The 113,907-nt window shown below is 41.2% G+C and overlaps 2 protein-coding genes and 3 long non-coding RNA genes across 5 annotated transcripts; 3 read left to right on the forward strand and 2 right to left on the reverse strand.

Annotated features, from left to right (window-relative positions):
* Positions 1-10,287: 10,287 nt before the first annotated feature.
* Positions 10,288-11,078, reverse strand: LOC140706823 (uncharacterized). The gene is made up of 2 exons (XR_012086698.2): positions 10,976-11,078; positions 10,288-10,453 (listed from the first exon to the last, which is right to left on the reverse strand). It is a non-coding gene; the product is annotated as an uncharacterized LOC140706823 (long non-coding RNA).
* ABITRAM (actin binding transcription modulator) lies at positions 10,715-19,478 on the forward strand. Its single transcript, XM_020797165.3, has 6 exons — positions 10,715-10,916; positions 12,016-12,067; positions 17,562-17,691; positions 18,819-18,895; positions 18,974-19,043; positions 19,143-19,478. Exons 1-6 carry the CDS (start codon positions 10,829-10,831, stop codon positions 19,269-19,271), a joined length of 546 nt encoding a protein of 181 aa, XP_020652824.1. The 5' UTR covers positions 10,715-10,828; the 3' UTR covers positions 19,272-19,478.
* Positions 19,240-79,412, reverse strand: CTNNAL1 (catenin alpha like 1). Its single transcript, XM_072998470.2, has 19 exons — positions 79,119-79,412; positions 51,824-52,013; positions 49,748-49,935; positions 48,609-48,728; positions 45,756-45,845; positions 45,284-45,454; positions 43,074-43,274; positions 41,554-41,640; positions 40,572-40,730; positions 39,626-39,718; positions 37,318-37,468; positions 28,873-28,910; positions 27,356-27,406; positions 27,111-27,265; positions 26,534-26,582; positions 25,695-25,751; positions 24,222-24,341; positions 21,507-21,590; positions 19,240-21,417 (listed from the first exon to the last, which is right to left on the reverse strand). The coding sequence occupies exons 1-19, from the start codon at positions 79,305-79,307 to the stop codon at positions 21,247-21,249; spliced, it is 2,364 nt and encodes a 787-aa protein (XP_072854571.2). The 5' UTR covers positions 79,308-79,412; the 3' UTR covers positions 19,240-21,246.
* Positions 34,237-40,023, forward strand: LOC140706822 (uncharacterized). Its single transcript, XR_012086697.2, has 3 exons — positions 34,237-34,336; positions 36,863-36,932; positions 39,957-40,023. It is a non-coding gene; the product is annotated as an uncharacterized LOC140706822 (long non-coding RNA).
* LOC144588601 (uncharacterized) lies at positions 56,047-62,713 on the forward strand. The gene is made up of 2 exons (XR_013544221.1): positions 56,047-56,175; positions 62,411-62,713. It is a non-coding gene; the product is annotated as an uncharacterized LOC144588601 (long non-coding RNA).
* Positions 79,413-113,907: the final 34,495 nt, after the last annotated feature.

A 113,907-nucleotide genomic window follows, 5' to 3' on the forward strand; every position in this document is an offset into this window, starting at 1 on the left:
GAGTGGGAGGAGAAGGGACAGGGGGGCTGCGTGACTCCATTGCGCTGTCCCTGTCAACAGGTGGCTCCCCTCCCGGCCCCATAAAGTTGCCGGAGTCGAAGCTGGCAGCCTCTGCTGTCTGAGATCGCAGCTGCCAGTAAGCGCGCTTAGAGCGGGGCTGCAGAGGATGGCTAGGGCTGCCACCCCATACGGCCCAAACCAAATGTATGTGTGGCCCAAACCAAATTTTCATGTTCTAATGTGGCCCAGGGAACGTGAAAGGTTGGACACCCCTGCAATAAATGAAGCTGACTTGCTGAAAAATATTCTTAACAGTTTATCAGTGAGAAATGAATGATCTGATATTATGCCCAGTAGTCCTGGTTGGGTTCTGCATGCAAACTAGTGCTTCACCTATATTTTGGAAAACAATTCCGATAATTTGTTCTGTTGGCTGGGTCTTATAGGAGTTGTAGTCCACAACATTTAGAAGACACCAGGTTGTCTGTCACTTCTCTGGGCTTTTTTTTACTTGTCTTATTCTATGACAGAAAGAGGGAAGAAAGTACTGTATTACAAAATTTTTGTTTCTATTTATTTAAATACAGGCATATTTAGGCTTAAATGAATAACACAGAAGGGAGATTCCTTTATATACCCATTCTATGTTTCCCTGTGTTTTGTGTTAGATTAAGAGTGGGAAAAATGTAGATTCATATAGTCAACTCAGGATTTAAATAGAAGCATCAGCCCTGACCTCAGGCATCATAAAGAAAATGCAAGGCCAGAAGGAGTAAAAATTACTGCATCTTGTGACCTATTCCCTTGCACGGGTACATATACAAAACTTTTTCCTGCTGGTGATAAATCCTTATATATAAGGTACAGTGGTGCCTCGCACAGCGAGGTTAATCCGTTCCGGATTAGCCCTCGCTGTGTGAAAGCATCGTTGAACGGGGCAGGAAAAGCCATTGGAACGCATTAAACATGGTTTAATGCGTTCCAATTGGGCTGAATACTCACTGTTCAGCGATGCTTCCCTATGGCCGGCAGCCATTTTCGCGCCCTCCCCTCGCTTAACGAGGGCGCGAAAACGCTGCACATGGCCATTTTGGGGCTTCCGGCGGCCATTTTGTAGCCGCGGAACAGCTGAAGGTTGGTAAGCGAACCGCTTACCGACCTTCGCTCTGTGATTTTCGCCCATTGGGGCCGTCGCTCTGCGATCACATTAGCAATCGAAAAAACGTCCCCGTAGAGCGAATTCATCACTCTACGGGGCGCTCGTGCGAGGCACCACTGTACACATAAGGTAAAAAGCAAAGTTCTATATAATCTTCTCAGAAATTAGTTGCAATGTTTCAGTGAGGATTATTACCAAATAATAATATTCTTAATTAAATTTTTCAATAACTCTCCCATTTACAGTATGAATGTGGGATATTGTGGTTCCTGTAACTATGAGTCAAAAGGATGCATCACCAGCAGGAAAAAGTTTTACACAGGAAAGAGCAACCTGAATGTTTACAACACCAATGGCAGCAGTCAAGATGGTATACACAGGATACCCTCTTGTTCTCACTACCATTCACAAAGTGATACAAAGCAAGGTAAATTCTAGAAGCTGACTCTTTTTCCCAGCAGTTGACTACTTCTCATCCAAATACAAACAATTGTGAGGGCTGCTTTTCAACAACTATAGATATTCATGCAGTCCAAGATGTCTTCTATGAAAATTCCTAATGAATATCAATGGTAGAAACAATAGTTTGCAGAATCTTTTGCTACACAGATGGTAACTGTCTCTCTGAACATGGTGATTGTTTCTGCTGCATTTGAAGAAATTGGGACTATTGATGTCATCATTAAATGTCTACATAGCAGCTATTGTGTCTGAACAACTTATATAACATTTTTCCTCAAAATTCTTTGTTCACTCTACTATTAAAAATGTCTGACGGGTCTGTTTTTTCCTGACTTTGTCCAGTGCTATCCAAGCTCATGGGCCCTCTATTGGAACATAAGGCTTTTGTAAATTTAAGACTTCTTACAATGAAAACTGTATTTCTTGTTGTGATTACATTGGTGCCCCTTTCTTGACCGTCAAGACTCAGAGCACATGAAGGCAAACAATCCCCTCTTTTACACTGCTGCCACCAGGTGATCTCTAAATCACCATTACTTCAGGAAGACGAAGATTCAGGTTCACACTTCAAAGTCTTTTAAATAGGACTTTTGTTTATTGATTACAGGAATTGATATTGATTCATGAATATCTTCTTTAGGTAAATTTATTATTAACAACAACTTCTGTTTGATAAGACACTCCTTATTCTAATCACACCTCAGAATTCCCCAAACTCCACACTCTTATCTCCTTCTCCCTTCTTTCACTCTGACTCTTACTGACTGATTCTGACTCAGACTCCGCCTCTTATAAGATCTCCCTCAGCTCCGCCTCTCAGCAACACGAATATGCATGAACAACTACATAACAAAACATGAAGCATCGACCTAATAAAGGGGAATGCTACAGACCTCCCTCCTTAAATATGTTTGGGAGGGGAAACACGTTTTTCCTCCTAAACGAACAGGCACAATTGCATAACTTACGTAACATTTCACAGTTCTATAGGTAACATCACGTTCAATATAACAATTACCATTCCTATTACTCTAAACATTCTAAACAATTACCATTCTTTATACTCTAAACATTTGACTAATATTCAATAATATACTTTACCTTATCATTTACACTTTATTATTTTTTTCATTAACATTACCAACCTTACAGAAATCGCAATCAGGAAACTTTTACATAAATAATTAAACTGTGAATCATAGTCCATTTCAGTTTATAATAAAAGTCCTGGTATCATTCTTCACATCTCTGTCCATGGATATTCAATTTTTCATTGCATTTACAAATGTCTATCCCCCCCCCCCCCCAAATCAGTCATTTGGCTCCCCAGGCACAATCTGAGTCTCTTTTGCAAAGTCCAAGTTTGACATACTCCTGCGGTCATCTGCTTGGCACTGCACCTTTCTAAGTCCTTAGCTCAAAGCATCTGTAAAGAGGGTAGACTCACGGTTGTAATCAGGTGCACTGATGACTGGTCTGGTTGTTACCGCCTCCTTCAGCTGGACACACGACTGCTGGCACTCAGGAGTCCCTCTGTTGACCACTGGCTCCTTCCTCCGCAACCCCTTCTGTCGACTGGCAGTCATCGGCCACTCGGTTATCCACAGGATGTCGTCTGCTGGTCGTTTTATAGTGACATCAGCTTTAAGCCTGGCTCGGGGCTTCACTTTCTCAGCTAGGAGAAGGATAGGCAGTTCCCTCTCCTCACTCACGCATTCACCCACAAGTACTTTTATCACCAAGTTTTCCCTATGTGGGGGACCACTATCAAGGGTCTCTATAAGTTTCTCAAGTGAGGGTCTTTTAAGTGCAATCTTAAATGATTGGTTGGTTTTAGATGCACTGCACGTGTTATGTGATTCTATTCCTTCATTCAGTGATATACTAGATAAGGGTTTGCTTTGCAAGGTTTTAATGTCTACTTGTTCCACCCCTGCCAAAAGCAATTTTCTCCCCTCTATAGTTCTCAGTTCTACTACTAGGTCCTCAGGACAGACTGCTCTTTCCTGGGCCTCATACAAGCTCTTCTCTTTACCAGGAGCACTTCCCAAGCTTGGCTCTGCCATCTCTAAGGACTTTTCTTTTATATAAAGAAATATAAAGCTCCTTATCCAGGCAAAACCTTTCAGGGTATTCAGGAGACAACATAGTGGGCGTACTGTTGTCTGCTGCAAAGCAATCTACCCAAATAGTGTCCTCCTCCTGCTCCTGAGCCAAACTATTTTTGTTTGAGGTTTTCAAAAGCATGAGATCAGCTTCAGCACCACTCTTAAGCTGGGTGTCCAAGGAAACCTATCCCTCCAGGCTCCCCTCTGCTACAGTATACAATTCTACTGCAGTAGGAGATTCCTGGCCCCCTGGTGAGAGTGTAAGTGCAAAAGCACTCTTAACATGCTCTTATCAACTGCAACCCATCTCCATATATCAGGTCTTTGTCAGTCATAGACCTCTCAGGCTGTTCAGGGGTTAGTGTAGGACAATCTTTCAAAGTACTATCTTCCCTCTGTTCCTTAATACAGGAAGGATCATTAAGGTTTTCCAAAATACCCTCATCAGCCATTTTGGTTACCTCATGGTCCTTTTCTAAACTGGGGCATCCCTGAATAGAATCAGAGGTTAGGGAATCAATTTTTCCCTCAGGGATTGTTAACTGCTCCCTCGTGGAACATGTTACTTCAAAAGCACTCTGCACATGCTCTATTAAGTCCCAATGAAGTAGAAAAGCTGCTGGTATTTCATCTGAAATGGCTACCTGCCACTATCCAGACCAATTCCTATAGCCTATTTAAATCTCAGCCATTTTTAACACCACAGTTTCTTTCCCAAACCCTTTTAGGGCCATTGTTCTGTCTGGAACTATGTCATCCTGGGCTATCAGATCAGAATGTACTATGGAAATCTGAGATCCTGTATCCCTTCTGGCAGTGTATTTCTTTTTACCCACTAATATCTCTTCACCAGCATTTTTGAGAAGAGTACGGTCATTTTTGAGATAAAAACACTGGACTATAGGGGCTACAGGAATGTCTTCTTGTTCAGTTGCTGTGGTTGCCATGGAGACAGAACTTCGGCCCTCAGAGGCCTCCACAGTTCTCAAGCAGTATACTTTCTTGATCTGGCCATTATTCTCCACATTTTTAGGTTTATTTTCTGTACAATTGAATTGTAAATGACTAGGCTCGCCGCATTTGCAACACCTATTTCTTCTCTCATTCTGAGGAGTTCCGGTAAACTTTTCCTCAGAGTTCACTTGGTCCTGAGGACTAGGCTGGGCCAATCTAGGCGAAGCACTACCCTGGCCCTCCCTTCCTGTTGTTTTGCTGAGGCAATCTTCACCAAAGGCTGCTTATTGTTGTCCCAACTCTGCCTGCCAAAATCTACCTCAGACTGTACATCCATTTGAAAGAAGATCCATTTAACTTCCAAATTTATGTCTTCTTTCCTGCTCAAGTGCCCTTTGAATAGCCTCTTGCTCAGCTTTTCCTCTCCTTTCTAATCTACTGATTCTCTCTTTGTTCACTAATTCATTTAAATTCCATTTGTAATCTCCATTTTTGAAAATCTAGGAGGCTTATAACACCTTTCCTCCCTGAGGCATCATCCCCCTGAGCTTCATATTGCTCAACTATTTCAAAAGGGCTCCTCTTTTCGTGAGGTAAACTTTGTGCCCCTTCAGGATCAGTTTCCTCCTGTTCCATTTGAATTAAGGTGTCCCAATTTCCCTCCAATTCGTGAGGTAAAACCTCAGCCTCAGGACTCCCTCTTTTGGTACATTTGGGTGGCATTTTTATTTCTGGGATTATTAGTACTGTACAGAGTGTTTACTGATTTTAAAAGGACCTGTCTTTCTTCTATTACTTCCAGTCACTAAAATAATCCTACTTCAAGCAAAGGCTTTCTCCTTTCTTCCCTCAGATCTGCTCTGACCCTTGGTTTCTGCTTTTCTCACAAGCACTCTCTAAACTCTTAATGCCTTGAGCCTTAAGCTAGCCCACTGGATCTTCAAATCATGAGGTAAAAATACAAGAATTTTCTTTCAGAGTCGTTCCCTAACTTAGACGCCCCCAAGATCTGGGTTCAGAAGCCCCCACCACTAAGCTTTTCCCAAAAGCTCTAGTGAGGAACCAAACTTCTTTGCCACAGACCTCTATCGAAAAGGTACCCTTGACTCAAGAAAATGCTTTTTAAAATCAGGCTTGACTGGAGTTCTTCGAGTTCAAACTCAGGCTTCACTGGATTCCTTCGTATCCTGCCACTGGACACCAATTGTGGCGTTCACCCTCGTACCCCTTTCTTGACCATCAAGACTCAGAACACACGAAGACAAACAATCCCCTCTTTTACACTGCTGCCACCAGGTGATCTCTAAATCACCATTACTTCAGGAAGATGAAGATTCAGGTCCACACTTCAAAGTCTTTTAAATAGGACTTTTTAAAATTGATTACAGAAATTGATATTGATTCATGAATATCTTCTTTAGGTAAATTTATTATTAACAACTACCTCCTATTTAATAATACACTCCTTATTCTAATCATACCTCAGAATTCCCCAAACTCCACACTCTATTTCCTTCTCCCTTCTCTCACTCTGACTCTTACTGACTGATTTTGACTCAGGCTCCGCCTCTTATAACATCTCACTCGGCTCCGCCTCTCAGCAACATGAATATGCATGAACAATTACATAACAAAACATGAACCATTGACCTAATAAAGGGGAACACTACAATTGGCTAGGAGAGCAAATGAGTTTATTTACAGTATTTTATTTAAAGTATTTTTTAGCTGCACCATTACCAGTGGCTTCTGGGCAGCGTACAACAATATTAAAACTTAAAAACATCTAAGGTCTGATGTACTTTACGTTCCATTTAGTACAGACAAAGTGACATTATTTTTCTTCAGAAGTGGTGATACATTTCCATACATCACAAGCTATGGTGTTACCTGCATTTTATCAAAATCCACTGTCGTAACTGGAAAGGTCTTTGCATAACTCAGATATCAGGAGGGCACTAGCCTTTTATATCTCAAAGACAAAGGAATTTAGGAAAACTTGACATTTAATTTGTTATCGGAGACCTTGTAAGGGTCTTTCTGTCTCATTTCAAATGAGATGGGCTAATTTGATCCAGTTGGTGCATGAAATTGCTATGGTTCCCTTATCTGGCAAGCTAAAAATCATTCAAGAAGGGCAGAAGCAGGATATTTTGCTTTCCTGAAAGGAGTATCACTGCATATTTGTAAAGCTGCTTCTTTATCTCAGTCTATAACATTTATTAATCAATACAAGCTAGACCTTCATGCTTAGACCTCCAGTAGATGTACTTGCTAATCACCCAGTTATGTGAATCACAGAAGACCACAAAGACAAGTTGCTCACCTATTGTGTTTCTTCTAGTGGCCATTCTGTGCCTTCACACAACCCTCCCATCTCTTTAGTTGGTCAAATTTTCTCCATAGTGGCTTTGTGGTAGAGAGGTTGGGACTGAAGTGGTGGAGAGGGGTATGTGCACTAGGCATGGGAAGAGGATAAAACTTTGGGCTTGCAGGCTCTAGAACAGTGGTCTTCAACCTTGGGCCTCCAGATGTTCTTGGACTTCAGCTCCCAGAAATCCTAGTCAGCAGAGATGGTGCTTGGTGCAGTTGTGCTAACACAGGTGTGTGAATGCACAAAATGATCACTCAAAGAAACACAGCTACAGGTGACTAACCTGTCCTTTCCTGATCTGTGTGCAAACTGTGCCTCATTAAGCTTTAGTCTTCCCCAGCTGAAACCGGACTTTGATTAAAAAAAGGGGTGGGGGAAGAAGCAGCAACTTGTTTCAGTAAAAACTGCAATGGCAAAAAGGTTTATCTCCCCTGAATTCAATCATGTGGAGCTCAATAAGTAGTATATAACTCAGCTCCTCCTTACTCTGCCTTTTCTGCTGGGTGAAAACAAATAACGTGTGCTTATATGTCATATTAGTGGTTGATATTAATATCCCAGGATTGCAGATAACTTGGTACTGTATTAAAATAACCTTATTTTGCTGAAAGTTAGCATTTGTGGACTTAGGTTTTTAATAATATGACAGGAAACAAACTTTTGCTGACTTGCCATTTACTCAATCTGTACTGGTTAAATGGGGGTATGAAAAACAGAATATAACTTCCCCAAAAGGCTGTAAAAATTGAAAACTGCTTAGTCACAGAAAGGAAATTGTATTAACTGTAGCATAAGAACATCAAGGTTTAAAGTGCTCATGGGGGAGGGGAGCAACATATCAGTCATTATTTTATAGATGAAATAGGTTCTCTGCTCATAAGCAGCAGCGCGGGACTAATTTTAAAAGAATTACCCATGTTAAGGAATGGCTATATTGGTTATTTACCCTTAAGTTTTTGTCAGATTGAGCATTGATGAAGGGACGTGGTGGCGCTGTGTGTTAAACTGCAGAAGCCTCTGTGCTGCAAGGTCAGAAGACCAGCAGCCATAAGATCAAATCCATGCAACAGAATGAGCTCCCGTCCCTTATCCCAGCTCCTGCCAACCTAGCAGTTCAAAAGCATGTAAAAATGAAAGTATATAAATAGCTACCACCTCGGTGGGAAGGTAACGGCGTTCTGTATCTAGTCACGCTGGCCACGTGACTACAAAAACTCTTCGGACCAATGTTGGCTCTATGGCTTGGAAACAAGAATGAGCACCGTGCCCTAGAGTTAGACATGACTGGACTAAATGTCAAGGGGAACCTATTTTGGCTATTTACCCTTAAGTTTTTGTCGGATTGAGCACTGATGAATTTGAATTAAAGCCCAGTAACTACATGATGTAAAGCTCCATCTGACAAAGCTTGCTGTGGAATCATCTTTTTTTTAAATCAGGGAATTGTGTTTTTTTGTTCAACCACCAGGGGTAATTGAAATCTGTTGTTATCAGTTTGACATTGCTTTTGTCCACCTTCTGTCAATGTGACCTGAAGCAAAGGGGTGCTCACAGTGTGCCAGTCCTCACCAACTGAATGCCCCTTGCCTCCAAACTGTCTCCTTCTTTAAATAAAATTTGACCTCAGTGTTGGAATGGGCTTTTGTTAGAGCACTTAGGAGACCAATTAAAAGAGCTCACCCTAACCCTAACCCTTATTAAGACAACTTCTACTGTTGGAACTCAGCAGAAACCAAGCTGAACCTCTTGCTGACTCCTGCAAATATGGACATCTGTGGAGAAGTCATCTAGGAATTCAATTTCCATGGGAGTGAATCACAGCAGATCAATCAGTATTTTTTCTGCTCTGTAGTCCTGCCTTTCATGTTTCAGTATATATAACAAAAACCCAAGCTGAACTGTTGTGACACTTTTTAAACAGGTTTCCTTAAGTGCGAGTTTATCCGGATTAGAATCCACGTCCTCAGACACTCTGTGCCATGCCATAGTGTTAATGTTCTAATTAACAGGAGTAGAAATGTAGGCAAACAGTTGGAGGGCGCAGGAAGGGGATGAGTGATTTATCAGCATTCCAGGAAGCTGGATGGAAATGCTAGAGTTACAAAATACTGTACGGGATACAAAAGCAAGGGCAAGTGATCCCATTATTACACCACTAATAAAAAAACAACAACACTAATTTTCAACCTGCAGTGGACCCTCGACTTACAGACGGCTCGACTTACAGACTTTTCGAGTTACAGACTTCTCTGGCTGCAAAATTTAGATTCGACTTGCAGCCAGAGAATCGACTTACAGACCAGAAAAAAAACAAAATGGAATAAAAATAGAATAAAAACCACTGGTTATGGGATTAATCGGTTTTCAGTGCATTGTAGGTCAATGGAGATTCGACTTACAGACTTTTCGACTTGCAGCCACCATTCCAATACGGATTAATTCCTTAAGTAGAGGGTCCACTGTATACTAGGCTTCATCAGCTATTACCTGTCCTTGCTTTTGTGTTGTGTAAAGACTACACAGCTTTGTTTATTTATAAAATCTGGAATGTATATAGTATGGGAATGGGAGAGAGGAGAAATGACTGGAGTAGTAGCTATCAAGTCCCAGGAGTAGGCCAGCTGGCTATAGAGACTATGTAAGGAAGGTAAGCAAGCAGCTTTGCTCTGGATAGATAACCTGTCAAAATGCCAAAATTAAAATCGTTCTGCCATGAGCTAATAAGACAGCTGGATAATATAATATCGGCTTGAAAGCGAATGGCGGACTTGAAAACGAATAGCGGTAAAACTGATCAACCAAGATTCAGCCGACCTGACTGATGGTTGAGGATGTCCGAGGAAGTGGGCTGTGACTCACGAAATCTCACGCTAAAACAAATCCGGCAATCCTTAAGCACTTGTTTTTGCTATACGTGCAAATCAGACGGAGAAGGAAACGGCATCTCAGTTCCTGTGTACCCCTAAATGGGAAACCCCATAACCGGCCACAAAACATTGAGAGTGGGAAATTGCATCTACGATCTTCGTGGAGAGAGAAAAATGAATCCACCGTGTGAGATCATTTGAATTTCCGGGTTCCGCAGGCAATCGAAAAATTGCAGAGTCGGGGTGCAAGTGTTCTCTCTTCGCAGCAGCAACGAACAGTAGCAGCATTACCAGAGACTAGCTTTTTCAACATTTTTGTAATTCAGCCATTTAAAAATGCAAAGGTTTGCACTGCCAGTCATTTTTCTTTCTTGTATGCAATTGAACTGGGAGGGGGACCGCTGTGCTTTTCTGCCCCCGCTCCAAGTCCTGGCAGCAAAAACCCCATTGCTCTCTGCAGCCAGGATCCTATTTTTCATCTTGAGAGCGCTGTTAGGGTCGCCATAACTCGGAAACGATTTAAGAGACCCTAAAAATAACAAGCAAAAATTGGCATTGTTTGTTGCCGCCTTCTGTTCCGTAGTTACGACTAGGCATTTGTTCGTGGATTTCGGTTTACAAGGGAACCTCTTGAGGACATTTAAGTCGTAAAAAAAAAGCCTAGGGGGATTTAAACATGGCTCCCCACGTGAGCCCGGAAGTTCTTGCCCAGGCGAGGAGTTGCTTTTCCTGGTCCAGGCGGGGACAAGCCTGAGGTCGGGAGGCTGTTCCGGGTCTCCGTCCGGTGAGAGGTTTAGGGGGCTCCCCGCCTTCCCGCCTTGCTGTGTGTGGCTTGTGGACTCCCTGAGCGAAAGCGGCCGCGGCCTTTCCGGGGGTGGGGGCTCGGCTGACGCACGCGTCTCGCATGGCGGCGGAAGGCCCTGCGGGCTCAGCTGCCATGGCAACGGTGCCTGCCGTGACAGAGCGGTATTTTACCCGCTGGTACAAGCCAGGTAACGTTAGAATAATTACTTCAAGTGGAGCTTCCTCGGCTGCCCACCCACCCACCTACCTCTCTCCTTCGGGGAGAGGGGCAGCCAGCCAGCGACGCAAATGGAACCCGTCGCTTCTAAAAGTGTTCTGAGAACAGGAAACAACCCCCACGTGGTAACAGTAATGTTACTTTAAACCAACCCCGAAATCCAACGAAACTTTTATTAGGATTTTTTTTTTTTTTGCACAGTTGTGTGCAGGCTTGGGGATCACCATCCTCTTATATTTGGAGAGGAAGATGCACAGAAGCAAATATAAGTCAGGTCTGAAAAAGTCTCTCCTCAGCCATCTGGCAGCGAACAGGAGGCTTGCAAACAACAGGGATGCTGTTGATTGTTCAGCAGATAGGGATTGGAAGGCAGCATCCTAAAAGACACACACACACACACACACACCCCGGCAGCTTTCCTGACATTTGTGCCCTACTGTCCTTGCCTCTCCTTTTTCTCTGCTGCTCTAGAAACCTATGGCTTTAAGTTCCCTGGGGCTTTGAGGAGCCTGTCTCTTTAGCTCATGTTACTGCTTCATTGATTGACAACCATAGTAAAAAGGGTAATACTGATCCGATTTGATGGGTCTCACTGTGAAGTTTGTATGTCAGATTGCAGTTTCGTTGTCCACAGTTCAGGTGTCCTTTCACTTTATCAGCACTAAGATGTTTATTGATAGTACTTTGTGAGCCATCAATGGAAGTTATTTTGCATATACCAGAGGCTTGATGTAATGATTAGTCTGAATTTCTGCAATATCATCCTCCTCAGGTCTTGATAAGTTTTTTTTTCTTTTTCTCCCTCTGTGTGTGTGTGTGTGTGTGTGTGTGTGTGTGTGTGCGCCTGCACATGTATATGTATCTGTGCTAACCCAAGATGACATCCCACATGCCCAGTGAGGTGGACTCTGATGCATGAAAGTTTATGCCATAACTGATTAGTTAGAATGTAAGGTTCCACAATCCTCTTTGTAGTTTACAGAAGGGGCCACCCTTAGTTTCACTCAGCTTGCACTCTGCACATTTTTGATCCAGAAGTTGTCAAGTAATGGTTAACATTTTCCTTCTAGATGTAAAAGGTAATCAGTGTGAAGACCATTGCATATTACAACATTCCAACAGGTAAGCTCTCACAACACCAGGTATGTGCATGTTTGCTCCATATGTTAATAGGTTCTGTTTTAGATGTGGGCATAGGATTACAGTCATTGGATAGGAGGAAGCTCACAAGTATGAGTCCTTGGAAAGGGGCCAAGCTTTCTTTAGATCCTTTGCAAGCCAAATTAAGCTCACAGTCAGAATTTTTTCTATACTAACAAAAGGTTTCCACATCTGGAGATCCTTGTGTTCTATAGGCAGATAGGCAGGGTAGAAATTAAATATATCTATGTTTATATCTAATCTATGGTTTTTTCAGAGTTCTGATTAACGCAATCTACCTGGAGCAGGAACTGGCAAGCCACTCCAGTATCTTTGCCAAGAAAACTGCATGGACAGAAACAAAAGGCTAAAAGATATGACACTGGAAGATGAGCCCCTAAAGGTCGGAAGGCCTCCAACATGCTACTGAGTAAGAGTGGAGGACAAGTACAAGTAGCTCCAGAGCTAATGAAGTGGTTGGGCCAAAGCCCAAAGGACGTTCAGCTGTGGATGCGCCTGGAACTGAAAGGCAAGTCCGATGCTGCAAAGAAAAATACTGCATAGGAACCTGGAATGTAAGATCTATGAACCTTGATAAGCTGGATGTGGTCAAACAGGAGATGGCATGAATAAACATTGACATCCTGGGCATCAGTGAACTAAAATGGACGGGAACGGGCAAATTCAATTCAGATGATTATCATATCTACTATTGTGAGCAAGAATCCCATAGAAGAAATGGAGTAGCCCTCATAGAGTGGATAAAGAGTGGGAAAAGCTGTACTGGGATACAGTCTCAAAAATGATAGCATGATTTCAATATGAATCCAAGGCAGACCTTTCAAAATCACAGTAATCCAAGTTTATGGACCAACCACCCATGCTGAAGAGGCTGAAATTGACCAGTTCTATGAAGACTTACAACACCTTCTAGAACTGACACCAAAGAAAGATGTTCTTCTCATTCTAGGGGACTGCAAAGTTAAAGTAGGGAGGCAAGAGATAAAAGGAACAACAGGTAAGTTTGGCCTTGGAGTTCAAAACGAAGCAGGGCAAAGGCTAATAGAGTTTTGTCAAGAGAACAAGCTGGTCATCACAAACACTTTTTTTCCAACAACACAAGAGGTGACTTTATACATGGACATCACCAGATGGGCAATACGGAAATCAGATTGATTATGTTCTCTGCAACCAAAGATGGAGAAGCTCTATACAGTCAGCAAAAACAAGACCTGGAACTGATTGTGGTTCTGATCATCAGCTTCTCATAGCAAAACCCAAGCTTAAACTGAAGAAAGGAGGAAAAACCACTGGACTAGTCAGGTATAATCTGAACCAAATCCCCTTATGAATACACAGTGGAAGTGAAGAACAGATTTAAGGAACTAGATTTGGTGGACAGAGTGCCTGAAGAACTATGGATGGAAGCTTGTAACGTTGTACAGGAGGCAGCAACAAAAACCATCCCAAAGAAAAGGAAATGCAAGAAAGCAAAGTGGCTGACCAATGAGGCCTCACAAATAGCAAAGAAGGGAAACAAAATGCAAGGGAGATAGGGAGAGTTACAGAAAATTGAATGCAGACTTCCAAAGAATAGCAAGGAGAGACAAGAGGGTCTTCTTAAATGAACAATGCAAAGAAATAGAGGAAAATAATAGAAAAGGAAAAACCAGAGATCTGTTCAGGAAAATTGGAGATATTAAAGGAACATTTTGTGCAAAGATGAACATGATAAAGGGCAAAAATGGTAGGGACCTAACAGAAGCAGAATACATCAAGAAGAGGTGGCAAGAATACACAGAGGAATTATATCAGAAAGATTTGGATATCTGGGACAACCCAGATAATGTGGTTGGTGATCTTGAGCCAGACATCCTGGAGAGTGAAGTCAAGTGTGCCTTAGAAACCTTGGTTAACAACAAAGCCAGTGAAGGTGATGGCATTCCAGTTGAACTATTTAAAATCTTAAAAGATGACGCTGTTAAGGTGCTACATTCAATATGCCAGCAAGTTTGGAAAACCCAACAGTGGCCAGAGGACTGGAAAAGATCAGTCTACATCCCAATCCCAAAGAAGGGCAGTGCCAAAGAATACTCCAACTACCATACAATTGCACTCATTTCACACGCTAGCAAGGTTATGCTGAAAATCCTCCAAGGTGGGCTTCAGCAGTATGTGGACCGAGAACTCCCAGAAGTACAAGCTGAATTTCCAAGGGGCAGAGGAACTAGAGACCAAATTGCTAACATGCGCTGGATTATAGAGAAAGCCAGAGAGTTCCAGAAAAACATCTACTTCTGCTTCATTGATTATGCAAAAGCCTTTGACTGTGTGGACCACAGCAAACTTGGGCAAGTTCTTAAAGAAATGGGAGTGCCTCACCACCTTATGTATCTCCTGAGAAATCTATACGTGGGACAGGAGGCAACAGTTAGAACTGGAACAACTGATTGGTTCAAAACTGGGAAAGGAGTACGACAAAGCTGTATATTGTCTCCCTGCTTATTTAACATATGCAGAATACATCATGAGAAAGTCTGGACTGGAGGAATCCCAAGCTGGAATTAAGATTGCCGGAGAAAATATCAACCACCTCAGATATTCAGATGTTAGCACTCTGATGGCAGAAAGTGAGGAGGAATTAAAGAACCTTGTAATGAGGGTGAAAGACGAGAGTGCAAAAAATGGTCTGAGATTCATCATCAGAAAAACTAAGATCATGGCCATAGGTACCATCACCTCCTGGCAAATAGAAGGGGAAGATATGGAGGCAGTGAGAGATTTTACTTTCTTGGGCTCCATGATCACTCCAGATGGTGACAGTAGCCATGAAATAGAAAGACGCCTGCTTCTTGGGAGGAAAGCGATGACAAACCTTGACAGCATGTTAAAAAGCAGAGACATCAGCTTGCCGACAATTATCCGCATAGTCAATGCTATGGTTTTTCCAGTAGCGATGTATGGAAGTGAGAGCTGGACCATAAAGAAGGCTGACCACCGAAGAATTGATGCTTTTGAATTGTGGTGCTGGAGGAGACTCTTGAGAGTCACCTGGATTGCAAGGAGAACAAACTTATCCATTTTGCAGGAAATCAACCTTGAGTGCTCAGTGGAAGGACAGATTCTGAAGCTGAGGCTCCAATACTTTAGCCATCTCATGAGAAGAGAAGACTTCCTGGAAAAGAGCCTGATGTTGGGAAAGTGTGAAGGCAAGAGGAGAAGGGGACGGCAGAGGAAGAGATGGTTGGACAGCGTAATCAAAGCTACCAACATGATTTTCACCAAACTCTTGGAGGCAGTGTAAGACAGGAGGACCTGGCGTCCTCTGGTCCATGGGGTCACAAAGAGTCTCACACGACTTAACAACTAAACAAAAAAAATAATACCAGGTTGGGGGGTTGGGGGTAGTTGTGCTAATACAACTGTTTCTTTATCAGTAATGTATGTGAAGCTAAGGAGGCTATGACTTCTCTGTAGCACAGATACTATTTAGATAGACAGCATTTGGATTCCTCGTAACAATTCCATATCCTTTTAACCACAGAATCTAGCTGCTGCTAAATGAGACTTGTTAGTCACGATTAACTCTTGTTGCTTTGATTTCCATGGTCTGCTCTAGGCAGAATTAGCATTAGATTTGATCTTGCATGTCATATTAAGACTAGCAGACATTTGCCCCTTGATGAATTTCTGTTTTTTCTGGTTATTTCCATGTCTATCAACTGAAATGTACTGAAAGGCACCTACAATATTAATTCCACAAAACTGAAACATAAGCAAATCCAATGGTTGTAGATTTTTCAGGCAGTTTGGCCATGTTCTGAAGGTTGTTCTTCCTAACATTTCACCAGTCTCTGTAGCCGGCATCTTCACAGGACAGGAGTCAGAACTCTGTCTGTGCTCTGGTTTTGCAGTTTTGTGGGTTAGTTGAGTATTTATAGCGGTGGGGTCAGCTTTTGTCCTTTTCAGGAGATTGGGTTATGGTGATCAGCGTGTTTCTTGTTGTTGGTGTATTGTTGTGATAAGGGGGAGAGATGATCTGTCACTGTGATTGATGGGTGTCATTAGCTGGTCTTTTGTGTGCAGTGCTCACCAGTCCTTGTGGCTGGATAGAGTTCGTTGACCTTTTGCAGGCTGTATTTTTCAGTGCTGGGAGCCAGGCTTTGTTGAGTTTTTAGACTTTTTTCTTTTTTTGTTGAAGCTCTGCTGGTTTTTGTGGATTTCAGTGACTTCCCTGTGCAGTCCTCTGAAGGTGCCGGCCACAGAGACTGGTGAAACGTTAGGAAGAACAACCTTCAGAACACCACCAAAGAGCCTGAAAAACCCACAACAACCATTGGATCCTGGCTGTGAAAGCCTTCGAGAATACATAAGCAAATCTATTTGAATTAGTGCACTTGCTTTGGAATATGGAACTGTGAAACAGAAATGTGGTGATTTACCCCTCAACGTCTGGAAAAAGGGGTGAAATTAAATCTGTATTGACCTCCTTTTACTAATTTTAATCTCTATTTTTGAATCATTGTTTGTGCTGTTGTACTGTAGAACGAATAATTTTTCATATATAGTTGCAATGGGATACAGTAGTTTTTTATTTTTTGCTTTGCTACAGTAGAAGCATGTCTACAGTCATTTGCCGGAATCTTGTTGCTCAGCTTCATGTTGTGCAACTTGGATGCCGTCATGAACCATGGCTGTTTGGGGGTGGGAGTAAAAGTTCCCTATTCTACCCATAGCCCCCGCCCTCCCATATGTACTTGCCTCACTGTTAATACAGCTAGTGAAAGCTGCCAACCTAAGGGAAAAGCAACACAGCCAGATTGGATATTTATTCAGATAGTGTAGTTGTATCTAAGCTGTGTTATTTTGAACAGATTATTAAATTGTGTATAAACTTATTTGTACACCACTCAAGATGGAGGCCATTGTTGGAGCAAAAAAAAATTCCTTTTCAGAACAAACATGCTAAACTTGTAACACCGGGTAGAATCCTATTCTTCAGATATGCAGACATAAGCAGAATGTCATAAATCACAGGGGTGAATTGCCACCAGTTAAGGGGCCACTGCTTATATTCCTTGTTATCTATCAAGTCACATGTGTGTGATGAGAAATAGAAACCATTGCTTAATTAGCAGCAGTTTAGTGCTGTGATTTGTCATGTTGCTTTACACTGACATATCTAACCTGTTGGATTCTAGCCTTATAAATGAATGCTTCAGTTAAAATCAGGCAAGGTTTTGTTTGCAAAGTCTTGTAACTTTTAAGCACATTGGTTGCTACATACTTTTTGTATTGTCTTTTATAACTTTTAGACAAAAACTCTTGTGAAGGCTTCTAGCTTTCTAAATCATCCATAAAGGATGTTTTTCCAAACTAAAGTTATTCAGTGTTCTCATCAGTTTCTCAATTAATGCCAGATTGTAGGTTTATGGGAGACTAGAGATACTAATGGTTCTAATGCCTTCTCTTGTAGAATCTGTGTCGTCACTCTTGCAGATGCCCACCCTCTTCTTCAAAAGGGGAAACGAATTGAACGTATCAATTACCAGATCAGTGCCAACTGCAGCAGGTTGCAGAATAAAGTTTCTGGAAAATCTAAACGGGTATACCTCACTTTTGTTTTTAATGTGATGAAAATTCCCTCCCTCGTGTAAGGAAATATTTAGCAAGATTTTTTTTACACACTCACACACACAAAGAAACTCTGTAGAACCTATCTGTTCTCAAGAAAACTTCATTTTTCATTATGGAGCTATCAGAAATAGGGAGGGGAGAGAACCGGTTCGGAAGTGTGCGTTGGTACACATACTCCTTCCATCATAGCATAAAGAATTGCATACTGTCAAGTTGATCCCGACATGTGGCAACCCTTCTCGGGGTTTTCTAGGTACGAAACACTGAGAAGTTGTTTACTATTCTCTTCTTCTCTGGCTGCACTGGGACATTGCTTTCCCAAGACCACACAGATTGGCTTCTCTCCCAGGAGTCACAGTGGGAACTGAACTCCTGACCCCTGGTGCTACAAATCAGGTGTGCCAATTCACTAAGCTATTCAGCTAGCAAAACATAGTGTTCCAGGTCTTTCTGTCCCTTTGCTCAGAGATCACTGGAAAATGGGGCAGATGGCTGCTATGTAGAAAAACATTATTTTGTTTGGAGACCTTGCTCATCTTCTGGGAATGGTGAGCAGCAGCACAGGCTCATACGAACTTGCATATGCATGCTTCTGCCGTCAGCTTCTCTGAGCTGTGCTGGTAGCTTAGAAGGAAAGATGGGTAATACTTTTAAGAACAATAATGACCTGTCCTGTTGCTGTCTAGTTTAGGTTTAGTGAACTTAGCAGGATTGTCTCACGAGTCTACTAACAAATCTTGTGAAGTAGGTTGTGCTGAGACAGGTAAGTTGGGTAACATCAATTGAATGTGTTTCCTACTGAATAAGCTTGTTAGTTTTGTCCATATCTAAAGAGGAACCTGATAACATATAATGCACAACATGATTTGTTCTAAGACTTTTTTTATTTGTGTCAGTGAAAGAATGCTGCTTCACTTTAAGGCTGCAGTTCTGTATTGGGAATCCATCCTCACTGAATTCAGTGGAAATTCCCTCTGTGTCGATGTGCAGAACTACATGGCTAGTAAGCATATCCACTAGTAAAAAAAAAAAGCATACTGCTCCCACATGTCATTTTCCACACCCCTAATTAACTGCATGCTGTGTTTTTACGCAGGGAGCTCAGTTTCTAACAGAACTTGCCCCCCTGTGTCGAATATCCTGTTCAGATGGAGAAGAATATACCATATATAGGTAAGTTTGTGTAGGGCTGTTTATTGATATTGCTTTGCTTTTATTGATCTACAATTTACTAAATGAAAATTTCTGCAGCTGTATAAGAGGAAAATTAATAGAAGTGAATGAAAATATTCTGGATAATACATCTCTCCTCCAAGAAAAGGTGAGCATTTCAAACTAGACATTAGTTCCTTCTCTTTTCCTTACCGCCCCCTCCCCCGCTTTTTATCTCACTCTTTATTCTTTTTTACCTTCTCCCTAGCCTTTCACGGAGGGATACATTGCAGTTGTACTCCCAAAGTTTGAAGAAAGCAAGAAAATAACTGAAGGGCTTTTGACGCGGAAAGAATATGAAGCAGTTTTGTCAAAACGGTTTAATTCCATTCCATGATACAATACCAAGAATGAGATCTACATATATTTCGTAACAAAAATATGAATTCTGTAAGACACTTTCCAGTATATCCCATTATAGTAACTTTCATATTTTAAAAGTGGTGAAAATGAGATAAAAATTCTGTGATTTTGCAACAGCAACATTATTGATAAAGTTGTTCATTTTCAGCCAAATGAGGCACAATAAAGACAATTTCAGGCACTTGTTATAGTATGAAATGTGCTTAAATCTGTCTCAGTGTCAATGAAACTTCAAATGACTTCATGGCTGGACTTCAACCCTAGTGTTTTATTTAGAGGAGCAAGGCCAAAATATTGTCCAGGTTTGCGTCAATGAAAGTTTTTGTTTGCTAACAGTACACGTTTGTCTTCTATTAAGTGAAAACTGAATTGGGACAACATACAATCAGATTTTTACTACTACTAAAAATTCTGTTGTCAAAGGTTTTAGCATTGAAGCTTCTATCTGAATGAAGCAAAACAAAGTCAATACCACAACGGAATACTTACCATCACACACAGCAGTCCCTATCCTATATTGGCTTCAGACATCCAATTTTGGGGGCAGACCTTCCAGGACCTTTCCCCATGCTTGCTAGCTTTCTACCCATACAGCTGGTGGGAATGATGATGTGGTTGAAATTGCAAAAGCAAAGTGACAAGTGGTTGATGACTCAGTTGTCTTTTTTATCTTTTTTTTGTCCTACATAGCCCTTCCTTTGTGGGCTTAAGTCAAATAGGATTCGAAAACCTCTCACTGTCATTCACTCACAGATTTCTATTCTAAAATAAGGTAAAAGTCAGGCAATGCAATCTACAGTAATTGTATTAATGATTTTTTAAAACCATCTCTGTTTACAGTATTCCAGATTGGGGTCTGTAAATAAGTGCTGATATTAAAATCTAAACAGTGAAACACAGGACCAATGCACATAATGATATCTTAGTTAACACAGCAAGAAAACATACATTTAAAAAAGCTTGAAAAAAATTATTTCATCTGTACTTAAAAAAAGTAATGCCCTCTTTGTAGTGACTGGCTTTAATACCTACAATCTGTTTTTGACGTTAACTTTGTTCTAGCTAAAAAAATAATAATGCTCTAATGTTACATGTAAGGCAACACTCCTCAACACACAAAGAAGTTATTCCTACCAAACAGCTGATTTATTTCAGGTAGATGCTTAGATCACATTGTAGAAATTATATAAAGGTGTGTGTGATACAGAAAGGAGCAAGGCAAAAGCAAGTTCTTAATTACAGCTGGTTTGATTAACACTACTTATCTTTCATATTTAGCCTTAATAAGCTGGTAGACTTATTTTATAAAACTGAGGTTTTGTGATGGCCTTCATCATTAAAGCTTTCTTGTAACTAAGACTTCTATAAGAAAGGACAACAATGTGAGTTTCTATGGACCAAATCTAGCCCTTTAAAGAGATGCTGCCTTTCTCTTCTCCCACTACACCCTTCCTATTGCCAAATCATGTGGTTAAAGTGGGGTCTGTGGCAATAGAACCTGATGTCAGAAAGTGGGAATTGACATGCCAGTCCAACTTTTGTTATTCCTTTTCCCAAAGCAGCCCCTTGCAGAGTAACTACTCGTAACAGACCAGAGTCCTAGGTTAAACAAGTTAAACAAAAAACAGTAGATTTCTATGTAGCTTATCCAGGACTACCCAGTTTGTGTGCATAAGCATCCATAGCAGCATCTTTGGAGTTTAAAGAATAAGACATTCATAAGTGTACACGATTTTTAAAAATAGCAGTATTAAGTGTGAACAAAAAATATGCAGCCATTAAAGTTGACTGTTGCTTTTGTTAACTGCCAAGTACCATGACATCTATTAGATGTGAAAAGGTTACAGATGCCCTTTCTAACCTGGTTTCACCTTCCTCAAAAGAAAGCAATTAGAACAGGCTTTATGTATAGCTCCTGTTAGGAAACCTTTTCATTCCCTTCAAGTGCCTTAGAAGTGTTTATTCTCCAAAACGGTGAGGTTTGCTACATGTTGTTCCAAGGATTTGATCCCAAATGAGTCAGTTATCCCAGCCAAGCCACTACTTTCTCTTGGAGCTGCATGTAGACCATTTTCTTTCCAAGGAGGATGTGCTCTGAAATAACCATTTCCTGCTTTATGCTGCAAAGAATATAGTTGATAAAAAGAGAAATTGGTGTTCTTTCCACAAATGCGCTTATTTTGCCCTATTTACAGAAATGCAAACTCACCTTCCTCAGTAACTTGCAGCTGAGGGGAAGAACTTGCACTAGTATATCCAGAATATTCTTCCCTTTGTGAATACAGGTATCCACCTAAATACATAGGAGATTGAGGGAAGAAATTAGCATTTATTTTTATTTGTTTGTTTGTTTGTTTGTTTTATTTATTTGATTTATACCCCGCCCATCTGGCCTATAAGACCACTCTAGGTGGAATGTAAAAAATACCATTCCCTCAAAGCACATCTATTAGTGGTTCAGACTCCATTACAGTTTATTTTTTTGCTCTCTGTGGCATTTCTCGCTTTCTGAAAGAGGTAAAGGGCACAATCTACCCAGATTTCTCTTGCCAACTGAAATGTACAAAAACAGTAAATAGCAATGATAGTGCAGTTGCACAGTTCCAATTACAGTGGTGCCTCGCATAACGTTTGCTTCGTTTAACGTTTTTTCGCTTAACGTTTATTTTTTCAGAGTCAGATTGTGCTTCGTATAACGTTTTTCCCTATGGGCGATTTTCGCATAGCATTTTTGGGACCATGCTTCGCTTAACGTTTTTTGTTTTAGGTCCCCTGCTTCACTTAACGATGTTTTTTTTTCAATTAAAAAAGTGTCTTAGAAGGGTCAAAAACGGTTCTAAATGCTTGGATTCGTTAGAGGACCCCTTAAGACATGTGCAAACCTGATTTGGCTTTGATCTGACTTTTCGTTAATTTTTTGTGAATTTTTGTTTTTTGGCCCATAGGAACCAATGGACCTGTCAAAATCTGACAGCTCCATGCTTTCCTATGGGGGAGAAAACAATTTACAAAAAATTAACGAAAGTTCAGATCAAAGCCAAATCAGGTTTGCACACAACTTAGGGGGTCCTCTAACGAACCCAAGAATTTAGAACAGTTGCTGAGTCTTCATTAATTTTTTGTGAATTTTTTCTTCCCCCATAGGAAATAATGGAGCTGTCAGATTTTGACAGCTGTCAAAAGTTGGGGGAAAAAAATTCACCATTAATTAACGAAAAGTCAGATCAAAGCCAAATTAACTTTTGCATCCGTTTTAGAGGGTGCAGAAGCTAATCCAAGCATTTAAAACCATTTTTGACCCTTTTATGACACACTTAATTTTGCAAAAATTGACTTCGCAAAGCCATTGAAACATATTGAGTCAGCTACAATACATTCCAATGGAGGATACATTGTATCGTTTAACGATGTTTCCTATGGGTTTTTTCGCTTAAGGACGGCAATCCGTGCCTATTGGAACGGATTAACCGGTTTCCAATGCATCTCTATGGGAAATGGTGTTTCGCATAAAGTTTTTTTCGCATAAGGGGTTTTTTTTTTGAACCAATTAAAAACGTTATGCGAGGCACCACTGTACTTAAACAGACATTTTGTTAGAATATCCTGCTAAATTGTGTCCCAGAACTGGAATTGTGAACTGATTGAAGGTATTTAATAAAATATATCAACTGGCCCAAATCTTGTGCAGCTACAGTTACACAGCTCAATATGCAACAGATAATGTCTACAGTGATTCCTTAATGTAAGGCAATTAACTTCCAAAGTTCATTTGTGCTACACCAGTGTAACTATGTGAAAGGATTTGGGCCATTATCTGGTTTTAACTAGCTGATTGATTACATTTTTAAAATCACTGCTGACATAGCCTATGTTGACTCCTGCAGAAGGTTGATTAGTTGCTATTTCAAAGTGTGTTTCAATCCTAATAGAAAATGACTTTATTTTAGTAATTTCACACTCTATTCAAAATTCAGCATATGGAACCAACACTGTTGTTCTTATATCAACCTACTTATATCAACCATCAACCTACTTCCAACTTAACAGTAGTAAGCAATGGGGATAGAGGAGAGAACGGAGCAAGAAAGAATGGAAATTTGTCTCCTCCAAAAGTGTAATTAACAACCCTGCTCAGGTCTTGCAAACTAAAGGCCATGGCTTCCTTTGTCAGTCCATCTAATTGTTTTTCTCTTCCTGCTGCTTTCAACTTTTATTACCAATACTATCTTTTCCATGAGTTCTCTCTTATGATATGTACAAAGTATGAAAAAAACCTCATTTAATCATTTTTGCTTTTAGAGTTTAGGCTTGATTTGATCTAGCACCCATTTGTTTGTCTTTCTGGCAATCCATGGTACCATATTCATAAATCTCCAATCCCAAATATTGGACGAATTAATTTTTCTTCTTGTCAGCTTTTTCCACTGTCAAGCTTTCACAGCTGTATACAGCAATCAGGAATTTGATAATCTGGATGATCTTGGCTTTAGTCTTCAGAGACGCATTCTTATTCTTGAGGATCTTTTCTAGTTGCTTCAGAGCTGCCCTTCCAAGTCTCAGACTTCCTCAGACTTCCTGTATGCAGTCTTCATTTGGATTGATGATTGAAACAATGTGCTGAACATCATTTAACTATTTTGATTGTTTCACTGTCAACCTAAAATGTAATTCTCCTGTAGTCATGTTTTTTTTCCTTCTTAATGTTCAGTTATTGCTTTAGCATTTTCTTCTCCTTGCTCAGAAATCATTTCAAATCCTTGCTTTCTTTCAGTAATACAGTACCATGTGCATATCTTGAATTACTAATATTTCTTTCACTCCTCCTTTATCTTAATCTAACCTAATCTTTCACAGGTTTTGTTAAAGAACATAAAGAAAGAAACAAAGTATCAAGAGTTTGTTTGAAACTTGCTAAACAGTTTACCTTTGTAAAAGTTGCCGTTTTACCCTGGACAAGAGTTCTAGCTGTTACTTGAAGCTGCTGACATGCAGGGACCATCCTGTCAATCTCTCGCAGAAGCAAGGGCTTGTCATCATCTTCTAGCTGAAACAGTAATTAATTTGAAATATTAATTGAACTAAAATTGTCTGCAGAGCCATTGAATTATCAAATGGCAGAAAACAGGCTTCTTAAGAATAAGAGGCTATTCAACTGAAGAGCAGCTCTCAGTTACAGTCCAAATATTTATAGCTTTTTTTCAGGTGGGGTTTAGAACAAGCGTACGTGAACCATTTGTTCTACTGGAACAAATAAGTCACTCAACTAGTCTTCCAATGGCCTGATGAAAATACTTGTTTCTAACTCCATTTATGTCAATGTGAGGCAAATGAACAGTGAGGATGGAGGAGAGAACGGAGCAAGAAAGAAATGAAAATTCAGTTGCCATGCTGTCCAGCTGGCTGGGTTTTTCCTTGAATTCTAGTCCCATGCCACTTTGTATTTCTTATTACCTGCCCTGGATTCCCAGCTTTCACTGAAAAAAGAGTAAAAGTATATAAAGTCTCCGGCAGATAAAAGAATATATTAAAATAATCAAAGAAAAAATAGCTAGTTTCCTATCTGTAAAGCAGCTGTGAAAAGAATACTTCTGAATAGGAAATTAAGAATGTGTCTGCTCACTCATTAATCCTTTTATGGCCCACCACATGATTCGTATGATAAGCAAATAATTTGTGTAATGTTGCTGCCTGAATATGGGATATTAAAATATGCTAACCCTGAAAAAAACTGGTGCTTGTTGAAGATTAGGAAGACAGGAGGAGAGTTGAGGGGTATAACTGAAAAGGCACTGGGTGCTGGATTCAGGGGTTATTAACCCATACAAGGGGACGTGGTGGCGCTGCGAGTTAAACTGCAGAAGCCTCCGTGTTGCAGGGTCAGAAGACCAGCAGTTGTAAGATCGGATCCACACGACAGAGTGAGCTCCCATCACTTCTCCCAGCTCGTTGCCAACCTAGCAATTTGAAAGCATGTAAATGCGAGTAGATAAATAGGTACCACCTCAGTGGGAAAGTCAGTTCCGTGTCTAGTCATGCTGGCCATGTGACCACGGAAACTGTCTTCAGACAAAAACGCTCACTCTGTGGCTTGGAAACGGAGATGAGCGCTGCGCCCTAGAGTCGGACATGACTGGACTAAATGTCAAGGGCAACCTTTACCTTTTACCTAACCCATACAAAGCTAGAACAGGCCAGAAAAGTCTGTAATTGAGAATGAAGAAGCCAGTAGGAAAGAGGATAAGGAGGAAGTAGAGAAAAAGCACTGCAGTGGGGGAGGGGTGCTAGTAAGGTTTGATTCCAAGCAAACCTGAGTGTCTTGAATTACTTCTAGTATGAAAGAACAGTGATCAGAAATGTGGAGAAAAAGCTGTTTTATCATTTGGAAGTTATACAGTACCTGGTTAGAAAATGAAAGAAGAGCTGAGGCAAGCTTTAGTCCTTCTGTAGCAAAGGCCTAATACAGAGAAGAATGAAAAGTTAAATGCAGCCCCCAATCAATCAATCAATCAATCAATCAATCAATCAATCAATCAATCAATCAATCAATCAGTCAATCAATCAGTCAATCAATCAGTCAATCAATCAATCAATGCTCTGTGCTCCCTAAAGTGCACATGCCAGGCCTGCTTGCCTTGTGACCCAGCTAAGGTCTTATCAGCAGGAATGAATGTGTTTGCAAGTACTCCTGTTGATTTTCCAGTTTCAGGCAGGCACACATGGTGAGTTGCTACAGATGAATGATGATGAGCTACGTGAGCTTAAGAGGCCACAAAACTGGCAGCTCACTTACAAATGCATGTATGTAACAGCTCTTTAATTTACAATGATGTTCTATGTATACCCATGCACTTCTGGCCAACACCACGTTTCTCTGTAGTTTGTCCCAAAGTGAAGAGATTTTTCCTCTCCTATAATCCTTCACCAGAGGCCATGCTAGGTGGGGTTTCTGGAAGCTGAATTATACAAAACCTCTTTAGGTGATTGCCTTTGCTTGGAATAATTTGCAGATGATGCTCAACTGGTAATACAGCAATATCCTCCCTCAGAATGCAGTTGAGGGATGGTGTGGATAGAACAAACCCACTTCCCCTCATTGCTCCTCAGCTCCACAACTTTAATTGCTATTTTTTTTCTGCAACAGGGCTGTATATTATTTAGGCATTAGACTTAGTAATAAGCTTTTGCAGATGCAAATATGCAGATTAGAAATCAATCCCCTTTTGGTTGCTTCATTACCTCTGCTTGCTGAAATAAATCCTGGGTAGTTTTCAGCAGCCCCTCCCCTCTAAATGGAAACAAACAAACAAACAAAGCAAAATCAGCACCGACTAAAGATTATTTCATCTACAAACCCTGCAGCTCTGAAGAGTTGGTTGCTGAAGGTGTTTCATTGACTGAAAAAAAGCTCCCTCTACAGAGGAAGTTGGTATCTTGACTGCTTCAGCAGACACAAACTTGCAAGCAAACCTTTGTATTTAGTGGTAGTTGTCCCTGAGGATGCATGCTGAGGACTGGGCTGGTGGTGCCCCCAACCACATGGCAAAAAGAACAGTCACTGGGAATGGGGAAACACCGAAGGGTAACAATGAGATTGGTTTTATTTCTATCTTGCTCAGGTTCAAAATAAGTAGTAGCAACCTGAGAGGTGTGCTAAATAGTGTTCAGATTTATTACGCCCCCTGAAAGAGAGGTCTCTATCCCCTGGCAAATAAAATCTAGATTTGTAGGAGGGCCAGTCAATTGTGGAAATTCTCTTCTACATACTGTATAATTTTCACATTAATATCCCTCTCTCCTTCCATTTGTTTACTACCTTGTAAACAGGTACATGGAATAGGCCATGCTGGATAGACTTTGTCCATGTCGTACAATCTCATTTTCTGGATCTTCCCATTTTTCCATCTCAGAGTCAACACGTGTCGTCAGTTTATGCAGTTCTAAGCCTAATATCCCAAGTTTTGTTTGTTCCTGAGAATAATACAAAAGTCATTCCCTTCTGCTCACAGAGGCTAATGACCAAAAGCAGATATGTACCAGTCGATATAACATGCATCTTACCTCATTATCAAGCCTGGCTGGCTTTAAGGTTTTCAAATTTGCATTATGCTTCTGTTAAAAATAAGAAGGCATTCTTAAAGGAAGATTTACTAACATAGAATTTATTTATTTATTTATTTATTGGATTTATATACCGCCCCATAGCGCTACAAGCACTCTCCGGGCGGTTTACAATTTTAATTATAAAGGCTACACATTGCCCCCCCAGCAAGCTGGGTACTCATTTTACCGACCTCGGAAGGATGGAAGGCTGAGTCAACCTTGAGCCGGCTACCTGGGATTTGAACCCCAGGTCGTGAGCACAGTTTTAGAAGATTTACTAACATAGTTTAATTTAATTTTGTCTATTTTATCATGTCTATTTTTATGTAAAATTGTTTTATATATATTCACTGTTCTATTTTATGCTGTTAGCTGCCTAGAGTGGTCTTAACTGACCAGATAGGCGGCATATAAATAAAATAAATAAAATAATAAATAAATAAATAAATCTAATTAGAGCCCCTGCACAGGTGGAGATAACGAGGGTCCAGCCCCATGGGGTTGGATGGTCTGCTCACCGATGCGCTAATGCCGTGGGGTTCACGCTCCTGTCCTATCACAATCGCCAAGCCACTCCTAGCAGGACGACAAGCCTCTCTGCCATGTCGAAGGGTAGCTCCGTGATCGCGATCTCTGGAGCGATAGGACGGGAGCGCGGACCCCGCAGCATTAGCACATCGGTGAGTGGACTGTCCAGCCCCATTGGGCCCGACCCTTGTTATCTCCACCTGTGCAAGGGTATTTGTATCCCTATACGAATACCCCCATCTCTAATTCTAATTTTACTGTTAATTAATGTTAAACTGTGGCTGTGGCATGTTGTCATTCAGTTACAGTTACAAGATCAACTATGACTACATGACCTTTGAGGTTTCTTCTGGGTCTCTCAGAGATGTGTCCTTAACAGTCTTCAATAATTTTCAGGGTAGGGATAGGAGCAGCTGCAGATGGCATCAGAAAGGCAAACTCCATTTGTCTTTAAATAATGTGTGGGCATCCCCAGACCCTAACACCAAATCTGGCCTTCTGAAACCCCAGTCTAACCTTCTGGGTTAAGGCCACCCAAATAGTCCCATGATAATATGGTTTGGTAGTCTAGCATTTGTATAGGTTTTCTCATTGTAAACAACGGGCATGCCTCTCCTATGGTTCAATGAATGGTAATAAGAGTTTTAACCTAAAAGATATTGGCAATTTTGGTCAACACCTGTGTCACTGGCACTTGCCCCCCCATCTCCCCATACAGCCCCTGAGTACCACCTCTGAAATGGAATATACTGCCTTTGCTATAAAGGCGGGTCCAGCTTGCATACCCTTCTTTAATCACTAAATAAACAAATGCCAAATGTTTTTTTCTCTGTCTAGCATTCATGACTGTGATCTTCCAATTTTTATAACGAAACAAAAAAGGATAAATAAGGAGGTACTAAAGTAGGGGGGAAAAGCCACAATTGCCCCCACAGAAGAGAACTTACCCCTGGCCTAGGCAGTGACAGGTACACACGCTTCTCTCCTAAGAACAACACACCAAAGTGCAGTCATGTAGATTTCATGCTTGCATTTCACTTCATGTTTCATTTCTTTAGGCTGCTCAAAAAAACTTCTTTAAAATTACCTACCTGTAATGATTCCTCTTCATAGATCATACAGGACTTGTATTCTGCCACTGTACTTTCAGTATGTAAAAGGAAAATTCTACTACTTCTTATATCTGTGATCTTGGAAGCCCTGGTAGGTTGAATAGCAGCCCCTCCTCAATGACAGACTTTCTAAAATCTTCTATCTTTTGGAAATACTCAAGGGAAGGTCATTTCTACAGAGGGAAAAAGCTCACATCACGAGAGCTAGCATAGCAGTTAAGACAGTGAGTTGTGAGCCAACAAATCCAAGGTTCTAGATTCATGTGCAATTGCAAACGAATAAAGGCAGCCTCTAGCAAGCCAGGATGCTGCAAGTTCCCATCCATAATACTAGTCTATTGTAAATATGCCCTAAGGATAACTAAAACAGAGTCCATGAAACATTTAAGCATTTTAAATAGCAGTACCAACTGAGGGTCCTGAAACACTTTAGAAGACAGAACCCAAAACTGATCCAAACTCAGCAATTTGATTTCAGTAAAATAAGTAAAAAACAAATAAACAAGAGCTCATTAGTACCTACTAAAACCATAAAATAACATTGAAAAGGCAAGTTAATGAGTCCTTCAGAACTGTTCATCAGACTGGGCAAAAGTTGAGATTGGAGGAAGAAGAAGGGTAGTTCAACAGTTTTGCTGTCTAGAGGTTGACCCACTAAGTCACTTGTTTCTACCTTGGGGCAGACGTATATCTACAGTTCCCACAACTATAACATCTCCTGGAATGGAATATTTAAAAAAAAAAACTGTTCCACTTCCTCTTCCCTTCCCAAGTTTTGTTAACATTCAGCCTGGTGAAGAATTCTGATGATATCTTGGTTGGGCAATAAAAGTCTTAACAACTCTGCCTTTTGACTTTACACATAGACCATCTCCTCAAATTCATTTCAAAACTTGGGAGGGGGGGCTATAACATATGTTCTTTGTGATAGAAAGCAGAGTGTGGTGCTGCAGCTCTCTTTCCTCTAGGAAGTTTTTTCCCCCAAACCAAGCCACAGCTCAGTAGCAGTCTTCGTCCCAGAAACTGAGTAAGAATAGGTTCTGACTGCTTGATCAAATATAAGAAAGGAGATTCTACGTCGTACATTTCCGAGGAAGAAAAAGATAAAAATCAGATGTAGTGATGCTAAATGGTAGCTAAAACACAAGATTCAAATGCAATACTGCAGTAGTGCATGACTGCTAGCAGGACAGACTCCCCAGCCCATCAACCTCCAGAGCAGATCTTGAGGTGGCATGACAGCAGGAGTCCCGGGGGGGGCGGGTAGGTAGAGAGGTATTCCTGTTACTGGAATGACTAGATTTTCCCAAGACCATTCCAGTCCAATGTCCCTCCTCAGATAAATGCCAGAACCTAGAAACTATTAAAAAGCAACTCCATTTATGGAACATTCCATATTTTCTTAAGTTCCTGACTTCAAAGATTTAAAGACCCTGGACCTGCCGGTGAAAAAAGGAGCACTAGGGTTGGAGGGAAAAAATGTTGGGTTTGACTGACCTAATGACAGACTCAAATAGTTTTTTGCAACTCCTGGGATTCACGGTGAACCCTTGCTTTGAAAATCAGCGTATTTGTGAGACCCTGAGACTTAGCAGTGTGCCAGTATAAAAACCAAAGGCTAAAAAGCATAAAATTGAAAAATATAAGTATGCATGCTTTAGCTCATGGTTAAACAGATTACATAAAGTACAGAAATGTTCAGAGTAGGTGAAATATGCAAAAAATGCATATGAATTTCAATGTGGAAAGAAAAAAAAACAGTTTCACAAAACCACAGGAAACAAGGATGGTAACAAAATCAAAGTGGATTTCAGAGAAGCAGAGAAATTGGAACAGATATGTTCACATCCCTAGACAGAACATAGTTGTAAGGATAGCTGAAGAGCAACTGAACGTGGAAGAGACAGAGGAGGCAGCTGAGGACATGGGGTTGGTAGGGTGGCAGGATAAGGTACGTTGAGCCAGTGCTAAACTAGTATTAGTTGCAGCTCTTCCCATGAAGCAAGGAAAACACAAGTTTGAGTCAAAGAGTTCATTGTAAAAATACACTTGGTTTATTAGAAAGTGCCCAGCACATTTTGGTTGTTCTTCAGTCTTTTAACCATTGTCGAAAGCAGAGACTTTCCCCTCACAAACTTTAACAGCATCCTTTCCCATCATACCCCAATACCAAAACCAAAAATTTGTGAAGTGACAGATTAAAAAATTACAACAGTGTAAAAATATAATGTCTGTAAATTAAGGGGCGAGGTGTAGGGGACTAGCCCACAAAACTTCCAGCCCACTTCTAGAGAAGAGGCTCAACCATCTTCCCAACAAGAAGAGAAATGCTAACAACCTTAACTGTACCAAAGAAATCAAAAAATACACTCCTCACTGTCAAGAATGTGCTTCCATAATTTTTCCTAGCAAGGGAGAGGTAAATTCAACTGTGAGATACTAGAACTTAGTAAACACCCAGAAGGATGGTGCACTGTATAACCTTGGGGTGAAATGTTTTGTTCTCCAAAAACCTCCTCACACTACAACAACACAACTGATTAAGCAAACTGGGAAACTGTTGGTGAGACCTGGGATACCATCAGGTTGTCTGCCCTGCTGTCCGCTGGAGCTGGATTTTAGAGCCCATGAGAGCTACAGGACAGAGGAGGATCATCTTTCTCTGCACTGTGCTCAGAGAAGCCGTTTGTGCAAGCCCAGCAACAGGGCTGGAAGCCACCAAATATATTGTATTTATTTCAATAGGAGAATTAAAACATATGCCTAAAATTACCCCTGAGAAGTAAATGTGCTTCATTTTGGTGACGCTTTGTCCTAAGCTGCACCCAAGTGCATCTCCTCTGCAGAGCACTCTTGCTGGCGCTTTGAATACTGCCAGATAATATTATTCATACTTTAAAATTAGAATGAAAGCCACGCTACAGCTTCCCAGCCCCAATTCTGCTGGGTGTACAAATATATTAATAATGCATCATTCGGACTACATGGGAGGAGAATTGCTTTATCCCTGTCTTTCTTTTCCAGACAAATGGGCTAGGGGATACTTCTTCATTCCTAGATGTTCTCGGACTGCAATCCCCAGAAATACCGGTCAGCACAGCTAGTGGTGAAGGCTTCTGGGAGTTTTAGTCTAAAAACATCTGAGTTATCCAAGGTTGGGAACCACTGATCTAAACCATCTTTAAGATTACTGTAAGTGAGGTCTTAGAAGGCCTTGTGCTCATGTCCCCTCCTCCCTCTTCCATCAGGAGCCAGAAATGAAAGAGAGCATCTACTAGAACAGCAGCTGGAACTGTGTGGCCTTGGGGACACTCTTATAGACCCCATACCTTTCCTATACCATTAAAAAAAATAGGGAGAGAGAGTAGAAAGGGGAACTGTAGCTTCTGGAAATTTCCAAGAATGGTGATTCAAAATGCATTTTTTAATCATTTTTTAAAAATCATCAAACTAGAAGTGGTCGTTTGACCACTCCTGGTTGGTTGGTTTTCTCAGAGCATTTTGTTTTGTTTTGTTCTGGTAGCGCCCAGTGTCATTTCCAGTGGGTCCCAAGAGCAGACATTTGGCCTCAAAAGCTTGTGGCCAAATGTGTCAGAGCTAAGCACAGTCCCTCATTTGTTGTTAAGAGCCATCAGGTTGCTTCTGGCTTGTAGCAACTCTAGGGATTACCTCCAGAAGACTGTATCATTTAACATCCCTGCTCAAACCTTGAATTCCCCATTACTTCTAAGCCAATGGTTCCCAACCTTGGGTCCCCAGATGTTCTTGAACTAAAACTCTCAGAAGCCTTCACCACTAGCTGTGCTGGCCAAGATTTCTGGGAGTTGTAGTCCAAAAATATCTGGAGGCCCAAGGTTGGGAAGCACTGTTCTAAGCAATGCAGAGTGGAAAAAAGTCAGGTTATGGCGGCAGTTCTTTTCACTTCACTTTGTGTGAATTAACTAAAGATAGAATAGGGCAGAGTTGGCTAATTGCATATTCCTCCCATGATTCTAGTTTTGTACTGAACTTCTTTTCACCTGCCAAACAATATATTCTCATATTATCAAACATAAAATAGGAAATTATTTTAGAAAGCTGCCTCCCACCCTCCAGTCTCCTTTAGGCCATTTTAAAAGTGTCCAGAAACTCATTTCAGATGCATAGTATACAACATTTTGAACATTTACATAAAATACATAGCAAACATTTCACTGATAATGATGTCATACAATGCATTTTAAAGTGCAACACAATTTTGCCAAAAATAAAAACATTAAGGTCATCTAGCATAACACCTGCACTTTGGATATAGATTCCAGTTTAAAACATGTTTAGAAAAATATCAAATACTCATTTGTTCCTCTTCCTTTGGGACATATGTCATCTGCGATAAAGGAGATATTTAGCCTCATCTCCTATTTTATATAAAAACTGTGTGTGCCGTAACAGCGTTGGCATGCCAAATTCATGGGTCATGTAATAGTGGGGGACCTGATAGGCCACAGTTCTTCTCTGTGTATGTAGGAAAACACATCTGCTCTTCATATCTTCAAAGAATCCTAATATTTCCCTAAAATTAATGGAACGTCATTCTTCTTGACCAACCTTCCCCACTGAATTCAGCTGGGGTGCACAAAACTGACCTCCCCTGGATAGCAACTCCTGTGTGGGAAGCACAATTTCTATATAGAGCATAAAAACCTTTCCCAATCAACAGGGACAACTAAAAATAAAGAACCAACACTATAGGCTATGGCTGAAATCCTGTTGCTTAATTTAGTAAGTTGCACTTGAGTAGGCCCACCGAATCAGCGGGGACTTTGTGAGTCAACTCCTCTATAAGTTCCATTGATTCAAATGTGCTTACTCTAGTTGCGACTTACTACTTTTATGCAACTTATCATGCAAAACAAAAGGGTTTCATCCTATAAATTAGAAATAATTTCTTCCATCTAATGACACTAATCATGACCAACCTCTTTGACATTTTGTTTTATGTAGCCTTTTATGTTAATGGAATTTTAATTATTTCAGATTACATTGTGAATAAAGCAGTGCCAAGAATCAAAAGGAGAAATTCTTCCCCAGTACTCTTGCTGCGCTTTTCCAAATGCAACTGAGGGAATAAAATGATGGGGGAAATATGTAAATCAGATAAACACATTTTCCTTCTTCCTGCTCACTATGATACTTCCAACAAGCGCTTATTTATATTGCTCAAACTGTGTTAATATTTCCATTTAATTTTTTTAAAAATTATAAATATTCATTAGATCAAGAACCAATCACAGGACAAACAAGCAAGATACCAGTTTAGGTAAGACAGAGAGAACTTCTATTTCTTGATGGTCAAAGACTGTGCAATGACAAATTGCTGTTTTTCTCTGAAAGTATGGCGACAAAGCTAGGCAGCATCCAGTTCTCTTTTAAAACTAAAGGAAGGATGCAGAACTCTGGATTAATCAAAATACTATAGACTTCTTCTGGGGAATAAGGCTCCCTGTGTAAAATAAAAATAGACACTACTTGCCCTATAACTGAAGCGCCACTGAGGAATAACATTAGCTGAAATTCTTCTTTGAAAGAACTCTCAAGAATAGATGGGCCAGAGCCACTGGTTCAGAGGTTTGGCATGGCTAATTTCACAGCCAAACCGCTGATCCATGTCTCAGTGTCCTGTCCCGCCTCCTCTGGGTGCTGCTGCTAAATGGGCGCCTGCTGGAGGAGGCGGGGTGCCAAACCACCGATCAGCTGTTGAGTAAGAAAACGAAGCGTGCTGAACCGCTGAAACAATGGTTCATGCCCATCTCTACTCAAGAATATAAAAACTCTGCCACATGGCAAGAAATTACTTATATGCATTTCTTTTTACACTGTGAAGACCTGAGCAGTCTTGAAACAGAACTTGCGACAAGGTACTTCAGCTTGCTTCTGTGGGGCTTCAGTTTATATGGCAAGGCATGTATACTAAGAAATTGAATTCTAGCATAGCTCATTCTTGCCTTATGTTCACACTTCGCTAAGCATTACCTGCATGTCTATCCTTCCTTTATATCACTCACCCACAGAGAGTAAAAATGGCTGCAGACTTGATTTAAGGATGATGGTTTAAATCCAGCTGGCAGTCCCAAATGTAGACCCACTGAATTAATTGCTGACTAGTAATTGAACACTCACATAACTCCCCCTGATTCAGTGCGCCTGTTATAGTTGGTAGGACTAGTGGTTGGAATTAGGCATATTATGTCAGGGAACAAGATCACAGACAATAATTAGTTAGCGATCACTCTGGAACAAACAGCACAACAAAGTCTTACATAAGAAAGAAAATAGTATTTTCTCTTCTGAAAGTAGTTTAACCACTGGTGAAAACATTACCCCAGTCTTCATTCTGTGTGAACAGTACCCACAGAAGAGAAACACGGGCTGTCAGCTGACAGTTCAACCTTGGGCCCACATTATTTATCTTAGCGCCTTGAGGTCTGAAAGGCATTGAAGTTGGAAACAGTCAGCACACACAGGGGCCCGATGCATCCAGGCCCTTTTAAAGGCAGTGCAGTAGGAACTGGGGAGCACAACACCATAAATACAGTGCTCCCCTTTGGCACACTTGAAGTGGCTTTATCGATTGAATGCTACTATGACATGTCTGATTTTGTCAAAACCTATTTTTTCCTTTTGCCCTGAGTAATTGTTTTTCATAAAACATACAAGTGCATCAATATATCAAACATTAACATTTCCATAAGATGGAGAATAGCACAACTGTATGAGAAACATTTCCTGCATTAAAAAAAACACAAAGAGAAACTCTTCTGAGGAAAACTGAATTATGCTTAGAAATGAAAAGTCTCTTGATAAATAACAGAACAGTGCTTCAGGCAAGGACATTAGGAGACAGACCTGCTCTTTTACAGTTTCTTTTCTACATGTTATACAAATACCAGGTGACTTACCAACCACAGAAAATAGGCCAAAAGTTGTGTAGAGTCATCAGAGAGATCCCATCCAAGCAGAAAGGATAGCAGTTTAAAAATCAAATAGCTACATTCACTACATTATGAAGTGAGCAGAATGAGAGCAGATATTACAGAAAGAAAAGGTGTTTTTGTTTTGTAAGAGTACTGGGCAGTTCTGGTTAGACTAAAAGAAATCTCTTTACAACTCCATGACACCCACCCATAAATCCTTTCAATTGCTTTATATTAGTAAATATTCCCTGAAGTTTCTACTGTACCTCCAATTCAAAAAACCTTACACAAATGCTTTCATTGTCCTACAAAATTCTGTCCTTCTAAAGCAGTGGCTTTCAGGAGACAATGCCTTGTGTCTCCTAGGGGTTGGATAAGCTGACAAAAAGCCCATATCTCTGCAGTTTGCAACCTGAGGAGACCACCTGGTGCACTGCAGAACCCACAATTTGTGTGGACCAACGGCTAGGCCCAAAATATGAACCCACAAATATGCCCCCTCCCCAAGCTATAGAAATGTGAAGGAATTCCATGGCTACAAGCAAAGGCTCCTCAGTTGTCCAATCAAAGTAGAAAGACTCCTTGAGAAACGAAGCTTGAAAAACCACTTGTCTAAAAAGCATTCACTCCTGGCATAATTAGGCAAAGATATTTTTTTTTCCCAAACGTGCCGTGCCAACTCTCAGGGAGCCCCAATGAAATTAAAATTATAAAAGGCACTCTCCCTGCATGATACTCATTATCTTCTTGATAAACAGGAGACTAGCTGAATTCTGAGCCATTATCGAAACACTTAGCTACTAACCACTTTACACAGCATCAGAAGGTACTCCAGTGTTTGTAATGGTGACTTGCTTTTCTCTCTAAATCAGGACTGGGCAAACTTTGCTGGCACTGGGTGAGACAGAAGCCAGTGAGTGATGGTATCAGAAACAAAAGGAGGTGAGCCCATCCCCACTCTGACTCTCCCACTTCTTGGGACAAGGACAGATTGCTCTTGGAGGCAGCTTCTGAAATTATGCAGCTTGCCCATACCTGTTCTCAATACACAGTGGATATGCTTCAAGAAGAAGCAGCCAGCTAGGACTCCCTGTGATGGAACTACTATTTTTCAGCTGGGATGTCTGCCCTTGAAGCTTCATACTTTTTGTGGGGGGGCCTGCTGAGCTGCATAAAGTTGTCAATACAGATTTTATGAAGGCTCCAGTTCAGATGCTCAAACCCCTCTTATGTGAGAGCCAGAATACTCAGAATATGCGTTTACTGTAAACTGGTAGCTTGTATTTAAGGACAGTAGGTTGTCTATATCTTAGAACAGCCCTCTCACCTCGTCTTCCTTCAAATACATCACTGATTTCTCTTAAGAGCAGAGACATATCGCTCAGCTGGGACTCCCAAGCCTCACAGAACACATCTAAATTTTCTTTTGCAATCTTACTGGAAGGATGCAATGTCAGGGTTTCTGCTGCCGAGATTATCTGAAAGAAACAAAGCAGATCTTGTCATATTACATGAAACTGCTAATCAGCATCCGCCCTCAGAGGCACAGAATAAACATTCTTTCATTTGTATTTCAAAGAAAAAAAGGCCTAGCACAGCATTTGCTTAGCAAAGCCTTACAAGTGCTCAGGGACTTGACTGGGAATATTATGTGAAAATTCATTGTGAGAACACACATTTCAGCTGCATTATTAAAGCATAATGAACATAATTCCAGTTAGATTTCAAAATATATTAACTTTGGTAGCACTTCTAAAGGTCCATGGAGCAGAACTGTTTTAAGAAGCACATTGTAAAATGTGAAGGATAATGACCCAAACCCTGTTGCTCAACATAATAAATTAATTACACTAGGGTAGGCTAATTGAATCAAGGGGGATTTAGTGAGTCACCTCTTCTGTGGGTTCCGTTGATTTAAATGGGCCTTCTCTGGTTGTGACTTACTATGCTGAAGTAAGTCACATGTAGAAAAGAAACTGATTGAACTTATGGAGGAATTGACTCACCAAATCCCAGCTGATTCAATGGGCCTACTAATTTACCATACTAAGCAACCGGATTTGAATTTTAGCCTAGCTGTAGTTCTATATGAATTATATTGCAGCTGTGGCATTCTGGGTACTAAAAAACAATCCCTTTGCTTTCTGTCCTAAAGCAGTTTTGCTACTGAAGTTCTTGATGAAGTCAATGTGTATCTCTAATGTGGGTTTCAAAAGACCCTGTTATTCCAAAGCCATTAGGAAGCCATAACAATGTGAGAGACCAGACACTGCACATGAATGAAGATGATAATTTCAAAAGCCTAGCATCTCAAGGATTTGTAGCTGGGGAAAGTTTTCTGTCTGAGACTCTGGGGTACTATTAGCAGCACACAATATCAGGACACCTGGTCAAAGACCTAATATGATATAAAGTAGTTTTATATTTGTTTTCAAACGAGAGATTAAGAAAGTTACTTTTTTGGGAATACATCTAGAATCATCAAGCTCCTGGGAGCCGTAGTCCAAAAAGTAACTTTTCCAAGCTTTGGTTCAGACAAAGTATGAACTCTGGACTTCCACCAACATAAACTGAGGAAAGAACTTTGTTACCTGCCCCTTGCTATCCAGGTCAAAGTGTATTTCACCATCAGTTAACTAATACTTGAACAGAAGGGCTGACATCAATCTCCCTCTGAAACTTGAAGAAGCCCTAAAATTTTATTTTTCAGCTACCAGATGTAACTGATTAATTAATTGTTTTGATATTCATGTTTTTATTATGCATTTTTTATTGTGAAGTTAATTTGAATTTGTCTTTTGTGTAGAGAGGAATCTGTTTTTGTTGTGAACCGAATTGTGTTTACAGTACTGTGAAACGCTTTGAACAAAATTGGTTGGATTCAGATGTAGGCAACTGCAAGTAGTTTGGCTAGAGCAGATTTCCTTGGCCCATTCTCTTCTTGGCAGCCTTTCAGTGCCATGAAAATGTTTTGCACAGGACCAAGAGACCTGCAGGAAAGGAAGAGATGTAATGTGAGCATGAGGTGGGATGGGTGTGAAATGCACCTTCTCTGAGTAGAGCCACTTGGCTTTCAGAATGCACATTCCAGAATGAAGATCCTAGTTCCAACACTGTGTAAGTAAGCAAGCAGTTTACAAATGAAGACACACAGACTATCGTCTGGTACAAATTTAATTTTGGCTCAAAGCAAACAATAGTTTGTAAGTTGGGAAGCATCCTTGATTTATGTTTTCTCACTCTTAACCCTTGCCAGTGCTGACTCCTGTTTAGAAGCAGAGGTGGAGATGTGTGGCCCTCCAGAAGTTGTTGGATTACAACACCCTCTTGGCCACTAGCCATGTTGGTTGTTACTGATGGGAACTGAAGTCCAGCAATATTTGGAAGCTACAGATTTGTCAACCTTGGTCCAGAATTACATAAGCACTGGCCCTCATAATGAGCAATGGTCTCTCCTTTATTTGATAGAAGAGAATCTGCAACCGCTGACAGTGGTTGCCACAATAATAAATACTGTATATGGCATGACATTGTAATGGCTCCTACCTGGAATATATCCAAGCAACCATTCGTAAGCACAAATTTACATCTGAAATAATCTCTTTTCAACACTGCAAGATAAAAATTAGACGTACCTGAGGCCCAGTCACAAGAAAAGTATCTTCTGCATGAAGACAAGTAATTTCAAGGGGCTCTGTTCCAGAGACATGCCTCAGTAAATGACATATCTAGAAACAAAAGCAGAAAAATTCAGCTACTAATTATGGAACTGATAAGGTATACAACACAACATTAAGCATGGGTGCCAAATGATAGCATTCAGAATTTCAAAAATCTGAGCTCAAACTTAACCTCTGATGGCAAACGCTGTATCTGCTGAACATCTAAAATGTTGTGTGTACTTAACTCTTCCCCTTCCCTTAAATTTTCCTCTGAGCTCCTATCTTTCTTGCCTTTTTCTTTTAGATACCAAAAATGAGCCTAAGGGAAAGTGGCTGGAAGAAGACAGCAGAGATTGCCTGGCAAAAGGCCCAACATCCACTTGTCTCCCAAATCTTTCATTCCTCCTATTGCTTTATGGACATCTTGCACAGAGAATTGGGATCCACTTCTGGCCTGGCCTATGAGCATGCATCTTGAAATCAATGGTACTAAAAGTCGGTTTAGATTTTAAAACCCATGGACTTGATGCATTCATAGACAACTTTGCAGAAAGTGGAAGGGCAGAGGTATAGCACCTCAACTTTCTAAAATGTAACTCACTAACAAACCTATCTGCCGCAGATGTGGTTTCATCTCTTTGCTCTAAAGCTGCCAAATGGGAAGTACTATGGAGCTGTATGTGGCCAAGGTGCTCACAGTTATTAACCCATACCCAAAGGCAGGAGTGGATGAGCAAAATATATTCCTGGGACCAACAAAGCCACTAGTAAAGCTGACAAATGGGGGAGGGTGGGTGGTGCTCTATGAATGCCCCAGGTGAACCCAAATCATTTTGATTGTTTTGAACTCTAAAACTTAGATATTTTTTGAAACAATTTTCTTGCAATAAATAGAGGAACGAACATGGCACCAACTTACTTCAACCAACTGTTCCTTCTGTTCAGAGAGCTTGCAGCTATGTTCTGCTACAGCTTCTATGTTACCCTCTGCTCCGGAGATTTTCAGTGCTTTCAAAATTAGATGATCTGAATGATATTTTATCAGGTCTGCTGCAACAGATGTTGCTGTACTGTGAAGCTTTGGTATTGTGGGTGGAGAAACACAAAACAGGTCAGTACACTGGATGGCACATGATGAACATCTATTGTTTTCAGGTGGTTAAAGTGTGAGCATAAAACCTCTTTTTCTCTCTCCTTCTGTCTAAGAGTGATCAGTGAGTATGTATGGGTGGACAAATTAGTAACAAATAATTGTAATTGATTTCATAAATCAATTTGCAAGGTTGGGATCACATAAGGAATGTTAGAACAATGTATAACAAGCAACAAATAACGTAAGAGTACTGAACAGCAGAGGGAGGAGGGAAAGATCAGAGTTCGAAAAAGTTACTTTTTTGTATTGCACTTTTCAGAATTCCACAGCTAGCATGGCTAGCATGTTTCATTTTCAATTTTTTACAATGTTTCAGCATCAGGTTTAGCCAGAAAACTTACTGGCTCATGAAGGTGGTAACAATGACAACAACAGTGTGTCTACATCTAAGTATATACTGATAAAATCAATCATATACAAACATGCAACACAACATTTAATCGCAAACTTATGTATATACATATATGAACCTGTACATCAACATAAAACTCCTCAAAAACTATAAACCCATTTAAAAATCAATTAAAATAAGCAGGTTGCTGACCTCTCCCTATACCCAAACACCTATAGCTCCAAGTTGAACAGATAAGTTTTCAAACCTTGTCTTAATTTGGCGAACTCAAATTTGGGGAAAGAATTCAACAGCTTTGGAGCCAAGTGGGAAATGCCCAAAGCCTGGAATTTGTCACCAAGAGAATGACAAAAAAAGTTCCAAAACATACTACACATGATATTAAGCCAAACTTACTTCTCGATGAAGCTCATTCATACACTGACACATTTTCAATATGGCTACTTCCAGTTCATCTGTGACATCCTTTCTTTTCTGGTTTTGCTAGAAACATACAATCGAAATCCAACAAAACTTATTACTTTCTTGCCATTTGTTTCTTCAATAACATTTTAAAGTAATGATTCAAGCACAATTTTATACATAAACTTGCAACCCTATGGCTGAAATCCAGTATAAAGTTATAACTAGAGTAGGCCCATTGAACTTACACAGGTGCTGACTTATTAAATTCCCACTGATTCAATGGGTCTACTCTGGTTGTGACTAACTACTGGATTTTCGCCATTGCGTGATTACTTGGAGGCAGTCTCAGTGAACAATGTGAGGTTTGCTTTGAAGTAAATATGCATAGAACTGAATTATACAAACTCTGTTTTGCCTGGACACATCTCTATCATAGAACTATAATGGCTCATTTTATTTCTGTTAGCCAAGAACATGTTCCTAGAACCTGGTCAAATGAAGAGAAGTTGAAACCTACTATCCATTGTGTTTGCCCGTGCAGCCAAAGTATTAGAGACTTGGCTTGAAGTCATTTATTGACTGGGTCACCTTGGGCCCTTCTCTCTGTCAGCCTAATCTGTCTTACAGCTATGAAGACAAAATGGACAGGAGGGCAGGACCTCTATCATCCTGCTTTTATATGGCAATCACTTGTGCTATTCCATCAGGGGATGGACTGAAGGCACATTTCCTAGCATCAACAACTGATGTGCTAACATCAGGCACTCTTAAACCATTCACTGAGTGTACCAAACCATTATTAACAAATACCATGGAAGACTTAAAACTCTGCAGAGTAACAAAGCATTATGTTCAGTGCAACAGAAGTGTTTTCTCCTAAAGTGCTATGAAGAATTATTTATAAAACTAATACTTGCACCTGCTCTTTTGTTTGGCTTTATAAATGTCTGCAACATTAAATTAAGGATAATCTGTTTTTAAGTGACAAGAATGATGATTACACTCACAGTGTTTGTCATATGATGGGATGTTATTAATGCTATGATATTGAGGCATGATTGGGACATCTTGATAAGCAAGCGAAACTCTGTCTTACTACAATTAGTATGTTGGTGCACGTTGTCCTATTACTTCTGCTTGCTGCAGGAACATTAGACAAACCAGGGACCTTTCACTCATGGTTTGCTTAGCATGATCTCCATACTTGGCAGGAGATAAGACTCTAGCTTGTCTTTCTCCCAACAGGTGTTTTAACTTCACTTTTCTTGTTTATCATGGAAGAAACAATCCAGAGCACTAGGCCATATTGTGTTTGTATTCCATGCTAGACAAACTACTTGCATTTAGCTGCAGTGGCCATGGTTCACCAATACATTTAATCATCTACAGTATTTCAGAATTCTAGCTTGTGATATCCAAACATGCCCAATGTGCTTCATGCACCTTCACCTGAAAGTATATTGCTTTCCAAGGAGGGGACTCAGCACTGCTAAGAGAAAGATATATCTTACAGCATACATCCATGCTGACACCAGCTGCTCCAGTTCCATTTTTGCTTGCTTGGACAGCTCCAGTATGTGTTCTCTATTCTCATGGCTAGTATATGCAGAATCTGTAAAATCCTCTGTGTGCTCAAGGATAACACGGAGCATTGCTCGAAGGTTCTCCTTCGACAGAATAAAAAGGTTGTCCCGCAAACCTTCCACTTTATTCTGAGAAACGGAAGGAAAGATAAACATGACAACATCTCCCCAAAGCAGAAGAACCACATGTATCATATCTACTGTCGTCGTTGTCATTTAGTTGTGTCCAACTCTTCGTGAGCCCATGGACCAGAGCACGCCAGGTCCTCCTATCTTCCACTGCCTCCCGGAGTTGGGTCAAATTCACAATGGTCAAGGGACTGAATTATGAATCTGAAAATTCAAATCCTAGATCTGCTCTGTGATCTTAGAAAATATGCTTTATGAACATCCCAGCTGTAACATGATAAAAAATAATAATACTGAACCACCTTAAAAAGGGTATTATATTAACATAGGTATTATTACATTTTGAAGTACTTATCTTGATTATGTATTACATTCTGTCTGATTTGACTTCAGTTTGGAATCTTTTGTTAATAAAAGTGGCATCTAAAATCTAAATTTTGATTATCAATCGCCCACAATGTAATGTCAATACATATCCAGGGCTATACATGTCTAATTTATCTCCACTGTGATATGGAAACTAATGAAGAAATATGGAAATGTACATATATTAAGAAAATGCAAACAAAATGGAAACATGTTCTCAAAACAAAAAAAAAAACTGGCACAGGAGACACAGCAAACTTCTATTTCAGCAAGGTACTATTAATTAGAAATTATCTTCTGCTCCAAGCACATTCTTCAATTTTTTTCCTCTCACATTGTCTACCTACAGTTGTCCTTTCGAATGTACTACTTCTTTGTACTGATGTAGAAAATGTCTGAATCTTAGTTGAATGTCTAAACTAGACTAGGCTTGTTATATTTTGGTCACAGACTTGTCAAGACAACAATCCTAGGAAGAGAAAGTAACACTAGGAAAAGTGGAAGGCCCCAGAAAGAGGAAGATGTATTTCCACATTTAGATTGACTCCAGAGAAGAAGCGACAAACTTTAGTTTGCTGGACCTGAGCAAGCCTGTGAATGGGTGGAGTGAGAATATTGATTTGTAGGGTGGTCTAATCAGAAAGGACTTGATAGCACATAACCACCAAAGGAAACAGTTGACAAAATTACTCACCACAAGAATGAAACAGTCCGTGTATGAAAATACTGTAACATTCACATGAAAAGCAAGAGGTGAATTCCACTCCTATGTTGGAGAGGAGGAACCTATGACCTACAGGTCTCATCTGGCCCACACAGGCTGTCACTCTAGCTTCTGAAGGCTCTAAAGCTCCATCCACCCACTCAAGAATTCCCAGTATTATGCACAATGGCTGTAGGGCTTCCATTCATGCAGTGCCTCAATTAGAACAGAGTAACTGCAAGGCACAAAACTTCGCAAGCAGGCACACTTGGCCAGCTCCTGCAAATTCTGTTGAACTGCAAATTCTTCTTTCTCATCCCCAAGTGGCTAAGAGAGAAGGGAAACAAAAACATCCCTGGCTGAAACATTAGGCAGTATTTGAGAGACCATTAATTGTGACACGGGATGCAGCTACTCTTTCTGAAATCAACTGGCTCACAGAAAGTTTGGAAACCAACTGGTTCCCACCACCCCAGCCATCCCCTGTATTTATCGGTCAGGTATCCTTCATGTGAATTTCAGAGTCGTATCTCATTTTTAAAAAATCCTTAACACACAACGAAGTTTTAGAAACACACAAACGCACACATAATGTGGTGCCTGTCCATAGGGTTGTGTGTGTTCTTTTTTGCTATAAGCTGTTTTTCAGCATCATTTCCCCTTTCTATATAAAGACTTTGGAGGGCCCCAGATTTTGGCACTGGTTTGCCCAAAGACATTTACTGATGGTGACCTTCAAAATTTCCATGCAGAACTGCACAATGTTTTTCATCTACATCTCTAAGCAGGTTGGGATGTGCATAAAATGTATGGTACAAACAAGACCACACCAAAATATTCAACAGTTTCATTTCTTTTAATCCAAATGACCAGAAATACTCAGGTTCATGAATTTTGGGATTAAGATATACTCTCAAGATAAAAGTTAATTTCTCCTCACCTTGAATTCCTTAATGCCAGTATAGATGCTCACTGGGCCTGGCTCATTCTCTCCACTGGGCCGACAGTCTGTTACAATCTCTATTACTTGCTCCAAAGCTAATCTCATTCGGTGGAACACGGCTGCTTTGTTTACACGTGCAGATTCACAGTCAGGATGCCTTAAACAAGTCTTGAAAATACATTTTAAAGAATGTTATCCAGAAAGCTCTGTATAGCCTGCTGAGATGAAGCCTCATATGATACACACTACTGCAAGCAAAACAGATGAGGTTGATTAACAGTCCTATCAATTAATCAACCACTGTGTTTGTCAACATCTCTACCACTGCGACTTAGACAGCCCTCCAGCTTCCCTCTGTGTTGCTTAAGTCATTTTTTTCTCCATGTATTTCTGGCAAGTATAAAGACTCCTTAGGGCAGCTCTCAAGGCTTGGCTTTGCCAACGAAAAACAGGGGAAAGGATTAGTTACCTTGGAAGCTGTGAGAAGCATCATGGTACATTTCTCAAGGACAGCCCTAGCAGCAGCCATCTTAGCCTTTTTCTTTTCATCCTTTAGATCCTAAATAAATAAATAAAAGGAATATGTTATTAATGGGAAGTGACTAAAAAAGGTTTTAGCTGCTTATTAACAGATCATGTGATCTGGTAAAGGAGGGCAAAACCAACAAACCAGTTTCTGCCTTCAGTTATCTGGATTCTCTGGGTTGCTCCTTCTTCCATGCACTGAAGGAAACAGGATCCAGAAAGGGCTTTCCACTGAAGGTAGGAGGCAAGACTAGCAGCAATCTAATGTTTTTCAGTTCAGTCGCCCTTAAGCCAGGCAAACTCACCCTGCGTGAAAGGGTGAATTATTTTTACCAATTCCAACTGCCACTTGCAGCCCACAGAGCTAACTCCCTTGCTGCAGCCCAGAGTCCTCCAACCATCATCTGCAATGGGCAGGGAGTGGTCATTAGAAGAAAGAGATATCTGAAATCCCGCCCTCTTCCTTCAGCACTCTGCCTAATGCAATCTGGATCCAGCCTCTGAAGATGCTTCTACCATTTTGGGCAGATGAGGCTTTGACGTTCCTTTCTAACAAATTTCTATTAGTTATCATGAAGATGGGCAAGCTCCACTGAATCCTGTTCTGCTACCAGACCTTGTTGCAATTCAAACACAGCCTTCAAGGAGGCAGCATCAAGAAGCTTCCACATGACCTAATCGCTACACTCAATTAGAGAGATAAAGTCTCAAGATGTGGGGTGGGGGGAAAATTGGTTTTATTCTAAAACTTGCCAATACATTTTGGCCTATGAGAAAACTATACAAAGTTATTTGGGAGTACTTTCACACTACCTCCTTTTCCCCCTCTTTTTTTAAAATTTAAAAGTCCAAAAACATTAATACATTGTAAACCAGGGCAGGCAGCCTTTCTTCCTCAAATCTACCTTTAAATTATTTTTTTTTCCAAATTCCAACAGATGCTACAGCCATCTGCTATCCCATGGTGTTCAAGATATGTTTTATACCCATGTCTCAATTTTTCTTATTGGTAGTGACAAAACTGGAAGACATTCCCAATTAAATTAGCCAGCAACAAGAAAAAGTTATACTCTGCCTCCTTAATACAAGTTTAACCTTAGAATTCTGTAACCAAGAAAACATTATAAATAACTTAGTCAATCAATAACAACTAAGTAACTTTGTTGTTCACTCTCTACAGAGTCTTGAAGAAACAACTAAACTGATTTTGAAGATTGCTAGCTCACATATCCAGCATTATTCCTCGAGGCACAAGTAGCCTCCAAGATCCAAAGTACCTTTTACCAACATGGGCCTATGTGCCAAGTATGACCCTATCTTCTGGACAGAGGTCAGCTAACTATCCACATTTTAGTACAGTGGTGCCTCAATGATGAATTCGCATAACAATGGACTTTGCTGGAAATTTTGCCGCCTCACCTAACGATGTTTCCTATGGGGGATTTTTGCATAACGATGTTTGGGACCTTGCTTCACTTAACAATGACAGTTTTAGGTCCCCTGTTTCGCTTAGCATTTTTTTTTTTTGACAGCCCTGTTTTCGCTATTTTAAAAATATTCTAAAATGTTTTAAAAATGTTTAAAATGCTTGGAATCGTTAGTGCACCTAATAAAACCTTCGTTAAAGTAATTTGGTTTCGTTCTGAGTCTTTTTGAATTTTTGGTGATTTTTTTTCACCATTGAAATGTACTGAATAGGCTCCTATTGGAACGGATTAAGTGGTTTTCAATGCATTCCTATGGGAAATGGTGTTTCGCTTAACGATGTTTTCACATAACGATGTTTTTAATGGAACCAATTAACATTGTTATGCGAGGCACCACTGTATTTAATATTTATTTTATTCTATTGATTTAAACTTCTAAATATTTCTGTATTGCTTTTGTCCACACTTTTGCACTCCACAGCTTTAAGTCTGTTTTTATGAATGGCCCAGAAAGCCTGAGCTAAAGGGTGGTATAGAAAAGAAATTAATAAAACAAATAAATAAATGCAAAACCGGCAGCAGCCTGATGTTTTGCAGTTTAAATTCCTGTAAGCTATGCAAGTTCAACTCCCCGCGTGGGAAATATTTTGTTCCGTCTTGCCTAACCAGTGGAAGGCAGAGTTCTTCTATACAAACTGCTATCCACCAGAATGGAGATGCTACAGAGCTAACCTGCAAGCCAATAAGCTTTCCTTAACAGACTTTTGCCTGTCTGGAGAACTGCCTTGCTTCCATCAGCCCATTACATCAATGAGCTTTCTACATTAAAGCATAATTGAAAGCCTCTCACTGGGAGGCTTCCTCCATAGACATCCGCAGCAAATGCTATGCCAACCACACCCTTGGAAGAAAGTGATGCGAAAAATAAATGAAGGGTCAAAAAGGTCCAGAACCTCATTAGAAAGGTGCTACAAGCTGAGAGAAGAAGACCCTCTGGATGTCAGGAGAATTTTCCTCTTGATCAATGCTTGATGGGTAACTTAGGGGGATATGCACAGTCCATCTGGAAGAGGCCTGCATTTGCAATCAGAATATTCAGAAGTACTTTGCCTTTTCCGAGCTTGATGGTTCTGTGTAACTATTAAGTACAATTGCTAGAGAAAAACAGTTGCATTACTTCAAAATATTTGCTAAGTTGCTTGTCTGTGTAACTTACAGAAGGTTGTGAAATTGCAAAAGAAAACAAAATGCAGAGGGATGTTCTTCCCAAATGAAGGCTGATTTGAGAAGAACACAAATGTTTGCATTAACCGACTGCACATGAAATATTTCTAAACCATAAAACAAACAGAAAGTTTCTTGACACTTACATTTTGCCGGTCTCCAGTTAGATGAGCAAATTCCACCATTTCATTTCCAAACTGACTGAATATTTGCACAAACTCTTGAAAACTACTCACTTTTTCCAGCTGTTCCATTGTTACAAGGACCTGCCAAATATATTGAATAAACCTAGATATATATGAACGTTGACAAAAAAAAGGCTTAAGAATGCCACAAAAACATTAATATATGTTATGCATTTTAGAGCCAATTATATTGTCTTCTACATCATTTGGCTATTCAACTCAAAATGTAATAGCAGGGTATAATCCAATCCTACACTTCTCTGGACAGTGGTAATACGTGAAAGGATTACTTAATATTGCTCCAGTAATGGTTCTATTATATATGATCAAGCCAAATTAAGTACTTCTCCATTCTGAGAAGGGATGGCATAGCTAATTTCATTTTATTTTATTTTGCAATTGCTTGGGGCAAACTATCTTTTGCTTTGGCAATTATGCTGAGTCTCTTCTTTTTTTAAGAACTATCCTCTAATTTGTCCTTTGATGTGTGCAGCAAAGATCTAACTACCTTGGAGTGCCCACAGGATTCAGACTGGCAGGTATAAAAGGTGTGTTTGTGTAAATTTTTTTACAAATACACCATCAGAAGACTAGCCACCCTCCGAGTGGCGCTTGCAGAGGCTTATCCAGCACCATTTTTGAAGATTGCTCTCTTTCCCCCCCCCCCCCGGCCTTCAGTAAGGCTCCGAATGGAAAAAGGCTTTCTTTTTTTCCTTTTTCCATTCGGAGGCTTGCTGACGGCAGGGGGACAGGGCACAATCTTCAAAAATGGTGCTGGAAAAGCCTCTGCAAGCGCCGCTCGGCGCTCGGAGGGACCCCCACCAGTCTTCCGATGGTGCAAGGGAAGCCCCGGGGGACCTCTTAAGGTGGCGATCTGGGTGAGGGACCCCTCGCCAGTCCTCTAATGGTGCTTCCCCAGCTCCCTAATTGGTAAGTGACTTTTTAAAAAAAATTCCTATAGGAATGCATTAATTAAATTTCAGTGCATTCCTATGGGAAACCACAGCTCGCAAGATGAAAATATTGCAAGACGACATTAACCCCGGAACGGATTAATTTTGTCTTGCGAGGCACCACTGTAATCACAAAATCATGAATACCTTGTTTCTAGATGTTATAATCTGCTTAATAACTATTCTGTCAGCCAACACCAACACTTTAGTCACTGAAGAAAGCAAGAGCCTTGCAGCCTTTACCACTCCTGTTTTGTCTGTAAAAATGGTTATCTGGCCGTCAGCTTCTGGAGGATCCAAGGCTGCTACATCTGTAAGCTGGGCAATCGTCTCACCTGCAAATGAAGGGAAACATGACTATTAAAGCTATTTCAGTCCTGTGCCAAACACTGTGAAATGGTCACTGATTTAATTCCACTGGGGAAAAATGCAAGACTTTCCTCGGAGTTCCAAACAGCTCCCAAGAACAGGGATGTTATTCACAAAGTTTCAGATGCTAGTCTTAACGGTCCTACAGGGTGATAAAATCTATTCATTAACAACAAAAATAATAAATGTAACAATTTCAGACATCTCTACAATTTGAAACAAAACCCTGTTTTTTTCCCTAGCTTCAGGTTGTGATAAGCCAGACCTAAAGAACCTGAAGGTCCTTCTGCTCTGAGAAATTGCAAGCTTCCCCGACATGTCAGATTCCAATCTGCCGTTGAATCCCCATCCCGTCCCATTCCCTTATACAAAGTACAGGATACCCTTTTTTCTGTCTCCAAGCCTGAACCTGGACTTTCTGGAGATTGCAGTGCTGTCACTGCTGCCTTATTGTTGCATCCTTAACTGTTGTTTCAGCAGAAGAGAAACTCATTAATGCAACAGCATCATGTAATGCAATTCAGTTAAGCAGAGAGTGGTAACGACGCAGGGCTCATCATGCCTGCAAAATATTGATCCCAGACAGTCATTCTTCTCCTTACACGATGAGAAGGAAGGTAGGGGCGTACTTGAGGCCCCCTCCTATTACTTCACTGCCCTACTCACTGGGGCCCTTCGCTCACTGGAGCAGAAGGTCTGTGATGGGCAGCCAGTGGTATTTACCTGAACTCTCTGCATGATTCACACATTATCAGGACTCTGAATCACGTGGGCGAGGGGAGCCTACACAACCGCATCTGGCTCCCTGCTGCACACACTTGACTGCACACACTGCTAACTGAACAAAGGAGAGACTTGCAGGACTGTCCTTCTGTGGCCGGATTCTGGGTCTGGAATTGTATATTTTGTATGTATGCATGCATGTTTGTAGGCAAATATTCATATTCTTTCTTTCCCCCCAAGAGCGCTCAAGGTGGATTTCTATATTAAAATAAACAATACTCAAAAGATTTAAAAAAGCAAAACAAAACCCTGTTTTTAGGAACTTCTTCCTAGTGAGAAAAAGCCCATCTGAAGAGACAGGGCTTTGTCTGCTTGAAGAGGGACAACAAAGAGGGGGCCAGCCTGGCCTTCCATGGGTGGGAGGTTCTATAGTTGTACTCCACATCCATACAAAATGTTGAGAAAGCAGAAGTCAAGATCATGCACCAAGGAGCTAATGATATCATAACCACAACCTTTTCTTGAAACAAACTCACCAGACACTCTTGAGGGCAGGGTCATTCCACAAGTTTTTTGGGCCAAAGCTTCCATTGACCCAGCACTGTCTGCCAGTGATCAGCAGCAAGCATTGCAGTGGACCCTTGACTTACAGACGGCTTGACTTACAGACTTTTTGAGTTACAGACTTCTCTGGCCGCAAAATTTAGGTTTGATTTGCAGCCTGAGAATTGACTTACAGACCAGAAAAAAACCAAAATGGAACAAAAACGGCCTGTTACGGGATTAATCAGTTTTCAATGCACTGTAGGTCAATGGAGACTTGACCTACAGACTTTTTGACCTGCAGCCACCGTTCCAATACGGATTAATTCCTTAAGTCAAGGGTCCACTATATACCATTTCAGTAAAATAGGAAACTTCCCAGCTATAGAAATTTCCAAGATTCAGACACTGCCTTAAATACTAAAAAAAATTGTATTGCAAGTCTCCACTGTAGACAAAATAATCATTAAATGGCTTTAGTCACGGACACTGAAACACCCTTTCAGAGTGAAGACCAAGCTGTATTTTCTGGACATCTTTAAACAAACACAATGGCAAGCTACTCACATTCTCTAAACAACTACCTACCGGCTTGCTTTGCTTCTATGCAGGCAATTTTCATTTCCTCTTTCAACTCTTGATTTTCATTGGCTATGGCTTCGCCCACCAGCACAAATCTCGCAACAGCCAGGTTGACAGCCTGGCCCACTTGCTGGATTGCTCTCAAAGTCTTGTCTGACCGTCTCAGTTTATCTTTGTGGTTAATGAGAGTGGTTATCTGAAAACAAAAGCACATGCCAGTTAAAAGTATATAATGAGCCATGACACAGACCAAAGAAGTTCTACTCAAAACAATACCTGAAAGGGAAAAAGTAACACTAAAACTATACTCCTCTGAAGAATTAATGTCTCAAGACAATACAGTACATATTTGGTTGCCATGGTGCAACAAATGCACCGTTTTTTCTCAACAGGCCAGAGGTCTGCAACATTTGCTAGGGCAGGTTAAGGCAAAAGGCAACACCAGCAAAGACTTATCATGATAGAGAAGTCTATGCACACCCCTCTTTGGCCCCACACAACTAACATAATCTAGGAGGCATGCTGGTATGAGCTAGAGGCCGCGTTTAATCCCATTTTAAAAGTTCTCTACAACCCTTTCCTGGTAGCTCACTGGATGGTGAGGAGGAGAAAGAAAAAAGGATGTCAGGGAGAGAAGGGTGGCCCCACACATTTATTGCTATGGCTTCTTCCATCCTTAGTTTTAGTTCTATCCATCACCAGTTCTTAACTTTTGATCCAATGATCTTTTGGCAAGAAAAAAAAAAAAGAGGAAACAGTTCTAAAATCCTGAGACAGACAAACCAGGCAGAGGCTAACCTTGTGTTATGCTCCTTTTTATATCAAACTCTCACTCATGAAGCTTTATGCATGGATTACTCACTTTATGGTTTACGTAATGTGTATGGTGGAAGGTGGGGTGCATATTTTTTCCTACCCGATTAAGAGAAATGCTGATCCAGTGAATATATACATTGGACTGATACCACTGTCCTTTAAGAATTATATGAGTTTAACAATGTGAAGTACAGAAGTTAAAGCAAGTTAGTGGTTTTATACTACTGAAAACCATATTTCAGACACTACGTTTTCCCTCACAGAAAGTTACTCTAGAAAAATACATGAACAGTTTATGAATATGTGCAACTGTACCAAAAATGCTTATATGAGCAACCCTCCTGGGTTTAAAGCAGCAAGTTTGTTTACTCTTTTCTTACAATTATATAGTCTAACACAACAAAATTAATATTTGTTCCCATTTATAATTGCACCTACATGGTTAAGCTTGTATTTGAAAAATAAACTTAGTCCATCTGTTAGGAAAAACAATTCCCACAAGGATAAAGCAAACTTTTATGGGTGTAATATACAGGAAATAAAACTCCCACTATTCGAGTTGAATATTTTTTCCTTAATAGTTCTGAATTAATTAGTGTTCGATTTCTTTGCATGAGCAGGAATAATAACTGGAAGTGGAGATGATGCTTTTTCTGTGTAGTTTTACATGCACTAATTTGTTTAAGGAACACTTTATATGAATAACTCCATACAGCTAAGAAATTTTGATGCCTGCCACTGAGAGCTCACTTGGACAGCATTAGAAGAAACCAGTGCATGACCTAATTAAAAGAAATATTTACAGCTACTATATATAATTAAAACATATGCTATTTATGACTGTGTTTTCTTTCTTTCCAGAACCTTACCTGGCTGGTGTGCTACAGTTACTAGAAAAAACTTCTTTTCTAAACCATTCTCCAATTACCATGGCATAATATAACATAGTTGCAGTATACCATATTACATCAACATGACCAAGGATCCCACTAAGCTGGGCATGCGCGCACACACACTCTGCTTTCCTTCACATAGCTCTCTTCCTTCTCCACACAGCAATCACGTTAGGTTCCGGTCGCAACAGAACCCAGCGCATCGGGGGGGGGGGCAGAGTCGCATGCGCACACAAGGGTGAAGCCGCACACATGAGAGACAGAGCCCTGCTCAGGGGGGATGAAAATTAGAGGGTACGTTGAACATGACCAGTTATTTTGGGATAGCCACAAGCCTCCTAAACTGATGTTGTCTCTGAATTGTTAATACATTTCAAGGTATGAGGTAGCTAAGGTAGATTCCAAACTGTTTCCACTGGAAAACTATGTGCTCATTAGAAATTTTTACCACTTAGTGACTGAACATGGTATTATGTGGTCCCAAAAGATAGAAACGTGCTTTAATTAAATAAAATTAATCACTGTATGTTAAAACTATAATAACCTTAGGTGCATACTACCGGGGATCTTTTGGTACCCATGCCATGTTTCGGGTGTCTAGTTCTCACAATCTGGGACACTTTCTCTTTTATAATAGATAGAGAACCATTCAAAGTAGTCTGAAATGGTAAAATCCAGACAATACTTTCCCACCATGGTAGAAGTTGCCTACAAGGCCACTCCCAGACTGTGGAATATCCCATGAGATCTTTTGACTTTCATCACTGGGGTTTTTTTTGGGGGGGGGGTAGTTTGTGGGGTGGTGAACGGGTTGCAAGAATTCCTCAGATAGATGTTGTGTTATAAATCCTCATTTTCAAAGTGCTTTTCTCTGACAAGCCCATTCATGGTTTTATTCTGTTGTTTTATTTCTTTTAGGGAACTATAAAACAACAATGCAGCACAGAAACATAACCCCCCCAGCCCAACCCCACCCTGCAAAACCCACTCAGAACAGGCAGTTTTTTAAAAGCAGAAAGCAGCACCTTATCTTACCAGTAGCCCGAAGCCTCCCTGCAAACACACACACTCTCGCTCAGATGCAGAAGCCAGGCAGTCCCAAGCCTCCTCCAATAGCACACTCTCTAACTGCTGGGGCGAAAGAGCTACAAAGAAGCAGCCTCTTCGCCACATACAGTTAGAAATTTGAATTTCCCTCCTTTTCCCTCTGCCTTTTTGTGTTCATAACTGGAAGCTCCGGCTGCAAGTCGAAGCAAAATTTTGCGGCTGGAGCTAGTCGTAACTCGAAATGGTCGTAAGTCGGGACGTTCGTAAGTTAAGGCACCGCTGGTACCACCTCTGAATTTAAACAGATTCGCTTACAGATTCAAAAGAACAACAATGGTAAACTTGCTCAGACAATTACTTCAGAGTACATGTTTTCTTCCTCATCAACTAAAGTATAAGTGACAAAGGAAGTAAGTGTGTTTGCTTTGCAATGAACTTTAAGCGAACAGGCTGGCCATTTGTTCAGCACAGGACCACTGAATTCCATTCAAGAATGATGGTCATCTACTTCTGTGCCTTCAAACCACATGTTGTGCCCTCTGTTCTCTCCAGCTAATAAACTCCAACAGGCCTCAGGATATTAAAGATCTTCTAACAATGCATTTCAGCAACACCAAACTTACACATTTTTCTTCTACTGAAGAAAAAAATCTGAACAATGAAAAAAACACCAAATCCATGCTTCTGACATTTTCATTCAGTGTATTCCCCCTCCCCTTGTATTTCTTTGTCATGTAGAGCACTGCAGCTGAATCAACACAATTGCAGGAAATGGAGATAAGAATATAAGAACACTGTGTCCTAAATCAAATCAAGATTTCGTCTAGTCCAGTGGTTCTTAACGTGGGCGATAATGCCCCCCAGGGGGCGATTTCATTTTTCAGGGGGGCGAAAGAACGAAAAGGGGCGGTGTGGGGGCGCTGGAGCAGAAGGGGGCGGTAGGGGGGCCCTGGAGCAAGCCAAACCTGTTAAGATGGCTGCAGCCTTTTTACAGTGTGCATGAATATATATTTTCCTCCAATCTTATTTAGTTTCAGAGTTTTCATCTTGAAATTTTTAGTTCCTGCATTGTGGTTTGTTTTTATGCCCTTTTTATATTTCTTTTTGCATCTTAAAATGCGATTGCAACTAAATCATTAAATGTTTTTGGGGGCATTTCATTTTCTTGGAATTGAATTTTGTTTTCAGGGGTCATTGGATTTAAGTGTAATAAATAAATAAATAAATAAATAAATAAATAAATAAATAAATAAATAAATAAATAAATAAATAAATAAATAAATAAGAAAGATATCATCACCGTGGGGAGGGGGGCAGTGATAACTTCCTCAATGGCTCAAAGGGGCGTTTCTTTCAAAAAGGTTAAGAACCACTGGTCTAGTCCACCACTCCTATTTCCAACAAGGGCCAAGGAGATGCCCTCGGAGAGCTCACAAATAAAAGCAAGACACAGTCATCTCTCTACTATTTCTCTCTACCTCCAAAAACTGGAAATTAGAGCTTCATCTTTCTTGGTATGGCGTCTGTCCTTTCATAAGGCCAACATTATTTATTGTGGCTATGAATTCCGGATGTCACACATGGATAGTATCAAGACCTCAGGTAATTACATCTGAATTGTATTTTATTTATTTATTTATTTATTTAATTTATACCCCGCCTATCTGGCCCACCGGACCACTCTAGGCGGCTTCCAAATATAAAATCAAATAATAAAACATAGACAAATACATAATAATCAAACAAGAACAGCAGTAAAGATAAAAAGGAAAAGTAAGAAAAAAATCAAGAGTTGGCTGGAGGGAAGGCCTGAATAAACAGCCATGTTTTTAATTGGGTTTTAAGGGTGCCCAGCGTGGGGGCCGCGCGAATTGCCGGAGGGAGATTGTTCCAGAGGCGAGGAGCCACCGCTGAGAAGGCCCGGTTTCGTGTCTTCTCCTTCCTTACTATTTGTAGCCTAGTATCTCTTTATGGTGAAATGCAACTGAATTTGGGCATACTTTTTTCTTTTCTTATATACAGAGAGTAGATAAAAGCAACACTCGAAGATTAAGACTACCTCTCTCCACCCCCATACCACCCCTCTCATTCTCTTCCTTTCACACACATTTTGTCACTTAGAAGTAATATGGCTGATTGCATGGTGGGCACAAAGATCATCACAAGACACTCCCTACAGTTCTTCTGAACATATAAACTATATATGTGGAGCTTGAAAATACCTCGGTCCCTGCTCTCTCATTCCTCATACCTCCATCAAACATATACTGTATATAGTTTTGCAGAACAATATCCGTCAGATTTCTCTGAAATGCAGTCATGCATCGCTGATCCACCATCTCTGGTGCGCAAGTTCAGAATGGTTAGGGAGGTGGACCTAGCCCCCAGATAATTTTCTCACTGGCTGGCTAGGCTACCAATATCAAAAATGGAACTTATATTACTGAACACAAGAGCAGTCTACCTGCTGAGATGCTCACATTCACCATTCCCAGATTATCATTAAAATGTGAGACTTTGCTTTCAGAAATCATCTTTTTAGAGTAATGAAGATTTTAATAATGACTTTTCTAGACTGACTGTCCTTGAAAGGAATACTGCATGGTCTGAAATGCAAGATTTGATTAAGTAGGAAGCAGTGCTTTTTTAATTTGGAAGGAGGTGTAAGTAATCTGCAGTTCAAAGTTTGATTTACAGTTTTACAGTGGGATTTTTTAATCCTGTAAATGTACTTCAGGATGCACTGTTAATATGCTCAGCGCTGGCTAGTGTTCACATTGAACACCAAGAAATATATGTCCTTTTATAACACTTCACAGCGAGAATGGACAGAGGGACATAGCAGTCCCTGTCCTTTAGTCATCACAGGAAGCATAATACCAAAAGGAAGATTCAGAGCTTGACAAAATCCAGGAAGGTGTCAGATACAACAGCAGCTGTCCTGAGACATCTTGTTTATGATAGACTGAATAAACTATTCAAAACCACACAAGAATAACCAGGACATCTCTCCACTGCTGACAAGCCTTTACAGGTCCAAGCTAACTCATCTTCAAGTTATTCAACATTCAGTGCCCTGGCCACAGATCACAAGGACAAGCAGGAAGTTCTCTTTGAAAGCAAGCCAAAGAAAAAGGGGCTTTAGAAAGTACATATAGTCCTTGTGCCAGTCACGCAATACACATCATGTACATGTGTACACACCCCCAGCAAATGGGTAGACTGTTGAAATTTGTGGCTAGACAATTGAGGACTATTTATTTATTTATTAATTACAAGCAATCTTTACAAAATCTTCCTAGGTTGCAACAAAAATTCTATGCAGATACTGTATAGGCAACATAGACTTCATGGAGTTTAACAGCTTAATAAACACAGTACTATTAATAATCTTAGAACGGCAGAGCTGGAAGGGACCTTATGGACAATTAAGTCCAGCCCCTGTCAAGGAAGCACAGTAGAACTCTCGCTCTTTGACTCTGCAGCCAGATATCTAAACCACTGAGCTATCCAGCAATTCGTGGGCAGCATTTTCAATGTATTTCAGTTTCTAATCCACATGTTATGTGGCTGACAGAAACTGGGAAAGTAGTGAAGAGTTACTACCATTAGTATGTACGTCTAACTCACCAAACTTCCAGGACAAGAGACCATACATGTGTCCTCTGTATGCAATTTGGAAATGTGAATAACTTACTGTTGTATAATAACTCAGTGAATTACGTATTTGGCTTCAGAACCTGAAGTTGGGAGTTCAGTTCCTCATTTCTGCCCTCCCACCTTTTGTGAAAACACAATTCCTCATTGTGTCTCATGGGAAAAAAAGGCAGCCTGTGTGACTCTGGGCAAGCTGTGCAGTCCCAGGCCGCCCCCAGAAGAAGGGAATCGCAAACCAGTATTCCGAGTATTCTCTACCTGGAAAATCCTTGGAAGAGTTGCCATTAGTCAGTATCAATTTGAAACTATGCAACTCATTATTATTAAAACAACCAAGGGGAAGTCTTGTGACATTGTAAACAATAACCAATTTTATCACAGCAATAGTTGACAAAACGAGCCACAGTCAACGAAAGATTATGCCATAATTACCTTTTTTTAAAAAAAGCTTTTTAAGGTGCTTGTGATTCTGTGCAGCTCCTATATCTCCCTCTGCTACGTTTTGATGCAAGGACGAGTCATGAATGCCAAAGTCTTCTGATAAAACATCTTTATTCTTTGACAACTTATCAAACTCTCTGTCAACAGGGGCTCTCGTCTCTTTTTTCAGGGGTAGGTCATACTTTTTCTCATCTTCAAACTCTAACAAGTCCCCTTTAAAAGGTAGGGTTGAAGAACTCAAAACTTTACAATACCACTTTGGTGATAAGCCCAAGACTTTGGGTGCAACTATACTAGGTGTCTGGTTGGACAGTGTCTGCGAAGCCACCAACATGGATTTGACACAACTCCGGGAGGCAGTGGAAGATAGGAGGGCCTGGTGTGCTCTTATCCATGGGGTCACGAAGAGTCGGAGACGACTAAACGACTAAGCAACAACAACAACATACTAGGTGTCATTGAGGAGGGTGAAAAACCCAACCCACTTCAGTTCCCATACTTTCTTGCCTGAGTCTGAAAGAGCTTGGCCCCACGGGGTTTCCCAGGAATCTCCATACATTGCCAGTGCTCTCTTCTCTGGGTCTCCTGCTGCGGCCAGGCTTTAAAATACTTTCTCCTGTCTCTCTCTCTCCAGTTTCTCCCCAATAGGGTGGCTTCCTGTTGACTTCCCTTTTCCACTCTTTTTCGGCATACTCTCTTGGGACTTCGAATTCAGTCCACTCCCCAGTCCAGGGGTCCATTGCACAATCCCGACCCAGTCTTCCTTTCTGTCTTCGCTCTCTGCCTCTTGCACCCAACAAGCCTCCTCCTCCTCTACTTCCACCTGCCCCGTTTTCTCTCTCTCTCTCTTCCCCTTGTATCTCCTCTCCCTTTCCTGCTGAAATAGTGCCCTCCGGTGTCTCCTTCTCTAAATGTAAATCCTTTACTAGGGCAGACAAACGTCCCTGGGGGTTTTGCTGGAGGAGACGGGCAGTACACTCTGTGGAATGCCTCTGGAGGTACTCCCAGCCTCACAGTGCTACAAGACTCTTCCTCGTCATAATTAAGATATTCATGATAGTGGTAACAGAACTTACTACTTGCAGTTAAAAACTAACAAACTGTTGTGGTCCTCCTACACCGGGTGGATTTCTGACAGCAACCTTGGGGTTCTCCAAGTTGTTCCATTATAACCTTATACATTTAACCTCCAAGTTTTAATTCTCCAACCCTACTTGGATCGAAGAAGCTTTAAATCACTGCATTTAGTTATCACGGCCATTAGCAATGGTTCTGTTCTACTGAATGCCACCGCGCCAGCCAGATGAGAACAGACACCCAGAGTGACTCTTCAGTTGTTCCACTATTGCTCACACAATTAAGAACTGCCAACAGAGCAAAATTAGCACGACTCCAGGAGGCCCATAGGAAACATTTTAACTGACAAGTGTGTTAAACAGTCTGTTGCTAGCTGGAGCATTTAAGCTGCAGAGCTAATGGGAAAAGACAGAACAAAATTAAACTCAGAAGGCAAGAGGATAATTAGAAGCAGAAACTTTTCCCCATGCTCTGACCCACCCTCACAGCACACACATCAAGGAAGGATGGCGACCTTCCAAAATTATAAAGGCTCTAAGGATTCTGGGAATATCAGACGCATCAACACAATGGGAACACAAAAGCTAGTACCCAGCGTGCAGTCACTCTCTTATGGGAACAGCTGGCACGAGTACAAGTTACTACAGCCACCGCATGCCCTAAAAACCTGATCAGGAGGAGCAAGCAAATTCTCCCCAGCATTGCAGAACTGCATCTCACCACTATTTCAAAATCCAGCACTAATGTTAAGTCCCAACACAACCACAAACGCCACACTGGATGTAGTCTTGATATGGAAAGGCAAGCTTTTATAAAAACAACAAAAACAACCTTACTGCTAAAAGACAGGGAAATTGAACGACAGAATGATGAACCCAGAAAAGACCAGAGAGAAAGAGACATAATCCCCATACAGGGTAGAATGCTCTTAAACCACCTGTTCCCCATTCTTGTCATCATGTCCACTGTTCGGATAGTTTACTAAGAATTCTCTGCCTGTAGCTTTGTGAGTGTCCTCTTCCCACAGGCGAATAAGAAAACTCAAGCTCTAAAGGAGATTTTATGCAGTCCTTTGGACATCCATTCGACAGTAAGCCCTTACTGAACACAGCGAGACATATTTCTGAGTAATCTTGGGTGCCTGGGCATTAAACGTCGCACCCACTCACAATTTATCACCCTCTGCTCTAGGCACTCAGCCAAAAATACAACAGAACGGAGCGCTTCCTACTTCTGGAATGGCAGACAATGGCTTATCATATTCACCCAGAAGGAAATACAAAAACTAGAATGTATGTTTTCCAACAACTGAAAGATAATCTAGAATGAAACATTTACCAGCTGAGAAAATATCACCTGTATCTCTAAATCATGTAATGTTTCTTACAGATGCTAGTCCTAACCAGACCCGATTTTCCCATGATGTCTAGCCAGAGATTTATTTCAAATCTTTACAAGCTATTATTCTTGGGGTGGGAAGGAATATTTTCAAGGCAGTGTGAAAAATATATTACACTAACTTGTCAAAAAAAAAAAAATCAAAGGAAGTACTTTAAAATATTGCTTAGCCTGTAGACACTATTTTTCAGGAGCATATCCAGTAAATAAGCCAAATTAAAAAGAATTTTTTTTGAAAGCCAAGACTGAAGAGGACATCATTACATCCTTGGGAGGAACATCCTTAGAGAAAGGGGGCATCACTGAAAAGGCCCTGTCTAGAGTGCCCATCTGTTTAATTCACAGGAATCCTTCAGTGCATTACACACCTGATCCTTCAGGGGAGTGCAACCACATACAGTGGTGCTTCGCATTATGATGTTAATTCATTCCAGCGAAATCGCTGTAGAATGAAAACGTCGTAATGCGAAAATAAAAAGCCCATTGAAACGCATTGAAACACCTTCAATGTGTTCCAATGGGCTGGAAACTCATCATCCAGCAAAGATCCTCCATAGGGCGGCCATTTTTGATGCCTGTGCACCGAGGAATCCATCCCAGAAAATAGCGGGGAGCCATTTTATTTACCCGGCGGCCATTTTGAAATCGCCAATCAGCTGTAGGAAAGTCGTCGTTTTGCGAAGAATTGGTTCCCGAAGCAGGGAACCGATCATCTCAAACCGAAAAATCCCTATTCAGACCATCATTTTGTGATCGCAAAAACGTCATCGTAATGCAGTTTCGTTGTAATGCGGGGCAATCGTAAAGCAGGGCATGACTGTATATGGAAATCAGCCAACTTTCTTACCCACTCCCCTAGTTTGCTTTCAAAGCAAATACAGAAAGCAGCTTTATCTAGATCATGCGTCAGCTTGTCCTCAGCTGCTTCCAAACTACCTCCAGATAAATGTTCAAAGATTTTACTGTATATCTGTCTGGGTTGCTGGAGTTAAATAAAAGACATCAGCATTCTGAAAGCATATTAGCTCAAACTTTTTACACGATTTTCCCCAGTGGTTTCTTGCAGCTATCAGTCCTAGAATACCAGACTCAGCATGCAAAATGAGGAGCATGTCTTTTAACATAAAAATAAAGCTTTCAGATCAAGTTTTATTTTGATTTTAATAAATTTGTTATTTCGTTTTGCATATTAGTATGCCCAATGCTGCAAAATGTCATTTAAAAAAAATTAAGACCCTTTTTTGTATGTATCCATTTCCTGCAGACGGCAAACAGCATGGGAGATTAAGATGGACTCTTACAGCACCTTGTACACCAAAGGCCACAAAAAGAGACAGAAGAACTTGCACCATTTTCTGAGATAATCTCTTCAGAAGGAAAAGAATCCATTCACATGTTGTGCCTGGAAAGTTCAAACCAATCTGGAGACCTCATGAGATCAAAAGATGGGGAAGGAGGATCACACTCCATCTATTTCCAAGCATAAATCATCCACCAGGCCTTATGCTACATCAGCTCTTACAATTAACTAACTCAGTTAGTGCTTCATGCTGTACCCAGACTAGCAACCCTCACTCAGCTGTTCCCTATTTATTTATTTATTTACAATATGGTAAATTGATAGCCATTTGGAAGTCAGAACTTTCATAAAATGTGATCAGGCTGCACAAAACCTTGAAGAGTGAATTTGTAATATGAGAAACTTTCAGCTATAGGAAACGTTCGACATGTGCTCCTGTTTCACTTCTCAACCAAACATATCTCAGGTGTATCTAGATAATCATGATGATGTGAAGTTTCAGAAACACATGGCCCTTTTATTCCAGTGGTTTTCACACCTCTGGTCCTCAGAGCACCCCTTCAATATTACTCTCTCTGCTGTAGAAACACAGTACCTTCGCCGTTTTAATTACTAGACACGCTCCAAAATGCAGTCTCAGGTTGTGCTGCTCAGTAGATACTAAGAACTGCACTGCACTTTGCCATACCTTCACTCAGAACTGGGCCATGCCCAGCACTATCCTGGGGCTGCACATGAATAAGGGTAGAGAAACTGTCATTCAAAAAGCATCAGGCTTGCCAGCTTGCCCTGGAACAGTCCCAAACCATGGCTCTCTTGAAACAAGTAAGCAGCTGTAAACTGTTCTGAATCACAGCACTTCCCTTCTAATACAAACCAGGATATTTTTAATCCAATATCCTTTCACTTTGGTATTTTTGAAAATGCAAGTGCAATTTAGAATTCTACAACAGGGAAAGAGCATGCCAAGACAGAATATTCCATGCTCCATCACTACAGACAGGAATTCTCGATTTTACATACAGTGATAAACAATTTAGAAGCCACACACACAAACACACAAAGCAAGCTTCTGTGCTCCCTAGAATTCTTCATCAGGGTAGGTGGCAAAAAATGGAGGAGGAATGAATGGGAAGGAAGACATGGAAGTTCTAATATCTGGCAACTGCAGCTGACCTAATAAAGATATTGGCAACTGTGGAATTTCCATTTTTTTAAATACTTATCAATCAACACAGCTTCATTTTTTCTTTGGAAATGCTTTGGAAAATACCATATCTGGCCACTGGAATCAGGATGTAGCAGCAGACAAGTCTTCCACCACTTAGGAGAGACTGCGCTGAAGATTCGAAGACTAGGTTGGAAATCCATCTGTCCGGCAACCTGCATTGGTTCTTTTGCCTAGAACAATTTAGCCTCCAATTTCTTACACAAGGACTGTTGCTTCTTTGCACATTTGCTAATGCTGCCAAAAACACTGTGTTCCAGCCATCTCTAGGTACAGATGTATGTATTGTTCATGTTTTTGTGTTTACAAAGAACCTCCGCATTGCTACCTTCACAGTGTACTTGGACAGAGACCATACCTCTGACTCATCAAGCCCAAACTTTCAATGAGGGGAAAAAATTATATGACTTGCAACACCCAGCTGAATGTTTGGACTTCCATGTCTTTTTCCAATTTCCTAAATTTTTACTATCCTGCCTGAGAAGTCAAAAGCATGCACATCCTTTGCATTCACAGCTGAAACTAATAAAGGTATCAACTAGATATGGGAGTACGTATCTGTATTCGTATATGAATACCCCTGCCCAGGGGGACATAATGAGGGTCCTGGACTGTCCACTCACCCTCCCACTGCTGCGATGAGCTCCATGCTCCCTTCCAATTGCTCTGGAGCACCCGGTCAGCTAGCCACTCTTCAACCTGGCACGGAAGCTCATTGTCCCATCTCCTGCCAGGAGCGGCTAGTTGACCATGTGGAGCCCGCTGTAGCAGCATAAGGGTGAGTGGACAGTATGGCTCCAGGGGGCCAGACCCTCACTATGTCCACCTGTGCGGGGGTATTCATATTCGAATACAAATACCCCTATTTCTAGTATTAACCATCAGTAGATTTTGGAGGGTTTTAAAATTATTATTATTGTGGCTCTATTCTTTTTTGGAACTAATTTAGAATAGAAACCGTCTGGCACAATGAGAGCAGCTGAGAAACAAACGAAAGTGTTAGACAAATTCTCCAAATCAAACCGACAGCATCTTAATTTAGCCTTTTTTTCAAAAAGATAGTGTTAGTTTGTTTCAGCACATACAACAAAAAATACAGTAGCACTTTTAAGACTAACGTCAATGTAAGCTTTCATGGATTACAACTCTCTTCCTCAGATACATAAGAACACAACGTTTTGAAATTTATGTTGGAGATGCAATACTTATGTAGTACTTATTTTCATATGTGGTGGGAATGTAAAAATGTAATGAAATTTTGGCAGAGGTTTTTGGAGAAATTAATGACATACTGGAGTTAAATGTAGCGTTTACTCCAAGAATAGTACTGCTATCGATATTTGATAAGGAATAATGGAATTGGGCAGTAGAACTGACAAAAAACAGTGTCAGCAGCAAGATTAATTATAGCTAAAAATTGAAAATGAAAGCATGAATTTCAATTAAATGATTGGTATTAAGAAGTACGGAATATAACTCTTAATGATAAACTAACTATTAAGTTTAAAAATAATTTGATAAACAAAAATATTTTTAGAGATATCTGGAGAGTTTTTATTGACTGTGTATTATTTAAAGGATGAGATGGATGGACAGTGTCATCGAAGCGACCAACATGAATTTCACCAAACTCCAGGAGGCAGTGGAGGACAGGAGGGCCTGGCGTGCACTGGTCCATGGGGTCACGAAGAGTCGGACATGACTTAATGATTAAACAACAATTAATTAAAGGGAAGGATCATGTGCCATTAAAAGAATCAATGCAGTTTTGGAAGGGGAATGGGGCATCATAAATGAAATAAATGTAGCATGTCTTTAAATTGAAACTGTAGTTGTAATTTTTATGATTTTATATATTTTTATACTGTTTTGTTTTATTTTGTAAGCTGCCCCGAGTAGACATGGTCTAGAGGGGCGGGGTAAAAATCAAATAAATAAATAAATAAAATAAATAAAGGGTCCTGGTGGAGGGGGCACTCTGTGAATGCATGCATGCATAAAGTTTTTTATTTGTTACTTTTGTATTTTTTGTGTATTTTATATAGGATAATGTATTGATTTTATTTATTTCATTCATGTATATGACACCCCATTAGTGTAATGCACTATTCTGGATGGTTAACAGCAAAATAGTAAACAACTGGTAAATCAAGATGATAAAGGATATAATTTAACCCACGTCTTTCTGTAAAGGGGAAGGTCCTTGCCTTCTTGCAAGAAAAATTTAAAAACATTTTACCACATCAAGGTATACTGAGTCTTAAGATTCAAGGGGCCTCTCACTGCCTCAACATCTAGAGTTTTTCAGATTCTATCAGTTACCAAGAGTTAAATCTGTCACTTAGTGGCATACCTGGTAGATGAAGTGTATGTTAAAAATTGTGGTATCTATGTCTCAAGAAATCTATAGTCCGCATAGTCTATGAAAGTCTATGCAGTGCTCAAGATACAGATCTATTTGCTGCTTTCCATACTAATGTAACGGGAGTTTCTGTGCCAAAAGCCTCAAACATATGTGCTAAAAATATATGAGAAAACTGCAGTTCTGACCAAAGGCTGCTTAAATTCCATTAGAGGCAGTTGTTTTTAAATAGCTCAATATAAAGCTATTACTGGCATATCAGAAACATATTATATTTGAAATGGCACAATTTATTTGCATTGTTCAGTTCTGAGAGAAATGATGACTGTACCTTAGTCGTCATGGTGGGGAGCTGAGGTTATTTTATTTAGAATATTTTATATTCCACTTTTTAAAAATCAACTCAGGGTGTGATCAAACGGTGATCAAAGGGTTGCCTTGCTGGGAGATCTCTCTTAGAGCAACTCTTCCATCCGTGCAACAACTGCTCCAGCCTTTGGCTACTGGCTGGGAACAGAACACACTTTCTTTTGCTTCGGTAGTCTCAGGGCAACTGGCAATGCTTTTTTTAGTACTGGATGAAAGCAACCTCTCTCTTTCTCTCTCTGCCTTTGCTTCTTCTCTGGCCAATGGATAGAGTCAGGCTGGTCTTTCCCTAATTCTTAGGTTCTTCATAGAAAGCAAGGGTTGAAACTTTCCAGTAGCTTTTGGTCCCTTTGGCTGGTGGCTGTGGGCAAAGTGTGCTTCCTTCCGGCTTTCTGCTGCCAGAACTAATTCTCCTTCCATACACAACCATTACTCACAAGTTTTTATTCTATTTCTGTTCAGTATCAAAGAGAGAAAGAGAGAGACTAGAGAAAAGAGGGACGGCACTTGTAAATATCTGGGGGCGTTGAGTGTGTTAACAGTCAGAGAGGAAGACCTTGCCAAATTAAATGGTCACTCACTGCATCCACTGTTTTTCTTAACACACCATTTAAGGGTTGAGGTAGCACTGCCAGGAAGCCAAGCCTTGCTTAAGCAGCCACAGGGCTCATTCAGTTGTTGCGGCCACTGCTACCTGCATTCCTGCTTCCCTGCTGCAATCCCTCCCATTCTTTGAGTGCTTTCAGAAAGCATGGGTTGCAAGGAAGAACACTGCAAAAACACACACAGTTCATCTGTTTTCTTTCATTAGTTATAAAATCTATCTCCTATTTATCACGCTGCCCTTTCATCTGTCCTCAGGAAGATTAGGACCACAAACACCTGAAAGACCACGGTTAAGGACCGTTAACAACCGATGACAAAGGGTGGAGAAGGACTGCAGAAGTGGGATTATCCCTCACCCCCAGTCCTTTGTCCTTGCAAGGAGCCTATTCAGACCAGGGGGAAGTGAAACCAACCAACTCTCCTCAGACTGAAGAAGCTATTTGGATAAGTAGCGAAAAGTTGCTATGACTCAACTTCCAGATTGAAAAACTATGGTGTTTGGGAGGACTGCCATGCAAGCTGATATATAATTGGCATTCTACATATGCCAATGGGGTTGCATTTAACAAAAGCCTAGGACCACATACACATGATTTCCATTGACTCAGGACATAATACTGTAGCTTCTCTTGCACTTCAATGCCGAGGCTTGAGACAATATCCTTTTAGGACAGCCTGCAAGCCTTTGTCCCATGCCAGTGTTATCAAAAGTACTTTTTCTCAGACATCCTTTGTAAGTAATTATGCTGCAACAGTATATATCTATACTAGTATCTGTACTTTTTCTGTGGTTTTTCTTGTACAAAAATGCATCTTTGGCTATACCTCTTTTGACATACTACCAAGACAATATAAAAAGTTTACTGTCTGAAAAATCTCCCAATCAGTGGCCAACTTCCTTTACACATATTTAAAAATACCAACAGGACATCTGATAAAGGTGTATGCAGCATTTATGAAACTGGCTCACGAGTTTGGTGCTTATCACTGTGCTGTCAAGTGCAAGGACATCGTACCTGAAGATGGGCCTGGAATCCACCTGATCCTTCTTCTTGTCTGCAAGCTACACTGTACAGACACACCATTATAAAGAACAGATATAAAGAACGTTTGCAGTAGCGGCAGTGATAAACTCCAAGGTCTTGTGCTTGGTTAACACCCTCCTGCTGAATGAGAAACAAAACATTTCTCCCTGCTGGGCAAGGCCATATTTCCTCCCTCTAACCCTGCCTGCCATCACCCTTTATATCACCACCACCTCCCTCCGCCAGCTAGGAGGAGCAGCTTCCTACCAAGGTAAGAAAATAACCTAGATGGATGATGGAAAAAGCACTTAAAATTACAAAGGACAGGCGAGAAGCAAAAGTAAAGGGTAGCAGAAGTAGGGTCAGAACCCTGAATGCAGCGACTGGCTGGCATATAGAGACAAAAGGAACAACAACAACTAATGCAAAGAAACAGAGGAGAACAACAAAAGAGGAAAAACAAGAGATCTCTTCCAGAAAATCCAAGAAATCAATGGGGAATGCAAGCCTAAATGATCAACAGGGAAGCACACTAGCTGATCAAGAAACAGGATGGATTGAAATCAATTATTTTTTAATCATATTTTTTCAATTTAAGACAGATTTTTAAAAAATGAAATACTTTTGGAGGAAAAATCTATCTATAGTTTTCTATTTAAGATACATTATAGTTCAAAGGTTATTCAGCATGAAACAGAGCTTAGATATGTAGCACGAGACTGTATAGACATGCAATATTTACATTTTTGATAAACTAATTCAATTAATCCAAGTTATCCAAGCTGAGATAACATGAACTTTTCCATAGTAAAAAATGGTATTAAAATAAACAATGTTCAGGAAAAGTCCTTAATCCCACTTATGTTCCCCAAATCTATGCAGAAATAATGAACCCGTTACAGTCGGACTGCAGTATACGCAAGAGATGGATTCCAAGCCTCCCTGCAGATGCTGAAAAAGATGGATGTAGCAAACACTATATATTGCATGGTCTCTGGATCCCTCTAGCGGATAAATCATCAACCCCTGGTCCGCAGCCTGGTGCCAGTCCATGGCCTGAGCCAAACCGGGTGGCAGAAACAGACCTTCTGCCCCACCGCACACATTCCCCTCCCCACAGCTGCTTTGCGCACACACATGTGTGCCAGCACTGGTGTGAGTGCTCCCCCACCCTTTCACACATGCGCCCAAGTGCCCGTGCAAAGGGGCATGCGGGCGGGCGGGCAGGCGTTCCTGCACATGTGTGAAGGGGTGGGGGAGCACTCACACCGGAGCTGGCAGGCGTGCTCCCCCACCACTTCACGCATGCGCCCGAGAGAGCAAGCGTGCCTCAGGATGCCCACGGGGCTTGCCCCACCTTCCTCAGAGGCTCAGCGGGTCCATGGTCCCAAAAATGTTGGGGACTGCTGCTTTAGTGGCCAGCTCTGGTAAAGACACTCTGGAAATACATATAAATAGGTATTTCGGGGAGGATATTTAGTATTTTCAGGCAGCGGATAAGTTCGGATTCTATGGAAAGGGGACTCTTACTGTACCTTAAATGCTAGTTTTGAAGATTGTTTGGAATATAGTTTGCTTTTTTAAAAAAAAATGTTTAACTACTTCAGTTACTAAACACTGATGTTTAAGCAAATACAAGAATATATATGCTATATAATTTTATTGTTTTAGTTAAATAAAACAATTTAAGTACTTCTCCAAATATGAGAGACTAAACTATTAAACTAAAATCAGTTCTGATATAGCTGTTTTTCTAATCTGACAGGTTATTATTCTAAATACGAAATCTTCATCTGGTTGTAAATATTAAAGATTTTAACTACCAGCAAGAATGAATCTTTCATCATTTAAATCAAGTCTTACTGACTAGTGATTTAAATCATGATTGAAATGGACATGATTTAAATAAAATCCACCTTGCCAAGAGAAAATAAAGAAAAGGTGGAAACAGTGTCCTGCAGACCTGTATAGAAAGATCATCAAACGTAAGGATGTGTCACTGGAGATCAAGACCAAGATCATCAACATTCTTGTATTTCTGATCATCATATATGGGTGTAAAAGCTAGACAATTAAGAAAACTGACAGAGAAAAATTGATCCATTTGAAATGTGGTGCTTGAGGAGAGTCTTGTGGATACCGTGTTTTCCCCCAAATAAGACAGGGTCTTATATTAATTTTTGCCCCAAAAACGAATTAGGGCTTATTTTCAGTGGATGCTTTATTTTTTTTTCATGTACAACAATCTACATTTATTCAAATACAGTCATGCCATCTTCCTCTGGTTGCTGTACAAAGATGGAGGGCAGGCTTTCACTTAACTGGGACTTATTTTGGGGGTAGGGCTTATATTACGAGCATCCTGAAAAAATCATACTAGGGCTTATTTTCAGATTAGGTCTTATTTTCAGGGCAACAGGGTACCCTAGACTGCCAGAAAGATGAACAAGTGGGTCCTTGATCAAATCAAACCTGAATTGTCTAGGGAGGCAAAAACATTGAAACTGAGGCTGTTCTTCTTTGGACATATCACAAAAAGGCTGAATTCTCTGAATAAAAAACAATAATGCTGGAAAAGGTACAGTAGACCCTCAACTTACAGACGGCTCAACTTACAGACTTTTCGAGTTACAGACTTCTCTGGCTGCAAAATTTAGATTCGACTTGCAGCCAGAGAATCGACTTACAGACCAGAAAAAAACCAAAATGGAATAAAAATAGAATAAAAACCACTGGTTATGGGATTAATCGGTTTTCAATGCATTGTAGGTCAATGGAGATTCGACTTACAGACTTTTCAACTTGCAGCCACCATTCCAATACGGATTAATTCCTTAAGTAGAGGGTCCACTGTAGAAGGCAGCAGGGAAAGAGGAGGGCCAAGTATGAGATGGATAAACTCGTAAAGGAAAACACAGGCGTGAGTCTACAACAGCTGATTAGGGCGTTGAAGACGGTAAATTTTGGAGATTGCTCATTCACAAGGGCCGCCACAAATTGGAGGTGACTTGATAGAATACAACAACAACAAACTATGGCTGAATCTCCACCAGGAGAACAATACCCAAACCCACACCCAAAGTGTAGGCAAGTAGCATGCTGCAAATGTCAGCAATTAACCTCATGATCTCTTAGGTTTCCCTTAGTAGTTTTTTTCCCACTGAATTCAAGATTGAAGCTATTTATAATTCAGATTTTTCTAACATTGGGTTTAGCTACGGTTATTTAACCATAAACCATTAGTCAAGGTTCATTTATCAAAGTCCTTCTGGGTCACACATGGAAAGATCTGAGAAGGCACAGCACCTTTGTGCCCCCACCCTCAAAAGCTCTTCCTGTTTCCTTTACCTTCCTCCTGTCACTTTGCAGACAAAAACAGATGGACCAAGAACCCCTGCAGGAAGTTAGCTGATACTTCTTGAGTAAACCTTCAAGGACTAGAACTGTTTGTGCATCACCAATAAAGCAGTTTATTTGACCTGAGAACAGATGATCCTTCACACCATGGGAAGCAGTTTTCCAGGAGATTCCCACCTTAGGCAGTTAGAGTTCAACACAGATGCAAGGTTCAATGCATTCTGAAGACAGAAAGAAGGCTTGTGGGAATTTTAGTGGCAGCTAAAAAATGTGACGCCAAATAGTGGACTCGACACAAGTATAATAGTGATCGGGATACCATTATGGACTCCATGTAGAGGCAGACGATGCGTGGGTAGCTGGATTATACAACAAGTGTTATATATTGGTGGTCCTCCACTTTCAGCATATAAGGGAAAGAGGACAACGGCATTTTAAAGTGTTGGTTCAATTACTGATAATCACAGGACAGCAGCAGAGCATGTAGACAGACCTCAGTATTGTGCACAATGCCCATCATGTGTAAGACTTACAAGTCTGCATCACTATGTGACTTACTCCATATTGGTCATAAACCTTCCAACTTCCAAATGGGGAAGAGGAAAACTAAGAACCAAGGCTCAGACAGACCATTTCTCCCATTGTATATACCCAACATGGGCTGATAATAATATTTTTCTGCCCTCCAGATGACACAAGTCTCAACGCTGGTACCACACAATGACAAAGACTGTCTTTCTGTTTTTTTAAAAAGCCACCTCTATTTGCTTGCTTGTTTTACTCCGTGCCCATGTGGCCGTCAGACAGGAAACACTTCTTCAGCTGGAAGCTTTCAATGTTAGCCCTAACCTACTAACAAATAAACAGAACCAAAATTCTTTAAAAGGACCATTCTTAAAGAGGGTTTCCAGGGTTTCCTCACCATCTGATTCTGGAAGCAGGCTGGGAGTGAACCTCCACTGACAACAGCTCAAGTCGGAAGCTTTCAACACGTACACTAATCTAATAAAAATAAAACCCAAGGGTTTCCTCAACATTCTCCATGAAGTTGGTGTGAAAGATCACGGGTTTTCCAAACAAGATAAGGAGTGAAATGAACCTCTGCTGAAAAAGGCTCAGAATGGAAGCCTTCAACGCGAGCACTAATCTACTTTAAGACACATACATGCATCATCTTTAAACAGTTTCTTCAAGATATCCAGAACGTCTTAATTTATTCCTCAAAAGGTTGCTGATGAAAAGAAGAGGGATATTAAGACACTGTGGACAGGCACAGGGGAGAGGAACAGATGATCTGCCTGGATAGCCCTTTAAGTTAACTAACACATGCGTACGCTTGTGTGTACATCCAGTTCCCACTGAAACAATACAATTTCAAATCTGTCCCTTAAATTCACTTTTGCCCACAGTGTGTGATAAGCCCCATCAGTTTCAAGGTACAAAGTCACAATTCCTCAACCAGTGTTGTGGGGATTTCCCCCCCCCCAAAAAAAAATCTGAAAGAGGACAGTTTGCGATTAGCAGGGAGGTGTTTCTTCCTGAAATTTTGGGGCAAGGCTCCTGTTACTCGAGTAGGAGCTGTCTAATTCTCAACATTACATTTTTGAATGCCCTACATCAGGGGTAGAAAATCAATGGCCTGAAAGCTACACTCAGCACCCACTCTAATTTTACAGATGCCTGTATGCCCACTTTTGTTCTCTGGATTGGCTCTCTGTGCTCTGCTTCTTCTTCATTCGCAAATGAGGTGGGGGGAGTACTTTGTTTGCTCAAAGTGAGAAAGAGCTATGCAAATTTATTTATTATTTCTGCCTCCTTTGGATATCATTCTGGCCACCATAAGCTGTGCCCCCAGTTGTTATTTTCAACACGTTGATGGCCCAGCATAGGAAAAAAAAATCCCTATCACTGCTTTAAATCTACTGTGATCTCATTTGCCACGTTTGTCTTATATTTCATGAGCAACACCAATAAGCATTCCGTGTTAATTTTACATGTTACATTGAAATGACATATTTTTCTAATAAACAAAATAATGGCTTTGAAATGTCTGAGTAGAGAAAAACTATCCAATAAAATACACACCATGTGTCTAATTGTTACATGCAAACAAATTCAAACCTTTACTTGGAAGCTATTTTTATGCCAACACTTAAAAGTATTTCAGGAATGACAAATCAGTAGTGTATCTGTGCCCTATATTATTTCCATTTTTTAAAAAAGCACTGAAACCTATTAGCTTACTATTTTTAGCACCTCCATAGGACAGAACATGGCTGCATGCTTACTAGGGACAGTCACCTAGAAAAAGTTGAATTACAACTTCAAAACAAGTTGTACTATAATCACTGCTGGAGCTGCTATTTATGTTTCTAATTCATTTTGTGACATGACACATTTTTGGAATTAGGTTTTCCAACAAAAAACATGTTTGGTGAACATTTCCTATTCCACCTATCTTGACTTTTAGTCTCTCACCCCCTAACTAGCAATTGGTTTGAAAAATAAGGAGCACAGCCTTGATTTTTTTAAAAAACAGGCTATAAAATCAAATCTCCAGAACACAGGAGTCAATGTGACCATGGCAGCTTGTGTTACCAAGACAACATTCTGCAGTCTCTTTAACTAGATGGAGATTCCACAGTGCTGATCACTTGATAGACGTACATGCTGTATTACTGCCAGAGGAACTCTTCCGGAATTAGAGTCAGGAGATTTATACAAGGAAAGACTTCAAGATAAGGACTAGAAGCTTGATGCTGACTTGTCCAGTGATGGATAGCCAGCACAAAATGCAAAAAATGAGAGATCAGATCACAGCAACAGAAGGAGAGGGAGTGATTAGAGAGCAGTAATATTTTTGAAAGATCAAAGACAAAATACAGCAGGCAGGAAGGCTGCAGAAATAATTCCGCTGAGAGATTATTAAAACCATACAAAATGTTTAAGAGTAGAGCAATAAAATGGGGATGGATTTTGACTATACCATAGAATACTTTGAAATGGGGAAAGAAGAGAAGGTATCAAATATTATTGCAAGATTCTGTGCATAGGAGATAATGCCTCACCGAACAATGACAAGCAAGTGGGTTAGAGGTTTTGAACAGAAAAAAGGAGTCAGCATCACCACTTCAACCAACACAGCAACACATCCAGAAGACATGGGCTATAAAGTAGCTAATTGACAGAGCATCTGTTCTGTGTGTAGAAGCTTTGAGATTCAGTCCTTGGCATCTAGGACTGAGACTCTGGAGTCATTTGCCCTCAGAAAACATAATACAACTGAGCTACCGGGACAATCTGTGGGCTCTAATGATCTGGATAGGCTTGAGCATTGGGCTGAAAAAAAGAAAATGATATTTAATGGGGATAAGTGCAAAGTACTGCACCCAGGAAAAAGAAACGAAACACACAGTCACAAGATGGAGGATACCTGGCTCAGCAATACTACAGCTGAGAAAGATCTTGGAATCATCACATATCACAAGCCTACAGTGTGATGTGGCTACAAAAAAGGCAAATCCTATTTTAGACTGCATTAACAGAGGTATAGTCTCCAAATCCCACAAGGTGCTAGTTCCTTTCTATTTGGTGCTGGTTAGGCCTCATCTTGAGTACTGTGTCCAGTTCTGGACACCACACTTCAAGAAGGATGCTGACAAATTGGAACAAGTTCAGGGGAGGGCAATAAGGATGATCAGGGGGCTGGAAACCAAGCCCGATGAGGAAAGATTTAAATAATTGGGCATGTTTTGTTGTTGTTGTTTAGTCGTTTAGTCATGTCAGACTCTTTGTGACCCCATGGACCAGAGCATGCCAGGCCCTCCTGTCTTCCACTGCCTCCCGGAGTTGTGTTTAGCCATGAGAAAAGAAGACTGAGGGGTGATATGATAGTACTTTTCAAATACTTGAAAGGCTGTATTTCAGAGAAGAGGCAGAATCTGTTCTCGATCATCACATTGTTGTCCTGACACACAACAATGGTCTTAAGTTACAGGAAAACCGATTGTGGTTAAATATCAGGAACATCTTCCTGTTAGTGTAGTACAGCAATGGAATCGATTACCTTGATAGGTGGTGAGTGCTCCAACCCTGGAGGTATTCAAGAGAAACTTAGACAACCACCTGGCAGATATCCTTTGATTTGTATCCCTGCATTGAGCAGCGGGTTGGATTTGATGGCCTTAGAGGCCCTTTCCAATTTCATTATTCTATGAATCTATGATTGTAATATAAAACAGCTTTTTATGTTGGAGGAAACACACATGTAATATCATTGCATTTGCTGTTACTTGAAAAGGTAGAAAACTATCCTAGTTTAGAAAGCTGTCACCATACACTTGTGAGGCTTACAAAATGCAGTTACTATTTGCAGCACAAGTAACATACTATGGAAACTTACTCTTACTCTTGTGACAGTGATACTGTATCACTGACCCACAGGAAGAGAAAGTTGTTTCTGAATGGCTACAAAAGAATCTTCTCTCTTGCCTGTTCTTGTATCAATCATCAACCATGTTTATACAACCATAATAAATTTCACGTAACATCACAACTGTACCACAATACATTTAAGATATTCCACCTGCATCTAAATAAGCCATTGTAGAAGCATGTGGCCAAGAAAATTTATAGTTTATCCTATTGAAATATGCTACTTACTTTGATCCTCTCCCTCATATAGTTCTCTTGACACATGCTGCAACATGTGTTACAGCATCTTGCCCATCTGAGCAGGCCAGTTGATAATTCCACAAAGGTCTACCCAACTAAAGTATTCCACCAAAGTACCCTCACATCTAATTAGTACTGAGCCAATCATTTTAAGCTTAACCTTTTCAGTTCAGAAGGCATACTTTGGGGGCAGAGAACCTTTCGTGAAACTCCAAAATGTTAACATATTTTAAAAAATTGTCACTGACCTGGAAGCAACTGCGCTTCCTACTGCTTTTGGGTACCATTTCTCAACCTCCTAATTTCTAAAGTTACAAGAGAACAGAATAAGGACAGAACCTGTCTTCATTCAGTCTGTTTCAAATGCCATCACATAGTCCAATTTCACTGGCAACATAGTGTGACTACGAAGCCAAATCAGAGCCTGAAGCACTACCGTCCTTTTGATGTGCGACTGTAATGATGACATTATGGCAACAACAGAGAGGGGAGCATCTCAGTTCAGCATAGATTCAAGCTGCCACATAGTACCATCTTCAGTAGCCATTTTCATGTGTTCTTGATCATGAGTGGCTTGAGAAGGCGAGCTTCCCACTATCATTCTGTTGTGAGGCATTTCTCTTGCACGAACCACCCGCCAGCCCTGCTCTTGACCAAGCATGCCAAAGTTTCTGAAACAAACATTATAAACCTTTAAGTTATTCCCATACTAGAGTATGCTTACTAGTCTTTTTCTACTTGGCAGACCTGCCTCTGAGTAAATCGCACTTGGGCTCTACTGCATATTATGGCTTGTTTCAACAGACTTGCCATTTCTGATGAAATTAGGCAAGTAAACAGCATCTTGCCTAATTGTTGTTACATGCTGAACTGACTTATAGTGATCCTAACAGAGCTCTCAAGATAAATAAGATATTTAAGGAGTGGTTTTATCAGTCCCACTCCCCCACTGACTTTCCATGGCTCAGCAGGGATTTGAACCCTGGTCTTTAGAGCCCTAGTTCATGAGTCTAGTTCACTACACCTGCTACCAAAATAAAGCTTTTGGAAGCATATTAGGGGTTCTTCCTAGGCCTATCTTCCCCAACTTGGTGTCCTTTAAGGGCTCGGTCATCTGGGGGTAATGGGATTTGTAGCTCAAAGCACCTGGGGGGAACCATTTTAGGGAAGACTGTATTAGCTTATAAAATATTAGTATGTACTATGCCTGAATATGAGTGTGTGGAGATAATTTAAAAATGTTGGTCAATAGTTTCTGTGGATGTATTTGTTGTAAACAAAATTTAGACAGTACCTGATCACACTTTAGCTTACAAGGCAGCTCTGAGTACCTTTGTTCACAATAAGCTATGTGCAATAAAAGAAATAATTTAATCAATAAAGGATAAAAATGCCATCAATCAATTAATAAAGTCCAATGCAAGATAAAACCATGGCTGTTTTATTAGTTAGGTTACTGCCAGCGGAGCTAATACTCTGCAGAGCTTTTTAAAAACAATACATTTGCCAAGAATGCAAGTCTCGTGTTTGAGTTTCAGTTGATGGAATCCCAAAATGTTTCAGTTCTTTTGCTCCACTTTCCCACTCCTCCAGGCCAACAAGTAAGATATTTGAAATTCATGGTACACCCACTGGCTTAACATGCCACGAAGTTAATGCCGGAGTTCAACAAACCTCTCAGGCTCCTGCTGAAATGCCCTGAATGAGCAGGGATTAACCCCCCAAAAGACGGAACTGTACCCCCAAAAGCTAACACACCCCCTACAAGCACAACAACCCACCCGGATGCAGAGGAGACCATTCCCACTGAAAGAGACGGGAACTACCCAACACCGCTGGCACAACTCTTGTCCAGCTCCCATTCATCTCCAGGGTGTCAAACAGGCCAACCCTGCAGTTTCGCAAAAGTTTTATTTTGGAATAAATTTTACTCGTTTCAAGGGCAGGCGCTAGCATGTAAGCCAAGGTGGGAGGGGGGGTGTTTGGAGGGAACCGACGGTGGGCGCTGCACCAAGGCGTCTTCCTGGCAGCTCTGGATCCTAAAAGAAGGTACAGTACAAGCCTGTCTGGGTCTCCCTTGGAAGTCTATGGGGCGCTATTAAAGAGGGCAACCGTGTTTGGAAACGACACCTACTGAAGTTCCGTCGGACTATTTCTAGAGGACCTCGGCGCTGCCCGCTACCGGAGCTACGTGCCGCGGGCGCATCGTCCTCGACTAAGATAACATTCATGCAATATTCACACCCTCCGGCCATGCAGGGGGAGGAAAAAAAAAAAAAGAAAACTTCGCACCAACTACAAAACTTCGCCCACCGCCGCCGCCGCTAATCCTCCGGAAGTTCGTCGACACTCTTTAATGAACTACAACTCATGATGGCGAATATCTATTGTATTCTCCCCCCCCCCCAGAAAACAAAACAAAAGTTATGCACGAGTTCTGGGCTAAAGGGGAGCCGAGAGCGCAACAAAGGCCGGGCTGGAATGCCGAGATGTTCCCGTCCGAGCACCACCGGCTCCGGCCTCTTGCAGAGAGGCGGTTCGTTGGCCGGACAAAGGGAGGTCCCGAATCGCGGTTCCCGCGGCCGCTCCGGCGGGGGAAGGGGAGTCCATCCGGGAAAGCTTCGCCGGCGATCTCTCCCTCCTGGCGGCTCCCCCAATTAAAGCCGCCGCCTGGTTCTCTCTCACCCCCCCCCCAACCCCCCGCTTCGCATCGGTCGTCATCCTCGAGCTGTCTTACAAAGTCTCTGGACCAAAAGGAGGAGGGAGAACCGGCGCGCCACGGAAAGTGCAAAGCGGGTCTCCTTCAGCGGCAAAGCTCTATATGGAGGGAAGGAGGGGGGGGGGTCGATGAAGGCCCCGATTCGGAGAGGCTCCGGGCACACTTGTCCAGAACTGGATCGCAGATATTAAGAGGAAAGCGGCGGGAGGAGGAGGAAGAGGAGGGGGATCCCGGGGCTCCTCCGGAACTCGAAGGTCGGACCGACCGACCGACCGACCCGAACGGTCGGGGGAAGAGGAGCCCCGCGGACCGCGCGGTTTCTCCTTTGCCTGTACCTGCGCCACGAGCGGGACCAGCGTCTGCTCCACCGAGCGCGAACGGATCTGGAGCCCCGGCAGCGGCTCCCAACCCAGAGCCGAACCGAGCGCCGAGCCAGGCGGGGAACGGGGCCACGAGACTCCGCTGCTGCTCCCGCCGCCGCCGCCGCCGCCGCCGCCGCCGCTACCACCGGGGAACGCGGCCATGGCTCCGGAGCCGCAGGCTCGCTCCCTCTGAAAGCGCTCCCGCCCGCGCGGGACCTGCCGGGGAGAGGAGAAAGAGGCGGCAGCGGCGGCGGCGGTGGCTGAAAGCGGCGCTCCCCACCGCCGCCGCTGTGCTCGGCCCCGCCCCGGTCTCCTCCTCCTCCTCCGTCTTCCCGCCTTCTGCCCTCGCCCTTCCCTCCAGCCGTACAAACCGAACACTGGGTCAGCTCGGGTTGGTTTGGTCTCTGCCTCAGACGGGCGGAGATGGGGGAATGAGATGCCAGTAGCTTCCCCCCCCCCCCCTCAGGCCTCCTGACCTTTCTCGACTTTATAGCATGCCGCTCTCAAGCGCTGGTTGCTCACACACGCGGGTTCACAACTGAACAACCGTCACACCAAACCCTTGCATGCCTGAGCGGCCGCCCCCTTGGGCTCTCTTACTACACTACCACACACGCCACAGGCATCGAGGTTCATTAGTCCTTCGAACCGGATTCCGTTTAATTAGTTTTCACGTTTGCAGATTAACCATGAGGTGAAGGAATAGCAGACTGTAATGTGAAGTCATGTTTACAAAAAAAAAGTCATCATGTTTACGAAATTTAAGATACTAATGGAATGGATTTCATTTACTGTATTATAATTTTGCCTCATCTGTGGGTGGCAGTTGAAGGACCTCCTTTTGTCCCATGCAGTTACCTTGTGGAAGACATTCCTGTAAGGCCTACACAACCAAAACCTACAACAACCATTCCTGTTAAGACTTTGCGGGAGAGCCTGTGGCCAAGGACGGTCTTTCTCAAACTGTCTGATGGTGCAGACTGGCGGGTTTTTTCCCCCTCAGAGTGCCAGGGACAGATCCAGGAATGTAGTTTAGTAAAATGATAAAAGCACCAAACATTGCCACCTAACATTACTACTGTTGTCATTCCATTTTATCTGGAACAAATGGTACTAAGAAAGAAAGAATAATCATAGAGTTATTTTAAAATGGCAACAAAATAAGAAATACTTTGCATACAATATTTAACACACACTGTCATCTCAACTGGTGGAAATATCTGGGTATATACATATCCCAAGGAAACGCTGCTTGTGAACTCCATTAGCCACACATGAGCGTAGAGCTTCTGGCCACATGTTACCTGGGGGAAAAAAACCTGTATGTCTATGCGCATGATAATTTTGTCGCCCTATACAATATGAGGAATGCTGAACATAGGAACTGGAGTGCTATAGCATATCTGTTAGGCCTCTTTCCTGACAGCTCCCTGCTTGTGCCCAATAGCTCACAAACTGGTATCAGTCCAGAGATCACTACTTTGAGAAGCACTGGTGTAGCAGATAGAGTTTTGGACTCAGAATCAGGAGCCCTAGGTCCAATTCTTCACTCAGCCATGGAATTTTACTGGAGGATCGCAATGGTAAACCACTTCTTTTAACATTTCATAGACCTTGAAAGTGCTGTTAGGGTTGTTGTAAGTTAAAAACAACTTAATGGCATATAACATGAACTGTTATGTAACTTGGCCACCATCATCCATTGTAACTAACTGCTGAGCATGTGTCAGCAATGCTCTTTCTCTCCTATCATACATTGTTCACCGTTTTAGCCACTCTGCTATGCATACAATGCCAGCTTTTTTAGGGGGTTCATCAAATAGTAATGTGAACAAAGCAGTGAAGTTATAAAAGAACATGAATAAAAAGCATGCACAATCACTTATAGCAGTCATGTTTCTAAGGAGTATGTGGGTGTTGCAAAAACATACATCTAAGTACAGAAGCTAGCATGGTATAACATATAAACTGGAGTGCATAACCAAAGATTATTGAAGTAGGAGGACAAAGTGAAACAAAGCAAATGTTCGTCCATAAGGGGAATCAGGTAGATAGGTACTATGATACTATGATGCGGGTGAAGAGGTGGTGTGTCCCACTTAAAAAAACAGAGGTTTTGGAAGATTCTGTTTTAAAGATAATACCCACAATGCAGAAGGTTTAAGCATTCTGAACCTCTAATATTCTGTTGATTAAAACAGAGAGTCTTGTATACTTGGAACACTTGTATTTGCATACCAACAAAGACTGTCAGAGCGTTAACACCTTCATTACATAGGCCTGAGGGCTGTTCACCATCTGCTGTATGCTGTATTAATTTCCTTTGCAATAACCTGTCCTTTGCTTTTTTAAAAAGCAAAGAGAGGTTTTGTTGCTGGGTGTGTTTGTGTGTTTGTAAAGATACTGTACATTAGAAAAATGTAATTATCTTATATAACATCACACTTAACTATTGAATATGAACCTTATCTGTTCTAACAGCAGGCTGAGTAGCTGTCTTTGTGTTAATCGATATGAATTTATTTATTGGCTCATTCATTGTTTAATTTATTCATACCAACACCTTATCTATGCCTACTTAATTCAATGGGGCTTTTTCTTTTGGGTAGTAATAGGATTAAATATTGTACATGAAGGATTGGTTTGAATAGGAAAGTCCAATTTGTTTGATATACTTACTGTTTTGCTTTTTAGCCTGAATGGGACTACTACAATAGGTGATATGTTACAGCATTAAAATATAAAAACATTAAAATTTATAATGTAAAAAATTAAGACAACAACTGTATAATCAATTCAGACAACAATGCAACAGAAAAAAAAGACTAGATAAACTCCATGTTTAAACAAATACAGTATGATCAGCCTGAAAGGTAGATGCAGACAAAGCCACCTTCACTTGGGTCTTTCACCCCTGCCAAAATCAGTCCCAGACATACTTTTGGTGGAGAGGTTTGTTCCAAAGGATAGGGACGTGGTGGCACTGCAGGTTAAACCGCAAAGCCTCTGGGCTGCAAGGTCGAAAGATCAGCAGTTAGAATCCACGCAACGGAATGAGCTCCCGTCACTTGTCCCAGGTCCTGCCAACCTAGCAGTTTGGAAGCATGTACAAATGTGAGTAGATAAATAGATACCACCATAGTGGGAAAGTAACGGCGTTTCGTGTTTAGTTGTGCTGGCCACGTGACCATGGAAACTGCCTACAGACAAAACACAGGCTCTACGGCTTGGAAGTGGGGATGAGCACTGCCCCCTAGAGTTGGACACAACTGGACAATTTGTCAAATACCCACTATGTGAAAAAGCTGTCTTCAGCAATCACCTTTGGTAACATTGTGTCTGTGTTTCAGGGTCTTCAGGAGAGTCTTACAAATTAATATTTCATATACTTAGTCTTTAGCATGGACTTTAAAGACCAAAACCAGAACTTTTTACATTCACTGGGAGGTAGCAAAATTAATTTTGAACAGGTAAGTCACATTGCCTACAGCTTGTCTTAGTCAGGAATTTAACAGTAGCAATTTGAAGACTTTCCAAACAGACTTCAGATGCAGCCTCACAATGGCTGTTCAAACAAGATGATATCTAGACATGGGTAGCTGGTGAAAGGTGTTTCATGCCACAGAAACCACCTGGGTTTCCAAGAGCAAAGTGCAGATATTATGGCATTCTTCTTCGTGGTCTCTGTGAATGCCCGTGAATGGGTTAATCTGCGCCTGCACACGACCTCTTGGAACTGTCTAGAGCTTAAATACATAAGAGTAGTGGGACGTTTCCCCGCGGAGCGCATGCTCCGCCCACCTGAATTCCCCTCAGTTCCTTTTAGCCACTTGGGGCAGACCAATCTCGATGACTAGAGCAACTTTGATCATGATAGCTATTTTCTCTTGGTGCCTTTTTAGGCTTCTTCATACTATTGTTCAACGTTTCCCTGAGGTCTCCATCCCATCCTCAATCTCAGATACCCCAATGCATACATTAGCCCAAACGCTTCAGGATGGTCACACTCGATACCATCATTCCTCTCCTTTCCCATAGAGACTAGTTCATGCTGATAGACCTTCAAGACGCATATTTTCACATTTCCATCCATCCACATCATCACAGGTACCTCTGCCTCTGCTACGAGGGCACTGCCTACCAGTTTTGTTCTCTTCCATTTGGCCTCTCCACTGCTCCTCTGACCTGCACAAAGTTCCTTGCTCCAGTCGCTGCACACCTTTCCCTCCATGGCATAACCATTTTTCCGTACATCGATCATTGGCTCATCATATCGAACTCGTACCAAGGCACTCAAAGAGACACTCGTTTCACTCTTTCCATGTTAGCAGACCTCAAGCTCAAGGTCAACCTCTCCAAGTCACAACTAGAACCCTCTCAAACCACAGATTATATCAGGGCCCACCTCGGATCATCTGTGGTCAGGGCTTTTCTTCCCCAGCAATGGACAGCCAAGCTAAAATCTGCAATAAGGTCCTTCCGTCCCTTTTCATGAGTCTCACCACATCTGGCTGAACATCTACTCAGCCTCATGGCCTCAACCACATCAGTTGTACAGCATGCCAGGCTCAAAAAGCCTGGTACCTTTATCTATTCGACCCCATGATCGACTCCCCTTCCAAACTGTTGTGAGAATTAGCTCACAACTTACCTGGTGGACCTTTCTCCCACATCTCACAGTTGGCCATCCATTCGCTCCTCTCCAGCTAACAGTCCAAGTCACCAGAAATGCCAGCCCCACCAGACGGGGCACTCACTGTCAAGACCACAAATTCCTGTTGCGGTCCACATCACAACTCATGACAACTTCACAGTGGACTACCTCAGTTGCCTCACTACTTGAACCCACAAATGGGTCTTGGACGACAACTTTTTTTTACCAAATCTACCAATGTTGGGATACTCCTACCCTCGACGTCTTTGCCACATAAGAGAATGCCAAATGCACCCAATACTGTTCGAGAGAAGGAAAAGGCGTAAACTCACTAGGAGATGTCTTCATGGTCAAGTGGGGACTTGATCTTCTATATTTCTTTCCCACCATTCCTCTCATTCAGAGGCCAGTCATCAGGCTCTGACAATTTCACTCCAACGCCATTCTCGTAGCCCCATGGTGGCCACGTCAACCTTGGTTAACCCACCTGGGAGCGATGTTGAGAGACCTTTTTCACTTCCGTCAACTCAGGACCACTTGACTTTTTTCTCACCCTACTTTTAAAAAATTTCTTAAAGCCCTCCAAAACATCTATCCTCCTCAGCGACCACCGCTTCTGCAATGGTTTCTCCAGATGGTCCTCAATGCCCTTACTCGCCCTCCCTTCAAACCTCTAGCCACTTCCAATTTCAAGCTTTTCCCCCTCAAGACTTTGTTTCTTGTGGCTATCATGTCTGCCAGACAGGCTAGCGAGTTAGCAGCTCTCTGAGCTGACACACCATATTTTCAGTTTCACCCTGACAAGGTTACCCTATATCTGGACATCTCCTTTCTACCTAAGGTCGTATCAGAATTCCACCTTGTTACATACAGCACTGATGTTACCTGTCTGTCATGGGTTGGAGGGAAAGTTCCATCCTATGGGGAGTGGAAGGCGGGACATCAGGAGGAGGGGCTGTACTGTATATATATGTGGAGCTTGTGTGGAGAAGAGAAGAAAGGAGGAGAAGCTGGGAAGAGGAAGCTGGTGTGGGAGTCTGTGTGTCAGACAGGGTACTACTGTGTGTCAGTCAGTACCTACCTGATAGGTTCAGGTGTCTTTATGGGTAGCCAGAACTGATAGGTTCAGGGTCTGTGCTTTATTTAAAGGTGTTCTGTGTGAACCAAACTGGTGTATGTATGATTGAGACTAAGCCACGTTACTGTATCTTATTCACTTGATCTTTTTATTTTCCCTGTGTGTTATTTAAACAAACCTTGTTCTTTTATTTGTTAAAAATCCATTCCTGGTCTGTGTGACTCCTTACAGGGAATGGTTGGTGGCAGCTTAGTGAAAGTGTGGTATCTCCCAGTAGGTCTGGGGTTGTCACATTGATTGGTGTCCAGCGTGTGGGATACGACTGGTCCAGTTGTCCAGTGGTCCAGCAAAGCCTTGGCAAGTGTGCCCAGAGCAAGGGGGGTCTAGTCAGGGACAATCTGAGAGCGCGTAGGTAATCTTCTAGGCTTACCTCACGGGGAGGTAGGCTAGTGGAAGAACGTGTAACCTCAGATTGGGGACTAGATTAGGGAGCTCTGAGGCAACCTGTTTTGGCGGGAAAAAGGCTGAGGCAAAGCTGTGTGAAGTAGCAGTGATCTAGCCTGTCTGCTGAGAGGCCTAGCAGAGGGGGGTGGACTCTGGCTGGCAACAGTTGCAAGTTAGTGCTGAAGGAACAGCAGCAATCTATAGAAGGCTGGTTCTGAGGCAAAAGAAAAAAAAAAGGTGGTCGCTTTATTTTGAGGCTTGACTTTTGAAAGCAGCCTGTTCTGGGGGGGATTATGCCCTTGACTCGAAGCCAAATGGCAGAAATGGGTGAAGTGAAAGACCCACAGGTGGACCAAGGTTCTGAGGAGGAATTTGGCTCAGTGCAGGATGAGAGCACGGGAGAGCAGAACCCAGAACTCAGAAAAATGCTCCTAGCCCAACAGCATGAACTGAGGGTGAGGGAAATGGAGGAAAGATTAGAGAGAGAAAGAATGCAGGAAAGGGAGAGGCAAAGACAATTTGAATGGGAGAGAGAGAAAATCGCTCTGGAAAAAGAGAGGATGGCGTTTGAGTTAAGAAAATTGGAAATGATGAACCAGAACAATAATAACAATAGAGATTCTGAGGGGGGCCAATTGTCTAAAACTGACCTGAAGAAATTCCCTGTGTACCACAAGGGAGATTGCCCTGAGGTGTTCTTTTCCCTCGTGGAAAGAGCGTTTGTGGACTTCTCAGTAAGGGAAACTGAGAAGATGACCATTATGCGATCTTTAATCAGTGGCAGCCTGGCAGAAGTCTATGCAGAGATGCCAGAGGAACTGCTAAAAGATTTCGCTGAGTTTAAAAAACTGGTGTTTGCCAGACATGGGATAAATGCGGAACAGCTGAGGCAAAGATTCAGGTCACTCACCAAGAAACCGGAGCAGACTTTTACCCAAGTGGGGGCCCAACTGGTGAGGCTGCTAGAGAAATGGCTATCTCAGGAGGGGACAGAGACCTTTCAGCAGCTCAAAGACCTGATAGCGCTGGAACAGTTTTATTCAGTCCTGCATGGGGAACTGAAGTTCCAGGTGAGGGAAAGGAAACCTAGATCTGTGGCAGAAGCGGCCGAGATCGCAGATTTTATTTCCCAAATAAGAAAGCCCTTAGGTGAGGGGAAATCTGTAGGTAAACCTAAAGAAACCTACAGCAAGTACTTTCAGGGACCAGGGAGAAACCAGCAAGGGGGAGGGACCCATGGTGAAGGGAAGCCCTCAGACATGAAACAAAGACCTCAGATTTTGGAGGGAAAACCAAAACCAGATGAGAAAGATTCCAAGTACAGCAGAAAATGTTATTTCTGTCAAGGAAAGGGCCATCTAATCTCAGAGTGTGAGAAGTTAAAGCAGCTAAAAGGAAATGGGCCTCATGACTTGAGTGGAACCAAGCCAAAAGCTGTGTTCTGTGTCCAGAAAGAGCAAAGCTCCTTGCCACTGAGGGAGCCTGTTGCCATGGCTACTCAATCTGGAACAGCTACATCTGCTGATCAGGCTGGGGAAAATGGTCCTCTCGTGGAGGTCAAGCGCTGCTTACTAGTGAGAACAGATTCTCAGTTGTTTGAAACAGCAGGGGTGGACATAGGAATACTTGACCATCAGTATAGGGGGCTAAGGGATACTTGTTCCCAGGTGACCCTGTGCCATCCAGATATTATTCCTAGGGAGTATATAATCCCGAATGAGAGCCTAAAGGTGGCAGGGATTGAGGGACAGGTGATCTCGCTGCCAGTAGCTGAGGTACCTGTGAACTTTCAAGGCTGGAGGGGAGTTTGGTGGCTAGCGATTTCATCGACTCTGCCAGCAGCCGTGCTCGTGGGAAATGACCTGGCTGAGCATGTGAAACGGGTGCTAGTGATTACACGTTCACAAGCTACCACGGGGACAGTTCAGGGGGGTACTGATGAGCCAGAGACGGAAGCAGGTGGGGGGAGTTCAGAATCTGTGGTGGAAAACTTAACCACAGACAGCAAATTTGGCCAAGAGCAAAAGGCAGACGCCACTCTCCAAAAGTGTTTTGAACAGGTGACAGACGCCCAGCTAACACCTGAAACCCCAGTGAGATTTCGTGAGGAAAAGGGAATTTTATATAGAGAGACCCTGAGGAATATCTCAAAAGGGGGAGATGGGATCAGAAGTCAGCTAGTGGTACCTGGAAAGTATCGCCCCATGATCTTACAAAGGGGGCACTCTGACATGTTTGCTGCACACTTAGGGGTGAACAAAACACAACAGAGAATCACACAAAATTTTTACTGGCCTGAAATAGGGAAGCAGATCAAGGAGTTCTGTAAACAATGTGATGTGTGTCAGAGGCAGGGGAATAACCGTGACAGGACCAAAGCAAAGTTGTGCCCTTTGCCTGTGATTGACACCCCGTTCAAATGTATAGGAGTGGATATTGTGGGACCTTTGCCCAAGGCCACAAAGAGGGGGAACAGGTTCATTCTCACCATTGTGGACCATGCCACGAGGTACCCTGAAGCCATACCCTTGACTAACATTGAAACTAACACAGTGGCAGATGCCTTGGTGGGGTATATGTCCAGGATGGGATTTGCCTCAGAAATAATCACAGATTTGGGCGCATCGTTTACATCGAAGCTCATGAAACGGTTATGGCAAATCTGTGGAATTAAACACAAGGAAACCACTGCCTATCACCCTGAAACTAATGGGTTAACGGAGAAGTTCAATGGGACTCTAATGTGCATGATTAGGGCTTACTTGGCGGAGAATCCAAACAATTGGGACCAGAAGCTGCAATCCCTTTTGTTTGCTTATCGATCAGTGCCACAAGCCAGTACCGGGTTCAGTCCGTTTGAACTTTTGTTTGGGAGAAGGGTGAAAGGGCCACTTGATTTGATCAAACAAAATTGGGAGCAGATCACCCAGGATGACCCACAAGATGTTGTGACATATATAGACTCTTTAAGGAATGACCTAAAGAGAAACCTAGAGCTAGCAGCAGAGACCCTGCAAGCTCAAAAGGTCAGAAAGAAAGCTTGGGATGACCAGAAAGCCAGGGAGAGGCACTTTAATCCAGGGGAGGAAGTGCTTTGGCCTAGGCTCTGCAAAGAGAACAAACTGCAGCTGGGTAGCCCAGAAATAAAAGACTTGGGTCACATAGTAGGGGGAGGAGTGATAAAACCCCTAGAGGCCAAGATAGAAGCAGTTCATGATTGGCCCAGACCCAACACCAAGAAAAAAGTCAAATCATTTCTTGGGTTGGTGGGCTATTACAGAAAGTTCATCCTGAGGTTTAGCGAGATAGCGACTCCGCTGACCGATCTGACGCGGAAGAAGACTGATGACCGCATCCCGTGGACCAGCGACTGTGAGGAGGCGTTCCAGAGGTTGAAGGAGGCCCTCATCAACTATCCAGTGCTGCGTGCTCCAGACTTCGACCGGGAGTTCATCATCTACACCGATGCGTCTAACAGCGGGGTAGGAGCAGTTCTTTGCCAGGAGGATGAAAATGGTGACCAGCATCCAGTGTCCTACCTGAGTAGGAAACTCCAGAAAGGTGAGAGACATTTGGCAACCATGGAAAAGGAGTGCCTGGCCATAGTATACGCGATCCAGAAGGCCAAGCCTTACATTTGGGGAAGACATTTTATTCTGTGCACTGACCATTCACCACTGCAATGGTTAAAGACAATGAAAACCCACAATAGTAAACTTATGAGGTGGGCTTTAAACTTGCAAGACTATGACTTTGAAGTGAAGGTGGTCAGAGGGTCAGTGAACTGTGTTGCTGACGCCTTGTCAAGAAGACCCGAAGAATGAAGACGGCGAAGGAACATGGACTATGTATATATTTTGGTGACCAAAGGTTAAATGTACCTGTTTATTAAACATGTTTGGTTTGTATGAATAAATGTAACTTGATGTATTGTAAATGGTAAATGTTTAAATGCCTAATTGATATGTTTATCCTAGAGTAAGTATGGTATTGTATGTTATTGTATAACTGTTTTTATATGTTTTGGATCCAGGTTGTTTTTTGGAGAAAAGCACTTTAGCTTTCCCCCTACAAAACAACTTATAAAGAGGGGAGGTGTTACATACAGCACTGATGTTACCTGTCTGTCATGGGTTGGAGGGAAAGTTCCATCCTATGGGGAGTGGAAGGCGGGACATCAGGAGGAGGGGCTGTACTGTATATATATGTGGAGCTTGTGTGGAGAAGAGAAGAAAGGAGGAGAAGCTGGGAAGAGGAAGCTGGTGTGGGAGTCTGTGTGTCAGACAGGGTACTACTGTGTGTCAGTCAGTACCTACCTGATAGGTTCAGGTGTCTTTATGGGTAGCCAGAACTGATAGGTTCAGGGTCTGTGCTTTATTTAAAGGTGTTCTGTGTGAACCAAACTGGTGTATGTATGATTGAGACTAAGCCACGTTACTGTATCTTATTCACTTGATCATTTTATTTTCCCTGTGTGTTATTTAAATAAACCTTGTTCTTTTATTTGTTAAAAATCCATTCCTGGTCTGTGTGACTCCTTACAGGGAATGGTTGGTGGCAGCTTAGTGAAAGTGTGGTATCTCCCAGTAGGTCTGGGGTTGTCACACACCTCAACCAACCTCTTGTCCACCCTTCCCTCTTTCCATCTCCAACGTCAGTTTTAGAGCGCATGGTCCATACTCTAGTTGTCAGATGCTCCCTAGAGGACCACTTGAAGAACCATGGTTACAGGTAAGTGACCCCTCTTTTTCCCCACTGTGAACTTTATCTTTTCATGGATTGCAACTATATCTAGACCAGGCTGAACAACCAGAGCTGCCCAGGGGGGCAAAAATTGGGCAATTTTCCCCAGGCCCCCAAAATACAAAGGACCTCTGCCTCAACTTCTGTGTGCAGAGCCTGGGAACTTTTCAGACAGCACTTGGAATCTTCCACCTAGCATCACCGGTGGTTAGAGGGTTTGTCAGATTCTGAGAGCTGTGTAGTCTAAACAAGAGAAGGAGAGGGAGATTTAGTAGTAGTAGTAGTAGTACCCCTTTCCCTCAAAAATAAGACATAACCTGAAAATAAGCCCTAGTATGATTTTTCAGGATGCACACAATATAAGCCTTACCCCCAAATAAGCCCCCGTTAGTGAAACCCCGCCCTCCACCATTGTGCAGAAACCAGAAGATGACATGACTGTATTTGAATAAATGTAGATTGTTGTACATGAAAAAAAAAATAAAACATCCCCTGAAAATAAGTCCTTTTTTTGGGGGGAGCAAAAATTAATATAATACCCTATCTTATTTTCAGGGAAACATGGTAATAGTTGTAGTGGTGGTGATGGTCCAAACTCTGTTGGACCTGCCATAGATAGGTAGAAAAGGAGTCATATGCTAAAATTATCCATGCAGGCAAGAATGTTCACATGTGGTCCCGTTGCTTTATGTATATATATTGATTGTTTGTTTGGGAAAAATCTCTCAGTAGCAGCTACATCTATGAAAAACTCAGCCACACAAGGGTTGTGCTCTTTTGTGTTTCTGGACTGTAATCCCCAGGATTCTTCAAGAATTCTGGGAACTTCAGTGTACAAGGGTTTTACCTCTCTGAGGAAACAACTGTTCTTTGGGAAGTGAGACTGTGACCTCCACTAGCAGCTCTCTCTCTCTCTCTCTTTCTTATTAGCAGGAAGCAAATGCTGGAGAAGGTAGAAAATCCAGAACTTTTCTCTTAGAAAGGTGAAACCTACAGGTGTGTTGATTTGGATTTGTGCGCTGTAGTTCCTGGAATTCTAGTGACTGCACTAAAAAAACACACACACAAAACAACACCCCTCTAAACCACACAATTTGTTTCTGAGCATGTTTACTGGATCACATTCAGCGGACCATTCTCAGACAGTGTTAATTTGACTGTAGCTTTAGGATCGAAGATAACTTTTTGTCAGATGTTGTTTTCTGGGCAAGAAAGAATTGTTTGAAAGAATAGCATCTTTTACAACTTCTTCTAAATGTTTATCTGATGTGCTAAGAGCTGCTGCAGAGAAGTGATTCAGAAAGCTTATGGTTCCTGGCACTCAAGGGAGGCGGGGAGAGTTCTTGTAAAATAAATCTTGGTGATAGAAAAGCCAGTTATCTGGAACTGCTGCTAGACAGCAGATAGCTTGAGATGTCTGGAGTTATGCAGTATTTGGTGTCACATGCTTTTGAAGAGTGTAACAGTGATAGAGAATGTGGATGTTGGAAGGATAGCCTTGGCTGGGTCATGAACCAGCAGTTAGGTTCATCCCTAAATCAGGCACCCTTGCTCCTCCACTCATGAACCACCAGTGGTAGGGACTCATAGCTGAAGTTTGTTTTTCACATGTATATTTACCATCTGAGACTTGCACCATTGTGAGCACTTTGCAAAATGGAATAAACTGTATCAGAACACCATGCATAGAATTTGCAGATCATCTTCCACACAATGCTTTTCAATGGAACACATTAATTTAGCTGCCAGTATTTAAATAATTAGATAATGTTATTCTTATATCCTGGTGGAAACAGGAAAACTACAGCCCACCAGATGTTCCTGGATTCCAACTCCTATCATTTCTAGCCACTGGCAGTGCAGGTTGGGCCTGATGGAAAGTGAGATTCATCAACATCCGAAGAACCACAAATCCACCTCCCTCCTTCCTCTTTTATAAGCACATCTCCCATTCTTCTTGTTGCTTCTTAGTGTTTCAGGGGATGGCTCTGGGATGCATTGAAAGTTATGCACAAAAAACAAACACAACAACTACCAAAAGTGTATTACAAAAGCTCTTGTAGTGATGTTTCTATTATACTGGGACTGACTCAAGACATTTTGGTGCCTGAGGTAAAGGGCAAGAAATGTTATATTGTCTTAGGTTTTCCTCTTTAAGAGCCTTATTTTCTTGTTAAGAACTCACCAGGCCTGTCTCTTTGTTATCTTATTGAACTGTTTGTCTTCACTAGCCTTGTCCGATCTTCTCATTGCCTTTTTACCTCATCTGGCCACTCATCCATCCACTCAATATTTCATTCCTTTCTTCTCCAGTTATGTATTCTGAGTTGTTTTCTAAGCTATTGAATAAAATTGAAGCCAGGTAGTGCAGTGGTTTAAGTAGAGGTTGGGAGTTCGATTCCCCCACTGTGCCTCCTTGACAGGGGCTGGGCTCAATGACCCATTGAGCCTCTTCCAGCTCTGCAGTTCTAAGTTTATATTATTATTGAACTTACCTAAGAGTGGTCAAGTGTGCATTAAGCTCTCTGGCTAGAAACGGAACAAGTACTCTAACGTGTTCAGGCTACAGTACTTGTCCCCTAATGGGCTAAAGGGGCATCATAAAAAGGAAAGGCATGAATTTCCTTCACCCACTACCTTGGTAATCCGAGTTCAGCTGCATAGGGACCTCCCGATGGTCATATAGCTCGCCCCCTGTACAACCTGTAGTGTACATTTCTTCGAAATGGGATGCTGCATCCTTCATCTGAGACAGTGGAATTTGGTAAAGGGTCCTTCCACCAATAGGACAAAGCATTTTTGTTTGCATGTCATAGGCATCTCTTGAAAACATCTCTGTAAACAATTCCTGACGCGCCCCTTTCCCCCCTTTTCCCCTCTTATTGTTTCTCTGTCTTGTGTAATGTCATTTGAATTGTTTATATATTTTTATTGTCTCATTTTATGATTGTTAGCCGCCTAGAGTGGTCCTGACCCAACCAGATAGGCGGGATATAAATAAAATAAATTTAAAAAATAATAAATAATAAAACTGGCATCCAGCGCTTCCAACCAATAGCATGCCTGAAACCGTATTTCCTTTTTCTTTTTGTACTCAGTTCAGAAATTGTTCTTTTGTTATCTGGAGCAGTTCAGGGCTAGCAGACACCAACATTATTAAAGTCACAGACACGGCTAGCTCTGTGATGACAGCATTGTTGTCTCCAGGTCAGGCTGGTATTTCATTAGCGATTAGATCTGCCGAGGTATGAACGGATGCAGCCTGTGCTCCGCTTAGAGGCGCATATGAACTCTCCAATATTAGATGATGTTAAAGGAGTGATAATAGATTAAGTATTCTTGTCTTCCTTCAGCAGCCATAGTGGAATGTAGCAGTTACAATGTAGCTGTTTGGTACAAATTAGTTATTAATTTGTACAGTATTCTGCAGCCAGTACTGTGTGAAATGTTTTAAATTTGCTTGGTTTTCCTTGTTTGTATTCCAGAATTTAGAAGTCCTTCAAACTGAAATATAGTTTGAAAGAGCTAGAGGCATAGGATAACCAATTATGTGCTTGTTTCAGTGCAAAATGTTTTATTGGGGAGTCTCTAACCTTTGGGGGTTTGTGGCACATGTGGAAATTAGCCGCCACATCACTATAAATGTGCCCAGTCTTGTTTGACTTCGTGAACTAGACAGGTTTGGGCCTGGTTAATTTTGGATGAGAAGCCACAAGATAATACCAATTGTGATACTAAGGACTGCAGCTCAATGATAGAATGCATCTTGTGCATTTAAACAATCCAGGTTTCATCCCTAACATTTCCAATTACTTCTTGTCTGAAATTCTGAAGAGTCGCCATCAGTCAGACATTGTCCAAGGGACCAAACAAAATAGCTGTCACAGTGAGAAACAGAAAACAGATTACTAGCCTAAAAGACTAAGTTAAAAAAAAAAGCAGAGGTGTACCCTGAATCCTAATACACAATACAGCATTTCTGAAGCCACATATTTCTGGGCCAAGAGAAATCTATTTTGTAGATGATTGTTTTTCTTATTTTTTTTAAACCCTCTCTTTGTATCAGTTCCCTCCATGCCTGGAGGGATGGATCTGGAGTTCCACTCATACACATGCATACACATCCCCTATCTGGTTTACCGTTCCTCTCACTTTCCCCCTTTCTCTGGATCATGGTTGCTTAGTGTACTATGGTAAGTCACACTAGAATAGTCCCATTTAATAAATTACAGTTTAGTGAGTCAGGTAAATGTAAAGGTAAAGGTTCCCCTTGACAATTTTTGTCCAGTCGTGTTCAACGCTAGCAGTCGGTGCTCATCCCCGTTTCCAAGCCATAAAGCCAGCGTTTTGTCCGAAGACAATCTTCCGTGGTCACATGGCCAGTGTGCCTTAGACACGGAACGCTGTTACCTTCCCACCGAGGTGGTCCCTATTGATCTACTTGCATTTGCATGCTTTCAAACCTCTAGGTTGGCAGGAGCTGGGACAAGTGATGGGAGCTCACTCCGTCATGTGGATTCGATCTTATGACTGCTGGTCTTCTGACCCTGCAGCACAGGCTTCTGCAGTTTAGCCCACAGTGCCACCACGTCCCCGTCCAATTTGGAGTCAACTCCTCCATAAATTGCATTGATTCAAATGGGCTTACTCTGTAACATATTATGCTAAAAAAAGTCAGTTAATGTAGGCTTCCTTAAATAAATGGAACTCATGGAGGATTTACTTACCAAACCTGACTGATTCAATGGGCCTACTGTAGTGTGACTTACTGCACTAAGCAACAGGATTCTGGTCATTGTATTTTAACTATTAGGGAGGGGAGAGAGATGTTTGTGGGCTATTCTGCCTCATCAATCAAAATAGCTTGGTTCAAGGCCAGTTCACCTAATTGGTTAATATGTCTAAAGCAGTGGTTGCCAATCTTGGGTAACCCAGGTCAGCATAGCTAGTGGTAAAGGCTTCTGGGAATTGCAGTCCGAGAACACCTGGGTTACCCAAGGTTGGAAACCCCTAGTCTAGAGGACAGAAGCAAGGCTCTATATCCTTACAGTAAGTTGGCTGGCCTTGATATACCCTGAATCCTGACTTTCAGTTGTGTAAGTGTGACATTTGCTGGTAATTAAAAGTTTTGGTCCAGCTCTGTTCTGGATTGCCACCCAGTGCAGACATGTTCTTCCTCCCCTTCACATGTATGTACATATACTATAATTCATCCATATGTACAGATATATGCATACAAATACTACTACATCTTCCCCTCATTGTTAGCACATTAAAATCATGCTCATTGTCCTTTAGAATCCCTATTTAAAAATCCCTTCTCTCTCAATCACACCAAATCAATTATCATACCTTCTGTTTTACATACATGCAGCCTCTATCCATTCAGCTAGAAAAGGGCTCCAACACATTTCTGAAACCTTAAAGGCTGCTACTTGCTGTTCTCATTAACTTACTGTTGCTCTCTCTCATCTTTTAACCTGCCAAGTTGCTTTCTCCACCATACCTCACACTGGCTTACCACAGCATTTTTAGCTGCCTTATTCCCCTACCCTGGATTCTTGCTGCATTTTTAGCTGCTATGAACAACATGTGAAAAGCAACAGCAACTGCACTCATCTTGAAGCACTCTTTATTAGAGAAGTCACATTGGTAATTCTGCCATATCTTCACATCAGGTATGATAATTCAAAATTACCATATTTTTCCGTGTAGAAGATGCCCCATGTATAAGACATCCCCACTTTTCTAATTCAAAATTAAGAAATCTAAGCGGAGCTTAGCAAGTGTAGGGGAAAGGGATCAAAGCACTGCAGGATTGCTTTGATCCCTGCTTTCTCCCTTCATGCTAATCCCTGCGGTGCTTAGCAAAAGGAGGGGAAAGGGGATCAAAGCAATCCCGCAACTGCACAATCATTTTGATCCCTTTCCCCCTTCTACAGCAACGGAATTGCTTTGATTCTTTCCCCCCTCCTTTTGTTATGCCCCACGGGACTTAGCAAGCAGGGGGGAAGCAGGGATCAAAGCAATCCTGCAGTGCTTTGATCCCTGCTTTCCTTTTGCTAAGGATTAGCAAGTGGAGGGGAAAGCAGGGATCAAAGCCCTGCAGGAACAATTTGATCCCTACTCTCCCCTCCACTTGTTTTTGTACTCTCCTCAGCTTACTTTGGTGTATAAGACGACCCTCAATTTTTAGTCTAAAATTTTTAGACATTAGTCTTATACATGGAAAAATACGGTACCTGGCACAAGAGGAGGCTGCCAGTTGTGTATGTGTTTAAGCAACCACTTTGGACTTCGCTGGAGGATGTCAATGTAAGCTAAAGATTCAGAAAAGGACACCGAGAAAACTGCTGCAGTGCAGGCTTGTATCAGAGCATATCCTAACAGCAAATGCTCAGGGAATGTATATGCAGCTATGCTTTCCTTTCAATTGGAAAGAACCAATGTGGGAAAAAACCCACCTCTGGTCTCTGTGCCTGTTTCTAGATTTCATTGGTGCAGACAGACATCATTTACAGTTTTGCTCTCATCACAGCTCACCTCCCTTGGAAAACCCATGGCAACCAAATCAGGAGACGTCTCCCTCCACTACTCTTGGTGCCAGAATGTCTTTAAGTTTCATTTCTCAATAAATCCCTCCAGGATGCCTGAGAAATCAGTCTGACTTTCACTTCTTCCTCTAGCAAGCAGAAAGACAACCGTTTGCTTTCTAATCTATAGCACTAAATAGAACTCCAAATATTAGGAGTTATTATTACAGATATACTGAACTAACAAATTTGGATTCTGATATTCTGATATATGGAACTAGCATCACAGTATTTGGTAAATTCCAAACATTTCCAAATCTATGCACAGCCCAATTGAGTTCATTGTAAGAAGTAAGAGATGCACATGTGTACAGATCCTCTAAATATGTGCATTGCATTAATTTCTCATTTTGGAGAAGAACCTGTGACTACGTATTGTTTATAAGGTATTGCCCCAGGGTATCTCTTCCTCATGCCATATGCTTGCTTCAATAGTTCTCTTCCTCTTACATTTCATACTATAGTGCAAACTACAGAAATTGTCATATTTCTTTAAGAAAAGTGGTTACATTGCACTGAGAAATACTTATGAAGGATATGAAAATGTTGCCATTTCCAAATCTGAAGGACTAATTAATCTTACTATGAAGGCAATATGAAAATCATTAGCTTCCCTGACGCTTACACTAAACAACAGGTATCTGAATAATTACTCAAAGTCCAGATGTTTATGGTGATACTATAACTACAGGAAACCAAACAAGACCATAAATATGACAGATTATATTAACTCCTTATCTAGAGGATTCTGCACAGACATTTCTCCCCATTATTTCTGTAACTTGAAAGCTTACATTCACTACACAGTTATGGGGCAGTCAGTTGTATACTCATATAATAATGAGAGGTGAGACAACCAATTGCATTGCTGGTGTATTGAACCACCACAGCTGACACAGTTTACCAGTCTAGTTACTAGTATATGAGTAGTGTTTCAGTGACAAGGTGTGGTATCATAAGGTCCTTCACCAGGTGGATCTATTGCACCATAATTCAGTCAAACATATACATTTACTTCCTATGGACCATAATACTATACATAGTTGCTTGGGAGTAAACTCAGCTAAAAACACAGGGGCTCCTTTCCAACTCTGCAGTTCTAAGATGATTATTATTAATAATTTTAAGTAAATACACATAAAATCAGAATGCATATTATACTTTTTTTGTCAAAACCAATAGAACAGCAGCACCCTTAGCTGCCAACCAGAGATCATACACAGAGTGAGATGTTTGGATGAACTCAACGGCTTGAATCCAACTGAGTTTCAGCTAAAATAGATCCATTTAATTAATGGGATTTACCAAGTGTTGACCAACCATTCAGCAATTGATCCAGTCTGAGTGTTCTATGTAGGATTAGAAGTTGGATGTAGGTTATAATATTTATGCCAAAACTACATGCAACATATTATTTAAGTATGTGTGTTATTACTATATGTACAGGTATGTTCTTAATAAGTATTATAATGCCTTCTTTTCTAGAGGCCTCTCATACAATTGCCAGGGGCTTAAATATTTGACCAGCAGTTAGGTGATAAATTTTCCAGAAAAACAACAAACATTCATAGCTACTGCATTACTTTAACACAGTTGAATAAAATCAGGAATTTTTAGCAGAAGGAATACTATTTTTATTCCCACAATTTTTGAGAATTTAACTGGTGCTGTTCAAAGTCACATGCTCTGTCTCTCACCTATTTTAGAGAAAACCCATTCTTTAGATATAGATCCTTATATACCCGAATTGGAACCATGCACATAAAATAGAGAGATATGAGCAAGTATGGAGAGATTATAAAACTCCCCAAATAACACCCCCCATTTACTGCCTCAAGGTTTGTACAAACATCTAAGGAAAGTTCTAGCATGACCATTGGTGGGTGGGGCTAATAGGCTTTGTTGTCCAATGGGGGAGGTTGCAATTGGCCTGTGGACCAGAATAGCAACTGTACGTCATAGTTTAATTCTCAAACAAAGTGTAGGCAACTTACGGTCTGCTAAATTCTGTTGGACTACATCTTCCATTAGCTTTGGCCGGCATAGCTAATGGTGATGGAGAGCTAGAGTTCTTGTTCAACAATATATTTAAGGCCTCTGTTGCAGAGCCCTGCACCAAACAATGGATTATCCAACAAACAGAACAAAACCTATTTGTCAGCAGTGATGATTTGGGCTTTAGAAAAGTCTGTGAAATGTTTCTGGAATCTGCAACACACAGTTTGCAAAGGGGACTCTGGTACATGGTTCTTGGATCATGTGCAAATACAAAATAAAATTGTAAATTGTGGTCAGTGAGCACTTTTACACTATTGCCTCAAAAACTCTCAGAAGATGTCAGCTAGAGGAAGCACAGTTGGTTGCTACTGGAATCAGTAGCCAGGGACTGGATCTAGAATATGTCAAGCAGAATGCAGGGCAACTGAAATCAGTGCTCTCATGTTAAGTTATGACTTATTGATTTCAGAGGCTCTGTTCCAAGTATTAAGTCTAGGACATAACCCCTCTGTCTCTTCCTTTTCTCCCTTTCCTTCTAGCCTACCAGACAACAAAAACAAAGACACAACATGGTAATAGTGCATCCAGAGTCCTCTCTCTTTTCTTATGCAGTTGCGAAAGTTGCACGGCTGGACACCATATGGCACCATTTGATTTCACTAGACATTCAGAAGAAGGAAGTTGTCAGAGTTGCAGAGCTGATGTTTTTGGTGGCAACAATAAAAATTTCACAATATCTGCCTCTGGCCACAGAGTATGATCTAAAAAGTTTTACTGCTGACCAACAGTGCAAAAGATCAGGGGTTGAAATCTAAAAGCCTTTGCACTGGACCATTATTCTACTCTGTTGTCTTCCTGTTTCCAGGACTGGTCTGTCTGAAAGCATGACTGCAATACACAGGCTGGCTGCCAAAAGTACTGTATGTCTAAAATGAGAAGAATAAATTAGCAAATAATTAATGCCTGTTCATTAATGAATGCGTACCTTCCAATTCCCAGAGGGAACATGCATTACCATTATGCCGACAAAATATGATTATGAATATGGTTTATATAATTAGGAAAGACAACAGGCCTCACTCGGTTGCAGAATGGTTTAGACAGAAGAATGGTTTAGACTGAAAGTTCTCAATTATTTTTGTTTTTAAATATTTTCATAGTTGGGAAGTTGCTGGAAAAGCCAATAAAATATCCTTCTGTCTTGTCCGACTCTTCGTGACCCCATGGACCAGAGCACGCCAGGCCCTTCTGTCTTCCACTGCCTCCTGGAGTTGGATCAAATTCATGTTGGTTGCTTCGATGACACTGTCCAACTATCTCATCCTCTGTCGTCCCCTTCTCTTGCCTTCACACTTTCCCAACATCAGGGTCTTTTCCAGGGAGTCTTCTCTTCTCATGAGATGGCCAAATTATTGGAGCCTCAGCTTCAGGATCTGTCCTTCCAGTGAGCACTCAGGGTTGATTTCCATTAGAATTGATAGGTTTGTTCTCCTTGCAATCCAGGGGACTCTCAAGAGCCTCCTTCAGCACCACAATTCAAAAGCATCTTTATGGTCCAGCCCTCACTTCCATACATCACTACAGGAAAAACCATAGCTTGACTATGTGGACCGTTGTGGGCAAGATGATGTCTCTGCTTTTTAAGATGCTGTCGAGGTTTGTCATCGCTTTCCTCCCAAGAAGCAGGCGTCTTTTAATTTCATGGCTGCTGTCACCATCTGCAGTGATCATGAAGCCCAAGAAGGTAAAATCTGTCACTAACTCCATATCTTCCCCTTCTATTTGCCAGGAGGTGATGGGAGACAATATACAGCCCTGTCATACTCCTTTCCCAATTTTGAACCAATCAATTGTTCCATATCCAGTTCTAACTGTTGCTTCCTGTCCCATGTATAGGTTTCTCAGGAGATAGATAAAGTGGACAGGCAATCCCATTTCTTTAAGGATTTGCCATAGTTTGCTGTGGTCCGCACAGTCAAAGGCTTTTGCATAGTCAATGAAGCAGAAGTAGATGTTTTTCTGTAACTCTCTGGCTTTCTCCACAATCCAGCGCATGTTAGCAATTTGGTCTCTAGTTCCTCTGCCCCTTCAAAATCCAGCTTGTACTTCTGGGAGTTCTCAGTCCACATACTGCTGAAGCGTGCCTTGGAGGATTTTGAGCATAACCTTGCTAGCGTGTGAAATGAGTGCAATCCTTCTATCAATCATGGCCTTTTATTATTGTTGTTACTATTGTTACTATAAATTATTGCTGTTGATATTAACTTGAAGGAGATGAACTAGGGTAAAAGTTTGCAAATTTATATATGACAAGAGTAAAAATGTAAACTGGAAATAGATCAGCTATCATAACAATCAATGTTTAAGATGTTCTCGCACATGATATATAAGAAATTCTGAATTCTGTAATGAGAAAGCAAAATCTGATTTCTTTATATGATTTACTTTAAAAAGACTAAATAGTATTTCCTTTTATGTATTGATATTCACAGACTGCACATATAAGAGGAAAGGTTCACAAGTGTTTTTCAGTGTCATATATTAGAAACAGTTTTTAATACCTGAGATCAGTGGTCTATACTCAATTTTAGAAGAATGCAAGTTTTGATCTATTTCTTTTTCTTATCTAATAACAAGTGCGATGCATTGTGGAATGGTTCTGGTCTATTTGTTGTTTGTCCTTGTGAGGAGGAGACAGAGAAAATACAAGAGAGTGGGCCGTCCCCTCAAACAACTAGAGTAGAGCAGACCGAAGGACAAACATGGGATGTAGTAACAGAACAAGAGAGAAAGCAAAAGACAAAGGTACGAGCAGAAAAAGAGAAAGAATATTGCGCGATGGAGGTAGTGAGGGCTTGAGACAAAGGAACTCATGAGAGGAAGGAATGGTTAGAGCAGTTAGAAAGGCTGAGGCAGGAGAAAAGAAGAACTGGGGATGCGAAAGGGAGAAAGTAGACGTGTTCCTGACAACCAAAGAGGGAACAGTGTCTAAGGAAACAGAGAAAGTAACCATAATCAGAGAAGCCATAACCGAGAAAACTGACAAAGGGGTACAAGTCTTTGCTGTATCCTTAAAAAGATCGACAACCAGTACAATCGAAGAAGAAGCAGAAAGTTCAGCAAGTGGAAAAGTAAGACCCATAATAGCTGGCCTCAGTCCAGAAGAATGGACAGTGCTGGTATATCCCAAAGGTCGGGGTCCTACGCGATCAGTACACCAAATGGATCCAGCTCTGGAGAAAGAGGCAGCAAAAGAGGGAGATTGGGCCCGCCATCCTTGTTGCGGGACCCTGTGTGTTGTCCGCAACGGGTTTCTGAGACAACCGACCGAGGAGGAGAAAGGGGCAAAAACATATTATTGAAAGACTTGAATAATGAAAAGTCCTTGTTGTGGTTTTGGGAAAGTTCCCCACCCCAGTTAAGGTTGCAAAGTTCTGTTGAGTTTAATAAGGAAGAAACAAAGAGTTGTATTAATGAAAGTTCTTTTATTAACACTTCAGTCGTCATTTGTATTGCCGGAAGAAGAATTACCTAAGACTAATACAGAACCTGCTTACAGTACTTAATAACAAATGCAAAGTTTGGGAACAATTTGAAATTATTCTTTTAAACTGATGTAATGCTGTAAAGACAGATGATGTTTCTGTCTGTTTGCTTTTAAAATCATGCCAGGAGACAATCTGTAATCTCATAGTGCCTGCATTTATTAAATTTGCCCTGAGAATTTCAGAAAAAAATATTTTGTCAGGGGAAATCGACAAAGTAATATGAAAATTTTGTATCAATGCAAAAACATTGCAAAAACAACAACCCATAAATATATTCCCTTGATAAAAACATATTAACAAACTAGAAATACAGAATGGCACATATACTCAAAATGTATAGTAATCCATTTGCACATAGAATGTAAATAGTAACATTGTGATGCGGCCTTAAGAAAAACATTGGCTTTGACTGTTTAAAACCAAACAATAAATGAAACACCATGCCTTAGTTTTTAGAGGATGTAATTTCTTGTCTCTATGTGTTGTTGTTCAAGGCCATGTATGTAATGTGAAAATATCTGTATGGAAATAATACATACATTCATTCAGTCAATCATCTTGGCATAATTGTGAGATATACATCTGTTTATTTTTAGCTATTAAAATAATGAGATGTTTCCTATTTCATGTACTTACCATTAATTAAAAGTCTAGAGGAGTCTTATGATGTTGGAATAGAGCAAAGATAGTACCAGTTACACATATATATTATCATCAGTAATAATTAATGACCAAGAATATATGTAGTTAAGATCAGGTATTTGGGCACAAATGTGGAAGAATACAATAAGTAACAGGTGGCATCCCTAGAATGGTGATGAATAATAATAATATCCTGGCATTCTTATTTGTGGTTGTGATTGCTGATGTTCATAGTTGTGTGCAACATCAATGCAGCCATATTCAATATTTGAAAACCTTTGGATTTCTTTTGTGACTTCTCGGTTTTTGAGATGACCCTCTGTATCACCATGACAGCCATTTTAAACAGGGAGGGGTGGCACATTGATCCAGCCCTTATGTGGCGAAATTCAAAGTTTGCAAAATGGCAGTAGAAGCCACAAGGAAGAAGGCTGTGACAACATGCCTGCTGAACCAAGGCATGTCTTGGGAAGTTCATTCATATCAGTATTGAGAAATTCTGTTACTTAGTGTTGATACTCCAATTAGGATGGGGAGAAAACCAGAATTAATCGGCTCTGGCACCTACTTCCTCTTAGCCATGGCATGATCTATTGGTTTATTTGTCCATGGCCAATATACTGTACATCTTAGATTGAAATATTCACTGTCACTTCATTTGGTGCCTACACCTGATATTAGCCATTGGCATCAGATGAGCCCTCTTGCACCATGTGTTTTTATAACAGAGCAGGGGTTGGCACTGCTATGAGTGCTCCATCTTGCACTCTCTTTTACTTTCTCCCTTGATCAGCAGCCCCAAGTTGCACAGGGAATCAGTACAGTACTTGATACAAAGCCAAGCAATGCATGATGCTAGTTGGAAAAATTGCCTTTTTGTTTGTTATACGAACAGCAGCAGTGGGGACAGCTTCACAACCATAGAATTGTGGATGGGACATTGAGCTCCTTCCCTCCTTGCATAGGGTGGTACTCAAAAATGGCAGTGTTGCCAATGGAAGATTCCCTTGAAATGTACAGAGCAGCTACTGAAAATGGATTTTCATTGGGAATTGGCAGACAAAGAAACAGCTAAATATTCCCTCCTCATCTCACATGATGCTGTTAAAGCGTCCCCCATTGTTTGTAACTTAGATAAGAAAAATTATACTCCTTAGCTGAACTCACCAATTGATCACATGTAGTTAGGGTGACCCTTAGAGGCTCGTACCTCAAGTCCAGCAATGCCTCTCAGTATTTACTGTATACGACAATGTTCTAATTACGTATTTAACTGAATATCCTAAAGGTACCATCGGTAATTTGTTGTTGAATCATCTAAACTGACCTCCTATACCTACCATAGTATTGATTCTGCGTTGACTGTGTTGTGTGAGACAGCTGAGAAGGAAGGAGCAGACAAAGATCTGGAACATGTTAAAAGTTGGAAGAGCTGGAGCCTGACCCTTTTTGTAGCCTTTCTCTAAATTCACTGTGCGTGGAAGTAGTAGCAAAAGTTGTCACTATCAATATCCTTAACCTTTGGCAATTTTTTTCTTTCAATTTCCCTTTCTCCTCCTTCTTCTGAGCCAGTCTTTGATTATGTGGACATTAGTGACATGGACTCATGTATAGCATGCGCTGTTTTCAAAAGATGCTTTCAGTCTTTTAAGTAGGGTGAGAAATAATTGGATTTGTATTGTCCAAGTGGGGCACAGTCCGGTTTCACTGTGTGTTCTGATTTTGTTATACAATGTGATGTTAACAGGTATTTTGAACTGAAAGGGAACAGACAGCAAAAAGAACGTGGACAGAGATACATGCTCTTGGGACATGTGAAAAAACATGAAATTTCTAAAGTTCAGCATATTAACTCTTGAAGACAGAAGACCCCAAATGCTGTGTATAAATTGCCAGAGTGACACACTAGAAAAGATGTGTCATTTTAATTAATGAGTGTGAAGCCAATGTTCTCTTATAGGGTCAACTGAGAATCATCATAATCATCTTAGAACTGCAAAGCTGGAAGGGACCCCATGGATCATAGAGTCCAGCCCCTGTCAAGACAGCATAGTGGGGAATCAAATTACCATATTTTTTGCTCCATAAGACACACCTTTCCATAAGATGCACCAATTTTTTAGGAGAACAGGAAAATATAATCTGTTTTCTTTGCTCCATAAGACGCACAGACTTTCCACCCCCCTGTTTTGTGGGGGGAAAGTGCGTCTTATGGTGCGAAAAATACAGTACCAGCTTTTGGCTTCCCAGCCAGATAAACCCCCGAGCTATGCTTTTCACTGGCTGCTGCTTTTTTATGGAGTTCCCTCCCCCAGTAAATAACTAAAGCCAATGACTCCTTTCAAAAGCAGAACATGGCAATTAAATGTAGATTTTTTTTGTTCTAGGCAGAATTAAGATGCTCAGGAGGTTCTCCATGTAGAAACCGTTACCCTGTTAATTCACTTTCAGCCTTTCAGGCTATAGAGGTCTACACAGTTATAAATCCGTAATAAAGATGGCTGCATTTTTTTTTAGTGAAGGGAAAACAAGCTGTCCAGAAAAGGTCACATTCCTGGCTGTCTTCTTTAAAAAGTTCCTCCCAAATAGAAATGCCCTTCTGCAAGACAGAAAGGAGGAGCTAAAAGGAGCTCTTAAGAATGGATTGCTTTTTGGACTGGAACATGATAAATTGATAGAAAGGGAAAGCAGGGAGCTCCTCTTATTTTTTAATTAGGAACATGACTGGAGAGATGCAACAGGAACTTGGTAAGCCTTGGAAACAGGGATGAGCACCGCCTCCTAGAGTCGGACATGACTGGACTAAATGTCAAGGGGAACCGTTACCTTTACCTCAGCCTTGCACTATGGTATGATTTTGTTGACCCCAGTGAGATTCCCATTCGCAAAGCTCAGAATCCAACTAAACTTAGCAAAAATGTGTAGGCATCCTTCAGTCTCGAAAGACTATGGTAATGTGCTTTGTTATGGAGGATGTGGAACAGCGTCTAGTGTGGCTGAGAAGGCCAATTCGAGAGTAACAATCCCTTCCACACTGAAGACAAATACAATCTGTCCCCTGTCCAGATCCCTGATTTTGCTTCGACACTGTATTTGAAGCTGGAGGGTCCTCTCTAGAGCATGAATCCTGGGTAACATAATATGGAAGATAGGCTGATACCCAAGCAGCAAATCCTCCACATCGCTGAAATAGTCCAATGGAAAGGCAAGAGCTAATACAACTGGTTCCAGCAATGTCACAGGAGTTGCCAGGACGACATGAACTGCCTCCGGGACTCCGGCTCTGGATTTTGCCTTGAGGTTAACTCCTGAAGCCTTTTCCATCGGTGGATATAGCCACAAGTCAGTGGAGGTTTGAAATCAGAGATTTCCTTTTCCTAGATGGGCTGCCTTCCATGGCTGACGAGCCCCACATACCCGGCTAGCAAAAATAAAACCCTACCAAAATCAATGAGGTGTTATCCCCAGCCATTTCTCATTCTGTTACTTTACGTGAGGCGTGTGTGCTACCAGGTACAGCTGGTAACGAATTTCCCTGCATAGACTTGACACCACATCAGATAATGGGACAGCACAATGAAGTTCCACAAGTACATAGCACAAAGTATCTCCCAGTGCTGCTTCTGACAGCTGGTCTAGATAGATTATGTTTGATCACAGAGCATTTGGAAACATAAGAGGCAATATTTCACACAGTTACCCCGCATGCAATCAATCAGAAACCCAAGTGTACATGGAGATGATTGTAAGCCTAGGATCCAGCCTTGCTTACTTCATGTCATTCTCAAGGTTATCTTTAAGCAGAACCTGTCAGGTATTCAAAATATCCAGTTAAAACTGTAACCTGGAAGAAAATAAAGTGTATAATAGAAAAATACACATGCATCAAAAATGTAGGTTCTTGGCCTGAGGAACTCACAACTGTAATTTGTACTGTGGGGACCCAGCAAATGGATGAATGACAGTTGCTTCATGCTCTGCTTCACATTCATGTTCAAGTCCAGGGTTCCTCAACTGCCAATTGGCTGCTGGGGGGTAATTACAAGAATACTCTTAGCACATTTGTTTCCCTGCACACACGTGTGTGTGTGTGAGTAATGTGGGTGGGTGGGTGGTTGATGCAAGGCAGGTATGCCCTTGCATATTTTCCTGCTCTTCTCTTCTTCCTTCTTGCAAGCCCCTCTCCTTTACAAGTGAACAAACTTTTTCAATTACTTGCTTGGGAGGTGGGACGTAGGGAAGCTGCCTACCACTCATATCTACTAAACTGTCTGTTGTCTCATGGGTCTTGGAGGATTAGACCTAGTCCTTCCCCCAGCTTATTTTTCAGGGGCACATCTTCCTTTCTATTTAAGTTAAGGGAGAAATTGCTTTGACAGGGACCATGGTTTAATCACTAGTATTACATTCTGCTGATTAGCTGCTGCAGTTTCTTAACTACTGAGCATGACCCCCTGACCTATACAGTAGCTTTAGGTGGAAGAAGAAAACAATATGGCATGATCAAATTTAAACTTATACTCTGATTGATTGCTTTCCGTTACTCAAACTGAATGGCTGGGATACAAAAAACCCAGGAGCTAAAGCATTTGTAACATTTGGTAACAAGACATTCTGTATTACAAACTATTTCTGTCACCATAAACATATTTTTGCATCCTGAGTATACAAGAACTGTAGTCTGACTCAAGCAATTACTTTCTCCTCAACGTCTGCCTATTAGATGCTACTGACTCAATTAGCACCGTCAACGTAGCATTCCAAGTTTGCATCGCAAAGTCCCACAATTTATATAACATACAGATAATTCAACTTGCAGTGCCCCCACAAGACCCTTAATGAAACCGTAGAGAAATGAAAGGGTTTGGTTACAGGAGTAGCTAACAATAGCATAAACGTGTTGACTGAGCTGAAATGTTCTATTTCCAGAGGGTAATTTGTGCTCTGCCAGTATGAGATTTTGAGAACATGTTTCAGTGTCCTGCAGACAGCCAAAATTAGCAAATGATTGCTCTTACGCCTGTGTTATTTTAATTGATGATATTAACTTGGGTTTTTAGGAAGCCAAAGCATGTGTCTGCATATAACACTTGATCTGATCATCATCTGTGGCTGCTCCTCCTCCTCTGCCCATCTGCACAGAAGATGGCAATGTTAGTAGGAGAGACAAAGTTGAAGGACAGTGACACCATCCTACAAATATTGATGCCTCTTAAGACAGGGAACACATGGCCTTTCAAATGATGAATCCTTCATTCTCTCATGATTCCTTTATCTGTGGCCAAGCTAGTGTCCAACATCTGGGGTGCCACAGGTTGTCCAGCTCTGCTCTGCACAATTATGATCGCCACCCATTCTAAGTGACAGGCATTTGCACCTTTTCTTTAGACTACCCTCATCCTGTACACATGCTCCAATGGCATGAACATATTTCAGAAATTATAGGACATTTCACCTTTTGGATGGACTATTGGTACTACTTTTAACATAACTGCCGGGGTCACATCCTGCAGAAGAACAGAAAAAGCAGCAGGGCTGACATGGTGTGTACTATTTTAGGTTATTGTGCATTGCTTGAGGTTTGGATTGCTAAACTTATTTTTATAGGTCGGGCTTCTCAGGGCCAGCCCTAAAGGACCGTGGGTGATCACGTGTCCTCTTTTAGGGAGGATACTCCTTTAATTGAACAACTTCAAGAAAACAATCCTCCTTTTGAAGGTGTCCTCCATTTGAAGGACAGTGTGATTTAAAGAGAAGAAGGAATTCTTTATTTTTTTAAAATTACATTTTTTACCCCGCCCCCCTAGACAAAGTCTAATCGGGGCGGCTTACACACATAATAAAAACATCACAATATAACAAATATCATAAAATCATTTAAAACACCATAATTTTAACACTTATTTTAAATCATTGCCAAGATTAAATAATTTAGAAGAGAAAGAATAGAGATCAGTTAATTGACTGGAGGGAAGGCCTGCCTAAAGAGCCAAGTTCTTAAATGGCTTTTAAAAACACCCAGCGAGGGTGCCAGACAGATTTCAGTTGGAAGGGTGTTCCATAGCCGAGATGCCACTGCCAAGAAGGCCCCGTTTCTTGTTTTTTTCCTTCCCGGCCTCTCTCGGCATTAGGCCCCTCAGCCATCCCTGCTGGCTATACCGGGTGATTCGGGTAGATCTAGGTGGGAGACGATCTGCCAAGTATCGAGGTCCCAAACCATTTAGGGATTTGTATGTCTTCATTAGCACTTTGAAGTCAATGTGGAAGCGAACGGGGAGCCAATGCAAAGCACCCAAAGTGGGGGAGATATGCTGATATTTCCTCACCCTACCGCATTCTGCACCATTTGAAGTTTCCACATCAATCTCAAAGGCAGCCCCATGTAGAGTGCATTCTGAAGTTACTCAGCATCCATGATGAGCGCCACCCAAGCTGCAGGCATACAAGTAGTCTTCTCAATTTGTGTGACATGCACAGTAATTCCATTTAAATCTTAAAGTCTTTATTATTTTGTATCTGTACATATAAATTAGCATATGAAGTTTTATGCAAATCAGCACCTCCCTTTCTCCACTTTTTAAGTGAAGGATGTCCTCCTAACTTAAGTGACTATCTTACTTACTGTCAACTGGGAGTATGGCAGCTGCCTCATACAACAAGTATGGGGGACTATGAAAGAGCAGCAAATATTTTACTTGTTTCTGTTGTATTTTTATTGCCAGTGAAATTGAAACAAAAGCTTGTGGGGTTTTCTGCCTGAGGTGCCATGATACCTTGCTTGGCACTGAGAATCATGTGTGCCCTGATTCTGAGAGAGGGATACCATCTGCTAAACCAACTCAAGCAGCAAAATGTTTTGGGTCTGCCCTGCTGTTCATGTAACACCAGCCTGATGTAGAGCTGTTTCCACTGAAGCTTCTTCTGGCATAAACTGCTGCATGATGAGGTGTCTAATAAAACTGGTGTGTATACAGATACATATTTTCACACCAATAATGGGATCCAGATGCCTCTTAGAATGGAGAATACCTCCCCCTGTTCTATCACACAGATATGGTGGGCTGCTGCTTGTACACATTGTCAGAGCAAACCCTTCAACATAAACAGAAGCTGTTGCAGTGCTTAGAAATGCCTGTGGCTTAGTTCACATACAGATGTGGATGTTCTAGACTTAGAAGGTGGCAGCAGTGGTGCTGGAAAACAGAAGAAAGTAGAACAATAAGGTGGAGTGAAAGGCTCAGTTCCCACTCCAGTAGGAAAAGCTTTGCAAGCTAAACAGAAATTAAAAAGATTTAGTGGCTCCAAATGATCTTGACCTCTAGGTCTGATGTGAGGCAAGTGAATATATGGGACAACGTGTAGTATTTTCCATAAGTTAGGGCAAAACCTCTCTTACTTTAAAATAATCATGCCATTTTATTGTAGTTATTCTGAATTAATTGCTAGCTGTTAGCTTAAGTGTGACTGCGCTGCTGTTGACAGCAGGATAAGGAAAAGATGACAGATAACAGCTGGCATTCAGGATATGTATTTTGATCTGTTTATAAATAAGGTAGGTACAAGGAATGACCGAAAAAGCAGCACTCCATTGACAGGACATGCAACTAGTAGATTTTAAACAGAACACTGCCTGCTTATATTGGATGGTTCGGAGATTAAAAACTAAAATCATAATTGAGTTGTCATATTGACGAAGTGTATAAAAAGCGGGGGGGGGGGGCTTTGTACTTGACCAAAGACACAAGAAACAAGAGCTTGTTAAATAGATCCTTACCAGGTAAATCAGAAGTCCTATGTCTGTGTACTCAAAAGTCTGTCAATTATGTTCATGAGACATATTGCTCTCTATTCGATATTTTAGGATTGCAGCATTAGGGGCATATTTCGATACCTTGTTTGACACCTGATAGCGTTTTGGCTAAGAAAAGGCAATGTGGAGTGATGTAAGGGGAGTTATTCCAAGATATTTTTAAAAAAATCTTTATTGAAAGAACATAGAAACAACAACAATAACAAAATTGCACAGAAATGTATAATCTGATATAAGACCCTCACACCATTGTACTCTGCATCAATTAGAATATCGTACCAAAGATTCACATAGGAGACTGGAGGAAAATAAGTCTGGTCATTCTTATTAACATAAAAAATAAAAGGAAACTGTGTGTTGAAAACTTCATCCTGGGAATGTGGTTGTTTGAGTAATTTGAACTGGAATATTAATTTTTCTATTAGGGAAATATTCCATATTATTTCTCCCTGTAAGTAAATTAGAAGTTCCCTTCCAGTCTGTGACAATTTCCAAATGTGCTGCCACAGAAAACAAGATAACCAACTGTTTATGAATTAGTTGTTCATTATTGCCTGAAAATAAAGACAGAAGATGGTGATCTTATAATTTTTTGCCCTGTGATTAATTTTGTTTCTGATAGGACGGCACATTTATACCACATATGAAATACCACATACTGTATTGATGATATTCCCACATTTATACCAATAGGTTGAACTGACATCTTTATTGATATAATTTACCGTATTTTTTGCTCCATAAGACGCACCTTTCCATAAGACGCACCAATTTTTTAGGAGAAGAAAACAGGAAAATATAATCTGTTTTCTTAGCTCCATAAGACGCACAGACTTTCCACACCCCTGTTTTGTGGGGAAAAAGTGAGTCTTATGGTGCAAAAAATACAGTAAATACTGTAGTTGTTAAATTTGGAGGAGACTGATCTGAGAGGAGCCTTGCTTGATGGAGCCTCCGATTTTACATCAGATATAGTCAACCCCAAATCATTTTTCCAAACTATTTTGGGACCTAATTTACAGTTATAGTGGTATATAATTAGTAGTTAAGTATATGGCTGTTCGCCTGTTTGGGACTTAAAACTGTTAATACAAACCTCTTAACTCACTGGTTCTTAACCTTGGGTTACTCAGGAGTTTTGGACTGCAACTCCCAGAAGCCTTCACCACCAGCTGTCCTGACTGGGGTTTCTGGGAGTTGCAGTTCAAAAGCATCCGAGTAACAAAGGTTAAGAACCACTGTCTTAACTGATAGAAATCATAGTATGACCACAATTTGAATTGAGTCCATTTGTCAACACCATAAAATATGTTCCATCTCAATTGACTAACTTTAATACCCTAAACTATAAACCACTGTTACATCTAGTTAAACAGAAACGCATACAATGACAAATACTGAATCTGTCATTACTAGGTTGCATAGCAGCAGTTAAAATGTAAATTCTGCCCAAGCTAACTTATCTCTTTCAAGTTCCACCTTAAAGGATAGCAGCTGTGGCCTTTACATATCAGCATACGATATGTATGAATTTTATTCAGAGCTCCAAGAAATCAAGAGTACGTAATGCAGAGAATTTCCATAATCAGAAAGAAATGGAAGATTGAAGGTCCCGAATTTTAAGGTCTATCGTGTAGCATTTAAACAAATCTTTAGTATACTTGTTGGCTCCCAAATTCCCATATGGCTGCCACTGGAAATTAAATCTCAGGATTTGGAAAAATTGAAAGGGCTTTTATTTCTCCCTATAAAAGTTAATTTCATAGCACTGATAACCAATCCATTCCTTAGGAAAGCACTAAAAACTGGGAAAGACTGGCAACACAAATGGTTTTTATCTCTGTCCCATCTCTCTGATTCCAGGATATTTTTATATATACTGTGAAGATCCCTCTGAGTGTTGTCCATTATTGATTTTTGATAACTAACTGCTCAGCTTGTCCCCTTTCCCAACCTTAACACATTTCAGCGACCATTTAGCAGGCCTTCCCTTCAGACACTTCCCTCTTTGGTTATCTGGAGGCGGTCCCTAAAGATTGTCCTCACGACCACCCTTTTGCTTCTCTTTACAGCTGGGGTTTTAAACTCAATTTACCTGGGGGCTGCTGGAGGCAGACTCTGGGTGAGGCTGGGCCGCATCAGATTTTCCGCCAAGCGGAACAAGAGCCCGAGGAAGCCGCCCAGGAGTTTCCTGAGCCGACAGACAGGCGGGCTGGCTGGCAGGCTGCAGTTCTTGATGGAGGGTGCAAGAGGTGCTGTCTTGGGAGAGAGCCGGCGAGCGAGGCAAGGCTTTTTTTTAACTTTTGACAGCAGAAGATGTGTGGGCGTTTTGGGGGGCAGGCAAGACGAGGGCCACAAACTATCATCTGGGGGGCCGCAAATGGCCCCCGGGCCGCATGTTTGAGACCCCTGCTTTACAGTAATTCCATTTCCCGGTTTATGAGGGGCTAAAGAGAGTTTACTGGAAAAGCTTGTGTCTCGAAAGGACTGAGCCACAAGGGCGGAAATTATCACTCTACCTGGCCAATTTTTGTCCACCACGAAGTATGTACTGTATTTTAAAATGCAGGGCAACCGATAACTCTACACAACCCCTCTCACAACTACAAACTCTACAAGACCACGCCGCCCCCCCCACCCCCAATCTATTTGTCTCGGCTCCTTTTGGCAGAATAATTTGAAAGCATTCTGCGGAAACTAGAACAACTTTGACCTGCTTTATTTCAGAATTTTTAAAATACACATACTATAAAATTTATTTAATTGCTGTAAGCCGCCCAGAGACCTTTGGGTAGAGTGGGCGGCATATAGGTTAAATAAATAAATAAATAAATTTTATATATATATACAGTACAGTGGACCCTCTACTTACGGAATTAATCCGTATTGGAATGGTGGCTGCAAGTCGAAAAGTCTGTAGGTCGAATCTCCATTGACCTACTATGCACTGAAAACCTATTAATCCCATAACTGGCAGTTTTTATTCTATTTTTGTTCCATTTTGGTTTTTTTCTGGTCTGTAAGTCGATTCTCCGGCTGCAAGTCGAATCTAAATTTTGCAGCCAGAGAAGTCTGTAACTCGAAAAGTCTGTAAGTCGAGCCGTCTGTAAGTCGATTGTGTGTGTGTATATATATATATATATATATATATATATATATATATATATATATATATATATATATATATATATATATATATATATATATATATATATATATATATATATATACTGTATATGTATATATATACTG

This window comes from Pogona vitticeps, chromosome 4 (genome assembly GCF_051106095.1).
Source record: "Pogona vitticeps strain Pit_001003342236 chromosome 4, PviZW2.1, whole genome shotgun sequence".
Taxonomy (NCBI): Eukaryota; Metazoa; Chordata; class Lepidosauria; order Squamata; family Agamidae; genus Pogona; species Pogona vitticeps.

What these genes read in the sequence shown, in the direction of transcription:
- ABITRAM (XM_020797165.3), top strand. Translation starts at nt 10,829, where the DNA reads ATGGCGGCGGAAGGCCCTGCGGGCTCAGCTGCCATGGCAACGGTGCCT. An exon ending in ATATTACAACATTCCAACAG is followed by an intron (nt 12,068 to 17,561) that starts GTAAGCTCTCAC and finishes CTTCTCTTGTAG; the next exon opens with AATCTGTGTCGTCACTCTTG. An exon ending in TTTCTGGAAAATCTAAACGG is followed by an intron (nt 17,692 to 18,818) that starts GTATACCTCACT and finishes GTTTTTACGCAG; the next exon opens with GGAGCTCAGTTTCTAACAGA.
- CTNNAL1 (XM_072998470.2), bottom strand. Translation starts at nt 79,307, where the DNA reads ATGGCCGCGTTCCCCGGTGGTAGCGGCGGCGGCGGCGGCGGCGGCGGC. An exon ending in TGCTTCTCACAGCTTCCAAG is followed by an intron (nt 45,455 to 45,755) that starts GTAACTAATCCT and finishes TGTATTTTCAAG; the next exon opens with ACTTGTTTAAGGCATCCTGA. An exon ending in TCCATGTACCTGTTTACAAG is followed by an intron (nt 26,583 to 27,110) that starts GTAGTAAACAAA and finishes GTTTCCATTTAG; the next exon opens with AGGGGAGGGGCTGCTGAAAA.